Source organism: Megascapheus bottae, chromosome 4 (genome assembly GCF_031878675.1).
Source record: "Megascapheus bottae isolate mThoBot1 chromosome 4, mThoBot2.hap1, whole genome shotgun sequence".
Lineage (NCBI taxonomy): Eukaryota > Metazoa > Chordata > Mammalia > Rodentia > Geomyidae > Megascapheus > Megascapheus bottae.
In genome coordinates, this window is record NC_143512.1 from 34,102,039 (window position 1) to 34,246,217 (window position 144,179).

Sequence of the window (144,179 nt, forward strand, 5' to 3'; positions counted from 1 at the left end):
CTCAAGGGTAGAGTGGTAGCCTAAAGTTGAAGAGCTCAGGGACAATACCCAAGCGTAGGGGCAGAGAGGTAGCCTTGAGCTGAAGAGCTCAGGGACAGCACCCAGGTCCAGTTCAAGCCCCATGACCCACAAAAAAATAATAATAAAATAACAAAAACCAAAAAACCTCAAGACATAAAATACTACTTTAGTATATTACACTTCATTAGCATTTCAGAAATGAAATATCCAATAAACCTATTAAATGGTGAATCACGGAATAATAAAAGGGCAAAGATATTGTGAGGAGAAATGGACTGCTGGTGGAAATGTAAATTACTCCAAGTAGTACAAAAATTGGAATAGAGTTTCCTCAAAAATTATTAGTCTAGCGGCCGGGAGTTTGGCCTAGTGGTAGAGTGCTTGCCTAGCATGCACAAAGACCCGGGGTTCGATTCTTCAGTACCACATGTATAGAAAAAACCTGGAAGTGGTGCAAAATAAAATAATTAGTAATAAATAGTTGAGGAGGGTATGAGTTTAAACGTAGAGAGCAAACAGAACAGTAAACTGTTAAAATTGCAGTTCTACTAAAAACATTTTAAAGCTAAGTAGGTTAGGTAAAGCATATCAAATTATCTCTATTTACTTATCTTTTGAAATACATATACATTGCAATTATATATTTTTAATTAATAATTTGTCAGATGCCAGTATCTTACACCTACAGTCCTAGATAATTAGAAGACTAAAATCTGAGAATTACAGTTCAAAGTCAGTCCAGCCAAATAAATCCAAAAAATTTATCTCCAATTAACCAGCACAAAGCTGGAACTACAGGCAGAAATCAAATGGTAAAATGCAAGCCAAATGGGAGCCTTAGACCCTAAGCTGTAATGAGAACACACACACACACACACACACACAAACACACACTATTAATAACTTAAATGTTAATAATAATGAATAGAACAAAAGTATTATATAAATAATGTTTACATTTATGACATTTGTGTGAGAGGGTAATAATTGTGGTGATTTATTTATTTACTTATTTATTCATTTTTTGCCAGTCCTGGGCTTGAGCTCAAGGCCTGAGCACTGTCCTTGGACTTTCTCAAGGCTAGAGCTCTACCATTTGAGCACCACTTCCGGCTTTTTTCTATGTATGTGGTACCGAGGAATGGAACCCCAGTCTTCGTGAATGCTAGGCAAGCACTCTACCACTAGGCCAAACTCCTGGCCCCTGTGGTGATTTATTTAAATCAAATCTGATACATTTTTATGTGGGAAATGCAGAAATCTGTGTTTACAAATAAACAAAAATTGGCTTTTTTCAATTTTATCAACATATGTTGTTGTACAAAAGGGTTTCACTATGATGTTTCCATATCCATCCATGCAGTGTTTGCCATCGAACTCTTCCCCTCTGTCATTTTCCCTAATAAATAGGTTTAACTTTAAACAAAAAAGAAAGTAACAAGATTCTCAGTAAATAAGATAAATATACCCAATTCTTGATCTTTGACTGAATCCTGAATTTTAAAAACACTGCATGAAGGACACAATAAGAGTAGAGAATTCTAAATACATTTTGTATATTTGATAGGAGTTTAGTATTTTGTTAAATTTCCTAAATGTGATAAGTATATTATTTTCATATAAACAACTGTCTTTGAATTCAAAGAACATTTCAGAAATATTTGAGAATAAAATTTTATAATTTGAGAGCAAATTATTCCTCAAGCTTCAGAATAATTAAACATTTATATGTATATAATATATATACAGAACAAAAGCAAAAGCTGCAAGAGAGACATGAGCATTGATTTACTATGTTTGTAGATAATTGACAGGCTTGATATCTGTTCAAAATAAATTGTCAAATAAAACAAATTGATTCCTGAGTTTCAGACATAGCAGTTTGGAGGTAGAGTCCAGATAGATTCTATTTAAAATAGCATCCTAATGATATGTGAACGATTAAGATGAGAGAGTTAAAACTTGAAAACTCAAGAGTTAAAGCCCGAAAACTCAAAATTAAATGCAACCATGGTATCTATCTTAAAAAGACAATTATTCTTCACACAATTATTAATGTAAAATAAAGACAATAAACTATGTGCACAGCTATTCAAACACAAGGAGTAAACAGAACTATAACTTTTATGTGTGGGGGACAGGGCATGGGGCTTGAACTCAGCCAGGGCTCTGTCCCTGAGCTCTTCAAGACCTCAAGGCTACCACCCTACCCTTGAGTGAAGCGCCACCTCCCGTTTTCTAGACGTTAACTGGAGATAAGAGTCTCAGATCCATTTTTGTCCGGGCTGGCTTTGAACCCTGATCCTCAGATCTCAGCCTCCTGAGTAGCTAGGATTATAGGCGTGAGCCACCGAGCCCAGCTCAGAACTATAATTTTTTTTTTTTGGCCAGTCCAGGGCTTGAGCTCAGGGCCTGGGCACTGTCCTTGGACTTTCTCAAGGCTAGAGCTCTACACCTTGAGCCTCAGCACCACTTCGGCTTTTTTTTTTTCTATGTACATGGTACCGAGGAATCGAACCCGGGTCTTCGTGAATGCTAGGCAAGTACTCTACCACTAGGCCAAACTCCCGGCCCAGAACTATAACTTTTTAAATCAATAGCTTAGTAAAAAAAATTTTTTAAAGTCTTTCCATCTATAAAGGTAAGGCAAAATTTCAAATTTAGTTATTTTTAATGTTATATTTTAAAGGTTTAATGAATAATATATATCAAAGTTACTTATATATCTTTACCTAAGTATAAATTTTAGATTTCATTTGGCCCTGATCTTAGAGATTTGTATTATTTGCTATGGGAAAATTAGACATCATCTGAAGCTATAATTACATCTTATTTTTGCCCTGACATTTGTCAGCTAGTCAGTGTTCTTGCTCTTTCCATGTTTTGCATGTCAAAAATTAAATAAATTAAATGGTAATACATCTATAAAAAGGAAGGGTACAAGAATAATTGAAAACAGCACTGTTCAATTTACAGTTTTTCAGACAATCTTCAGAGTTTTTAGACTCACACAACATATTACTCCTTTATTATTATTTTAATGATTATACAGAAGTTTAGACTTTAATAAAATGAATATAATTGGCATACTCATTAGCTACCATAGTGTTTAGTGGGTTTTGGTTTCTTAGCAAAAAATTTATATAAAATTCTTAGCTGTGTATCTTATGCAGTTAAATATGCAGAGTCTTTGTTTTCTAATATTCCTGAATTTTTATTTGAATGTTATTTAAATTATTACCTTCATGTACATTAGCTAAAGAAAAAATTGCTTCAACAATTATTAGTTAGAAAAAAGAAATCTTTCCTCCACTCCTTGTTTCTTCAAGGAAGATAGAGGCAATATTTAAGAGCAACAATATGAACTGGTCACAGGTGCATCATACCTTGTACCCTTAGTTACTCAAAAGGATGAGATTTGATTATGGGATTTTGAAACCAGCCCAGTCAAGAAAATCTGTGAGACACTTCACCACCCAAAAGCTGGAAATGGAGCTGTACTTCACGTGAGAGTGCTAGCAGTGAGGAAAATAGCCCAGGGGATAGTTCCCAGGCCCTGAGTTCAAGACCTAGTACTGACAGGGACGGTGGTGGTAGTGTAGAAACAGTTTGGCTTGTTTCCATAAAGAAATACCCGAACTAGCTACTTGTTTGTGCCCATTAGCTTTAGTAAATACAATTTAGAAATGAGGGAAAATGAAAATAATATCACTGTCACATTTTGGATATGGATCGCCTTGAGAATTATAGGAAAGAAGATCAACTCTCTTTGTCATTATAGATTTAGTCTTCTCTTTTGATAAACAATAGTATTTGCCTGGGGAAGAGTGTGTGTGTGTGTGTGTGTGTGTGTGTGTGTGTGTGTGTGTGTGTGTGTTTGAGAGAAAGATATTTAAAACACACCAACATATTATTAATGGAATTTTAATAATCAGGATTATTCTATAATCATGACTATTCTAGTTTTCTACATAAGACGCAGTGTGTGGATGTCAGTCAAAACTGTCCTTCTTAAGACCCTAATTTGCAAAGGAAGGCAGGAAGGCAGGAAAGCAGGAAGGCAAGAATGTAGGAAGGTGAAGGCAGGCAGGAAGGAGAGAAGGAAGGAAGGATTTAAAAAGTTTCTAATAGTAAATCTACTGATCACAGTAGCAATAGAAATGATATTGGAAACTGGAACTGTTTCCAAATAAGTCTTCCAGGAAAGGTAAAAATTGTTGCGTGTTTTCCCCTTGGCCCATATCTAACATGTCCATGCCCAATTATTTATTTTTTATTAGGTGATTTAAAAATTAATATAACCTTATAATTGTTTGCAATGTTTGTGATGTAATCATAAATAAATAATATGGCCAGAAGGACAAAATGGACTTGCAATCTCTTTATGATACACACTTTTGGCAGAGAAATTGGAGGTGTAGCACCATTTCCTATAGGGAGAAATAAAATCCATAAATGTGATTAAAAAGTAGTAAGAACTTACATGTATATATTTCTAATATACACCATTTCCTGCTGTGTCTCTTCTTCCTTATTGTATAATAGATATTAGAAAATATTTTATTTTATTTTTTTTTGCATTTTTTTATTGTAATTAGTAAAAGGGTTACATGATATTTGCCAGATAGAAGGTGCATTAATTCACATACATTGATACCCTTTCACATGTCTTGGTACCCATTTCCCTCCCCCCTCCACACCCCCCAAGAAAATATTTTAAAATGAAAGCCAGGTGAGGTGACTCATACCTATAATCCTAGCTACTCAGGAGGCTGAGATCTGAGGATCAAGGTTCAAAGCCAGCTCAGACACAAAAGGACCTGAAAATCTTACCTCCAATTAACTTAGAGAAAATGAGAAGTGGGGCTTGGCTCAAGGGTAGGGTGGTAGCCTTGAGCTGAATAGCTGAAGGACAATGCCCAGGCCCATGGGTAGGGCAATAACCTTGAGCTGAAGAGCTCAGGGACAGAGCCCAGGCCTAGTTCAAGCCCCATCACACACACACACACACACACACACACACACACACACACACACACACACACATTTTTTTAAACTCTCTCTTCTCAGATATTTAATATTAATCAAATATTTTAATAGTATTTTAATCTATCTCTATCAGAAAGGGAATAAAAAAATCAATTCAAACAGTGTATTACACCCAAATTTCTATTTATTCCTAGAACACAATGAACATCTGTAGATGAACATGGGTTATAAAATTGTTGCAACCTTGGAAAATTAATAATAAAAATACAAAAGAAACAAAGATCAGAGAAAATAAGGTTTCAAGAATGGGACATTGTTTTATTTGGGAAATTCTATTCAAAACAAAAGTGGAGGGGTGACATTGTGCAAAAAGAAATGTACTCTTTACCTGATTAATGTAATTGTAACCTCTCTGTATAACAAGTTTATAACAAAATTAATTTTTAAATATAAAGAATTTTCTAAAGCTGCTGTGAGTACAAATGGACCTTAAACAAGTGATTGACCACGGGGCATAGTAAACAGAAAATTAAGAATGTGCTCAGTTTTGTCTAACTACAGAATTCCTGATTCCCTCATGCTATAGCATCCCCTAACTATGTGATGTCTGATTCTACACCTAAGGGATCATAATGAACCTATCAGTTCCCTGGGATCTTTCTGAATGTCAGGAAGCCCTGTTGGAACCCTGGAGGCAGGTTATGACAGCATCACTTCTTCTGAAAATGTAGAGCAGAGCTCTGCTTCACAGTTATCAACCATATAAAGTTCCTAATACTTTTTGCACTTCATTCAGGATTAAGAAAGGGACATGGGACATAAAGTCTGACATACAGCAAGATTCTCTCGCCTGCAGCCTAGAGAAGCTGTAAAAGTTGGGGAGTTGCAAGGTGACTGGCAGGAGGAACAAATGTGTTCTGTGCATTGACACATACATTAGAATGTTGAGTAACAGTGCAACTCTGAATGCAGGATATATATCTCTTGTCATATATCATGCTTAATAGATGTATTTAATATTCACTATTGAATATTAAAACTATATTCCCTTGAAGCAATGGAGGCATCAAGAAAGAAAGAAAAACGACATGTTATCTTTTTGACATGCAGAATAGGGAAACTCAGAATAAATACTATCTTTGCCATGACAAGCATGTCTGGAGGAAAGCACATGATAGTTTGCAAAAGCCCGAAATCATCAGAGGAGTCCAGTAAGCCTTGTTCTGTTTGTGGCTGGGACAATCTTAGTTTACCTTAGTTTTCTATCTGTCAATGGGAGTCCTATAATTCTCTGTTGTTCACTTAATATTTGGCTTATTGTGGGGAGCAAAGCAAGCTGTTAAAAAATACAAATTGATATTAAAGATAATTATTGTAAAAATCATACCTATAAATCAAAAAATTATTTTAACTACTGATATAATAGCTACATCATTCATTCCAAGGTAGAAAACAAGTATTAATTGCACATATTTAAACATTAGTGAAACATTACAATATTGTTTACTGAGGGTAGCCCTCACAGTGGAGATGCAATTCTTATCCAATAACATGAAGTGTCCTGGTATAATATAATATAATATTACACCGTGAGGCAAGTATTTTCTGAGTGCTAAATATTTTCTTTAAAAGAATAAATAAAATTAATTGATTTTCTTAAAATCTGGAAGCTTACAAATGTAAAAAAATTGGAAATGAAATGGTGGCTAAGGCAGAAGGATTGCAGGTTTGTGGCTAGTCTGGTCTACAAAGTGAAGCATTGTGTCCACAAACAGAAATGAATTTATTGAGGAATCTTGAGCTTGATGTAAATGTGTATTCTCTCATTCATCATACCACAGTACTGCATTTGATCTAGCACCAAAATGTGGGCTTTACTTCATATACTCTTGCCCACTGACCCCAAAGAAAATCACCTACCTCCTCAGCAGACTATGACGTGTCCAGAAGCTATTTGAAGATTGTCACATTCGTCTCCTCTAAAGGTTTAGATTGATCTGCAGTCTTGCATTGGTCAATGTGGATACAACTTGTTCAGGGGGATAGATTTCTTTATACATACCAGATGATTCTGTTATTATCCCATCCCTTTGCATTCTATGCATCTTACCTATTCTCTACTATCACAACAACTTGTGTGTAGAAGGAAAAGAGGTATATCCAGCATCTTTAGAGATCACATTCTAGGAGTATAGTGACAAATCATTCACGTTTTCCTTTGCTATCTAAGAAAAGCTTTCTTTTGTAGTCATCCTCAAGGAAATACAGTAGCAACGTTGGGTGCTATGGACACCCATAGGTGTCATGAACACCCATAGGGAGGTGATGAACAAGTACACACCAGTTACACAGAGCCTTAGGAGCCACAGAGGCAAGATCTATATTTTCAATAGAAGCGGGCTCCAACAAGCTATTATTTTATAAGTAATAACAATGCTAATGCTTTCTTCTCTCAGTGATAAATTGAAAATTAACCAGAAACAACGTATCTGACAAAAGAAATATCAAAGGGAGTTCCTGGACTTGAGAAAGAAGAGATGATACCAGGGTATTAGGGAACATTGTCTGTTAAGGTCCTGTGGCATGTTTTATAGTCTTGAAGTGTATACTAGGTTAAAAGTTCCTTCAGATCCTGATGCTGAACAGTTTCTGTAACTAGTCACTGGAACTTGGCTTCTGGGTCCATCCCTGCAAGCCATGTCAAGTATAAGTGTCTCTTGGGCCCTGGTATAGCACTGTGGGGGAAATCAATACACATGTGTTGATATTTACAGCTGTTTGATGTACTATGAGTAATTGAGCCCATTTATCTATGAACTTAGAGTCTCCTATCTTCCTCTAGAATTCTTGAAATTATTTCACAAAGAACTTTTTTTTTTTGGATTGCAAGTAAAGGCTCAAAATTTGACACTTCTTGGAGGATAATGTGAAGACATTTCAGGTTTATTCATCAGACAATAAGCAAATGCATGAACATCTCTACTCTTTATTATAGATCTTCTCAGTGTGTAAACATAATTCACACATGCCAAAAACACACATCCCAAAAAACACATTTTCCAGGAATTCCCCATGGATGGTCCCATAGCTCAAAGGCAACTTACACTGTCATGTAGAAAAACACATGCTAAAAGTATGGATAGAATTAAGCTTAAAAAAAAAGAGGGCACTATCAGAGAAGATAAGTGCAAATCCAGATATTTCCAGTGAACACTGGATTAGCTGATAGATTTGATAAACACAACCAAGTCTGGGAATGACAAAAATCAATATCTTCAGGGGCCTCAGAAATTGGAAACAGAGATTGAACACCCTTCTCAAGCTGTGCTTCTTCCCCTTTTTTCAATTCCCTATAACATTTTATTCTTCTACCAATCCAATGCTGGATTACAGCTATTGACAAATTCTAGATGAATACTTTCATGTCTTCACTAGCAGAGAGAAACGGCCCAGCTCTCTCAGACTGAAAACTAGGAGCTTGATTGTCAGACCTGTCAGATGCCTACATTTTGGACCACTGTGTCTGAATGTACTATGATTAATATCTATCACTAAAAACTATAGTGCTCATCCCAGAAACAGAGAAAGACACTAAGTAAAGAAATAGTGTTAGTAAATTAAACAATTATGGCTTTCTGCAAAGAAGCAAGGTGAATTCTTATCTACTGATGCAATTTCAGAATTATCTAATAAGCCAGGTACTTGTGGCTAAAAGCCTCTTCATTAAGATACTGGAATTTTTTTAAAGAAACAAAATGAAGCTCTATATACCCAAGAAATGTATTTTGAGCAGATTCTAGTTATCAAGGATCACCTACGCTAAAGTATTCCCAACTCCAATAAGGGGTTCTCTGATACAACTGATAATGGTAGTGGAGTTTATTATTTTTTGCTAATAAAGAATCATATTAAAGCCAGGCACTGTGGTTCATGCCTGTAATCCTAGCTACTCAGAAGGCTAAGATCTGAGGATTGCCATTCAAAGCCAGCCTAGGCATTCCAAAGCCCTAAGACTTTTTTTTTCTGGTACCGACTTTACTTACCATAATTTTTCCCAGATATTTCCATTTATTTACAAATGACACAATATCATTCTTCCCAATGGATGAGCAAAATTCACAATATATATTTATATATATATTCCACATTTTGTGATCCATTGGTCAATTTAAAGGCATCCTTACCTTAGCTTCAGAAAATACGTTGGTATGATGTTACGTTGGTAACATCATTGTATACTGGTTTGTAATCTTTTGGATAAACACTGAGGAGCAGAAATGCTGGATCACAAGATAGTTCTGTTTAACTTTTTGAGAAACTTTCACACTGTTTTCCACAGTGATTGGACAAGGTTATGCTCCCACTCTCAGTGTATTGGGGTTCCCTTTTGGCCACATCCTCAACAGCATCTACTACTGTTTATTATCTGGATTACTTGCCATAAAGGAAATGTCGATCAAAACAACACTGAGATTCTACTTTACCCCCATTAGATTGGCCTTTACATGAAGTTTTAAGAAAGGATCCTCATCTTCTGTAGCTAGGATAAAGCATGTAACTCAATGCCTAGCCACTGACCAAGTTGAATCTTTTTTTGTCTTAGTTGGGTCTGGAATTTGATCCCTGATGCTCTTATTTCCAATTAATCATTAGAAAATGGGAAGTGGGGCCGTGGCTCAAGGGTAGGGTGGTAGCCTTGAGCTAAAGACCTCTGGGACAGTACTCAGGCCCAGAGTTCAAGTCCCATAACCTACAAAAAAAAGGAAAAAAAAGAATCATATTAAACCTAATTACTATCACAGAAATACTAATTGATTTAGAAGCATGCTTGAATTTACATTAGAAGAGTAAAATCACTTGTTTAGTGTTGCACAAAAATATCATCTGCAGTTTAATCATAGATTTTAATGCCAAAATGTTTGTCTAAATATGTGCTCTTTGAAGTGATTAACACTTTCAAAAATATGCATTTTTGTAAATGGAGAAACTTGCCAAACTTTTACTGGAGGGCATTTTAGAAGCCTGATTTTGAAGACTGTGTATGTGTATACACATGATGAGACAGAATTATTCTTGTTACTGTACTCATTACTAATATGGGCAATTTTTTATTAGAGCATCATCAAGATGTCACTGCATTAAAGTATCTTTTTCATGACAGATGATTCACTTAAATGTAAGAAAGTTACATGTCAATGAAAAACCATTTGGAGGGATCATTGCAGTACATTTTACAGGGTTGTTTTAATGTTTTTTGTTTTCTTTTTTAGGTTTTTTTTTTCCCTTCAGTCCTGGGACTTGAACTATGGGTCTGGGCATTGTCCTTGAGCTCTTCAGCTCAAGGCCTACAGCCACAGCACTACTTCTGGTTTTCTGGTGGTTAACTGGAGATAAGAGTCTCACGGTTTTTAGTGAGACTGGGCTGCCTTTGAACAGTAAGCCTCAGATGTCAGCCTCCTGAGTAGCTAGGATTACAGGAGTGAGCCATCGCACCTGGCACTGGGTTTCATTTATGGGCATTCTTAATCTTCCTACTTCTTTGGAAACAGACTTTTTGTTTTGTTTTGTTTTTAAATAGGTTGTGGGGCTCGACCTCATACTCTACCACTTTGAGCCACAGCACCACTTCCGGTTTCTACTGTTTAATTGGAAATAAGAGCCTCACGGATTTTCCTACCCCAGCTGGTTTCAAACTGTGATCCTCAGATCTCAGCCTCCTGAGTAGTTAGTGTTACAGACATTGAGCCACTGATGCCTGCATGACAGGTAAGCTTTATTGGGAAAATACAGACCAAGACATTTCAGTTAATAACAGCACAATATCTTCTGGTTGCCACATATCAGGAGCTTTCAGGGTTGCAAGGATCTTCCCTAGTTTCTCTGAATTGACAGTCACATGAATTTCTTAGGATCTAGGTACTTCATGGGCCTATTATTACTGAATAAAAATCATTACTGAATTTTATCACTGTGTTGGCATAAATATGGATATTTCTGTTTTATATTAAAACATTTTCTTTAATCTAAAGATTTTTTAATAAAACATTTAACATGTTCATAAAGCAGAGTGATGTATTGTAGCTTAGGCGTAGAGCATCTGCCTATCTTGTGTTTAATACTCAACTTTCCTGCCCCACCCCCTAGAATATATATTCATGCTTGAAAATCAAGTCCAAAGCTGGAGTTATAGTTCAAGTCATAGAACACTTTTCTAGCATGTGCAAAGCCTTGAGTTCAATAGTCGATATCAGAAGAAAAAAACACAAAGCAAATTTTTAAAAATCTAGTTCAATTAGGTCAGGTTGAGACTTCCAGGATAAGAATGATTATTATATAAAAGCAAAGATTCAGAAGTGGCATTGTGGCTCAAGGGGTAGAGCACTAGCCCTGAGCTGAAGAACTGAGAGATACTGCCCAGGCCTAAAATTCAAGCCCCACAACTGGCAAAAAGAAAAATTTTAAAAAGCAAAGATTCTTCACAACTATCCAATAAACACAAGAACCATCACTGAATTTCAAACAGTCCATCCTGCTACCTAAAAGAAACAAATAGTAAGAGCTAAGGAATGTAGATTAGAAAGAAATCAAAGCAGGAGCAGGTGTTCCTAAGGAAATATCAAATGTTACCTTTGTGTTGAGAGTTGGCAGAATATTTGTTGTGATGCTACATGCTTTATACCAAGCTACTGAAAGTTATTCAAATGTGAGATGGTTCACAGAAATAAATATTCCTGTCTAAAAACAGGAGCCACTTTATTTATTTACCTGTTTGATAAATATTAATGTATACCTACTACTTTTCATTGATAAGGAAGGGAGCATAAGCCTGGAGACAGAAAAGTTTAGGAACTTTGAACACATACAAGCAGTAATGTAAGGTATTTGAACATACTGAGAGTGGATTTGGTGGTTATGATTCTAAAGAAGGCAATGTCAGGTTTTGTAGGACATTATTTAACGTATTAAGGAGTTTGATTTTTACTTTATCCTAAAGCTGATGAGGAGCCAATTAATGCTTTTCTGGCACCGTTGTGTAGTTATATTTATCGTGGTAGTATAACATATTAGCCAGTCAGCTTGCTTCCAGGCTAGGACTATGTGTGGAGACATTGACCAGTTCCCCATTAGAAAGGCTCCTATTCGATTAGGTTAAGGTAAGAGCCCTGGCAAAGGGTTTTAAAAGTTGACAACTGTCTCTGGTATACTACCAAGAATAGAAAACTACTACTGTAGAAATCAGACTAGAATGAAAAAGAACAATATTATTGTAAAGTGATTGATCATAGGGAGTTGCATGCAAAGTGCCAGAGAAAACTGAATACAGGAACAGGAGCTTGTGGCCCATTGGGTTTACCATAAATTATTTCACAATCATGAGCATAATAAAATCAGTGTCTCCAGGATCTAGCCACATGGCTCCCCCATGTGGATAAATTGTGATGCACCAGATTCTTTTTTTGTTGTTTTTATATTTGTTTTTGCTAGTCCTAGTTGCTGTTAGTAGGAGGATATTAGCAGAAACAAGTTAAAAAGCAATAGCAACAACAACAGCAATAATGTGATAAGAGGAAAAATGTGTTGATGCTTGAAAATAGTTAGAATTCACATATTTTATAAAAACTTAATGTAATGTTTTACATGTCAAATTGCCTTAAAATTTTTCTTTGGTCATGACATTTATGAAAGATATTTGCTAGCATTTATTAAGGCCAAAATGTATTAAATATTAAAATACATATAAATTGGGGGTGGTGAAACACTTTCTCTGAGACTTTTGAAATGTTCAAATCCTTTCAACTGCTTCCTGCATCCATAGATTCCTTGAAAGTAACTTTATAATCATTCTTCTTCTTCTTGGAATATACTGAAGTAATTCAGGTAGAAATATAAATTGATTAGAAGAGAGAAAAAATAATTTGACTAATTTTTATGACTGTTGAAGTTCTCATCTTATTTTACTACTCACATAATTCTCTCCAAAAGCTAAATATATGATTCTTAATGGCAAAATAAAGCATTTTCATAGTCTGTAAACTTTCATACATGATTGGCTATTGCAATTTATCAATATCTCTTCAAGCAAATTCTGAAAATGAGATTATTAAGCTAGGAAATTAACATAGCATCTCTAATTCTCCAGGCTCCAGACAATTTGCACAGCAAGCAGTTTTTCAGTTCATAATTAAGGTGTACTTTTAATCTAAAGTGCTTGTAGCAAGTTTAAATTCCCATTTCACAGCCTAGTGTAATACACCAACCTTTGGATTTTACCTTAACACTGTTATGCAAGAAACATGATCCTTATTATCAGTGAAATAAAAACATACGGAAGAGAAAATCTGCTTTTGAAAAAGTGTCATTGGATAATAATATTAGCTCATTTAATAAAATATCATAGCCATTAAAGCTCTGTCTTCTAGAGATGGTGCAAGTTGCATATATCTATAGACCCAGCTATTCAGGAGACTACAACCTGGAAAATCACAGTTTGAAGTCAGACTGCACAAAAAAAGTCCAGGACACTTCATCTCCAAGTAATCAGGAAAAGAAGGCATGGCTTGGATGATAAAGCACCAAGTATACACAAGCAAGCTGAGCAACTGAGAGGTCCCGAATTTAAGACTCTATAGAAGAAAAAAAAATAGTGGCTTGTCTAGATGTGAGTTAGCAGTTAACTTAATAAATACTTTGCCGTATAATAAGGTAGAAGGTGAGCATAAAAGATAACCAAAGCCCGATTTCCACTTTAAAGGAATTTAAATCTTAGGAAAGAGGTAAGTTATAAAACACAGCAACATAGACTATATTGACAGACCAAAAAAAGGTGATAAAATATGAAATAGTAGTAATCTGCAGTGATTTTGTGTATACCCCAAAATAACAGGATTAAGTTAGAGCTAAAATAAGTTAGTTTAGTAAGAATCTCAAACAATTGGCCTTAGGGTTGACAAGAAGAATAAGTGTTGAGAAATGTTGACTGGTTGACATTTTCTTTTCTTTCTTTGTTTGTTTTGTTTTTCCTTTATTTTGTTTTTGCATATATATTTTATTGCAATTAATAGAAGGGTTACATTATATACACCAGATAGAAGGTGCATTACTTTACATACATTGATACCCTTTCTCACATCTTGGTCCCAATTTCCCTCCCCCCACCCAGCCCTTCATCTTGTTTTCCCCCCTTCCCTATCCTATTTCAAATAACCAAATACACACATATACAATATATCGGATAACAAGGTGAAATATTGTAACAATATGAGATAACCAAGGGATAGCAAAAGAGATGAGAGATAACATTAAGTACATTAGTACATTAAGGACAACAATCACTCATTACATGGTTTTTGTTTCCATATTCTGGAGGTCGTTTCATTTACAGTCATATCATATGGCCTTATGTATCTAGGTTTTGTTCTATTGTGAATTGTTTCTATATCCTGGAGGTCATTTAATTTAGTGTCATACTAAATGGCCTTATGTAGCTAGGTTTTTTTCTATTGTAAATCTCTGCTAGGAGAGCTTAAGATGTCTACTGATTATGACAAATGAGAGAAACCATTGAGCCCATGTTCCTCTGAGTCTGGCTTACTTCACTTAATATGATTTTTCTAAGTTTTTCCATTTCCTTATAAATGGGGTGATGCCATTCTTTCTGACAGTAGCACAGAATTCCATTGTGTATAAATACCACATCTTCTTGATCCCATCATCAACTGAGGTGTATCTAAGTTGGTTCCATATCTTTCCTAAGGTAAATAGTGCTGCAATGAACATCATTGTGCTAGTGGATTTAGTATATCCTTGTTTCTGCACAATTGGGTAAATGCTAAGTAGTGGAATTGCTGGATCATAGGGGAGTTCTATGTTTAGTCTTTTGAGGAACTGCCATACTGCTTTCCATAGTGGTTGAATGAGTTTGCACTCCCACCAACAGTGTAGTAGTGATCCTTTCTGGCCAAATCCCCGCCAGCATCTGTTGTTAGTAGATTTCTTGATCATAGTCATTCTAACTGGAGTGAGGTGGAATCTTAGAGTTGTTTTGATTTGCATTTCTTTTATGGCCAGAGATGTCGAGCATTTCTTCATGTGTCTATAGGCCATTTTTGTTTCTTCTTCAGAGAAGACTCTCTAAGTCTTTGGCCCATCTTTCAATGGATGGTTATTTCTTTGGAGATTACTTTTGGAGTGATTCAATTTTTTTAGGGGTTGATATATTTTAGATATGAGGTTTTGTCTGTGGTATAGCTAGTGAAGATCTTCTCCCAATCTGAAGGCTTTTTAGTTAGTTTGCTAGCTGTGTCCTTTGCCATACAGAAGCTCTGCAGTTTAATGCAGTCCACTTATCCAGACTTTCTCTGATTTTTTGTGTTTCTTGGTCCTTATTAAGAAAGTTTTGAGCTGTGTCGAGGAGACCTAGTATATCTCCTATTACTTCTTGTAAAGTTTCCACTGTATCTACTTTTACCTCGAGGTCTTTGATCCATTGGGAGTTAATTCTGATGCAGGGTGACAAAGAAGGATCCATGTTTAGTTTTCTGCAGGTGCTTAACCAGTTCTGCCAGCAGTATTTGTTGAAGAGGCTTTCTTCCATTCTATTTTTTTTGACCTGCTTATTGAAGATTAGGTTGCCATAGGTCTATGGGTTAATATCTGGGTCCTCAGTTCTATTCCATTGATCTTCAGGTCTGTTCTTGTGCCAGTACCAAGCTGTTTTGATCATTATAGCTCTGTAATAGAGTCTAAAGTTTGGTATTGAAATTCCTCCTGTGCTGTTCTTTCTGCTAAGAAGTGTTTTTGCTATATGGGGTCTTTTATTATTCTGTATGAAATTATGGATTGCTACTTCTATTTCGTTAAAGAATGACATTGGGATATTGATGAGTATTGCGTTGAATTTGTAGATAGCTCTTGGCAAGATTGCCGTTTTCACGATGTTAATTTTTCCAATCCAGGAGCGTGGGAGGCTCTTCCATTTCCTTAGTTCTGCTTTAATTTCCTTTTTCAGGTTTTAAAGTTTTCATCAAAGTTTACATTCTTAGTTAAGTTAATTCCTAGGTACTTTATTTTCTTTGAGGTTATTGCAAAAGGAGTTGCTTTCCTGATTTTTGCCTCGTTCCTCTCACTGTTGGCATAGAGGAAGGCAGTTGATTTTTGAGGGTTAATTTTATACCCTGCTACTTGGCCAAAGTTTTGAATCAGCTCAAGCAGCTTGGGAGTGAAGTCTATACGGTTCTTTAAATACAAAATCATGTCATCTGCAAAGAGGGACAGTTTCACTTACTCTTTTCCTATTTGGATCCCCTTTATGTTTGCTTCTGGCCTCATTGCTCTGGCTTGGAATTCTAATACTCTGTTAAAGAGGAGTGGAAAGAATGGGCATCCTTGTCTTGTTCCCAGAGGGAATGGCTTTAGTTTTTCGCCATTATGTATAATGGTAGCTGTGGGTTTGTCATATACAGCCTTTATTATATTGAGGAAAGTTCCAGGGTTTCCTATTTCTCCAGAGCTTTTAGCAAAAAGGTGTGTTGGATCTTGTCACATGCCTTTACTGCATCTATTGAGATATCGTGTGATTCTTGTCCTTGCTCCTGTTCATGTGTTGAATTATATTAATTGACTTGCATATGTTAAACCAGCTTTGCATCCCGGTGATGAATCCTGTTTGTTCATAGTGTATAATTTTTTTGATGAGTTGCTGAAGATGGTTGGCCAATATTTTGTTGAGAAATATTGCAACAATATTCATTAAAGAAATGAGTCTATAGCTCTCTTTCTTTGATGAATATCTGTCTGGTTTTGAGATGAGGGTTATGGTGGCTTCGTAGAATGAGTTTGGCAAAGAGTCTTCATTTTCAATTTCATTGAAGAGCTTGGAGTATTGGTGTGAGCACTGCTTTGAAGACCTTAAAAAATTCAGCTGTGAATCCATCTGGCCCTGGGCTTTTCTTGGATGGGAGCTATCTTATTGCCATTTCTATTTCAGTGTTTGAAATAGGTCTGTTTAATTGATTTAGGTCTTCTTGGTTCCGTGTGGGTATGCTACTATTGGCTAGAAATTCATCCATATCGTCTAGATTTTCAAATTTGTTGGCATAAAGTTTTGAAAAGTATTCCCTTATGATGCTCAGGATCTTGGTAATTTCTGTCATGATATTACCATTCTCATCTGTGATTTTGTTTATTTTGGTTGCTCTCTTCCTTTTTGGGAAGATTTGCTAAGTGTCTGTCAATTTTGTTAATTTTTTTAGAGAACCAACTCCTTGTTTTGTTGATTCTTTCTATAGTTTTTTACTCCAATTTATTCAATTTTGCTTTGATTTTGATAATTTGCTTCCTTCTACTGGGATTGGGGTTGGTTTGTTAATCTTCTTCCAAGAGCTTAAGGTACAACATTAAATTGTTGGTTTCCAATTTTTCCAATTTGTTAATGTAAGCACTCAGAGCTATAATTTTTCCTCTGAGTACTGCCTTTTCTGTGTCCCAAAGGAGCTGGTATTTTGTGTGCTCCATTTTGTTAAATTTCATAAACTGTTGAATTTCTGTTCTAATCTCCGTAGTTATCCGTTGGTGATTCAACAACATGTTGTTCAGTCTCCATGATTACTGGGTTTTCATTGGTGGAGATTGGTGTTCAGTTCCAATTTGATGCGCTTGTGGTCTGAGAAAATACAGGGAATAATTTCAGTGTTTCTGAATCTGCCCAGGTTTGTTTTATGCCCTAAAATGTGGTCTATTTTGGAAAATGTTCCGTGTGCTGCTGAAAAAAACATACATTGTGATTTTTCTGGGTGGAATAATCTGCAGATGTCTGTTAGATCTAGTTGGTCTATATAGTTGTTCAATTCTAAGGTTTCTCTGTTGAGTTTTTGCCTTGTTGATCTGTCCATAGGTGAGAGTGGTGTGTTTCGATCTATGCATGGTTTCAGTGAAAGTTTGCTTGATGAAGTTCAGAGCTCCAGGATTAGGATGTAGACATTTAGAATGGTTATGTCCTCCTGGAAGAGAGATTCTTTTATTATTATGTAATGACGTCTTTGTCTTTTCTCACTAATTTTAGTTTGAAGTCTATTTTATCTGATGAGAGGATGCAACTCCAGCCTGTTTATGTTGGTAAACTTTTTTCCAACCTCTCACTTTCAAAAAATGTTTGTTTTTTGGGGTAAGATGTGTCTCTTGAAGACAGCAGAATGATGGATCTTGCATTTTGATTCAACTACACAGTCAGTGCCGTTCAATTGGAGAGTTAAGTCCATTGATGTTGAGGGTTAGGGTTGAAAAATATTCACTAGTTCCTGCCATTTTTAAAAGCTTTCATTAGGGCCTGTGGCTTGACAGTTCTTGTGGTAATTAGCTGGTATGATTTTAGGTGCCATTGTCAGTATCAGGTTTGTGTTGGTTTTCAATGTGTAGAACATCTTTGAGAACGTTCTGTAATGCTGGTTTGGATGGTACATAATGTTGCAACTTTTCCTTGGAATGGAAGGTTTTTATTGTTCCCTCAGTTATGAATGAGAGCTTAGCTGGGTACAGTATTCTTGGTCAGTACTTATTTGTCTTAAGGGCATGACATATATCCTTCCAATCTCTTCTTGCTTGCATGGTACCTGCTGAGAAATCTGTGGTTATTCTACTTGGTTTTCCTTTGTAGGTGATTGTTCTCTTCTTCCTGGCTGCTTTTAGTATCTTTTTTTTTTTTTTTTGGTATCTCTTGATCCTGTACAGATTATAATGTGGCAGTGTGATGTCCTTTTCTAGTTAGGTTTGTTTGGGGTCCTAAAAGCTTCTTGTATCTGGATGGCCTTCCCTTCTGGATATTTGGGAAATTCTCTGAGATGATTCCCTGAAGTATATTTTCAATACCATTGACCTCTTTCTCCAGAGCCTCCTCAATACCAATTAGCCTTAAATTAGGCTTCCTAATTGTATCTTAGACCTCCTGGAGCATTTTCTCATATTTCCTAGATTTGAATTGTCTCATTTTCTGTTCTTTCTCTATAATAACTAAATTATCTTCAGCCCCAGAAATTCTCTCTTCTGCGTTGTCTAACCTGCTATCAAAGCTTTCTACTTTATTCTTCATCTCCCTTACTTCTAATTGCTCATTTTTGATGCCTTGCATCTCTTGTTTTAGATCAGGTATGGATTTCTTTAGCTCCTTGATTTCCATTTGAGTGGTTAGCTCAGCAGCTTTATTCTCTTTGGACATTTGTTGGAGTTTGGTCACCTTTTTGTTTGTGGATTCTATGAATTCATCCATTTTTCTTTGAAAAACCTTTATTATGGCCTCCTTTATGGCTTCCCCTTTTTCACATATCACCTTGTTTATGGTTTCCTCTTGTATAGCTGTGGCTTCCTCTCTTATCTCTTTCTTTATGTTTTCACATTTTTCATTAATGATGTTTATCAATTGCATTTGTATAGCACTTGGAAGATTCTCCTCTAGATTTGCCACTGACTGCTCCATTGCCTGTTTATGTTGGGTGGGAGATGCTATTCCTTGTTTTGACATTTTTCTTGATTTTCTTGCTCTGCCCATTTGAAAATGGGGGCAAGATTAATACTAAACAAGATTAAAATTTTTCAGATATAACCAACCTAGACCCTTTTAGTTGGCTGACAATAGATGTTTGCTCTTTCTTTTTGTGCACTTACATACAAATCTAATACAACCACAGATTAACAATTTATGACCAAGACAATAAGCCCCTCAATCCAATCTCTATTGTATTTAAGTCCCTCTGGACTTAGAGTATAATTGCACACCTAGATACATAGCATTGCTCAACAACCATCAAATGTAGATCCATACATTATTAGAGTTGAAGGATGAACAGAGGACCAGAGATAGAAAAATAATATGAAAGACGACAAGGGAGGTAGGAAGAGAATAATGCAGGAGTGTAAGATTATTATAGTAGTGAAGAAAGGATATCGTGTAAGGCTAACTGACCTAAGGGGATAGACAGGTAGAATATTTGAGTATAAAGTTTAGGTGAAGTTAGATAAAACTCATGAAAATAAGAAGAGTAGTAAGAAGAATATATAGAGAAAAGAGGGAGGTAGATATAGGAGATTTCAATGATACAAATTTTAAAAAGAAAAAAGGAACAAAACAACAACAAAATAAAAGAAAACAGAACACACAAAAAAAACAAAAACAAAACTAACCAAAAAAAAAAAAACCCAAACCAAAACCCCCCCCCAAAAAAACAAAAAACAACAACAACAAAAAAAAACAAAAAAAAAACAAAGAAAAAAAGGGTATTCTTCAGGTTTTTTTTGGGGGGGGGACAGGAAACTGTGTCTCCACTGAATTCGGGATCTAAACACTTCACAATGTCTTTTTCTCTTGTGATTTGGCTTTGTAGTTTTTCGGATCAGATTGCTTGATTGGTAAAACAAAGCTGAAAGATCCGTGGGCAGCTTAGTTTACCAGGTCTGTGGTGGGCGCAGATGGACTTCAGCTGCGCTGGGGCTGGATTTCCGGCTAAGGGATCTCTGGGAAGTCCTTTGCCAGTTAGAAAGATGGCACTGTCAGCAACACCTCTCAGGCTGCAATTGCTTTGGCCTGTCTTTGCCAGTAGTCAAGATGGCGCTGCTCTCAGCTGGAGGGGGAGGGGCTCCCTTCCAATGCCATTCGGCGAGCAGAAGTGGAAACTTCTCCTCAGAGGTACTCACAAATTGCTGGATTGTTCAGTTTGGTGAAGCTGGCAGTTCCACGCACCCCGGGTGTCGGCTCTGGGCTCGCGCAGGCTCTGTGTAGCTCTGTCTGCAGCCGGCAGGTCTGCGCTGCTGTGGAGCGCTGTCTTTGCTCTGATTTAGAAGAGCTTTTGTCTCTCAGGCCGCTCTGAGGCTGGCGGGGCTCCACACTGTCTTCTCATGCCGGTATTCTGCCTTTTTCCTCTGTGGTGCTAAAGCTTACTTAGAATCAATTTTGGTAAAAAAAACAAAAACAAAAACAAAAACAACAAAAAAACTGTCCCCTATGCTGCCAGAATTCGAATCTTGGCAGGAGCTCAGTAGGTCTCACACTGAACTGCTGCCATCTTCCGCCGATCTCTCTGAAGTCATCTGTTTTTAAATATGCAAATATTTATAGTTTCAACTTCTAAGTCATTTACGTTACTAAGCGGAACTTCCACTAGCACTGGGCCGACATCCGGCTAAGCTGCCTCTGGGAAAACCTTTGCCCTTTTGAATGATGGCGCTGCCAGCATAACTTCTCAGGCTCCAGTTGGTTTGGCAGGGTCTTTGCCAGCAGTCAAGATGGCGCTGCTGTTGCCTGGTGGGGGCGGGAATTCCTTCCCAATGCTGTTCCCGGAGCAGAAGTGGAAATGTCTACGGAGTTTACTCACAAATTTCTGGATTCTCCAGTTCCGTGAAGCTGGCAGGTCCATGCACAGCTGGGTGACGGCTTTGGGCTCACGCAGGCTCTGTGTGGCTCTGTCTGGAGCTGGCAGGTCTACGCTGTGGAGAAGCTCTGTCTGTTCAGGTTTCAGAGGGAGGCTTTGTCTCCGCAGTGGCTCTGAAACAGCTGACGCTGCTCCATGTTGTCTTCTTGCTCTGGTTTCCTGCCTTTCTCCTCTCTGATTGAGATTTCTGTGGTTCTGAAGCTTACTCTGTATTGATCTTTGGGTATAAACTTTCCCCTATGATGCTAGAACTGGTATCTTGGCACATTTAACCACCATCATCTTCTGTGGATCTCCTCCTTTTTTTTTTTTTTCGGTTGGTCATGGGGTTTGGACTCGGCCTGGCACTGTTCCTGAGCTCTTCAGTTCAAGGCTAATGCCTTACCTCTGGGCTTGTGCTTTGTCCCTGAGTTCTTCAGCTCAAGGCTATCACCCTAACCCTTGAACCACAGTGCCGGTTTTCTAGTGCTTAATTGGTGATAAGAGTCTCTGGGTCTTTATTGCTCAGGCTGGCTTTGAACCACAATCCTCAGATCTCAGCCTCCTGAGTAGCAAGGATTACAGGCATGAACCACCTTGTCCAGCTGTTTCTGAGCTTTTTTGAACATAAAGAAAGTAACTGGGTCTGGCTTGCTTCACTTAATATGATTTTTTTCCAAGACTTTCCATTTCCTTGCAAATGGGGGGATGTCATTCTTCCTTATGACAGCATAGAATTCCATTGTGTATAAGTATCACATCTTCTTGATCTATTCATCTACTGAAGGGCATCTGGGTTGGTTCCATATCTTTGCTATGGTAAATAATGCTGCAATGGGCATTGTTGCGATAATGGCTTTAGTATGCCCTTGTTTCCTGACATTTGGGTAAATGCCAAAGAGTGGGGTTTTTGGGTCATAGGGGAGCTCTATGTTTAGACTTTTGAGGAATCATCATACTGCTTTCCAGAGTGGTTGAATGAGTTTATACTCCCACCAACAGTGTAGTAGCAATCCCTCCTGGCCACATTCCCTCCACCAGCTGTTGTTATTAGATTTCTTGATAATGGCCATTCTGACTAGAGTGAGGTAGAATCTCAAAGTTGTTTTAATTTACATTTCTTTTATGGCAAGAGATGTTGAACATTTCTTCATGTATCTATAGGTCATTGAAATTAACCGTAGGTATGGAAACAAGAGGTTTATCTTTATGATTGTTGTTCTTAATGTACTATGTGAAGTTCTTTTCTGTTTTTTCCCTCTTATAATTAATCTCATGTGGTTACTGTATCTGACTTTATTACCTGATATTTTGTATATAATGTTTCTTTATTTGAAATAGGGAAGGGAAGGGGGAAAACAAGATGATTGGGAGGAGTTGTGGGGAGAGAAAGGGGCATAAAACATGAGAAGGGGTATCAAGGTTTGAGAAATAATGTACCCATAACTTGACCAAGTAACCGTAATTCCTCTATACATTATCCCGGAAATACAATACAATCAAAGAAGTAAAAGAAAGAAAGTTGGCTGGCTGCTCTTGTTTCACTGAACAAAGTGATAGCTGAAAATGATGAATTCCAAGAGTCCAAATTTCAACTCAAGTACTATGTAAGTGGTTTGATCATTTATCTGTTTTCCCTGAAAATCTGAGATATATACAGGACCATGGTTGCCAAAAATCAAATGTGGGATCTCATCATGTTAATGATTTAATTATAATTCAAAGTAAAATGCCAGCCTCCTAGGATACCTACTGTTAAAATGTCAGGCAGGAATGAGGTCTAATAAGTGGGGATGAAGATGTGCGGGAAGCCCATGATGAACATGGAGACATTGTGCCTCTGAATGCTGATCCATCTTTGCCAGTGGAAAAGCCTACCCCATTCTCAGTGGTATGGCCACCCCTATCACATTATGGAAGATAAAGTCTACACTGCCTAAGAAACCTGCAGTGGAAACCTGTGAAGTAGCTAGTCTACAAGGCAATGTTGATTCCTTTCAAGATCCATGCCCTTTACCTCTCTCCAGTTGGCTTCTACACCTATAATTAGACCTGTAATTACAACTCAAGTTGTAGAAGAGTTATGAGGACAACTACCTGTTGATTCCTTTCAAGATCCATGCCCTTTACTTTTCTCCCCTTGGCTTCTACACCTATAACTAGACCTGTAATTACAACTCAAGTTGTAGCAGAGTTATGAGGACAACTACCTGTATTTTCTTCTTTACAGAGATACATTCCAGTGTTGGAATGTAAGAATGAAGGATCATGGTAGAACGATGATCCATTAGACTTAAAGAATGCCTGTGTGGCACCATATTCCATACAGCATTGCTTCAGGGTCAGCAGCTCATTTCACAACAAGGAACTATGACAATGGATTCCTAGTTCAATTTGTTTGTAAATCACACTGTGTTCCCCACTATCTAGGAGTTGCTGAGGAAAATGAAATGGCATTTGCAGGACTCAGTTAAAGAATTAGATAAAATTCAAGGATCTCTGGAAGAATTTTTCAGGAGGCTTCAAACACTCTGAATCAGCATGTAACACAGGGATCTCTTTTTGTTTTGTTCCATAGTAAATATTTACTAGCTTCAGATGAAAGGGTTAAAATGGGAATCATACCATGTACTATTGCTCTTTAGAATATTCTAGCAAAATCTGTGCTTCCTTTTCTGGTAATCTGCTTTATTGGCCTAGAGCCATTGTTCAAAAGATAAGAGCACGACCAATAAGAGACACAACAATGATTCCAATAGAAGTTGAAGTTAGGAGTGTTGCCTGGCTCCTTGACATTCTTCAGACCTCTGACTCAGCAGGTGATGTAGTTGCCAGGCCCTGTTGAATGATCTTGACTACTAATGGGAAGCTGGAGTGTTTGTTGCTCCACAATGAGGTAAGGAAGGATATGTCTGGAGTATAGGAGATTCTTTAGGGTGTTTCTTTAGTACTACATTCCCAGTACTTAAGGTTGATGAAAAAATACAAGCCAATTAAAGGCAATAAATGTTTAAGTCAATCTACTAGGAAAATAGTGAGTCAAGGTGCTTGCTAAACACAAAATAAATGTAAACTATATGGTGGAGAGAGCAACTATAACAACACTACCAATTTATAGTAACAGAAATTGTAATTATTCTGAGTATTCCCGCTACATTGTTATCAGTGTTTGTTTTAGATATTTATGCTTTGGGAGCATATATACACAGATACACTTATTATTAGAATCCCTAATTTTTATCAACATTTTTAAGGTATGGAATAACAGGAAGAATAAAATGGTTTCCTTCTGTTGACCTAGTAGAAAAAGTGAGGATGCTTTAACATAAAGAGCTATCATTTTCGCCATCATCCAATCAATGAAAATCAACTGAGGCAGTGATTCTGCAAGTGTGAACAATGCTCCCAGGCTGGCCTGAGAATTCTTAGGCTTATTCAAGAATTAGAAACTCAGCAATCTAATATTTTGTATTAAATTCTCAGAGCTGGTGAACATGACAAGTGGAGAATCCTTGTTAGAAATTCATATTCCCTATCCAGAAAATAATCAATATTCCTGAGTTACTGCTCTACAACTATTGAAGTGGAATATCTGACTTTGAGACACAGGCAAATTTGTCTGTGGTGACTGCAAAGTCAATAAGAACAACCAGGAGATAAGAGGGAAGAAAGGCTAATTACTTGCAGTAAGTAAGGTGCATACTATAGATAACACTCAAAGCAGAATTTCCTCCAAGAAGAAAAGTATGGAAGTTTTTTTTAGGGGGAAGGGGAATTTCTGCACATTGACACAGGGAAGGGTGATCACCTCAAGAAGAGGTGTGAATATTTCTGAGCAAGCTAAGTTCAACAGCATATATCAAAACTGCAAAGCAATGATAGCAAGAATGCCACTGAGTAGAGAATTTAGCCTTATAATGAGCAAGATTTTCTCTAAATCAACTGAACAGTAAGGGAGTGTGACATGAAATTTTGACATTTGCGTTGGCTCCACATGGTCTTCAGACCTTAGGTGAAGCAAAAATCTGCCTTAAAAGAGCCTTAACAATGATTTGCCAGAGTAGAGACCAGCCCCCACCTCCAGCAGTGAGTATTGTCTACACAAGGCACAGTGGCACAAGCCTGTAATTCTGGCACTGAGGCTAAGGGATGAGAATCTTGAGATTGAGGGTAGCCTAGGCTACACAGCTTAGAGACCCTGTTTCAAAAAAGGAAATGAAACACACACACACACACACACACACACACACACACACACACACACGGACCTACTTAGTGGCTATTCACGTATAGATCTTTGCCAATTTTACTTTAAGTTGCATAAACTTCTAAACCTAATGCACATTGTCAGAAAAATCTAAAAACAACAACACTTCCAGGCCCAGTTTTACACACAAAAAAATGGGCATGTATTTTTATCACATATTGCCGATGTTAGATGTTAAGATGATATGAATGGCACAATATAGTATCGTGTACCATTTCTAAGGGCCTGGCAATAAATTCACATTATAAACTTGAATCTAATAGAGGTGAAATACAGATGTTTGGGGTTCAATATAGAACCCATTTATCTCAATGAGTTTATTTTAATGAATGACAAACTTACATGTTATTTACTAAATTTACTATTTCTTAATTTATTGGTAGCAATAGGTGTTGTTAAAAATCACATTTGTTAAAAACAATAAGACAAACTTCATTCTACTCTCTAAAGAATCTCAAGAGCAGTGATCTATTAACATATGCGGACTTGGGGGTTGGGAGTTTAGCCTAGTGGTAGAGTGCTTGCCTAGCACTCATGAAGAACTGGGTTCAATTACGTGGTACCACAAACATTAAAAAAAAAAAAGCCAGAAATGGTGATGTGGCTCAAGTGGTAGAGCTTCAGCCTTGAGAAAGCACAAGGACAGAGCTCAGACCTTAAGGTCTAGCCCCAAGACTGGCAAATTTTTTTTTTAAATGCTGGCTTGGACATGGACTTATAGCAATGTAATATTTAAGATATTGTCAATCTTTTACGTGCTAATTTTAAAAAACGCTAAAACAAAATGAGTTCAGATTTGGAAGTGCACCTTTAAGGATGTTTTCTAAATGCACTTTTCCTTTATATCTCTTAATATATATTAATTTGTGGAGAAATGGACGTTTGATACAGATAATTCCTTGTTTATCAGGTTGTATCTGCACAGCTGAGAAGGATTTTTGAGTCAGTGGGAATTGTATATTAGCCAAATAAAAACGCAAAGATCTTTTTTTCCTCTTTTTTATTGTAATTAATAGAAGGGTTACAGTTATATTCACCAGATAGAAAGTGCATTACTTCACATACATTGATACCCCTTTTCATGTTTTTGTACCCATTTCCTTCCCTCCACCTCTCCCCTCATCTTGTTTTCTCCCTTCCCTTTCCTATTTCAAATAAACAAATAAACACATATGTAATATACCAGCTAACAAGATAAGATACTGTAACAATATGAGAATAACGAAGGGATAACAAAAAAAGAGAAATAACATAGTACATTAAGAACAACAATCACACATTATATAGCTCTTGTTTCCATATCCTGGAGGTCCTTTCATTTAGCGTCATCCTATATGGCCTTTTGGTATCTTGGTTTTCAACTATTGTAATCCTGTGCTAGGAGAGTCCAAGGTTTGTACTAATTATAACAAATGAGGGAAACCATTGAGCCTATGTTTCTTTGAGTCTGGATTACTTCACTTACTATGATTTTTTTTCCAAGTCTTTCCATTTACTTACAAATAGGACAATGTCATTCTTTCTGATGGCAGCATAGAATTCCATTGTGTGTAAGTACCACATCTTCTTGATCCAATCATCTACTAAGTGGCATCTGGGTTGGTTCCATATCTTTGCTATGGTAAATATCGTTGTGCTAGTGGATTTAGTATGTTCTTGTTTCTGGACGATTGGGTAAAAAAAAGTGCAAAGGTCTTAATGGTAATCAGTACTAATTGCAAAGATGTATATGAGATGTCATAAACCTATGTCAGTAGCTAATGTAGACGTATTTTATGTCAGATTTTTAAGTAAGAATATATTGTATTTTTGTGTACATCAATGCAATTTATTTTCTCAAAAATCTTTTTTCCTCTTTTTACCATGAAAATAGAAACAATTGAATATGAATTACTAATATATTTTGAGAAATAGGCACTATAAATTAATTAGATCATCTGATGTTTTATTTGACAGCAAAGTGATAGTAAGATGCATATATATATATATATATATATGTCATTCCATTACCATTTTCTTACATTCCCCAATTGGAACTGCAGCTGAGTTTGTTACTTATAGGGTAGAGCTATAAAATCAGAGTTTTCCTGAAGTCAGATGAAGGGATTTCTAACAGTGTGCTCTCACTGCAAATTGGAATCTCATGTAGGCAATTGTAGAACATTTAAAGGAGTCCAGCAGAGCACCCTGCTCAGCAAACTCTGATGTCTCCCTCAACCCTTGGATTGCAAGTAAGACTTGCAACACTAACAAAGTTTCAGAATTCCACCAGGAAGATATTGTGTTTATTGTAAAACGTCACTATGAATTTTCTTTTCTATTGTATTTTATTGTTTGGATAATGTATAGAAAGGTTACAGTTGCGTTCATCAGGTAATCTATAACTACTTTTCTTCTTAACTATTACTTCTGAATATTGTCTAGTGAAATAATATGATCTGCACTGTCAAGTCATGAATTTTCCTATTCCTGTTGTAGTCTCTGTTTTTGAATCATCTCTGTGTGATAGCAATGGATGCTATTTAAAAGTAATGGTGAGGGCTGGATGTTTGGCTTAGTGGTAGAGTGCTTGCTTAGCATGCACAAAGACCCAGATTTGATTCCTCGATACCACATACAAAGTCAAATGTGGTGCTGTGGCTCAAGTGGTAGAGCTCAAGACTTGAGGAAAAAGACTATGGACAGTGCTCAGGTCCTGAGTTCAAGCCCCAGGACTGTCAAAAAAAAAAGCAACGGTGAGTTAGGAATGATAGTACATACCTGAATCTCAGGACTTATAAGGCTGAGACAAGGAGAGTCATGAGGTCTAAGTTTACTAGGGCTGCATAATGAGACTGTTTCAAAACCATCCCCCCACACACCACACACACACACACACACACACACACACACACACAGAAAGAGGAAGAAGAAGGAGAGAGTGAAAGTAATGGTTGGGGAGGGTACTTGATGATAAAACACATTTCTGTGCTTTATAATTCAAATTTTCCTTAGCAGAAGAAAAAAAATTGTGAAGAGAATCACTTGCTATTTTGTACTTGGAATTAGATATCGAAATAAAGACATTATGTTCTAAGTCCTCAGTCTATCTTTGGATGCAAACATAGCAAAGAAACAAACTGTTGCTCATTTAGCTAAGCTGAAATATAACATTTAGCTCAAATAATCAGTGTGTCTTCTACTAAGAATCATATATGAACATTACTTTTTTTCTGTTCATCCTGGGGCTTGAACGCGGGCCCTGGGCTCTGTCTCTGAGCCACTCTGTGCTCAAGGCTAGCAATTTACCATTTGAGCCACAGCACCACTTCTGGCTTTTTCTATTTATGTGGTAAAAGGAATTGAACCTAGCGCTTCATGTAGTGCTACAACTAAGCTACATTCCTAGCCTGTGAACATTAAATTTGAATCTACAGTAACAATTTTATTTATGGTTTAGATAAATCCAATTCCTAATTGTGTGTGTGTGTGTGTGTGTGTGTGTGTAATATCAATATTACACTAGAGAAAAGTTGTACCAGTTTATTTTTCATATTTGTCATCTAAAATAAATGACATTAAGTAACAGGGAATGCATAACGTGTACAAATCTGAGATTGTAGGTAGATATATGTATATATTCATTTATCTATTCCTTTTCTTTTCCCTGTTTAGTGCTTTTCACCTTTTCTTTTCCATTATTTCTGCCCATCAAATTGCCTTTTTAAACATTCTATTTAAGTAGTTATACAAAGGAGTTATAATTTGTCAAATCAGTTTCTGACTGAAAATGCATTTTCATCAATGTCATTCCTTTCTCCAAACTCTTTTATATTGTTCACAATCCATTAGTCTCATAACCATTGTGCTCTTCTTTAGCATCATTGAATTTTTCTGTCTTTTTCTTTTTTCTAGCCAGTTTACTAGTCTATATTACCAACATGGATTCAACATGCCTCTACACTCAAATGGGGCAAGTTTGAAGAATAAATAACCTGCACACTCTATCCTTTCTGGTTATATCTTACAAAATAAAAAGGTTCTCCCACTGTTAAGCCTCTAATTACATTTTTACAGAAAGAAGGGTTGAGTCATTCTTGTATTTTTTTTTAATGTGTATGTCCTTTCAAGATAACTCTGATCTACTTACCTTTTCATCACTTTTAATTTATCCCTGTGTGTGTGTGGTGGGGGGGGAGGCAGATATTGGGGTTTTCATTCAGGGCCACTAGCTTGAGCCATACGTGGCCCTTTTTGCAATATTTTTTTTTCTATGCATGTGGTACCGAGGAATCGAACCTGGGTCTTCGTGAATGCAAGGCAAGCACTCTACCACTCGGCCAAACTCCCCCTTTTTTGCAATATTTTTAAGAAAGTGTCTCCAGTTGTGGAGAGGCTGCCATGGCCAGCCTCAGAATGTTATCCTCCTCATCTCCTTTTTATGAATAGCTGGGATTACACAGATGAACCACTGCACCAGCTGCCATCATCTTAATCTTGTCTTTATCCATTATGGAGAAAGGATTTTCTCTTCCTTTTTTTTTTGTTTTTGCCAGTCCTGGGCTTGAGCTCAGGGCCTGAGCACTGTCCTCGGACTTCCTCAAGGCTAGAGCTCTACCACTTGAGCTTCAGCACCACTTCTGGCTTTTTTTTTTTTCCTAGGTATGTGGTGCTGAGGAATCGAACCCGGGTCTTCATGCGTGCTAGGCAAGCACTCTACCATGGCAAGCACTCTACCACTAGGCCAAACTCCCGGCCCCCTGAGAAACGATTTCTTAACAGGATGTTTGGGACACAGAACAACAAGTAACGCCTAGATGCAACAAATATCAAAAACAGTAAAGGCTTTTGGAATCAATATAATTTGTGCAATTATGACAGTCCAAGTTATAAAAGAAAGAAAAAAAGAAAAAGAATGTAAATCTCTTATGCATCAGTGATAGTTCATCCAAACACTCGATGGAAGCAGTCATTAAGATGGTAATCTCAATTAATGGTCGTGATTAAAAATAGCATCCACTAAATGGCTAATGAAATCTGACTTCTTCAAATTTCCAATTAAATTCCCTATTCAATATATACTTAAAATCTCTATTAAAAAAAACAAACAAACAAACCCGCTGTAACACTTCTGATTGAGAGATAGAAATAGGGAGAGCAGACCGGCTAAGTGATCCACAGAAAGGCAAGGAGCACAGCATGGCGATAAGTCATATTAGTGGCACAACATTCGGGACCCATGAACATCAACTGCGTCTGGTTCTCTTGGCCTCTAGACTTTTCCTTTGCCTACAGTAACTCGTTTTTGACATATTCGTTCAAGTACCAGCTCCTCAGTAACGTCCCTACACACAGATGTTCTCCCAAGCTCATTCTCCAGTTCTGATTACCCCGCATGAATTTATACAGGCTCACTGGAAGCTGGGAAACCTCGCTTTGGCCAGGGCGGAGCCTGGCATTAGGCCATTGCGGGTCGGTAAACTCCGCCCACCCGAGACCACGCCCATGAAAGACTCCGCCCCTTGCTTCACCAGCCTTCCCCGTTGACTCCGGAAATGCCTCTGCGGGCGGACTCCCACGTGACCGTGACGTCAGTGCGCCCGCGCCCGCCGTCCCGCGGTCGGGGGCCGTCGCTGGATTCTGGTTCTGGTCCTGTCTTACTCAATTTTACCTGGGCTTTCTGCGCCTGGCCTTACAGTCCACGATGTACCACAACAGCAGCCAGAAGCGGCACTGGACCTTCGCCAGTGAGGAGCAGCTGGCACGACTGCGGGCGGACGCCAACCGCAAATTCAAATGCAAAGCCGTAGCAAATGGAAAGGTGAGGTCCGCGGTGGTCAGACCACGGCCCCGCCGCCCCCGGGCCCCCGCCGCCCCCGGGCCCTGCCGTTCCGGGCCCCGCCGCCCCCAAATCCGAGCGTGTTCGGGATGCTAGGCCCCCCCAGGGCGTCCTTGCCTCCACCTCTCAGTATCCTAGTCCTCCTCGTCATCCTCCTCTTCATCCTTCTCCCTCTCGTCCTCTCCCCTCCTCCTCCTTGCCCTCCTCCTCCTCCTTCCCCTCCTCCTCCTCTTCCTCCCGTGGTTCCTTTTCCTCCTCTGTGGGTGCCCAGGCGAGCAGCACCATCTTCCAAGTAGGATGGCGTGGCACACCGTGAAAACGTTTTTGTAAAATAGTGAAGAAGAATCTAAATAGGATGCAGGAGTTGGTCAGGGCAGGCGCTCTTGACTTGGCCAGCAAGTATGTCTCGGGGCCAGCTTCACACTAGCTGACAGAGGCCCACGGGAGCCTGGGCGCCCATGGTCATTTGTGGCCAGAGCAGCACCTGTGCCGCAGTGGCTGGCGAAAGTAAGCCTGGTTCTTGTCAAGGGTGAGGGATTGAAATGTATAATAATCCATAGGGAATTTTGGAACGAGCACTCTGGCCTGTAATCCAAAGAGAAAGTGCTGTGTAGTGTATTTCTCTCTGTTGCAGATATAGACCAAATTTAAACCAGACAGATTTATGATATATTTATTGAATTTAATGTTGACATTTTCGCTCGAAAGGTTCTTCCAAATGATCCGGTGTTTCTTGAGCCTCATGAAGAAATGACACTTTGCAAATACTATGAAAAAAGGTTATTGGAATTTTGTTCCATTTTTAAGCCAGCAATGCCAAGGTCTGTTGTGGTAAGTTATGATTGTGATTAAATATAAAATCCATTAGGTGGCTTGTGAAATCTGATCTCTTCTAAATTTCTAATTACATTTCCTTTACCAATGAAAGCATTTTGTTTAGTTCTTAAATGTTTTGAAAGTATGAATTACAATATCATATCTGACAGAGTATTTCAGTTGTCATTTTATAGACAGGAGCATGAAGGTTTCTTGTTCAGGTTTTAGTATAATGTTACAGAAAAAGAAAAATAGTTTTTACCTCCATGTTATCACTAGTGAACAGTGAAAACGAGTGCTTTTCAACTTTGTCATACTCAATACTGTTTGAAATAATGTGTTGATTCATGCCCTGGAAGAAACTCGTGCCATGAGATTTTTTTCTTTAAACCTTGATTAGTGGATGTTGAACACTTACCTTTTTTTTTTTAAAAAAAACCAGTTCTGGGGCTTGAACTCAGAGTCTGAGCACTGTCCCTGGGCTTTTCCTCAAGGGCAGTACTCTTATCACTTGAGCCACAGTACCAATGCCAGCTTTTTCTATTTGTCCGGCAGGGAGGAATTGAACCCAGGTCTTTGTGCATGCTAGGCAAGCACTCTACCACCAGTCCAAACTCATGGCAACATTTACCTTTTCAAAAAAGCTAAGTTAAAAAAAAATTGTCTTAGGAGCTGGGTGCTGGTGACTCCCTCCTATAATCCTAGTTACTTCAAGGGCTAACATCTGGGGATCATGGTTCAAGACAGAGCAGGCAGGATAATCAGTGAGACTGTTTAAACTTCAGTTAACCGCCAGAAAACCAAAACTGGTGCTGTGGCTCAAAGTGATAGAGCTCAGCCTTGAGGGAAAAAAGCTCAGGGACAAGGCCCCAGACCCTGATATCAAGCCCCATGGGGAAAAGAAAAATGTGTTGTGGTTGTTTCACATATGTGGTGCTGAGGACGTGTCTGGCTTTGGTTATGATGAGCAGTGATGAGAAGAAATAGGTTGATGAGATTAAAAACTAAAAGTAAAGAGAACAATAGGGATGGAAAGTATAATATTTTTACCTTACTATTATCCTACAGTGATTTATTGTGGAGAGCAAATACGAAAGTCTAAGCGTAGTTTCTGTTTAAATCTGGATTTTGTACCTTACTATGAAATGAAATGTAGGTCTGGAGATGTGGCTTAGTGGAAGAGTGCACACATGAGACCTTGGGTTCAATAACTGGTACCACATAAGCAAAACAACAACAACAAAAAAATCAAAATTTATAAAATTAAAAAATAAAATGGTAAAAAAATGTGGAATGAAATCAGTCATAGGTTTATGTGATTTTTGGATGTTTTTTCATCAGTCGTGGGGCTTGAACTCTGGGCCTGGGTATTATCCCTGAGCTTTTCAGCTCAAGGCTACCACCCTACCCCTTGAGCCACAGTGCCATTTAGGGTTTTCTAGTGGTTAATTGGAGATAAGAGTCTCACAGACTTTAATGCCTAGGCTGGCTCTGAATCACAATCCTCAGCACTTAGCCTCCTAGGAAGGTAGAATTACAGCCTCCTAGGAAGGTAGAATTACAGGCGTGAGGCACTGCACCCGGCTTATGTGATCTTTGAATGAAGAAACTATCAGTGAAGTTTGTGGAATTTATCTGTTTATCTTTTATGCAATATATGTGTGGTTGAAAAAAAAAAACCTTTTACCTAAAAAGACAAAACGAATTTTTTGTATTCAAGATAAAATGATGTGCGATTTCCCTCTCCCCCCCCCACCCCCTTTTTCTTTCTGAAGAATATATTAGCTCCAAGCCTGGCAGGGTGGCTCATGCTTGTCATCCTAGCTACTCAGGAGGCTGAGAGCTGAGGATCAAGGTTCAAAGCCAGCCTCAGCAAAAAAGGACCCGAAGAGTCTTATCTCCAGTTAACCTCTAGAAAATGGGAAGTGGTGCTTGGCTCAAGGGTAGGGTAGTATCCTTGAGCTGAAGAACTCAGGGACAACTTCCAGGCCCAGGGGTAGGGTGATAGCCTTGAGCTGAAGAGCTCAGGGATAGCTCCCATGACCCACAAAATTAAAAAAAAAAAAAAAGAATATATTAGCTCCTTGTAGGCAGGCACTTCATTATGAGATTTCCATGCAGCAGTATACTTTTTCTGTCAGGAAATAGATAATATAATTATTTTCATTAATGGCATATTTTTTATACTATGATGTGATATCTGAAAACACAGGCAGATAGCTTGGTCAGGAAATAGTACACACAATCCAGCCAGGTGTTAGTTGACTCTGGCTATAACTTTTAATAGATGTCTTATTTTGAATGAATCAGTCTCCTTGACGCTCAGTTTCCTGAACTGTAAAATACAGATTATAATAGTGATACTTTACAGAGCTGTTGTAAGGATTAAAAATACAATGGTAGTTCTGTACTTGACACAGTTTGGGATGCATTTACTAAATGGATGCATTCAGTAAATGACAGGTGTTACTTCCAAAGTTCCTTTTTCCAGCACTGATCTGGAATGTATTGAGAAGGCATAATGTCCCAGCCATTACTCAGTGTTTTTCTAAGATTGGTGTGGTAATCTGTGATCATTTGTATTTTTTCTGAGTTTATATTGCCCAACATTTTTGTTACTTGGAACTGTAAATAAATGAACACATACATTTATAAATTCAATAATCACAGAAAGAATTAGCTACAGTAGGCCTGGAATAGACAGGAGTCTTTTTATTTTGTTGTTTTTGCAGTACTTCATGACAGTTATTTGATTAAGGAAAAATTAACAAGTGTTTGTTATTTTACAGATAGCTATTCAAGGACTTGGCATAAATAAATTCTTTTTCATTATTTGACATGTAATCTGCTCGAACAGATTTTTGTAATATATATATTTTTTAACCTTAGGGGACAGCTTGTATGTATTTCAAGAGATTTTATCTTAATAACTCAGTAATGGAATATCACCCTCGAATAATAATGTGAGTATAAGTTTGTCTAGTTTATTGTTTTCCTTAAAATTTTTCTTAGCATTTGTCTGGGATATATGAGTATGAAACGGCAGATTGGCTTTCTAACTAAAGGCAAGCCAAACTTACATTCTGTTTTCATGTGCAGAATTTAAGATATCTATTAGCCTTATATCCAGTTTTACTAATGACATCTGAATTTCAGCTTTTCTAATTTAAAACCTTTTTCTCTAACCTGGTTATTTCCATAAAACTCATTTTGGTAGTGACTCAAACTAAGAATTATTCGTGATGACTCCTCCCTCTCTACTTAAATGCAGTTTATAAGTCCTATAGTTTCACATTGGTTTCACTAAAACAAAAGTTTGTTTTGCCCTCTGGTAAGCACCATGCTTAACATTAAAAATGTTAAATTAGTATGAGGCTTTTCAGAGATCTTGCTGTTGATCACATTGTGTCTGTTATTTTCATTCCCATTCCTACCAGAACTGGGCTCAGGCTCTTACCTCAGTTTGCAAAACCTGTCTACTGTATCTTTTCCACTAATTTCTCTCTGAACTTCATGTCATGACCTGGTGTCTTTTGTGGCTATGTCTATAAATGCATAATTTCTACTCACACAACTTCAGAGACTTCCACTAATGGCCTTCTGTAGTATTTCCTTACCCTTCCCTAGTTGTATGGTTCATATGCATGTACTCTTCCTTTCTTAATTCTTCCAACTATATTCCATGTTATTTTTCTTACTGCTCAGTTTTTCAGACTTTAGGTTTAAATGTATGAAACTGACTTTGAGTCTGATGGTTGAATGCTGTGGCAATATTAGATGCTTGAAATTAATATTATATTTTGTCTTGTATCTGCCAGTGGGTAGAAGTTTGCAGATAAACTATTTTTATTTTTTATTTAATTTCTTGCACTGTCTAGCATGGTCAGTTGTAAATATTAGATTATTTTAGAATGTACTTGAAACAAAGTTTAGATATTTCTCAGAATACATATATAGCCTCCCTCCTTCCCTTTTTTTTTCCCCCCTGCCCTAGGCTTACTTGTGCGTTTTTGGCCTGCAAAGTAGATGAATTCAATGTGTCTAGTCCTCAGTTTGTTGGAAACCTGCGGGAGAGTCCTCTGGGACAAGAGAAGGCACTGGAACAGATTTTGGAATATGAACTACTCCTTATACAGCAACTTAATTTTCACCTTATTGTCCATAATCCTTACAGACCATTTGAAGGCTTTCTCATTGATATAAAGGTAAACATAATGGTATGAAATGAGCTGCTGACTAGTATACTCCTTTAGGATTGTTCTTCGGAGAATTATTTTCAGGGGCCGGAAGTTTGGCTTAGTGGTAGAGTGCTTCCCTAGCATGAATGAAGACCCGGGTTTGATTCCTCGGTACCACATACATAAAAGCCAGAAGTGGTTCTATGGATCAAGTGGTAGGGCTCAAGCCCAAGAACAGTGCTCAGGCCCTGAGTAAAAGCCCCGGAACTGGCAAAAAAAAAAAAAAAAATTCAGCTCTAGTTTATACTAAGTGATTATCTTCATATGTGCAGTCCATCAGTGATAGAAATATGATGGCACATAAACATAGGTATTTCTAATAAGCTCCTTTCTCTTTGGAGTAGAGAGGGTTAGCATGGGTTTGATGTATAATATGAGAGTATAAAGAGTTAGCCTTGGGGCCTGGAGTTTAGCCTAGTGGTAGAGTGCTTGCCTAGCATGCACGAGGACCTGGGTTCGATTCCTTGGTACCACATATATAGAAAAAAACCAGAAATGGTGCTGTGGCTCAAGTGGTAGAGCTCTAGCCTTGAGAAATCCCAAGGACAGTGCTCAGGCTCTGAGCTCAATCCCAGGACTGGCCAAAAAAAAAAAAAAGAGTTAGCCTTAATGACAAGAGCTCTTTTAAAAGTTCTCCCCCCTTCCAAGACGGAAAAAAAGAATGGATGAAGAAGACACTGTTACACCTAGGCATTTGGTGGCGTCACGAAATAGTGCTTCTTTAGGTTAGGAGCAGAGATCACATTCTGAGTTCTGAGAATGACAGTTTCTGAGAATTTTGGAAGACATTGAGTCGGGTAGAAATTTTTTACATTAAGTCACTGAAAAATTAGACAAAAATTTTTGTGGGAGCATACTTATTAGGTCTGTGAACATGAATGTATGGTAACATTTTCTGACATGTAAGTACATGCCAGTACTCTGCCAGTTCCCAGAGTTCTGAGTACAGTTGTAAAGCAAAGGTAGGATAGATTGAAATAGTTTTGAAGTTTAGATTAGGCAGAAATGCATTGGCACGGTATTGGACCAGGGAATCCAGGTAATAAATGGAGGCAGAAGACAGTGGTGAATGAGAGTAGATTTGTTACCAAAGTAAATGAGGAGGGAGAACAGCTGGCATTAGCAAGTGTACTTTGTAAAAGGGACATTAGTAGTCAGTTTGTCCAATTTACCTCAGAGGTCAGACATTTGAGTATATATGCAAGGTCTGTCATTTGTGACTGCATTCTGGATATTTTGTTTCAGATAGGATTTTTACTGTTTCAAGGCAGGTATTGGTGGCTCAAATCTATAATGCAAACTACGCAGGAGGCTGACATCTGAGGATCTGAGTCTGAAGCCTCGATAGAAAAATACATATACTCATACCTCCAACTAACCATCACAGAGCTGGGTGGAAGTGTGATCAACATTGGCCTTGAATGAAAAAGCCAAGTGAGAGGACAAGGTCCTGAGTTCAAGTACCAGTATTGGCAAACACACACACACACACACACACACACAAATCACTGCTTTAGACAAGACTCTGAAGGATTAAGATTTAGGATTTATCTTAAAGGATATGAAGAAGTAAGATCTTCTTTATTTCTTAGGCATATTCTAAAAATAATTCTGTAAGTATTCTGGGAATTCTGATAGGTCCAAGATTCATTTCCATTCAGTTCTGTCCAAGACTACACTTAAAAACGAATTTCATATTTAAATGAGATGGTGCTGTGATCTATGAATGTGACCTTGAATTTGAAGCTCCTGTATTACCTGAAGTCATTTCCTAGGAGTATCTATTTATTGAGCTTCTTGAGCCTGCTAAAAACCTAGTGAAATCTCTAGTAATGTCTCCTTTTTTTTTTGGTCAGTCATGGACTTGAACTCTGGGCCTGGGCACTGTCCCTGAGCCCTTAAGGTCAAGACTTGAGCCACAGAGCCACTTTTGGTTTTCCGGTGGTTAATTGGAGATAAGAGCCACACTGACTTCAGTCCCTGGTCTGGCTTTGAGTCAGGATCCCCAGATTCAGCCTCCCGAGTAGCTAAGATTACGGGCATGAGCAACCGCACCTGGCTTTCTCCTTCCCTTCTTGCTCTTCCTCTTCAGATAGAAAAATAAAAAGACAGGGATAAACAGAAATTGAGAATGTCTGGTATTATCATGCTGGCACATTTAGATACATTAACTTTAAAAAGCATTACTTTGGCTGTTTGTGTTCAAAAAGTTTGAAAGCTATTGAGTTAAATGATAGTATCAGAGAAGACAGATTGTTGCATTCAGAATTTAAGGACCTATTTTTGGTACACTCTAATATTCCAAACAATTTACGATAGAATAATTTCAGTGATCAAGGAAAGGATTGCTTTTACAAAAGTATTCAATTTTGAAGGTACTTTTTAACAGAATATTTTATTAAAATCTCAAAAATGGTTAATATGTGCACATTTTCTTTTTAGACTCGTTATCCTATGTTGGAGAATCCAGAGATTTTGAGGAAGACAGCTGATGACTTTCTTAACAGAATTTCATTGACAGATGCTTACCTTTTATACACACCTTCCCAAATAGCCCTCACTGCCATTTTATCTAGTGCTTCCAGAGCAGGAATTACAATGGAAAGGTATTAATTTGAATTTTACTTTGAGTAAATTACAATAGTCTTTTAGTGACTGGAACAATTGGTAAGAGAAGAAAATGAAATCATCTTCTAAGAAATCTTCAAAAATTCAGCAGAGTATTCATAAGCTAAGAGAATAAATTTATGACTAAAGTAGAAGTGAAACTTGCTATAAATGGAAAGTATTCTGGAAAGACTGACATAGCTGTCAGTATGTGGCAAGTCTGAAAGTTTATGAATTAAAAAGAAACATAACTATAGAAGATATCTATCTGCTTTGTATTATTGTTATTTCATGTGCCATACAGTATGGGATTCAGTAAAGATTTGTGGGAAAATTAATGCCTTAGGGATGTCCAAGTGAATTGTAATTGTAATGTGTAAATGCACATTGAGAAACAGACTGTAATAGCTCTACATTATTTTAGTTCAGTTATTCTTACATTGCATTATGAACAGATTAAATGTTACATTAGTAACACTGCAATATTATTTAATTGGGGAGGTAGCATAATGGTAACAGGCATGTTTGCTTTACTTACTTGGCTTGTTAAACTTTTTTACTATGCATATATAAATTCTGTGTGGAATTTTTCTGTTTTTGAGTCTAAGAAATAGGTAAGGAAAAGATACTTTCTAAATGACCTGTTTTAAATTTTTATAATGTCTTACCTAAAATTTTAATTTTGAATTAATAAGGTGGCATTAAACATGAAGATATCTCATTTTTATGCAAGTTAATAGTATTAGTATGTTTCCTCATATTGTACATTAATATTTCTGATTACAGGATGCTCCATCAGACATTAGTGGACTGTTTCACATATCATATGTACTAGACTAGTTTGCTAAGACAGAAGCAATTATAAATTTCAGAGCATGTCTACCTCTAAGATAATGGATTATAGACTTAAATTTTGTTTTATTTGTGTTATACTTCTGTTCTGCAGATATAACTCACTAGCTATATAAATCCCTGGTTATTTATATTTCATTTATTTCCCAAGGAAACATTTATTGGGTACCTTTTGTATATTGCTATCTACTGTTGATTACATTTTTATGAATATAAGAACAAGCAAAATCTAAATCTCTGCCCTGTTAGGAAGGATTAGTCTCATAAATAATTAATGTGGAATTTACATGTAGAGCTTCTATTCTTTCCCACAGTTTAGATAACTAAAAGTTCATTAGTGTTTATAAGCATCTTATACTATGTATGCATTTCAGTTATACAACGATGAGATTTTAGTTAGGGTGGACTGAAGCACCCTAAGATCCACACAGTAGGTTATTTTACTGAAGAAACTTAATTGTAATTCCAAATATACAAAATAGAAACTGTAGTACCTAGCCTCATAGTAACATAAGGTTTTTACTATGTCTACAGACTATAGACATTTTGGATTCCCCTCACCCTCACTTGGAAGTGCTTTCCAATTATTTATGTAGAACTGATTTACACTCAACTTTTTGGGATACATGAAATTGTATTTTCATTATTGATGATCATGAAGGAGTAACCTTCAGCTCCAGTTGTTATGTTCTAGACCATGCCTCAGATTATTATGCATAGGATGTTTTGTTACTTCTAGGTTCTCTTCTCTTTCCAGTATTTTATTTTTATTTATTTATTTATTTTGTTGGTCATGGGGCTTGAAGTCAGGTTCTAGCACTTCCTTCAGCTTTTCCATTCATAGTCTCCTCTCTCTCTCTCTCTCTCTCTCTCTCTCTCTCTCTCTCTCTCTCTCTCTCTTTCTCTCCCTCCCTCTTTCTCTCCCTCCCTCCCTCTCTCCCCTTCACTCCCTCCCTCCCTCTCTCCCCTTCACTCCGTCTCTCCTCTCTCTTTCCTTCTCTCCCTCTTTCTCTCTCTCCCTCGCTTTCTCTTTCTCCCTCTTTCCTTCCCCTCCTCTTCCTTCTCTCATTTTGTATTGACCCTGCATCCTGAACTCAGGGACTGAGCCTTTTTGCCCCAAGCCAGAGCTCTACCACTTGAACCACAGTTCCATTTCCAGTTTTTTGTGGTTAATTGGAGATGAAAATCTTATAGATTTTCCTTCCTGGGCTGGCTTTGAACCTCCATCCTCAGATTTCAGCCTCTTAAGTGCCAGGATTTCAGGTGTGAGCCACTAGCACCCAACTGTTGTATTTGTTTATGGAAGACGTTTTCTTTGAGAATCTGTTTACTTGGGCCTATAGATTAAATTTGGGTATATAAAACTTCAAATCGTAGAAATTGTATTTTCATAGCAATGCTTCTAAGAGAACAGTAATTGGGCTTTATAGAACATGGAAAAATATGAACACATTTAATTTAGATATGGTATAAATAAAATATAATAATTTATAAAGTATAGATGATATTCTTATTGGTTTTAGTAGTTGTCACTCCCACAAAATACAAGTAAACATGAATGTAAATAATTCATGATGTATTGTTTTCTCAGTGTAAGATGTATATAGACTAAGATGCTTTCCTTTCTTTAACCAGTTATTTATCAGAGAGCCTAATGCTGAGAGAAAATAGAACTTGCTTGTCACAGTTACTTGACACAATGAAAAGTAAGTAAATAAAAAAATGTCATAAAATACTCCATTACAAAAACTGCTTTCTGTATAGTTATTTTGATATGTAGCTTGAGGTAACAGGTTTTGCTTAGATTTACTTTTATTCAGTTACTGTATTATAGAAGCATTAAAGATATACTGATAAAACAAATAAAAGGTAAATGGAAGTATTCTTCGCATCAGGAGAATGAAAGTAACATTCAGAAAGGTATAGTGCATCAAAATTAGATTTTTTTAAAGTATACACACGTTTTTGATAATCACTAAAATATATTTAGAGAACTCATTTACCATTAATGTTTGGAACTTGTAATTTTTAAGTAGATCAGCTTAAATGATTAATGCGAATCATTTGCTGGTATGTTTGTTTGCTACTTTTCAACCAGGAATGATTTTTGGATGTCACAACATGGACCATCGGCTAGTATGCTGAGGTACAATGCTGCAGAACATACTGTGGCTTAGAGCATATAGTTCAGCTTAGAACACTTGTCTGCTGTACAAGACCTTTAATCCAATGCCTACCAATATTAGTTGTATAAATTTGTATATGATTTCAGCATGGTCAAGGAGACTTCACTAGTCTAGGCCAAAGTTAAAAAAAAAAAAATGCTCTGGGCCAGGAGAATGAATGGCCTAGTGGTAGAGTGCTTGACTAGTATACATGAAGCCCTGCATTCAATTCCTCAGTACCATATAAACAGAAAAAGCCGGAAGTGGTGCTGTGGCTCAAGTGGAAGAGCACTAGCCTTGAGAAAATCCATGAGGCCATGAGTTCAAGCCCCAGGACTGGAAAAAAAATGTTGCTAAACAAGCAGGCTACAGTATACAAGATAGTCCTTATACTATACAGTCATTCTGTATGGTCACAAGGGTCCTTGTGAGAAAAAGGGAAAGGGAAACTTGATATATTCAGAAAAAGCAGTATTAATACGACAACGGACAAAGACTTGAATTGGAATGATGTTGTCCATAAGCCAAAGGATGCAGATGGCCACCAGAATTGGAGTGGGCAAAGAGTGCATTCTTCATCCATACCTTCCAAAAGAATGTGGCTCTTACACTACCTTGATTTTGGCCCAGTAAACGTATTTTCTATTCCTGGGTTCCAGAACTGATGGAGTACATTTTGATTGTCTTAAAGACTGAATACAATTTCTGTATTTGGCAGGATTCATCTTCATTTTTCTTATCCATACTACACTGAATGGTATGGTTACTGGCTCCTATTTAGACCCCCTTTCCCCTTTCTTCTTCTCCATTCCCTATTCCTTTTTCCCTCCCCTTTCCTTCCATTTCCTTCCTCTTTACCCCTCCCCCACCCCCTCCCTCCCTCCCTCTTCCTCCTTCCTTCCCTCCCTCCCTCCCTTCCTCTCTCCTTCCTTCCTCCTTTCCTTCCTTCCTCCTTCCTTCCTTCTTTCCTCCATCTCTCCCTCCTTCCCTCCCTCCCTTCTTCACTCACTCCCTTCCTTCCTTTCTTCTTTGCAGTATTAGAGTTTGAATTCAAATGCTCAATCTCTGAGCCATTCCTCCAGCCCTTTTTAATTTTTAATTTAATTTTATTTAGCCAGTCCTGCTTGAACTCAGGGCCTGGGCACTGTCCTTGAGCTGTTTGTGCTGAAAGCTAGTGCTCCACCACTTGAGCCTCAGCTCCACGTTGGGCTTTTTCTGTGTATGTGATACTGAGGAACTGAACCCAAGACTTTGTGCATGCTAGGCAAGCATTCTACCACTAGGCCACACTTGCATCCCCTCCAGCCCTTTCTTTCACTCGTTATTTTAAGACAGTTTTACTTTTTGCATGGGCGTCTATCTGGTCCTTGATGGTCCTATTTTATATTTCTCGCCATATCTGAGATTTACAGGCATGAGCCACTGCACCTTGCTTCCTCCATCGAGACACTATCTTGTGAACCCCCGATCTCCTAATCCCATATAGCTAGCATGATAGGTGCATGACTGCCTTCCAGGTGTTGGTTGAAAATGGGTCTTAGGAACTTCTTTGTGTAGGTACTTCAGCTGTGGTACTCTGTGTGATCACACTGGGCTTTGATTACTCTTTTAAAGTCACTTATATTGTAAATTTTCTGTTTTGTGTTTTAAATTAAACTTTAAGAAGTAAAAAACCCAACAATATAGAGGATTTCAAATCTTCATGTGAGATAGTAAATGGCTATTTTCAGTTTGCCTTGGAACATATACCTTTCTTTTTTTTTGCCAGTCCTGGGGCTTGAGCTCAGGGCCTGAGCACTGTCCTTGGACTTTCTTTGCCCTCAGCACCACTACCAGCTTTTTTTTCTATGTATGTAGGACTGAGGAATCGAACCCGGGTCTTCATTCATGTTAGGCAAGCACTCTACCACTAGGCCAAACTCCCAGCCACTTTTTGATTTTTATATTAGTAGTTGTATAGAGGAGTTGCCATTTAACAAAGCATTTTATGAATCAGTGCATCTTAATCAGTGTTACTCCTTCCAATATTCTCACCCTCCCTCCCAACTTACTCGTTCCCTCATTTAATTTTGTAGGATATCCACTGAATTCTTGACCGCATTCTCTCCTCTTCATTCTAGTTTTTATTTCTTGATTTTGCTTAAAGTGGTCTTTCCTGAGGATGATTGGCTTGACGTTTGAATAACTTGATTTACTTACAGATTTATAGGCACTTTATAGTTGCATCAAATAAGGGAAACCATACAACAAACTGTGTTTCTTTGGGTCTGGCTTACTTCGCTTAATACAGTCTTTTATGTCTTAATATTTTCTTATGAATGGTGCAGTATTATTCTTTCTGATGGATGAGTAGAAATTTCATCATGTGTATTTATCACATTTTCTAGATCATTCATTTGCTAAAGGGCCCCTGGGTTGATTCCATATCTTGGCTATGATAAACAGTGCTGCAGTGAAAGTGGTTATCTGTAGCTTTAGTGTGGCCTTGCTTGTGATCTGTGGGATACATGCCCTGGAGTGGGATTACTGGGTCATAGGGATACACTTGGACATACAGGACTCTAGACATTCACAAGTAAGACCAGAGGAGTATATTCTTAGGAGAGCATCACAAAGGTTCAATACCTGTGGGCATGTTTATAGAAATGAACTCCGAGAAAAGGTTCTATGTTATTTGGCTTCTTTTATTTTATTTTTCCTCCTTTGATGTTTCTGTACATTTTGCATGTTAAGTTTATCTGTTTTGGGAGGGTAAGGGAGAGCACAGACCAGAGGTGGATCAAAGGGTGAACAAATGCAGCAGTGATACTCATTAGACACTATGTTGGAAATGAACTTATAACTTTTCAGAGGGAGGCATCTGGAGGGGGAAAAAAAAACTTGGAAGAAAAAGGGGAAAGGTGACACTGTTCAAAAAGAAATGTAGTCATTTTCTGACTTATGAACTGTAACCTCTGTCTGTATCACCATTACAATAACAATTTTAAAAGTTTAAAACACATGATTGAAACCCCTTTGTATAACTATTTAAAGACAACTAAATGAATTTAATTAAAAATAACAAATCCCATGTATTTGTTTTCTAAATAAATAACTGTAGATATTTATTTTTACCACTAGAGGGTTCACTTTCAAACTAATTGTGACTTAGTCATAGATATATGAAACCTTGTAGGTAGAAAGAACCTTAAAGATAATGTATTGTGGGGCCGGGAGTTTGGCCTAGTGGTTAAAGTGCTTGCCTAGCATGCATGAAGACCCGGGTTCGATTCCTCGGTACCACATACATAGAAAAAAGCCGGAAGTGGTGCTGAGGCTCAAGTGGTAGAGCTCTAGCCTTGAGAAAGTCCAAGGACATTGCTCAGGCCCTGAGCTCAAGCCCAGGACTGGCAAAAAAAAAAAAAAGATAATGTATTGCATTTACTTAAAGCTATAAGCTTTGAAACTGTACTGTATAATTTCTATTATTAATCAGTATCTTTCTTTTGTTCCACTTATTTTAATGTGAAATTATAAAATCATAAAATATACAGAACCTTAGTGAAGCCAAGTTACTCATAATTTTTATACAAGACAGATTTTTCCCTAAGGATGAGTGATAAGTAGTAATTAGTCATAACACTGTAGAATTACTGGGAACTTATATGAAGTATATGTCTGCCTAATAATTCCCAAGATTTCTCTCATCATTCAAATCTTGACATTAATATTTGTTACCATTGAGTAACAAGATCAGCTAGATGTTTCTGCAATTTTATATTGCTAATAGGTTGTTTCTAAACATTCTAAAATGCAATATTTTTGTATGGGACATACATTTTGTTGAGGCAGAGGATTAGGATTGCTCAACACTTTACTAAGCAACCTCATTTGTCACATGTTACATAAAGTATCTTGTAAACAAGAAGTGTATTCTTTGCTTACCATCTGTAGGATAGAATATTTCAAATGTAGTTAATGGTAAGAAAAAGTATTCACTAAATCATGTAAGGGATTTTTGAAAAGCAAAAGGTGTTTTAAAATTTAGAAGAAAGTGAACACGATATTGTTTGTGAAAAAATGCTGACATTACACAGAATGTCTTTATACATGGGTGCATTATAGAATATATAGCACAAACAGAATTACTTTTAAAAGCATGGTGCTTGGATTTTGATGCAAAATGTTGCCCATTCTGGTAATAACAAGATAATCTTGAGTGTCTTTGTTGTTTCCAATAATGAATTGGGAAGTAATTTGACTCTCATATAAAAAAGGCTTGTGGTGCTCAAAGTAAATCGTTTTTTCTCTATATAGACATGAGAAATTTAGTGAAAAAGTATGAACCACCCAGATCTGAAGAAGTTGCTGTTCTGAAGCAGAAATTAGAACGATGTCATTCTGCTGAGCTTGGGCTTAATGTAATAACGTAAGTAAATGTGAACATTATTTAACATGTTATGTCTCCCAGTCAAGTAGTTCTTAAATTATTTCCCTGGTAAAATTTTATTCATCTGGAAAAAATCCGCTTACAATGAAAAGTCTAAAAATTGATTTTTTAGAAATAAAATGTTTAGAAATTTCATTAAAAACAAGGAGAAGTTTTGGTTTTCATCCTGCAGTTCTAAATCTGCTGTCACTAGTGTGTTCTTCAATTTGTAAGTTTCAAGTTGTGTCTTGTTCTTTTCCTCCTTGTTAAATAACGGTTCAGTCTTCCTAAGATCTGTGAGCCTTTTCAGGTCTGTTTAATCTTTGATCTCTTCAATCTGATACTAGGTTTGAGGAACAAGTATATTCTTCCAGACTTTCTGGGATAGAGAAATTTAGTGTGTGCATCCTTACATCCTTTCTATGCTAATGAGGAATTCATTGTAAAATTTAACTAAAATTATCTAAAATTTAACTAAAATGAACTTGTGTTTTTGAAATTAAAGCAGAAATTAAACTATTAGATAGGCAAGATTGATGCAAAAAGAATATCCTCTATTTTCTTTGGATCATTTTATTTTAAAGTTCTTTCTTTTACTTGATTTGTTACATTTTAGTACTGGCATCTCATATTTAAGATGCATTTGAAGTACTTAGTTCTCTGTAGTTTGGTGGGGAGGGGGATGCAAATAGATCTATATGAGGACCAAGAACAGCATTCCATGGCCTTTAGAACAGGTCATGACTATATCGTTATAGTAGGGGAATATCCAGGGGTGTCTGAGGTATGCTAAATATATTGTCATTCTATTATAATTATAGTTACTTCAAAATATGGCTTTGCATTAGATTTGAAATGTTCCTACTTCAAATGGGTTTCAGAAGTGACTAGTGATACCATGAGGTTATGGAGAGGCAATGTTAACACTAAATAAGTATTGCAGTTTTTATTGTATGCTTACACTGATTTTAAAATGAGCCTAAACCAGGGACAGCTTAATCTGGCTCCTACCTTTTGTTGTTTTCTAGAAATACACTCATTGAAAATTAATGTAATAAATTTGAATTGAAATGTACTTATCATATTGCTTTTATGCTAACATAGAAATGTTGACCAATTGGGACATAAACTGATTGGTCCTTGAAAGGAAAAATTTATCAATATCTTGGCCTTTAATATTTTTGTTGTTGTTGAGATAGTGTCTAGTGAACTTTTCTGTCTAGGCTGACCTTGACCCTTGACCTGGATCACCTGAGCACTTAAAAGGTTTGAGCCACCAGTGCCTGGCTGTCCTGTCCTGTTTTTTTCTTGTTTACATTTTTATATATGTAAATTGTTTTACTTCATACTGTTGCCTTAATCCATTTAGTTTTTCCTTCTTTTTTTTTTGGCCAGTTCTGGGGCTTGAGTTCAGGGCGTGAGCACTGTCCTTGGGTGTTCTCAAGGCTAGAGCTCTACCACTTGAGCCACTGTACCACTTTTGGCTTTTTATGTGTAGATGGTATTAAGGAATGGAACCCACGTCTTTGTGCATGCTAGGCAAGTTACTCTACCACTAGGCCAAACTCGTGCTTACTCCCCCCGCTCCCCCCCCCCAATTTTTTTCTGTTTATTGGTTGTAGCACTTGAAATTAGGGCCTGGGAAGAAATCAGGGCCTAGGCATTGTCCTTGGGCTTTTTTTTTTTTTTTTTTTTTAACTCAAGGCTAGCATTCTTATTACTTTGAGCCATAGCACTACTGTTTTCTTGTGGTTAACTGGAGATAAAAGTCTCACAGACTTTCCTGCCTGGGCTGGCTTTGAACCACAATCCTCAGATCCCAGTCTCTTGAGTAGCTAGTATAGGCTTGAACCACTAGTGCCCAGCTTATTTTATTCTTTGAGTTGCAAAAATAATTTATTTGTGCATGCCAAGATAACTTTTCTTGAATACTTTTTCTTCCAAGTTGCTGTTCAATTTCACATTTTTCAGTTAACATATTCCTTGCCACATATATTGAATCCATATGTATACATAATTTTAAATATCCATTTTGATAATTAGTATATAATTATTACTATGTTTACATGTGGATTCTTCTTGAGATAGTGACTAAGCCAGCCTCAAACTGCATTTCCTGCTTCAGCATCTCCTGAACATTGTCTCACTGTGCCAACCTGTAGTTTGCCTTTTTGTGTGCTAGGTATTCTTGCCAGACATGTGTGCTACTTCTAAGCCACACTTCCAGCCCTTTTTGTACTGTTCTTCATCGCAAGCCTTGTTGTGTGCCTGAATTACAAAGTGCTTAGACAGAGCCGACAAGTCATGGCCTTGTGCAGGATCTATTCACTGAAATAGTGTCCCGTGGGCTTTGCTCTTTTTACTAGCTTGTATAGACAAAGCTCCCAATCTCAACCTTCCACATAGTTGCACAGGTACGCTCCAGTGTGTCAAGCTATCAGTTGAAAAGGGTTGTTGCAAATGTTTCTGCCTGGGATATCCTTGAATGGTATTTCTCTTTATTATCAGCCTCCCCAAAAGCTAGGATTACGTGTGTGAGACCCTGGTCCCCTCGCTTAAATGAAATTCATAATTGTCCCCCTACAGCATTTTCAAGGCTGAGATTACAGTGATGCCTCATTTATTGTGGAATTAGTGTTCCAGAAACCCCTGTGATAACTGAAAATCTGTGATGTAGCAGCTTTATAACGTTATCCCTCGCTATATTGTGGCTCACTTATTGCTACTTCGTGAATTTGCACCTGTTGTGGGGTTCTCTGAACATAATTTCCTTGACAGGTGAGGGATCACTATTTACATATTAAAAAAAAAAACGCCATATAGTGAAGCCACATTATGTAAACCACGATAACCGTGGGACGACTATATATAGTCATGAAATGATATGACTAGCCACCTATCTTTTTGTATAATTCTTAAAAATAATCTTCATTGGTTCATTAGTTTTTTTTTTTGTTGTTGTTGTTTTTTCTATGTATGTGGTACCGAGGAATCGAACCCGGGTCTTCATGCATGCTAGGCAAGCACTTTAACCACTAGGCCAAACTCCCGGCCCCGGTTCATTAGTTTTGACAGATTCCAAGCAGAATATCTTGGTATTTGAATTACTATTACATTAAATTTAAACATGGATTTGGAAAGCATTGTTTTTATATCTAATTCTTCAAATGTTTTCACTTATCTAAAGGCACTGTTCTTCAGTAGTGTATCTATTTAGTTTTCCTAGTTTGTCCCTAGATATTGTATACTGTTTTGCTATTTCTAGTGTCAAATTGCTTATTGATAGTTTCTTAATTATAGGAAGAAGAGGAAAGGTTATGAAGAGGATGGTTATATATCAAAGAAATCCAAACATGAGGAGGTATGTTTACTCCAATGGTAAACTTTAACTTTACTACACAATCTGGCATAACAGCGAAAATGTGTTATTCTAATCTTTAAGCATTTTCGAAAAGGTTGAGAGGACAGTTAGGATTTTCTTGGGCTTTTGAAACAGGACCTCACTATGAAGTCCAGGCTAGCCCGTCTTTTGAATGCTGGAAGTATAGGAATCCATCACCACACCCAGCCAAAATTTTTTTTAGTCTTCACTTGTTACTTCATTGTTGTGTACATTCTATTAATGAGGGAATTTTGCTTCTATCTTAGCCTACATATGGAAGCATTATAATAGTAACTCAATGAAGACTTTTTCCTCTGTTCATAGGAAACAGTAGGACTCCAACATACATGCTGAGTTTTGCTTTGCCATTTCCCTTTTCCTTTAAAATTGTACCTTGCATGTCAGAGACAAATTAGAGGCAGGTCACAACTGTAATCTTTAGTCTTTATTGGAGTTGGTTGGTAAAGACCATGCTAGTATTGCAGTAAAATTGGTCTACTATACACTTTATGGGGTTATTCTGCTATCACCTCCATTTTCCTAGAAGGAGGGAGGTAAGGAGATAAAATAGCAATGATTATGCTTCTCCTTATTATGTTTTATCTTTCCTCCTTAGGAAGAATGGACTGATGACGATCTGGTAGACTCTCTCTAATGATCTGAGGTTGATATGTCAGTGCAAACTGATCACCAGAAGTAGGAAGCAAATCTGGAAGTGAACTTTATTAATGTGAAGATATCAAATATACTACACTTTTCTACTTGCTACTGGATGTGTTTCCTTTCATAGTGGCCTTATGTAAAATAAAACACCTTCAAAATAGCACCTAGCTTTCATAATTACAACCAATCATAACTAATTCCAAATTAGTCTTATAAATGCACACTACAGCTGTTACTTAGAACTAAAAGCAAGTCATTTGGCTATATACTTCATTTTGTCCTAAGTTACTAGAAAACTTTTGGATTTAAAATATTTAATTTTGAATAGTTGAGTAATAAAAACTGCTATAGGTAAGTAATAATAAATTATATATTCACCTTCAAAATTAACCTATTAGATCACCTGTAAATATATAAATAGGTGTTAGTAGGAATACTGTATATTAAATGTGTTCAAGGTACTTATTTCAAATTGAAAAACATTGATATAAAAATATAAAAACATGGGCCGGAAGTTTGGCCTAGTGGCAGAGTGCTTGCCTAGCATGCACTTGAGTTCGATTCCTTGGTATCACATACATGGAAAAAAAGCCGGAAGTGGTGCTGAGCTCTAGCTGAGAAAGTCCAAGGACAGTGCTCAGGCCCTGAGCTCAAGCCCAGGACTGGCAAAAAAAAATTAAAAAAAAAAAAATATATATATATATATATAATTAGGGCAGGTTCTAATTTGGTATGCACTTTTTAAAGTACTTTTTACCAATTCACCATATAGTAATAGTAGAAAATAATGCTATATACCAATGCTTACATGTGCTCTTATGTTAGTAATACATGGTTGCTATTGTAAATAACATTTAAATTCTTCATAATAAACCATTTATTTATTGTAAAAAATAAATGGTTTTGAATGTGTGTCTATCAGATGAATTGTTTTTCTGAAAACTCGGCTTAAGGAAAGTCCAGAAAATGCATTTGCCTCGGATCTCATTAAATCTTATGAATACCCAGGACTTAAAACTGGCTGTATCCCAGGGTGTACTCTCCATGATGGCAGGTAGTCTTTTATCTTACTGTGTGATAATATTTTCTTTACCAGTATTTATCTCTAATACTTTTTACTTTTTAAAGTTTGAGTTTGTGTGCTCCCCTATATTTTTGGTTTCTTACTGGGATTTTTTTTAAAAAAATCAAAATGGGGCTCTGCAAAATCAAAAGAAATCAGAGCTTATAATAACCCACGTTATTGCCCAGAATAACCCATGTTAAGTAGCATTATGTTAAGCTAAGGACAGAACTGCAAAAAACTCAAAGGTTATTGTTTCCCTTTCAGATCACTAGGCTTGTCATCAGAGCAAGGTTAAATGTTTGAGAGATTTTATTTCAATATAGTTACTGCAGGGCTTACAAAGGTAAGTAACAAGATTCCCATTCCAATTGGAGACAAAGATCATTCAAATGTAAAAAATGGGGTAAGTTTGTCAGCTTTGTGCTTTTAAGTAGATAGTAGAAAAAGAAGTGTTTTAGTAAGTATGGCCAAAAACTGAAATTTTAAGTAGTGGGAACAATCTAAAAGTGCTTCACACTAGTTTGGACCTTTATGCTACGAGCTATTTCATTAAATATTTTGAGTTCTATATCCACATCAACTAGTCATGTCACTTCTAATAAATCTTCTCTCCTGTAAACCAACCAACAGTATTAAGTAGGATGCTACTTCTATACACTAGAAAATAAGAGGAATGGCAGAGAGCGGAGAAAAGTAATATGACATCAATATAAAAAGGAGGGGGATGAACTGAATTGACTGGTGTCACTGTTGGAACTGCACTTGTAGCTTTATATGTCTAGCTGGCTCCATAGAAATGTTTTGCAGTTGAAAATTATACTAAGCATTTTAAGCCCTTAAGGGTTATGATTATTGCTTAGTTATAGAACATTTCCTTCATGTGCAGGAGATTTGATCCCAAATAAATCCTAAATTACTTAATTTCTTTCACATTTTGTATATCATATAGAATCAGATGTCTTGGAATCTTGGCCTTTGAAATGGTTTTTCATGAAACTGATTTGTCCTCGGCTTCTTGGTTTGTATCTTACCCACTTTGGCTACCAGTGATATTTTGCCCTAAATTTTTCAGGGGCCCGTCCTTTGCCCAATTAAGGAAATATTACAGAATGAATGTGTACATATATACTTTTTGAAAGAGATCATTAGCCAAAATACTGATCTGAAGTTTCTTATTTTCCCTGGGTTTGCTCTGGTGCTAAAGTGAAGTGCCCCTAAAGGAAGAAGAACATAATGAAATTAAAATTGTTTGTGTATTTAGATGGAATTAATCAATCGTGCAAGATACCCCTTGGTTTTATTTTAACTTAACCCTGTGAATACTTCACAAAAATACACATACATACACAGAAGCAAAATAAAACTATACAATCAAACTAAATACTGAATATCAGGCAGATAATAACAAATAGTCCGAAGTTCAAAAATGGTTAAGTTGTTAAGTAGCTGATGATGTTGTTTAATGAAAGGGGTAGTATACACACATACACAGGCAAACACACACACACACACACACACACACACACACACACACAACTGATGTAGAATCAACAAAGCATTCTAGTTTGTTTTTTACACAAAAGAAATTGGCAGTGTAAAAATGGTTGAAAAGGTAACATGCAGTGATCAATACAAAGACCAATAATATTTATTTGAGTTCAAACTTATTTACTGTTGTAAACATTTAACAAAAAGCATTATGAGATCTAAATACAGTCTTTGACAATTCAACAAAATAAGTGGTATGTTTAAAAATAAAGCTGATGAACAATAGATCCATTCTGTATATTTTAACAGTTCCAGAAAAAGTAGCACAGTATTTTTAAAAAAGTGTACAGCAAAGATTGTTCCTATTAGAATGGCAAACTCTGGAAACTGTAAATACAAATAAAGTCATTGAACAGTCAAATGGTCATAATCTTAATCAGGAAGAAGTTGTAGTAATAACAGTCCGCAATCCAGTTATAGTCAAGCTGTGAATAGAATACTTTTCCTTGTCAGTTGATTTCATAGTTCTTTTCTCCAAGAGACAGAAAAACTTTGGCAATTGGATGTACTGAAAATATATTTTCATAGTTCAAGACATAGTTGTAGCATTTTTCTTTTTTGTTTTTCTTTTTTTTTGTGAAAGGTGATCTGTACACCAAGGCTCAGAGTTTGGTAAAGATTCCATGTGGAAAAAGTGCAAATATCCTGCACAGATAGCTTACAAAGTTGCTGGTACAGTATTTACCAGCAGAATCTTGGGTTTTATTTGCATAGCTCACACATCACTGGAATGTGGAAAGGTGTGCTATTTTTTTGGCAAGAGCAAAGGAAATATACTGATGTGAATTACCATGTGGGGCATGCTGAATCCATGCAGGACACCAGGTGAAGGCTGCTACCTGACATCATTTGTTTTTGTATACTGGTTTTGTTTTTGTTGAAGCAGTTCTGTTATTGCCAGGAGCTTTTTCAGTACATGCTAAACAGAATAATAAATAACAACTTAGTCTAAACTGTCAGGATGGAAACCTGGATTTGAAAAAAAGCTATGACAAAGAGAAGGTATCTATAAAATATCAGCATCTTACTCAACAGCATAAACTTGTTTAAACGACTACAGATGTTTACCTATAGCTTAGATAGAAAAATTTTACACAGCAAAGAGAATTCCTAGATACTCACCATTCTCTGTTGCCAGGTTAAGGTATTCTAAAGATAAACAATGACCATTAAAACTAGAATTTAAGCCCTGCACTGGTGTCTCACACCTATCATCGTACCTATGCAGTTCAAAGCCAGTCTGGGCAAGAAAAGTCCACAAGACTCTTATCTCCAGTGAACTACTCAGAAAAGCTGAAAATGGCATGGCATTGTGACTAAGTGGTAGAGCACTAGCCTGAGCACAAAGCAGCTCAGAGACAGTGCCCAGGCCCTGAGACCCAGGACCAGCAAAAAGTTAAAATTTAAAATGGAACTCTATTGAACAAGACTGATGTCCATACTTGGCAGAGGGTGAAGGGAGACTTGAAGATTTTAGAATTTTAGCTTAGGGAGAATTCAGAATTGGTAAACTCAGTGCTTTAACATCTTTTGTAATGTAATTAGCCAGTGCAGTGATAATATTCACTGTATCCACAGAAACCTAGGATTAAGCTAGCCAGAAATATGTCTTAATAGTATCAGTTGTCTTTATCCCAGCAAAGAAAGATAATTTAAAATGCTAGTAGGTTATTATTCCCAGCGTCTTAATAGAAGGTTAATTTGGCTCTTTTAATTTCTGGTCCCTCTTTAGTTAGAAACAAACTGGGATATAAAGTCTTAATATTGACTAGGGTTTTTTGAACATCATGTTTTCTTATATAAATTGCTATTTGATTCCAGTATTCTAGGGTCTAGCCTTGAAAACTAGTATGGCAATTTTATCATACTTTCATTAGCTTATCTGCTTTTTTACCTACACTGTGAAGAATGTGTGAATACCACCATTTTGCAGAAACGTACCTGCTGGGCACCACGTTCATTACTAAGTGTTCGAAGTTCATCTGAATGAGCCACACAAATTTCATGCAGTGCGGCTAAATCACGTGACAAGTCAGTTCGAGAATGTTCTGTAGTGTCTGGAAGTTCGGGTACATTCTTTAAAGGAATTATAAAACTGCATTTAGGAATCAATATATACTGGTATCTTTTTCTGAAATGATGCTAACTAGATATGGTATGGTAAGTTACAATTTCTAATGTAATCTTTACAGAAACTCTTGTAAAGGCTGTTGCTTAAATGGGTTGTGCTTCACTACATATGGGTCATAAAGTAGTTGAAAATTACATACATACCCCAAGTTCATCTAAAAACATGATCATACGATGTTTGTTACTTTTGATGAATGGATTGACACCTTCCATATAAGGTTCCTAAAAAAATTAAAAAAAAAAAAAGCTTGCTGTTTGTAGAAATAATTGGCTAATCTACCAACGAAAACTACATTTAGTTTTTAGAAGTCTAGTACCTATCAGTCATAGCACATATTTTTAACTTAATTATATGGCAATTATATTCCTTCTATAGAAATAGGTGTTTTCAATAACTGAGAAATTCTCTGCCAAAATACAAATCATATGATATAGTATGAAGACAAATTGTTTATTTGTGCTTTGAGAAGGATTAATGAAACACAGAATTTATAAACCCAGCACTTGTTAAGCAGGAAGAATTACAATGAGAAAAATGCATAATTAGCTTCAGGATTCAAGTAAATTCAAATGTTAAGTAGAATATGTAAACTGCTTAAAATCCAAAGCCATTAGAAACTATGCTATGAAACACGAAAGGGTTTATTGTTAACACAATTCTTAATATCAGTTTTATAAAAATAACCTGAAGACCTCTATAGGTAACTCAAAAGATGCAGACATGAAAGTCTAGTAACAAAAATTTTAAGATCTAATTTCTCTCGAGGCAGTCAGGAGAAAACAGTATCTTATAACAGTATTAATTCAATTATTAATCCTACTCTGATGCTGTAATGGACAAAAATGAAAGGGAATGTACAAAATGGATACTTGTTATGGCAATAAGTGATAAATTGAAAGTCCCTAAGTATCTAATAATTAGCATAATTAGCATAAAGTTAAATGTCTGTAAGAAACTCATCCGAATTTAATCCACAAAAGTAAGTGACACAATGATTCCAACCAGAATATTAACATTTGTTTTCCTTGCTTGACATTTCCTTAAATATGACTACTTTAGAAACTCACATGATACGGATTTTTAGGTTTACAGTGAATTTTTATTGTAAAATTAAAATGACTACAATTTATACCTGCTCAGTGACAATTATTTTTAAAATACAAAAATTTGAACAAGTTGCTCTTGAGGAATTACTTTATATAATTAATAAAATGATGGGTTTTGGTTACGTTGTTGAAAATCTAAGTTTATGACATACCTTTGCTGAAAAAAATCAACCTAACTTGATGGTTTTATAATGTGAATGCTTCATTCACAAATTACACTTTCATTAAATGGTTTTTACCTTAGCTCCAAATTCGACAAGGTTTGCTAAATTCTGCACAGATTTAGCCACTAGTATCAGTGTTCTTGCAGCAATAGGAGATGGGGAATCTGTAAGAAAATTTAGGCACAACTAATGATAACTCCAAACGTACTTACAGATAAAGAATTAGTTCCTTAACTGTTAAAATATTAGTGTTTTCCTATTTAGACCTATTTGGATTGTAATGTTGCATGACCTGTCTCATTCAAAGGAACTTCAGTTTTTGTGTTTTCTTGCGAAATACTGAGGTATTTAACTCGGGAGCCCTCTCCTGCCTCCCATGCTTGCTAGGCACTCTACTCTAGGGCAGCCATGTCCCAGCCTTATTTTGCTTTATCCTTCTGATAGTGCCTCCTTTAAGTATGTACCACTGCACACAATCCAAAAGAATCTAAGAAAAAAAACTAGGGTTATGAAAGGAGGGGTACTGTAAAACCCAGAAATTCCCAACTGGATGATGATGATGATGTTTCAAAATGCCTCAAAAAGTCTGATCTATATATTGCTACAAACACTCCAAAACATTTTCAGGGCAATTCACAAAGCTAGTTTCAATCAATTTGGGTTAACAATTTGCTAGTCTAAGCAATCTTTTACCCACATCCTTATTTGCAGACCACTGAAATAGTTCACTTTAAAAATGTAGAAAACAAAATATGCCTGGGTGTTCTATATTTTAAGAAGACATAAAACTGAATAAACTTTTGAGAGTATTTTAAAGGTCAGGAGAGAGTTTCCTATAAAACATAGTGGAATGTATAAATAAAGTACTTGTGGCTAAAGAAATGAACCCTAACATGTATTTAACAGTAAATGCTATAGAGTTGACTTCAAACTTGGATCCTCCAAATCTCAGCCTCCAAAAGATTATAGATAAGCCAGCTTAACTTTCAATTTTTATTATGATGGCTTATAAATGCAATCATCAAAATATTGGAAAAAATTTTGAGCTGAAAGGATCTTTCCATTCAGTTTCCTGAGTGCTTCAACTATAAGGTGTGTATCTACATGATCTACGAGCTATTTTTGATTTTTATGTTTATTTTACACATTCTAAATATGTAGCCTAGACTAATGGCCTCGTACTCCCAGATCTTATTTGAATTTACCAAATGCTATGATTAGAGGCCAATACTATTTCCAATTCAAGGTATTTTTACTTTAATGTTTATTGGGTTAAAACAAAATTATTTCTCTATTAGTAATATACCAGCTATCTTTTTTTCATGTATTTTTTATTGTAATTAATAGAAGGGTTACAATATATTCACCAGATAGAAGGTGCATTACTTCACAAACATTGATACCCTTTCCCATGTCTTGGTTCCCATTTCCCTCCCCCCTGTCTTTTTTTCCTTAATCTAATAAATTTTCAGAATTTATGGCCTGCTGAGTTTGCTTGCTGAGTTTGAAATGGCCAGTTAACATAATATAAATTGATTAAAATGTCTTTAACAAGGTTTCCTTTTTGTTTTTTTCTTAAGCCAACTTATTTCTTGCATTTGAAGTACTTACTGATGACATCCTTGGCTTGAGAGACTGCCATCATTCTTAAACCCTACATGGATGCAACAAACTACATCTCAGGGTTTTCTAATGCCTCCATCATCCTGACATACACTGGCTCCTTACAGTTGGATCCAAGTGTTTCGAACGTGTCTAAGGTTTTGACAGTTTGGGGAATTTCCATGTGCTAGGCCATTGTGAATGAGGGCAGCTTCAGCCAGCACCTCTTGTACAGGAGTATTCAAATGTACTACGCCTTTGGCACTGATACCTTCCTTGTGGTGGGGGCTTTTAGGTCAAGCTGGATTTCAGATGGACCACTTCTGCACCTCAGTGTTGGCAAGAAGTTTTTTTTTTAAACAAGTATTCACACAGCACTATTGAAGAATATGATTTTTAATACTTCCAGCTTATATAGTAGCACACTTAAGTTCTTCTCAACTTGAACAAGCCCAAGTTATACACTATGTAGTCTTCAGAAAAGGCTGAAACACATGTAAAAAAAAGATGGCAGAAATTTCTTCTGCCATCTTAAAGTAGAAAATGGAATCTTCTTGGAACTGGATACATTTTTAGAAATCAAATTTTGAAAAGAAACTATTCTTACCAAATAGTATGAAATTATTCTAATTTCTTTCAAAATATATGAAAAGGTAATTACCTGAGATGATATTAAACATCCGTGGATTCAGAATGGCAGGGCAAATAAGCCGAAGAAAAACAAAACCACTGAATGGGAAGGAAAATCTTTTGAGAAAATTATTTTATATTTTACATTAAAATAAATTTTAAGCCTCACAGAACCACAGCCTTTACTCTCAATTATAAGAATAAAATCTTTAAGAAAACATTACACTTACACTTTACTGTGGTACTGTTTTAAGTAACAAGACATTAAGCCAGACTTATGTTTTAACAAATGTATATTCTTGGATGTATATTTCCAGATCTGGAATTTTAGGTTCGCAATGAGATGATGTTAAGTTTGCCAGTGGCATTTACTCACTTCTAGTTACTCTAGGGGAAGCATCATCCTTAAGAACCCAAAGAATTTGTGAAACACTAAAGGAGTTAACCCTTTAATAGACAATTCTATAAGGCTCTAACTTTTCTTTCTTCTAAAATTTAAACAGAACATTCAGTAAATGTTAAATGACCTGTTGGCTCTATCAATTTTGTTGCTAAAAAATAGGAACCCATGGTCACTATTTCCAAATCCTTGATAAAAGAAAATGTGTAATATGATAATGGAGAAAGCTTTCTGAGTAAGAAAATATCAGGAATCTAAATTGTACCAACACTTGTTAAGTACAAAAAAATTACAGCAAAAATTAATATAAAAGGAAAGACTATACAAAAAAAAAATCTATTCCTGTTTTTTTTTGGTGTGTGTGGGGGGGGTAAGGGGAGTCCACAGGGCTTGAACTCTGGGCAGAGGCATTGTCCCTGAGTTCTTTAGCTCAGAGCTACTGCCCTTCCCCTGAGCCACAGCCCCACTTCCTGTTTTCTAATTAATTGGAGATGAGTCTCTCATTCTATAGTGCCCAGGTTAGCTTTGAACCTCGAATCTCAGACCTCAGCCTCCTGAGTAGCTAGGATTACAGATGTGAGTCACCACACCTGGCATTCCTCTGTTCTTTTCTAAGAGTGGCAATACAGCTTCTCAGCATGTGCCTTCAAACACATCAGCTTACTAACATTAGACCCAAGTCTTCACAGTTGTATCTTTTTTCTAAACCATGAAAATTTTACTTGAAAACATTCTGATATTCAAGTTAGGTTTATGAAACTGAAATTGGACTTGGTTACACTGAACAAAGAATTCCAAGGTAAAAATCTACTTCGAATTTTTAGAGGTCATTTAAAATTTGAGAAAGACACATAGCTATTTAGGACATATTTAAAAGCTTATGAAGAACAAATCACCATGTTAGAGATGATTTCCATCTCAAAACATCCTGTTAGATTAAAAAGCCCAACAGGATTTCCTGCATTTTCTTAGCAATTTTACTTATTTAAAACTGAGTTTATTAAACAATTTAATTTCTACAACACACAGAAATGTACTGACATGTGCTTTTAATTCCTTTTTCTTCATAATTACCTCTAAAGCAAAAAATAAGAGAGAAAAGCCTTTGTTTTTAAATTTTTCCTATGGCTAACAGATATTTTGTCAGTGCTGAGAATAAAACCAATGCTATGCTTGTAGGCTTTCAAGAGGTTTTTGTCTGCAAAAAGCAGCCACTAAACAAAATTGAGATTGTTGGTAAGATTAATAAAAATATTTAAAAGTAAATTTTATGTTGTATCTCTAGTGATTGCCTTTTTTTCTTTTTGAGATTCCATGTAAATTATGTATTAGGTAACCTACTATATTTTCTGGTTTGTTTGTGTTGGTTGTGATATAATAAGAAAAATCTTCCAGCCATGTTTTCAAAGATACTAGGTTAGATTTTAGTTTTGTTTCAGTTCTCCCTTGGATATATTTACTGTTAATTTAGACAACTTAGCATCCTCAAATTTGCTTCCACATTTGAAAAATAAGCTAGAACCACAGTAATGAATTTTCCATGTATCAGGTATCAAATTCCATAGTCTGTGCCAAAGCAGTTTTTTGCTTTGTTTTAATATTTTAGATAGTATCTTATAGTGTAGCCAAGCTGTCCTTTCACTGGTGACACTTGTTCAGCCTCCTAACTACTGAGGTTACTGGTATGCATTACCACACCCAGCTACACTTCTGATTGTTCTACAATGAGCAGAATGAAACAGGAACTGGTTGAAGATTAGCCTGAGATACAGATTTTGTTACAGACCTATTAAAATCTAAATGGTTCCATTATTTCTGTTTGTTTTTATCATACCTTTCTTCTCATAACTTTATATAATACACATACCTAGTATGTGTAGCTACATATAATTAAGTAATAATTGAAGTAATGAACATTACCTAACAACTCTTGTTCTCATGGTGGTATTTGTAGGCCACTTGTGCTGAACAGATTTCTGTAAACACCCATAAATATATCTCAGTGTCCTGTCAAAAATAATACAACCATTTCAATACAGAAAGCAACTAAATACTTATCTCAAGGCAATTAAAACCCAATTTATACTTATTACATTTTAATGTGATTAGTCTTCCATTCCCTGCCAATGAAACAGTTGTCTAACACAGTCGTTTGTAATCATGAATTTTCAATTATGTGTTACTTAACTAAAAGTACAAAGCAAGATTTTTTTTTTTTTTTTTTTTTTTGCCAGTCCTGGGCTTGAGCTCAGGGCCTGAGCACTGTCCTTGGACTTTCTCAAGGCTAGAGCTCTACCACTTGAGCCTCAGCACCACTTCAGGCTTTTTTCTATGTATGTGGTACCAAGGAATCGAACCCGGGTCTTCATGCATGCTAGGCAAGCACTTTAACCACTAGGCCAAACTCCCAGCCCCCAAAGCAAGATTTTTTTTTTTTGTGAAGTTGGATACTGAACCTAGAGCCCAATATCCAGTAGTCAGATCCTGAATCACTGAGCTACACTTAGAACTCTAGCATACATTTAAAAAAATAGACTAAAAATAGAAAAAATTTCCACATCTCACAGCTTTGTTCCCTAAGCTTCCATGTATTGATCTATCAACTTATATATAATTACTTTATATTTGCAAATTGCTTTATAGAGCTACATGACTCCTCTATATCATATGTAACTATATATTAGACACCAGCATTAAAAACATGGTTTATTTTAATGAATGTGGTTATCTCAGTTCGATTTTTTAAAATAAGAATTATATTCAAATTCATAAAACACAATCAATCCCACATCTGCTGGGACTGTAAGTATATACCACAACATGTGGCACTGCTCCACTTTTTCTAGTATTAACCTTTACTTTTCATTCTTTCACTGAACATTCATATCAAAGGTTAAAAATAACTTTTACAGGATAAAAGAAAGTTATCATATTACTTAGAAAAGTTTTTTTTTTTTTTTAAAACAAAGGTAGACAGTTTTCTTGCCAAATGAAGTTCACTTCACCACTTACGGAGGAAGTATTTCTGAAGCCATGAATATTTTTTCCACAAGCTCTGAAAGTATGTTCAGTAAGTGTGCTAAATTAGTGTTCACATCTTCATTTTTTTCCAACTTTGATGGACTTAGCTGAGAAGAAATGAATCGAATTGTCATGTTAACAATTTCAAATCATCATAAACTTTTACCCATTTCAAAGTTGTTATTCTTATGTATTTGTCCCGTTTCACAATTGGATATTAACTATGTCTTTCCCTATATTCCCAAACTACATCACTCATTTCTTTCCTTGAAGTTGCTAGAGTAATACTTCACAACTTAGTGCAAAATATGTCAACTTCAGCATTTTAAGAATAATCCCCTGACTTACTGTGTATGTGTCTCAAAGTTTAAATTCAGTACCTTCCTTTGTAACTGTTCATTAAAATGAAACTTGCCACCTGAGATTTTGAATACTAAGTCTGAGACTAATGATTTTAAGTTTATTATGATATATACTGAAGCCTTATTATTCACCTTAAGAAATGATTTTGACTTTCATTCAACCCCTTCTTTATTCAAAACCTTCTACCTACACAGAATTAAGTATTTCTGATATAACAATCCAATCTGAGTGTTGACGTGTTGCCACACGAGAAATCTGTACACCTGACTTCATATAAGGAGGCACACTCATAAAAAATACTTTACAAAATGGAACCTAAGCCTTATGTGTATTAAAATATTCATGAAAGAAATGACTGTCCTGTTTAAAGCTGTGGCCTATGCCCCAACACATAATTACAGATATGGAAGTACCTGCAAATCTGAAGCACTTCCCCAGCACTGAGGACAAAAAGTATACAACAACAATCCCCAGAAAGTTTTGGAACTATTTATTTTGCATGATTTCTGAAAGTAGGCTGTACTTGGTAGTCCAGCTGGAAAAAAATCGCAAAGTACCACAAAAGTTAGTGGTTTCTAAAACCAAAGTAAAATAATTTGTATAGGAGTTCACCTCAGGACCTCGTGCATACTAGGTAACAGTCACTGAGCTGTACCCCAGCCCTCAAGCATTTCCTTTTTAGAAAGTCTATTGTGTAAAACGTTTTAATAATTATATTGCAGAGAGAATAACTACTTTGCGAAGTGACTTTAGAAAGGTAAATTAAATATACTCATTAAATATACGATTTATTCCAACACTAAAAAATACCCTATTATTACCTCACAAGACTGTTTACTTTCCATTATCTTCAAGATGGAGTCTTTCAAAGCATGATTAACAAATTGTGTGGCAGTGGCTTTCATGTACTGCTCCATCAGGGTGCTTGCAAGTGTTGTGGCTCGAAATAGAGTTGTTGCTTCATCTGCATCAAGATTTATATTAGAAGATTATTTGTAGAGAACTGTATTTACATGATCAATATGGAAATTTAACATGTTTATTTTTCAATAATGAGTTTTTCCTGTAGCAGTGAAGTAATGACTTCATACAACATATTGTGTGTACATCAGCTTATGCTGCATTCATATGTATTAGATCATAAATAGGAAGGACAAGCACTAATGTTTATGAAACAAAATGTGAAGTCCCACAGTGGTTATGTCATATTTCTAACATCAGTTAGCTAGTTAGTAACCAAACTAGGAAAGACAGTCTGCTTTGCTGCACACTGATTTCATGCTTTAAAAAAATTTGAGACTGGGCACCAATGGCTCATACTGTAGTCCTATCTCTTCAGGAAGCTCAAATCTGAGGATCGTGATTCAAATCCGGCTGGGCACGAAAGTCCATGAGACTCTTATCTCCAATTATACACCAGAAAACTGGAAATGGCGCTGTGGTAGCCTTGAGCTGAATGGCTCAGAGACAATGCCCAGGCCCAGGCTCAGAGTTCAAGCACCAAAAAAAAAAAATCATTTCCAAATAAAAAATATATTAAGTCTCATATGAATTATTTAGTAGACAAAACATGGCTATTGAGTTTTAGTAAAATTTTAATGAAATAAATAAGACTTTCAGTACCACCATTTTATCTATCCTTTAACCAACTTTGGTTTTTATTATTATTATTATTATTATTATTAATTTATTATTTATTTTTGCCAGTCCTGGGCTTGGACTCAAGGCATGAGCACTGTCCTGGGGTTTTCTCAAGGCTAGAGCTCTACCACTTGAGCCACAGCACTACTTCTGGCTTTTTTCTATGTATGTGGTACTGAGGAATCGATCCCGGGTCTTAGTGAACATTAGGCAAGCATTCTACCACTAGGCCAAGCTCCTAGCCTGCTTTGGTGTTTTTATAACTTGTATAATTTTAGACTTTATCAGGTATTTAGAGAACTCAGAAGCAAGGACTGTTACTGAATTAAAGTGTTGGGGTAAGCTGGATTATTTGACATAGTAAGTTGTTAAAAGCCTTGTATGTCTAATGGTCTCACAACTACGACAAGTGGTAGAAATGAAACACATCTGACCTTCAGTTTCTATGAATTGAATTAGCCAAAATAAAGAATATGGAAAATATTCTTATGGAAAATATGGAACCATTTCTGTTCATCAAGCTATGGACAACTGAACAGACACAGAAATCATTTTCTTGTATCTTCTAATACTTCTGCTACAGAACATGAACTAGAAATATTAGTCCCTTAATCAAGTTATCTGTCAGAGTTAACATCCCAGTTACAACTTTTATGGTTTTCACAGGCTAAGGTTTTAAACTTAGAACTTTGTACTTGTTAGACAGGAATGCTACCAGTTGAGCCTGTTTCTACTCTTTGCTCTTAGAATTTTATCAAATGGGATTTCTATTTTTGGGTGGGCCAGCCTTAGAATGCAGTCTCTTCCTACCTATGTTTGTTAAACCACTGGTTTAACACCAACTGCAGCTGTTAATGAAGGAAAAAAAATCAAACATACTTGCAATATGACTTAACTCTGTAATTTAAAAACCCATATTTTTGATTTATAAAATCTTGTTACATCAGTTTTTAATATTACACATCCAAGCCTTTACCTTCCATGCTTATTTCTCTGTCATTTAGTGTACATAACAACAATGATTCAAGCTTTTCATGAAGAAAAATCCTCAATAGGATGCTAGCCAGTAGTGTTCGGTCTTGTCCACATACATGTGATAAGGCATATACTACATGAAGCTCCTTTTGCAGTATAAGCTAAAAATGACAACAGAAAAGATTACTGGAAGAACATACAATAACAGGAAACGTCTTCTTTCCACTGCATAAATTTCTTAAAAACAGAATGAGTTTGTAGTTTATATGTATCTGGTCTCTTAAGATCTTAAAATAATAAAACAGAGTTTTTAATCGTTGACCAGCGTGTCACTAAAACGATAAAATTAGTATATGTAACTTAATGGATCTTTTGTTGAATGTTTCTGCTAATCATGTCATTAAGATCAACTGGTAAGTAACTTAATACCTCCTTAAATTCACTGTACTCTTCTTCTGGCATAATTTTTTCCATAGAATACCGTGCTCGAACACGCAGGGATCCTGGTTCAATACCTTTTAATGGTATATGAGAGCTGAGCAGAAACCATTCATCTGTGGCATGCCCTTTCTGTAACCGGCTCAACTGGCACCGCATAAATACTTTGAAAGAAAAGCAGATGATTATAAAAGATAGCACAATAACCAGACATGCAAGTAACTTTTATGGACATTCCATTTTCTCTAATGTTAATTTTTTTATTAAAACAGGTTTTTCACTAACATCACCAATTTAACATTAAATTGTCATCTTCATTTTCCAAAGGCCAGTATGTTTATGTGCTAAATAAACCATGTTAGGCAGGGATGCCTTATGGTGTGAAGATGATCAAAACATGTCCCTGAATTTTATGGAATAAGTCTAGCAAAGAAATCAATCATGGTATAGGAAGATGAGTGTGCTGTGACATTGAATAATGCTTTTGTGATACATAGGAAGATCTAATGCGGCCTAAGAATGATAAAAACTCCCTCCCAAAGACATAAGCCTGGAGGATATTTATAACAGGATAAGTAAAAAGGTAGAGGGAAAAAAGACATAATGAAAGGCATGGCTTTCCTTATATGTCATTATTAATATTTTACCACAAAAGTACGAAGAAACTCAAAAAATGTTCAATAATTACAAACATTTTATACAGACAAATTCAGACTTTTATCTCTCTACTAATTCATGTCAATTCCTTCCCTAAGACTGTTTTAAGAAGGTGTTAACCTATTTCATCCTGATGTGAATTGCTAAATCTTATTGCCATCTGTTCCTTGAAGAAATGTGCTGCTCAGAACAGTAACTAGGAGCACTGACTATTAGAATAACATAAAGGGTTTTTTTAGTAGGATTAGGGACTGAACTCAAGATTTCACGCATGCTAGTGCATGAATTGCACCACAGCATTCAAGTACTATTCCAGCATCTCTGGCCCTAAAGTAATTTTTAAATAGAATAACTATTTACAGATAATCTAAGTACTATAAAAATAGAGTACCTATTTACAGATAATCTAAGTAAAATAAAGTAGACAAAAGCTAAAGTAAAGTAGGGAAAAGAAGTTTCACAGAAAACAATCATTTTCCTAGTTCTTAGTTCATTAGAGAAGAATGTAGAGGTATGTACTTTAATCTTGAGAACTCAGCCTTACAGTATGTACAATTTAGTCATTTTGCTAATTTCCTTTAATAAATATCTTTTTAACAATCAATATTTCTTATAAGCACAATAAGAAGCTACCTCAAATTGTACTGTGCTTGAATTGGTTTTCATTTTGTGGTTGTTGCTATTTTAGTGCAGTACAAGGAATTGAACCCAGGGCCTTGCACTTGGTATTCAAGTCTAGCCAAAACCTAGCCATAAAATATGCTTTTTTAACCTTAAAATTTATGTACCAACTTACAGATATCAGGGTCTTTGCTTTTCTTTGTTTTATTGCTAAGAGTGATTTCAAACCTATTGATGTCAGGAGGAAGGTCACTAAAGAAACAAAGAGAAAAGAATTAAATGTTTTGGCATCAAATTACATTGTGTTCTACAATCAATAAGCTCCTTATTTCTACTAAAAAATGTAAGCTTGGTATATTCAAACTAGATTCACAAAATATTTTGTTATTTGGCAGGCAAGAATGCCAATAAAGAAGTTAAATGCTTGTCATCAAAATTAACATAAAGACATGCATACTTTCTTAATAAAGATAAATCAAATACAACAGAAAATGATACTGTTAATAGCAACAGACTGAGTTCCTTCTTCTGACAAATTTAGACACACAAAAGAGTAAAATGCATTATGACTATAAAAATGATTGAAATGATCACAAAACTTACTCAAATACAAACTCTTCTGACCATACTGGGTTTTGCCCTTCCCTTGCGTGAGTTTTTGCTACTTGAACACTATTCAGGTAGATGTTACAATATGGATTAGTAAAATGTTTTACTGGTAGTTTGTGGGCTTCTTCAATATGTAAAACAAGGCTGCTGACCTAAAGAAAACACAAAAATTATTGTCCCAGATTTTTAGAATATCTGTCACCACCTGAATCAACATTATACATATGTACTTATCTTAAACGTTTTATTCCAGTAAAAGAATTCCACTGCCCAAAGACATTATTAAACCACTGATTTTGCATTCTGACTTTAATCAAAAGAACACAAAATCCAAAGATGCTATGCTACTTGACAATTTTGGTGCCCAAATTTGTATCTTATGAATGCGCATATATATGCACATATATGTACATATATATGGAAGATGTATATTTCTATGTATAAATATTTGCATATATTTTACAAATACATATATTGCCATTTAAATAAAGGTATGTATAACAACTGTATATATAAACAATCCTTGGGAGAAGTAACAAGAAGTATTCAGTCAAATATTAATTGCTTATCTAGCAGAACAATATATTACATTCAACAAACATTGGAAATTCCTACAAATCATATGACAGCTACTTTGGTCAATAAACACATACTGTATTAAACTTGCCTCAAAAGTTACAAGAATGTCACAATCTGCCTGATTTCTTCTAAGGATAGTCTTGAGATTAATGGAAGGATAAAAAAGTACAAAATATAAAATTGCCCTAATGAAGAAAAATGGAGAGTAATGAAGAGAAAGCCTAGCTTTAGATTTTAAATAAAGCTGAAAATTATGCAGTGGATTTTAAAACATGTATTTAAAAATACTTACTAGAGAATTAAAAAAGGTTTACTGGGATTATCAGTATAAATATTTTTAGTTACCTTTCAAGGTAACTTTTTAAGGAGAAAATGTTTCCTTATTTTTATGTTAAGTGAAATAATACCTTATTCAATATTTATTCAAAAGTTAACAGACAGTGCTCAGGCCCTGAGTTCAAGCCCCACGACTAGCAAAAAAAGAAAAAAGAAAAAAAAAGTTATGTACATAAGGTCATATGAAATTAAATGAAATGAACTCTGGGATATGGAAACAAGAGTTTCATCTTTGTGCTGCTTGTTCTCAGTTCAGTTCAGTCATTTCTTTTCTCTTTTTTCCCCTTACAGTTAATCTCATGTGGTTATGTACCCGACTTTGTTACCTGGTATGTTGTATATATGCTTATTTGTTTATTTGAAATAGGGAAGAAAAGGGGAAAAAACAAGATGATTGGAAGGGGTCAGGGGAGTGGAAGGGGACAAAAACATGAAAAGGGGTATCAATGTTTGAGAAGTAATGCACCTACTACCTGACGAATGTAACTGTAACCTCTCTATACATTACCCCCCGAATAAAAGAAAAGGAAAGCCAAAAAAAGAATTATTTTTCCTGTGGCTGAAATGAAAAGAACCAAGTGAAAAGTAAAGGTAACAACTGCCCAGTAAAAATTTACTTTTACCTGACGTAGGCGTTTATTAGATGTCCCTGGACTGCTTTTACGTAAATTGCAAAACGCCTGCAGACCTTTCATCCAATCCTACAAACAAAATAAACCAGTATTTTTTATCACTTTTTTTTATCATTAATTTATTTTCTTCAAATTCAACAGTTCATTCTCCAGACTGGCAATCCTAAAATATATTGTACTACAATTTTTTTGGTCTAAAATAAAGTACAATAACCCAAACTATAATAGCTCTGTACAAAAAAAGGCATGAATTTATATCACAACTCTAATAAATTGGTATTAAAATTTATATAGAAACTCTAAATTAGTGTTAATTATATCTCCAAACAGTTAGAGAAATTGCTTCTCCCAAACATTAAGATTAATATCTAACACAAATATTTTGTCTAACACCTAAGCATTCTTAATACCTAAGGCAAGCTACAAAATTTAAACTGATACATGTTGTAAGGAGGAGGGCCAAATGAAAAGCCACCTAATAATGATTTATGTGAAAACATTTAAATCTCAAATCATGATATTCGTAGAAATATACAAGAGTTAATATTTTGTGAGTTATTTCTAAAAATCCCTTTGGCCTAATCACATGATACTAACAATAACCTTTTTTCCCCCCCTTTCCCATCCTGAGGCTTGAATACCACGCAACTAGGCACTGTCCTGGAGCTTTTCCAAGGCCAGCACTCTACCACTTGAGCCACTTTCAGCTTTTTCTGTGAATGTGGTACCAAGGAAATAAAATCCAGGGTTTCATGCATGCTAGGCATCACATTTTTTTTTTTTCATTTAAACTTACTGCTCCAGAAAATGAATTCACATGGAAATATTCATTTTAGCTTATACATACAGCTGGAAGGCTTGTACTCTACTTTGTTGACTATTTCAATGAATCTGAACTTTCCTGTTCATTCATTCAGTGGTTTGTATATATTGTAATTGTTATTGTAAAGGTGATGTACAGAGAGGGTAAAATTGTAAGCTAGGTACTGCGTACATTTCTTTTTGAACAGTGTCACCCCTTCCTTCCTACTCTTCCAGTTTTTCCTCCCCATTTCCTTCCACAAACTAAGTTCATTTCCTTCCTTCCTCCCTCTTTTTCTTTTTGGCCCATCCTGGAGCTTGAACTCAGGGCCTGGGCACTGCCCTTGAGCTTCTACCACTTGAGCCACAGTGCCACTTCTGCTTATTTCTGTTTATGTGATACTGAGGAAATGAACCCAAGGCTTCATGCAGTCTAGGCAAGCACTGTATCATAATACCACCTTCCCAGCCATACCATTCATTCTCAGAAGTGTCTAGTATTACTGCTGCATTTGTTCACCCTTTTCCCCACCTTTTCTGTCCCTGCCTTACTCTCTCCAAAACAAATAAACTTACAAACAAGACAAAAGGTACATGTTTGTGGTTTTATTGTTTATCCACCCAAACCTTGAAGATGCTACACAAATGCTCTACACTTGGGCCATACTCTGAGCCCTTTATTTTTCATTTTCTTTTTCAGACAAGAGTCGAGATAACTTTGCAAGTCCTAGTCTAAACTCCTGATCCTGCCCCCTGTACCTTCATAAACTGGAATTAAGCCTGTAACATATACCCTAGACTGAACTCTAATCAATCTTTACAGAAGTTCTCTAAACCAAAATCACTTACAACATTTAGTAATACAGAAGAGTAACCAGAGACCCCACAGCCCATCAAACCAACAAAAATTGAAAAGCCAAGAAGTTTTAAGTAACACATGCAAATATAGAAAATCTATCTATAGTTTAAGAAAACATCTTAAGTGAGGCTTTCCAAACTGAAGTATCATCAAAGCATGTAGCACACCTTTCATTCAATAGTGAAACATAATTAGAAAATAAGACAGTAAAGCTTAAATTTCTATTCCTAACTCAGTTTCTTAACAGCTTAAAAAATAGTCAATGAAGACAGAAGGGAAAATAATACAGTCCTAAGGACTGTATATCCTATGAAACTAGAAAAACTGAGGGGAGGGGTTGGGTTATGAGGGATGGGAAAGAATAAAAGGGGTGACATCAATTGAGATCCATTGTGATTTGTTGAATAAAGTAATAAAAATCTAAGAATTAAGAATAAGAAAATAACTACTGAAAAATAGAACAAAAAATAAAATTAGCAAATGATTTTCTTCCTTACTTTTCGGATCTAAAGCTTAGGAAAATATAACTACGAGACTGTTATTATAAGTAAGGGAAATAAGTATGTAGCTGAACTACTTTACGAAGACAAGTAAATTATAAGCCATAAAACAATTTTTCATTTGTCACATTTATCCTCCAAGTAAAATATTATCATAATTTCTGAGTCAAGGACTCACCCTAAGATCCCAATTTTAAGAAAATCTGCTTATATCCAGGGTTAGGAAACTTTTATTTCCAAAAGAACTATTTTTCTTTAGCCTCTTAAATCTCTCTTAAGTTCTTTCTATAACCTACAGCAGAAATGGAGCTATATTCATGCACAAACCTAAACCAGAAATATTAAAGCTTCGAGAAAAATTATAACCTAATACCCAAGAATACTAAGTTTAAAGACAAACTACATTTTCAAGGAATATTTTTTTAAAACATGTCTTCCCAGAATTAAAAGGCTTTGCATATGGATCTATGGCAAGTTTTCAATTATACATATCATTACTTAGCGCATATATATATTTTTAAAAAGTCCTAGAAGTATTTTCCTCTTTATAAATCAGTATTTTACATTCAGATATGGGTTGAACAAGAGAAAAATAAACACTTTTTACCCAAACGAATTTGTTTACCTTTGTATTGAAATACCTATACCCTTTATGTAGAAATGATTTTATAAGAACATTTTCAATTGAATTCAACATAGCATATTTAATGGTCAGTTTTAAATGGAGTATAATATCCTGATATACTTTCACTTGTATATTTCTTTCAAAAGCATTTTTTAAACATGAAAATTTTCACATCTTAAAAAGAGGATTCGGTTTCAATCATTACTTTATTCTTTAAGAAAACATGGGGCAGTGGCTTCAGAAACAATCATCTTACCTCTGCTTGTTCTGGAGTTTCTCCTGCAAAGTAAAAGATGTAATGTTCTTCACTAAAGTGCTGAACTACTATCTGAAAACAGTTTGGCCTTTAAAACACAAACCAAAAAACATTATTCAGAAACTTAATAAAAAAACATTACTTTTTTTTGTAAAACCACACAACATAACTCTATAATTTGTGAAATTATCCTAATAATTTGCAGAAATATTTCAGTTACCAGGTTATTACTAAAAAGAAAAATATCACCTGAATGTATTTTAAAACCTAGTACGATTAAATTTGGTAAGTCTTTCAAAGTGTAAACTAAAGGACTGTGTAAATAAATTTTAGAAAGTATTTGAAATAGCAAAGTCACTAAAAAGTCAAAACAGAATTGCTTGAAATATCCATAGCAAATCTAAACTTTCTCATAAACATTTAGAAGAGACTAGAAACATTCTTATACAAAAAATATTTGTAGTAATTATCTGTAGGCAGATGGAGTTATTTCAGTTTTATAATTTTCTATATTAATTTTTTTTACAAACTAATCATCATTCATCACCTATTGAAACCATCTTAGTGATAATGAAAATAATGAAAGACAGAAAATTATCTGCCAATCTAAAATTCAATTCCCAACAAAACATCATAAATGAAAATAAAATACACCTTAATGAAAGATCCAGTATTTGGAAAGAAAAAAAGTATCAAGTTTCAACATGAAATGTTCACTAGAATATCACTGAAATGTCTTTCAGGTTATGCTTCTGAAATAATTATGGCTTAACACATACCAGTATCACAAATCAAAAGTTTAAAGAAATAGTTCTCAGAGAAATCTAATATTTTGAAAACTAGGCAGCTGTGCAACTAGAGCACTGCAGAAGTTAGGCATAAAGCTCAAAGGGAGGATACAAGGTCCTAGGTTCAAACCAAAAATGTAAATAATTATCAGATAAATCACTAAATTGTTACTCTGTATTTTCTTAAAGTTCATTGAGAGTTTCCTTGAAAGAGCCATTTTGAATTCTGTACTATAGTTGACACACATTACTTACCACGTGGTCAGTTTTTGACACCCTGGTTTGGGTTTTTGTTTTGTTTTGTTCCCCCCTCCTCACCAGCCAAGGATGACTACCTGAAAGTATTCTACTATTCTGTCCTTTTGAGCCAGGATCTTGATATGTTGTCAAAGGTTGCCTAAAACTCATATGTAGCCCAGACTGGTTTTAGCTCTAGATCCTCCTCCTTTAGCCCTCCTACATACTGGGATAACAAGCATGGGCAACTATGCCTAGCTCCCTCCATCAAGTTCTTGATGCTGGCTAACTTGTATACAGTATCTGTGTTGACTTGTTTCCATAATCTGACTTTGTACCTCTCCCAGAAATTTTGGACACCATTTATTACTTTTTCTGATCCTGTGCAGATTTCAGCACTAGATAGTGTCCCATGTCCATGTTTATTCCTTATTTACAGATATATGCTGTTCAAGATAACCCTGGCAAATACTGGAAAGCAAAATTTATCTTATGTAGATTAGCCCAGATAACTTGTCCATCATCGCTATTCAGGCCCCATAAATTCCTGCAGAACACTGGGTCTCACTGTTTATCCATGACCTTCAAAGTAACACCTTGGACCTGTCTCACATTACCCCTCTCCCTCCCTTCATGTAAGTATTCTCTTCATGCTTACTACCTGAGGCTGAGGTAGTACGCTCCTATGGCTACAATGACTGCCAAAAGGCTGAGTAAAATCTAGTGCTCACAGCCCATCAAGAGAAGTACATTAAAAAGGCAGCACAAAATCCACACTATTAGAATTAACATGCATTTGTGATCTATATATAATGCCATCTGGAAATGATATAGATCAGAGCCCAAGTTTATCCCACAAAGGCAAGAAATTTCTGCCTAATATATGGGCAGACCCTAGCTGGTGCGCCATGGTTTTTGGTCTGGGAATACGATCACTTATTCTGCCTGGTATTAGGTTTTGCTATGACAGTCCCATCCAAGGAAAAATCTTGTGGTTAACTTTTCTGTTCAAGCTTTCTCTGTTTTGTTTTTTGTTTTTCAGGGATGATGAAGGCAATAATATGCCTGTCAAGCCCTATACTAAGCTGGGTGGTACCTACCATTATAGCCTCGAGAATCACTTATAGACCCATATAAACAGTGCTGAATCACGGAGGTTGCTAGTAGTACGGATTGAAACACAAAGCTATCCAGCGGGTCTGTTTGGAGTCAATGCACAGAAGCAGTGGAAAACAGAGATCTGCCTAATAATGTGTTTCCAGGCCTCATACTGGGTTCTAAGGTTAAGGCTTATGCTTAATTTATCTCCAAGATATACTGCTTGCAGATGGCATAGTGGTGATACTGATACCTCTTCTAATGTCATTCAGTGCATCTTTTCTTATGCTGTAACCAAGTACAGTGATCTCACCAGGTTTCTTAAGCTCTCATAAAAGGACCTTTGATTAGACATATTTCAAATCAATGTTTATGAGAGAAGATGAATGATCACTACAGAGTTTTATTTACCATTTTGCTCTACTCAGTAAATTACCATATTATTAAGGAAGGAAAGTTGACCTTAACCAAATTTGTTTGCGGTTTTGGATTTTGTGTTTCCTACCCAAACAATTCTTTTCATGAAATACTACAGAAGGTTCGGGAGAAAAAAAAAGGATATCAAGGTCAGATGAATTTATGAAATACTACTATAGTTGGTACTAAAAGTAGTGAGAGCCAGATGCACCTGTAATCCTAACTACTGAGGAGGCTGAGATCTGAGGATCAATGTTCAAAGCTGCCCAGACACTAAAGACCTTGAGACTCTTACCTCCATTTAATCACTAAAAAAGCAGAAGTAGGGTTCTGGCTCAAGGGGTAGGACGGTACCAGCTCAGGGACAGCACCCAGGTTGAGTTCAAACCCCATGACCCTCTCCCCTGCCACACACACACACACACACAGTAGAAGAACTTAAAGACTTCTGATAAATTAACAGGGGAAGGTACAGACCAAGGTAAGACTATATTTGTAATGCTCTTAAGTTTGTGTATTTATTTATATTTACATGTTTAAAAAAAAAAAGAGCTGGGTAGTAGTGATGCACGCCTATAATTCTAGCTGCCCAGGAGGCTGAGATCTGAGAACAGCGGTTCAAAGCCAGTGTTGGCATAAAAGTCCATTAGGGCCAGAAGCATGGTCCAGTGGTAATGTGCTCACCTAGCATGCACAAAGCCCTGGGTTCAATTCCCTGGAACCACATACACAGAAAAAGCCAGAAGTGATACTGTGGCTCAAGTGGTCGAGTGCTAGCCTTGAGCAAAAAGTGTGCAAGGACAGTGGACAGTGCCCAGGTGCTGAGTTTAAGCCTTAGGACTGGCAAAAAAAAAGGGGGGGGCATTAAACTCATCTCCAATTAGCCACCAGGAAACTGGAAGTGGTGCTGTGCCTCAGTGTGGTAGAGTGCTAGCTAGCCTTGAGCTAAAGAGCTCAGGGACAGTTCCCAAGCCCAAGCCCACAACTGATCCCCCCACCCCCCCGCAAAAAACACGCTGAAATCAAATCAAGAAAAAAATACTACTTCCAATCTTAAGTATCTTTTCCTCTAACAAAATTTTTTACTACATTTTTTCTAATGTTGATTACTGACTTAGGAACATGTTTACAAAGTTAATAGCAGCATCTAGTGTACTAGCACTTCAAACATACTTAATACGTTAAAGAGGAATAAAAGCAGGGAAAAGATTAAAGAATCAAATTAAGTCACTTAAAGTGGCAGGAAAAATAAAACACAATATACACAAATCAAATTCAAATGCTACCACAGGAAGTACCACTCCAAAGATTCTCTAGAGAAGATTTTTACATATAGGTTAGAAATAAGGAAAAGAAAAATTATTTTGAGGGATAAATCGGACAAATTTAGTTTAACACTATTAAAACAGATTTATGCTTCAACATTATGTGAACATGTCATTTTTAGAACAATTAAGACAAGAAAAACAATTTCTTACCTGCCAAAGAGACTATCATGAACAACATAAACAGAACATACACTGAGATCTATTAATCCTTTTGGTTTTGTAGCTCGCTTTTCACTTTCAAAATAAATAAGCTGGGCATCGCTACCCTCTAAAATAAAATATAAATTTTTCCAACGTTTTCCTTTGCCTGTTAAAAAAAATTGCTTCTTTTAGCAAATTACTGTTTTTTTAAAATACTAGAAAACAATCATTTTAAAATAAACACAATGTTGCTAAAAATTAACTATTATTTTAACTTGCCTTCTAAAACTCCAAAAACATACCATCCCTTACACAAAGAAAATACCAATAAGTTCTGTTAAGAAGTCTTACGTTTTTATTGGTTGTTTTAATAAATCACAAGAGTAGGGGCCAAGAGCATGGCCTAGTGGTAAGAGTGCTTGCCTAGCATGCACAAAGCCCTGGGTTGGATACCTCGGTACCACATACACAGAAAAAGCCACAAAGTTGTGCTGTGGCTCATGTGGTAGAGCATTAGCCTTGAGGAATGTCCAAAGACAGTACTCAGGGCTTAAGTCCATGCCCCAGGACTGGCAATAAATAAATAAATAAATAAGTAAATAAATAAATTACAAGTGTAAATAATACTGGCTTACATAGATCTTTATAGAGATTTCATTATGATAAAATCTTCAATATTGTTATTTCGGAATAATAGTTTCCTACTTTAAGGAAAAATTCTCACTAAATGCAAGAATGTATTCTATCAACTAGTTTTTATATAAAGTTGAATCTACAAAATAAGAAGATCAAGCCAAGCACCAATGGTTCATGCCTATAATCTTAGCCACTAAGGAGGCAAAGGATCATGGGTCAAAGCCAGTCCAAGCTAGAAATTCTATGTCACTCTTATCTCCATTTAAAAACAAAACAAAACCAATGGGAAGTACAGTGTGATTCAAATGGTAGAGCAAGCCTTGAGCAAAAAAGCTACAGGACAGTGCCCAGGCTCTGAGTTCAAGCCCTTGTACCGACACAAAAAACAATTAAAAAATAAGAACATCAATCCCATAAATGTAAAGGATCACAAAGAGTTTCTCTAAGAAAGCATGGGAAATGGGGGAAAGAATTAAACACCTTTACTGGCACTATCTCAAGATTTATGAACATACCTGGAAACATAATCTTGCTTTCTAAAACTTCTGGTTGGAAAGTTGAACTTAATAATATAGCTCAACAAGTATCAATTACTAATAATTCACATCCACGCAATTTATTAAATACGAAACATTTTATAAATGATATTTACAATGCCTCTATTAAAGAGGCTAACAGTAAAATATTAAACTGAATCCAATCCTTAGCTTTAAAATTTCACTTACCCTTCTTCAAAAGATAACCTTTCTTCACAATATTTTTATAAAAAGCATCCTTTGTTTTACGACGAATTGTATTATAGATTTCCTTGCCATCTACAGTATCGTTGAGCACTTGTTCCTGATCCTGAATTTTTAACATAAATTAAAATTACTATTAAATTTTACCAATAGCTATTAATTAGCCATACAAAAGGCCTTTAATTCTAAATTGTAGACATATTAAAAAGATTCTTTGTCCTCCAAAAAAGTTCTCAGAAAATTTCCTGTTATTTTCCAAGTACATATCTCATGGGCACCCAACAGGCTGTTTTCAAAACCATAACTTAGTTTTTAATATTTTCCAAAAAACAGATAAATTTGATCACAAAGCAAATTCATGTTCATCTGATCACAAAGCAAATTCATGTTCGCTTAAGATGTATGTGAAATATACACAGAAAACTGCACCCCAAAAGACACATAGGAACAAACATAATTCTCAAATACCTCATAATTTCCTCAATTTCCCAAAGCTGTGATATTCATTTCAACTGTTATAGTTCAGTCTAATTCCAGATAATTTTCTTTCTACAACTTGACAACTTTCTCTTCAACACTTTCTGATATCCACACTAAGCTTTATTCAAGTTAAAATGTTTCACTTAATACAGTTCTATAATTTATGTGACATTTTATTACATCCCTGACTGTATCACAATCAAATATCTAATTCCACCATACCTTCCCAATCCTGTAATTTTATTGCTAATTTTGCCTAACATTATGATTTCTAGGAATGTACACATGTGTATGTGTCTCTATGTGTGTATACACCACAACAGACATTATTGAGTGCTGCAGATAAGGGAAATAATGCCACAAATCTTCAATTCTAGTATTAGCATCCACTGAACATGATTTTATTTTTCTGGGATCCCTTATCTTTTATATTCCTTTTTTAAAGAATTTTATGGTATTTATTTGTGCTTGTCAATTTATAGGTCCATTCATTCCTCTTACAAATCTAAGTGTTACATTTTCATAATCATCTTTCTTTTGTGTTTTGAGACATTCTTCTCTTTCATCACCATAAGATCTATTTCATTATTACTTGACAACTGTTCCCAAGAATGGAAAAACTTGTATGATATGAAGAAAATAGAAGCATGAATTACCTAGAGTAGATGATACAAACCAGCCTGTATGCTACATCCACCTTATCATTAGTTTTTAAACATAAGCTTATATTGTCCATAGTTGTTCAAAGTATATCAGAAGTTCTGTGGTTGATTTTGTAGTGAAAAACCACAAAATTTATAATATTTAGCAGTTAGCCTTGTGTAGAAAAGCTTTATACACTCTAAAGAATGTGTAATAGTGAAATAAATCATTTCTATTGTATCATCCTTTGGGTTTTTTAAAAAATGCATTTCCAAGTAATAAAGTATCTTTCAAAAAAGTCTGAGGTCATTTTTGTTATCCTTTCATTGAACACAGTTAAATTTCACAATTTAATTGTATGCTTATAATTGTAAAGAAAAAAATGATAGTATAAGTAGAAACAAATTTAAAGAAAAAAACCACTCAGAGCTCTAATGTGATAAAAAAAATTGATAGCCAAATCTAGGAGCATAATTTTTCAGATGATAAAATACACAATGAATTCTTCAATCTCAAAAAGCAGTAAGTGAACTATAATAATTTTTCTAAAGCAGAAAAAAAGGCTGGTTTTTGCTTTAGTTCTTTTTCATCACAGTGGTACATGCTTACAATCTAAGCAAAGGCAGGACAACTATGAGCTTAAGGACACTATAGGCTTCTTACCAAGTTCCAGGAACCCTATGTATAAGACCATGTCTCAGAAAAAGAAGAGAAGGAAAATAATGGAAGTAAAATATGATATTGTCATTAGGAAAGCACCAAATGGAAAGGATATCACCATTTATAATATTTTGTTACAAAAATACATTGTGTCCAATTTTTCTAAATGAAAATATTCTTAAAATTTTATGAACCACATGATGAATAAACAAATGTTAAAAAGTACACTGCATAGAAAATCACTAAAGGAAATCAGTGTAAGTACAGATATGTTAAAGAGTATTCTAACTAGAACTTTTTAATTCTAAACTGAAGATTATTTACTTTTAGGTGTTTTCAAGCTGTGTGTGGGTTTGAACAAAGAGCCTCACACTTGCTATGGAAGTGTTCCATCATTCAGCTACACACTCAGGTCATTTTCATTCTCTCCTGTCTACTCTAGGAACTTATACACTAGGTACTGTTCTTCTCCACCCCCATTCTCACTATCATTTTTATTACAAATTTTACATAATATGGGGGCATGCTCTCTTGTCTTAAAACCACAGAAAAAGAAATAAAAATTTAAATTGTTCTTTGTCCTAAACCCACCTGTCTTACAATTTTGTTTGTAATTATATTTAAGTAGCTGTACAAAGTGATTTTATTTCAACTGATCATCAGTTCATGAGTACAATGCATCTTAATCAATGTCAAACCTTTTCATCACTCTTCCCCATCTCTCCTAACTCCACTCATCTCCTTAAGTCACCTGTTTTTCACATACGTATGTTGAATATTATGAACTATGTTTGCCCAACCTTTCAGTGTTCAAAAAGTATTGTGCTAGTCAGTACTTCTCCCTAATTTAGTTTTCTCTGAGATCTGTTTATACTTCTCTGAGATCTATTTATACTTCAAAATAATTAAACATTTGGACTTTGGACCCATGGTCTGTGAGTCTGAATCACGGTCTCCATGCGGCTTCAGTCGAATTACTTGTTGTTCTGCTGCCTTTAATTACATAGCAAGGTTACCTAAATAAGCTTGACTATGCTTTATCCATACTCAGGTACTGGTGCCCTAGTTTTAACTTTGCACCTACCCCTACCACTACTTGCTTCAAAAGGCCAGGAATTTCCAACTATGTAGGATGAAGCATTCTCTTTAAAATTCATTTTCTGAAAGAACACAAATAACTGAGTTTCTAGGTTTGACATATTTTAACTTCATAAATGCTTTGCAACAGTTTTCTGTATAGTTTTACAATACCAAACACATTATCACCAAAAGCCATTTTAAAATAAAATATAATTACCAAAACAGAAAACCAATACTGACCTGCATTGGTACAGGTTCCTTAAGATAATACCCTTCCACAATCTGTTCTTTTCGATAATGATCTATAATGTCTCCAATGCTATTAAAATAAAAATAACACTGTAACATAATGTGCCTCATCCAAAAAACAGTTCATGGAGTATGTGGTGAAGTATAATTCTGAATGTCGTAAGAACAGACTATAAAAGCTTATAGCAACTTAAAAAAAAAACTACTCTAGTTTAATCTCAGATACACCTAAAGAAAGAAACCAAGATTTCTTAAATACTTCAGAGAAGTTCTAGCCATGAAATCAGACAAGATTATATCTAAAACTACAACACATGTTAACTTAGATACATTTGAAAAAATGTGAATTTCTAAAGATAACTATGTCCTGTAACTTCAGTTGAGTACATGAAACTGTATTACCCCCCTCCTCTTTGGGAGCCTTAGATAAGTGTTAATGTCCTCAAAGTCTCACCAAAATCTTCCTTCTTCTGACATCAATGCTTACTTATTTGTCCCTTCAGTTTATTAGTCTGGATACCATCCTGAATGCTAATCGTTCACAAATCATATCTTTTCCTTTGAGGGGGTCTATGAAGTACATTTCACAAATGAGTTAAATTTACTACCAAATTATTACTGTCTCTCCTATTAGATAGCAAATTATGGCAATGTTAAATTTACTCAATAATGTTATTGTACATATTCATTCAAAATAGTCTGAGACAACTAAAAAGAGGTATATTCTTAAAATATTTTCCTAGGAGCAATTGCTGATATTAGTGCTGAAACGGAGTACATTTTTCCTTACATATATGAAAACTGCCATTTGCCATGTATCAGAAACACATAATTTTGGCCTTTCTTTAAAAAATATATTAAAACTAGAAAAAACAATAAAAGATGAAATTCTTTCCCCTAGTCCTGGGGCTTGAATTCAGGGCCTGGACACTATTCTTGGCTTTTTCGAAACTAACGCTCTAGCACTTGCGCCACAGCAGTACTTCCAGCTTTTTTTATGTATGTGTACCAAGGAATTAAATCTAGGACTTCATGGCAAACAGTCTACCACAAGGCTACACTCCCGGCCTTTAAAATAATTTTAAACCTAATACCTTATCAAAATTTCAACTATCTTTACCCCAAGATTAAAAGATAAATATTTCTTGTGATTTACCTGTTATAATACCGGCCTCCCATCATAAATTGGTTATTTGGTGTTGGGCATATTTTAAATCGCTGAATATTTTCATTGGTCCGAAAATAAAGTGAATAATCACCAGGAGTATTATCTGAGGGTCTCACAAGAAAACTGCAGACTTGACCAACTGTAAAAATTAAGCTGTTAGTTTTATTCTGTAATTATCAAATAAAAGTTATTATGTAATTTAATGACAAGCTACATTCAAAGTTATGAACACGTTACTTTTCATCAGAAATATTTTTAATGTTTATATATATTTTTTAAGATAATATTTTTCAATTTTCTGGTTTGTGATTCATAACCACACGTTTCTTATCTACTATATCTTGTCAGCTTTATTTCATCAGTACAAAACAAAAATTTTACAGCAAGAACATTTATCAAAACTGGCAAAGAATAACCCACCACATGGTAGGAGTAGGGGACAATGGCTAAGGTATGACATTACTTGTAACTCTCCTTAATAAGAGTTTGGCAAAGCTTTACTGAGTAAGCAGTAAAGCAGAAAAGCAGAGACACACTCTGGCAGAGTGTGGGTCCTCAAAGGGAGACACTTAGTAATTTTTTTTTTTAAGTTAAAAAGTTCTACCTAGGAAGGAACTATACTTTTTCTAATAAATGACTAAAAAGTAAAAGCCAGACTCAAACTCAACACTTAAAAAGTTAAGTGTATAGTGTATTTCATGCAATGGGCATGTTCCTAAAAGATACACAGAAACCAATTATTATATATTAAATTCTTCATATTAATTGTAAAATCTATTGAATTTTCTTAATTAGCAATGACTCTCAATATGCATATATTTTGCCTTCTTTAATGCTTAATGACACAGAGAAGATCTGAACTTGATGTTGATAGGAAAGCAGAATGCAGTAACAGATAACTGTGTAAATTATTAACCTCTAGCCCAGATACTTGCTATCAAGTAACCTCATGTTTGATACAATGAAGTAAAACATAACAACTTAAAACTGAATTTTGCAGACTTAATATGTAAGTAAACAGAAAAAGTGTTTAACTTAATACCGGGCAAAGTTTTTCTAAGTTTAACAAATCTTGCATCAAGGATGTTCTTTTTCTGTGCTGGTCTTGGGACTTCAACTCAGAGCCCAGGTTCTATCTGAGCTTTAGTACTCAAGGCTAGTGCTCTACCACTTGAGACACAGCTCTATTTCCATGTTTTTGCTGGTTAATTGGAAACAGTCTCACCACTTTCCTGCCTGGACTGACTTTGAGCCAAGATCCTCAGATCTTGGCCTCCTGCACAGTTAGGATTATAGGAGTGAGACACTGATACCTGGTTCTTCTATGTTTCTTCAGAAATGGAAGAATGTACTCTCTGCCTAACTTTTGTAACTGTAATCCCTCTGTTTTAAGCATTTTCAATTAAAATAATTTTTCAAAGGGGAAGAAAGCAATTACATGCAAAACTGAACAGGCAAATGCTACAGGAATTAAAATTCCACCAAATCTTCTCAACAAGCATATCCCAAAGAAAATACGAAGGAATAAAAATAAGCAGAGCAACTTTTGAATTTTACATGCCAAAGAGTAGATGCCTCAAGTATTTGATGTTAAGTTCCAGTTACTAATTTATATTAGAAGTTCATTAAGACAAATGTTTAGTCTAACCTTGAAAGCTAATGGCATGTCATTCTAGAATAACTCTATTACTATCATATAACCTTATCATGCTCTTCATGTTTTGAATCCACTTATTTTAAGTTTATACATTGAACACTTGAACAACTGCCCAAAGACTGGGCATATGGCGCAAGGCTCTATGTTTAAGTTGTTTAGGAGGTGGGAGTTGGAAAAATTTTGCCTAAGCAAAAATTTCTCAAGACATCACTTTAACCAGTAGCTGGGCTCAGTGGTACACAAATGCCATTCCAAATATGTAGGAAACATAAATAAGTGGATGACAGCCTGGGCCAAAATGAAAGACTCCATTGCAAAATAGCTAAAAGGACTGGGAAAAAGTTGGAGGGAATGGCTCAAGTAAGCATAAGAACCTTGGCTCAAATAAAAAAATAAGTGCCCAAAATCCTTCAAAAGAGGAAAGTATGAATTTAAAATGCAATGCCTATGGCTATAAAAGTGATTCAGATAACATGCATAATAACAATTTGCTTGCTATAACAATCATTTTAGCCAAATATAAACTACCAATTTTTAAAGAACCAGACCTTCTCAATTATCTATAATTGATTAAACTGAATAAATATGTGGCAGTTCAATTATTTTTAGTCTTAAAGTATTTCAATAACAAAAAAGCTTACATTTTTAAATAACAAGCCCACAGTAACAAATTTCCTCATTACTGAAAGAGTTTGGGGAAAGTTAAAGTATACATGTTAAATAGTCTCAATTATAATTCCACAAGTATATATAAATAAATACCAGACTATGTATTAAGATAGGATTGAGAAAGGAATGATAACAACACCCTATCTTTTTATGGGATCCTCGAAAATCATAGTATGTATAGAAATAGAAACAATATAATCACTAAACGAACAATAAAAATGTTTGTCTATAAATAGAAGATAATTTCCCAATTTATATCCTTATATTAAAAATATGTAGCATGTTCCTATATGTGTACGTATATCATAAGTTTTTCATGTAAGAAAGGAGAAAGGGTCAGAAACTAGCAGTAGAAGTGAAATGTACTTCAAAAGATTTTAAAAACCAACAAAATATAATCCTCTCAGCACTGAGCAAGAAAATATTGTTTTTAAATAAAATGTTTAAAAAGGCAAGTACCTGTCATTAATAAATTATAAGCTTCTTGTTTGGAAATCTTCCCATGAAACCATCTTAAAAAGAAAAAAGTTACATGCATGAATCAACTGTACTTTTGCTATCATATGACCAAAATTAGACCAATCTAATGGTAATTCAAACTAACATATACAATAAATGCAACTAATCATATTATTTCATTCCTCTTACATCTGCAACATTTTATAAATATACTTTATTTCAACATATAGAAATATAGAAAACATCAAGTACGAACTGTAATTTCCATGTGAATTACTAAATAAAAAACAATTTTAACCGTGACAACACCTATATATTACATGGTTACCACACAAAAAGGTTGAGCTACATGGCAATAGTGGGTAGAACTCACTTTAGACATGCTACCCAAAATTAAATTAAATCAAAACAAATTAAACTTGATTAATTTTTCTCATATTTCTAAGATGTTTTAATGTCGTAAGCTGGCTTATCCAATGTATCAAGATGCTGATGCATACTTTATTGAAAACCAAAAAATAAGATTAATAAGGACAAGTATCGGTATTAACAATAACACAAATAATTTAGTATTCTAATTCTATTTTAACTAACAGCCTGTCAAAACTAATGAGTAAAGTTGTTTTGTATTCTGTTCTGAAAGGAAACTTCCAGAATTATGAATGGCATCACCATCATGAGCATAGCATTATAAAAACAAGTATTTAACTTTTACTATCAAATAAAACATCATCTACTTAAAATGTCTAGCCATCAATGTACTTAAAATCACTTTGATAACATTATAGCCTACTATCTGTTTTGATTAACACATTTTAGTATCAAGCTGGTAAATCCGTATCACTTCTCTAACATTAACTGTATCTTCTTAGTCTCTGTAATTATTCATAATAATTAACAAGGAAGTTGGAAACTAAATATAACTACAACATGTAAATGCTCTAAAATCTCAGGCTACAAGTTTAAGTCTGTTTACACTGCTTAAGTTAGTTATGCTATTACTGGAAAATGTGTGAAATACAGTTAAGTATACATATATGCCTCTCTCTCTCTCTCTCTCTCTCTCTCTGTCTGTCTGTCTGTCTGTCTATCTATATAATTTGCTGTTTCAACAATAGTTCCACCATTAGCTCATTAATTCAGATTTTCTGGTGTTCTTCCTGCAATCTGTGAATAATAAAAGGCATGTATACAACAACTAAAAGAGGCTACACTGACTCAAAAAGTTGTGAAGTTCCCAAAGCAATGATTGCGACTTCAAGAATTTATTTTATGATTGTATTCTTAGTTCCTTGAACTAATGGGTTGTTCAAATGCATATTAAACAATATATGTTTATATGAAAAAAAACCTTGTACAACAGGGGAAAAAAAAGTTGTGAAGTTCCATATTATATGCAAGTATAGTCGAGCTCACCAGTAAGCATAATGCTCCAACAGGATTTCTATATTCGGTGGACAGTGAACTAAATAACTTACAATGCCAATCTTATATTATTCTAGATATAATATCTTTAGATATTTCATTTTAGCTACCAGAACACAGGTTTTAAGGAGACAAGATTTGTGGAGAGCTATTTGAAGGTCACTATTTTATGAAATGCTGGTATAAAAAAGACCTATAACAGTCGGGTGTGGTGGCTCATGCTGGTAATCCCAGCTACTCAGGAGTTTGAGATCTGAGTATCAAGAAGGTTGAAAGCCAGCCAGGGGCACAACAGGACCAGAGACTCTTATCTCCAAGGAGCCTCCAGAAAAAGGGAAGTGGGGCTTGGCTCAAGGGTAAGGTGTTAGCCTTGAGACCAAGAGCACAGGAACAATGCCCAGGCCCAGGGGTAGAGTGGTAGCCTGGAGCTGAAAAGCTCAAATACAAGAGCCCAGGCAGAGTTCAAGCCCTATGGCCCACCCAAAAAAAGAAAAAGAAAGAAAGAAAAAAAAACGACTTATAACAGAATACACTTATGAGGGCCAGGAGTTTGGCCTAGTGGTAGAGTGCTTGCCCAGCATGCACAAAGACCGAGGTTTCAATTCCTCAGTACCACAAACATAGAAAAATGCTGGAACTCATGCTGTGGCTCAACTGGCAGACCACTAACCTTGAGGGGAAAAAAAAAAGCTCAAGGACAGTGCTCCAGCAGGACTAGGAGTAAAAAAAAAAAAGATACACTTATGATTGAGATGAGAGCACACATTCAAGAAAGATTTTACAAGATAAAATCTTTACTTTGGCTTTGCCATCAGGTAAATGGGAGTTTGAGGAAAGGGAACTAGTTACAGTATATTTAATCTCAAAGGGGACTTTCTGATGTTCCCAATGATAAAGAATTTAGGGTATTTCAACTGCCATAATCTTTGCCTTAAGAAACTAAGGAAAGAACACATACAAAAATCTTACCAACAACATAAATTTAGCAAGTATGAATTCAAGAGTTGATGTATTAAGAAAAACTTCCTAGTGGAGGCAAAGTTTATATATGATAGTGAGAAAATTGGATATGGCTCTAAATACAGGAATCTTTGTGTTCTTTTTACTAAAGGTATACAAATACTTAAACTAGAAATAACTAAAAAGTGCTTGTGTAGTTTTTCTAGAAAAGGGAGATTTCTTAATAGTAGAGTCAAATGTGCACGCCTACTTAGTTACCCCACAACAGCAAAAACCTTCCTAGTTTTCTCCTTCTGACCATCATCCCCAATACCAAAAGTAAATATGTTACCAACAACATAGCAGCACTCTTAAAACTTGCTTTATGACAGAAGGGAAATAATTCCTATATACCTTGGTCTTCATCAAAAATAGAAAATAACAGAGAACAAGCTTATTTACTATGGCCAGGAACAGTGTGGCTCACAACCTGTCATGAGAACTATGAGGGATGCATAAGTAGAAGGAACGGAGGCTGAGGTGAGCAAGCTCAACGTAACAGCGCACTTGATCCTACCTGGAAAATAACTAAAGCAAAATGGACTAGATGAAAATATGATTCAAATGGTAGAGTCTTGTAAGCCTGAGGCCCAAGTTAATGCCCCAAACCACACACCTCCCCAAAAAGGCATTATTATATTTGGAAAAACTGAGACTATATAAACCTAATTTATTCCATTTGCTTGCATTCTCTAACTCCTCCATATTAACTAGGATTTGAAGCTGCAGCTTAGCTGGGAAAAACCTCAAAATAACACAAATAACTACTTATAGTCTTATTAAAGAAGTTTTTTAGAAGTCATGTAGAACAACAAAAATAATAAACTAGAAAGTATCACACACATTCTACTTTAGGTAGTATAAGGAACTAGGAGTTAATTAAAATTAGAACATTCTTCTTACTGTTTTAATGTATGAGGCAAGCCTTAAATCCTTTTCTTAAATACAGACAGAAGGATTAAGAAAAAAAGTGTACTGAAAGAATGCCAGAAGATAAACAGTCTATTAAAATAGCCTGAACAAAAGAGAATTGGAATGATTAAGATATTTTTTAAAAATTCACATGCATAAATCCAATCTAAAAAGATCATGAAAAGTTAGCCTCTGCAGGGGTGCATTCTGGTAATCCCAGCTCCTTGGAAATGGAAATAGGAGGACCAATAGTTTCAGGCTAACTTGGACTATACAGTGAAATTTTGTTTAAAAAAAAAAAAAGATTATGAAAAGAAAATCCTTGCTAACTATATTAGAACTGTGAAATGCTATTCTTGATCCTCAAATAAAGTTCTCAAAGAGAAATAAAAATAAAGCCTGAGTTAAAAAAGACAGAAAGGAAGGAAGGGAGCGAGGGAGGGAGGAAACGAAGGAGGGAGGGAAGGAAGAAATTTATCAGCCAGGTGCCAATGGCTCATACCTACAGCCTACAAACCTATAAAAGTAATCAAGAGGCTGAGATTTAAGGATCTTAGTTGGAAGGTAGCCCTGAGCAGGAAAGGTTCATGAGACTTGTATCTCCAATAAACTATCAAAAAAAGCCAAAAATAGAGATGTGGCTCATGTATACAGCTCTAGCCTTAGTAAAGGTGCTTAGACACAGTGCCTAGACCCTGAGTTCAAACCCCCAGGAACAGCCTGGAAAAAAAGATAAATAATTCAACATGTGGCCACAAAAAACAGGATTATTACAAATAATCAATGAAAGACTCAAAGAATATAAAGACTAATGAAATTTATTAATGTTATTAATGTAGAATTTATCAGAAAATATTTAATTTGGTAATATGAGAGGTGCATACTGGCACAGGCCACCATTCACTAATGACTTCATTACTAGGTCCTTAAAAATTCTACACATCAATTCTGTAAGCCAATGTACTTTTGATTTTTGGTTTTGTTAATTAATTGTAAAATCCTTTCGGCCAAATTTTAAAGTAGTATTTTTACAATATTTTATTTTCCTCTTAATAATTAATACAAAACTCACATTTTGCCTTCATGTGGATCTTCTTCCCGGCCCTAAAGGGAGGACATTAAGACAATGTTTTATGTAATTAACTATTAATCTGCTTTTTAAAATTAAAATGCACAAAAAACTGTATCTTCAAACATATCTCTACAATGTTCTCCATAACGATGTGTACAGTAATTTTTAAAACTACTAACCTCATTGTCTCTTTAATATTTCCATCTGAATTCATTAGTTTGAACTATAGCTTTGCTTTGCACTGAGAAAAATGAAGCCAAATGAAATTTTTGAAATCAAGCCTTTACTACTTATCTGTTGCTTGTAGAAACTCATTAGCCAAAATCCTTTATCATATTTATTAAAAATACATCTTAGTATCAATATCATAACTATAATGTTGCCTAATCTACATCATCTTCCCACTGTAGCTTGATTTTTTATCTTTGTTCTTATTAGATTAAGAATACTCACTACTATTACCATCTAAACAGAATCTATCTCAAATGACATCAACCTTTGCATTAAGTATCAACTTTCGCCTTAAATGTTAAACACTCTTTTTTATCAACTTTTGAACTTAACCTTAATATATTTTATATCCCATTTTTTAAAGAACTAATGTTGTTTCCTTGACAATAATGATGTTCTTAGGGTCTAAGCCATTCTTTATTAAATGCCTACCACGAAATACCACCATAAACACCAGAACAAGGCTAAGGACGTAATTTTTAGTAAATATCTGTTCAACTTTATTCCTAGTACCTAGCACTGACATTTACATAAATAAATAATAAAAGAGTAGAATAAAAGAATAGAAAAAACCCACCTATATGTGGATTTACTTCTTGAAATTTAGTCCTCAGTCATTAAGTACCCAGTCAGACTAAGATCAAAATTCTGCAAAAGACTACTGCTAACAAAAATAACTACAGATCTCTGGGAGAAGAGATTTATATGATAAATTAATTTTCTAAAGTATAATAAAATGTAGAAAAAAACAAAGTAGAAATGCAAGAAGAAGCAAGTTAGCTTATGAGAATATGTAAGGGCATAAAATCTCTGTGAAAGAAGGGGTGATATCTGAAATGAGATGACAAATCTACAAGGCAATCTAGCAGGGAAATCTAAAGTGTCAAGGAAGAAGAAACAGTGTAAGTATTAAGGCATTCATCTACACAATGCTCCTTATAATGTATGTATTTGAAAAAAAGGTTCTGATTAAGAATAACCTCTCCATGACTGGTTTACTCTTCTTTCATTATTGCCACTTGTCTAATCTTGCCCCTTTCTTCAACTATTTAAATATTCCAACTAAAGTTGCAAAATGGCATTTCCTAAAATGATTACTAATGCAAAGCACTAGTCTAGGCAATTAGGATACATCACAAAACAAAAAAACCCTCCCATCTTCCTTAAATCTAGCTACTATATAAATGTCCAAACTATCTTCACTCCCATGTCCAATTGTCTTTTCAACTCGTACAGAAATCATTAGCTTCCAATGAAGGCCATTTTGAAAAATTATTCACAATGAATTAAAAATAATCTATAATTTTAAATTGAAATGATTCCACTACTAATTCGCAAATTTACTCATATTAGGCAATGTCCCCTTATCCTACCGTAGGCAATTATTAATCAGTATCTTTAACTTACCCTTATTTAAATCACTTAACTTACTCAGAATTCTAAGAATTTAAGAAAATTGAATTTCTTTCAATAAGCTGGACAGGAAAGTGGGTAGGCAGTATATGCAATATGAGAGGGAAACCCAATATAAATATCCTAAGGTATTTTATTAGAAAAACTGACCTAGATAGTAAGATGCTTCAGTTTGGGCATATTTTTTGTCTCTACGGAATAAATCTCTCCAACTGCATAATATAGAATGCTATTATAAGAATTTAGTTTTCTAAAAAAAAAAGAGAATTCAATGTTCTGCAGGCATGATTGGCTCATACCTATAATCCTAGCTACTCATATGGTTGAGATTTTAGGACTGAAATTCCAAGCCAGTCTAGTCAGGAGTCTGTGACACTCTTACATCTCATCTCCATTTAAGCAGCAGAAAAGCTAGGTGTGAAGCTAGAGCTTAAGTGGTAGAGTACTAGCCTTAAGCAAAAAAGCTAAGGGGCGGAGTGGGAGCATGGACCCGGGTTCAATCCCTGGGTACCACATAAAAAGAAAAAGCCAGAACTGATACTGTGGCTCAAGTGGTAGAGAACTAGCCTTGAGAAAGCCCAATGACATTGCCTTGGCCCTGAGTTCAAGGGCCAGGACTGGCCCCCACCCCAAAAAAAAAAAAAAACAAAAAAAAAACTAAGGGTCAGCACTCCAGAACAGGCACAGAACACACACACACACACACACACACACACACACACACACACACACACGCCAATCCAAGCTCTTTAATTAGGTAACTATGTGGAATGTATCAAACCTTTATCTCAACTCCTTCTACTTTCCATTCACCTTTATGAATCAAGACCTGGCTGTCAGAATAGGAAGTATTCTCGACTGAAATATTTCTAGAATAGGTCCAAACACAGGCTTCATCATATTATCAAGCTTGTGGCATAATTTTTTAAAAAGGAACTTTGAAGATCACAAAAGAGCACAGCTGGTCTATCCTACAATAAAAACAAAATATTCTACAACAGAAACAATAGTTTATCCTACAAGTCTATCCTACCAATAGAAACCAGAAGAATTAATTCTAAATTTATATTTAGATTTATATCATTTTAGTGATAATGAGTATTGGAACTGAGATAAAAATATTTCTTGAATATTAACATTTTATCCAACAATGAACCTGTGTAGTTATTTACACTACATACTAAAGTAAATAATAATGTAACATGTAATGACAAAGAAAACTAGAATATTAAAAATACAGAACCATATGATATGTTGTACAGGTATAGATTGTTAGAAACTAATGCACGTAATTGGAAAATAAAGAATCTGAAGACAAATATATTTAATCACTTGAAATTACAGGAATAGAATGTCTTCTGTTTTGTTTTGTTTTTTTGCCAGTACTGGGCTTGGGCTCAGGGCCTGAGCACTGTCCTTGGAATTTTCTCAAGGCTAGAGCTCTACCACTTGAGCCTCAGCACCACTTCCGGCTTTTTTCTATGTATGTGGTACCGAGGAATCGAACCCGGGTCTTCATACATGCTAGGTAAGCACTTTAACCACTAGGCCAAACTCCCGGCCCAAGGAATAGAATGTCTTCTATAAAGAAGACTAAGAGGGAAAAAATAGGACTAAAACACAAATATTTAGGACATTCCTAATTCACTCTAAAGTCATAAAACCTTTTTGAAAAACTCAAAACTACATATTCATCCTTGATTAACTTATTTATTTACTTTACAAATAAGTATTCATATTTTAATGAAAAATTCCTTATACTTATAAATTGGTCTTTCATAAAATAAACATGGTCAATGCTAATAACTCAAAGTCTGGACGAGTTCCAAACTTTTGTAAAATTGCTTGGATTCTGGAATTCATTAAAAAAAAAAAAAAGGAATGAAACTTACCACCTCCTCCACTAGGTCTTCAACAATAAGGCCTTGTTCATCAGTTCTGAGATTTGTAACCCACATCCATCCATCTTCCAATTCATTGTGAACAATGAACATATCTCCCTTTAAAAAACTAAAATAGCAAATATGGTACTATTAAAATTTTCAATGTGGTCATAGGATATTATGATACTGAGAAAATCAACGTATTAGAATTATGAAAAACTTCCCTGTTTCTGGCACTACCTATGACAAACAACCTAGAAGATTATCTTCTAAAATATATCTCAAATTTCTTCACATCTAAAATGGATTTGTTAAGTGTAGCTATCTACACTGCTAGAATCTCTGAGCAGTAATTATGTATTACAAGTTTTAGGTACAAAGATGAGAAAACTAATTGAAAACTTTTGTTTCAGTATTACTGCATTTTTATATGTAGTTAGATATACAATAAAAAAATTCAATGAACAGACCATAGATATACTAAAGGTTAATTCAGAGGAATGTCAAATAAGCATAATTAGTTTTATTATGTAGGTGCTTATATCAATTATCATTTCCCTTATAAACAAATGTGAAAGCTTGTTTTACTTAGACATCATCAACCTAATGCCTATAGCATTTTTTGCTTCTCTGAAGTATATTATTAGAAAGGCATCATGCTTTTATCTTTATCAATTTCAAAGTCAGCAGTACAATATATAACCTAGGTTCTTTTTACATGATTATTTTTGTTTAAAATACATAAAAAATATCTCATTTCACACAAATATATAACAAATATATAGGTGTGATAATTTTTCTTTTTTTGTGGGTCATAGTGCTTGAACTCCGCCTGGGTGCTGTCCCTGAGCTCTTCAGCTCAAGGCTACTGCCCTACCCCTGGAACCACAGTCCCCTTTCCCCTTTTCTAGTGATTAATTACAGATAAGAGTCTCACAGTCTTTAGTGCCCAGGCTGGCTTTGAACCAGGATCCTCAGATCTCAGCCTCCTGAGTATAGCTAGGATTACAGGCATGAGCCACTGTGCCCGGCAATTAGTTCTATTATACCAAAATTTCCAAAAGTAACCCCTTCTTGAAGGTTATAATATAGTGTCAAGAAACTTTCTCTATATAAGTATGTTCCAGTAATCTACTTTGTGCTTTTCCTTAATCTTTTTTCCAAGGATAATTTTGTGACATCATGCTTTGATCATTCAAAATACAGTGAAACACAAATTATTTCCTATCAAAGCATCTCATATCACGATAGAGTCTATTAGAAAAGTCACTATTTGTGAAGATGTTTAATTCTGATTGCCAATACTAGCTTCTTGAGGTGATTTTCTTTGAAGTAGTACTTTGACTTTTTAATTTTTCAAATAAAGGTGCAAAATTCAAGTCCAAGTTAACTATAGCAGATATCATTCAGGCAAATATGGATACACATAAGCAACAGCTAGTTCAGCTTTTTTTTTTTTTTTTTTTTTTTTTTGCCAGTCCTGGGCTTGAGCTCAGGGCCTGAGCACTGTCCTTGGACTTTCTCAAGGCTAGAGCTCTACCACTTGAGGCTCAGCACCACTTCCGGGTTTTTCTATATATGTGGTACCAAGGAATCAAACCCGGGTCTTCGTGTATGCTAGGCAAGTACTTTAACCACTAGGCCAAATTCCCGGCCCAGCTTTTTTTTTTTTTTTTAATTTTAGCTTTTAACTTTTTTCTGAAGACAGAATTTTGGTACACAGCAGAAATTAAATTTGTGTTGTTACTTTTGCTGTTGTTGAGATTTATCTTACTATGTAGCCTAAAGCTGGCCTTGAACCTAAAACCATTCTGCCTCAGCCTTGTGGGTGCTAAAATTATAGATATGTACAACCATATACAAAATGTTTTATCTTCCCATTTATTACAGAAAATGTTGGAAAGATGTACAGTAAAAGGCTGAAATTTAATAAAAATACTTTGGGTGCCTCATAAAAAAACATTAAATGAAGTTATTTATTATTTTTTTTTTTTGCCAGTCCTGGACTTAAAACTCAGGACCTGAGCACTCTTCTTGGGCTTTCTTGAGTCACAGATCCATTTCCAGCTTTTTCTATGCATTTCACACCAAGGAATGGAACCCAGGTCTTCATGCATGCTAGGCAAGCACTGTACCACCAGGCCCCTAAATGAAGATATTTATGATAAATAAATGTCACTGAAAACTACTATATATGTCAGTGTCAATGCCTTGTTTTACTATGACTTTTACTAGGTTGTCAAAATGAAAAAAGGAAGGAGGGGGTAGATGATATCTAACCTATGAAAATTATGACCTTATAGATTGTGAAAACTCATTTTATGTATCATAAATTCATTGGGCTATATGATGCCATGTTAAATATTTTTTGTAAAGATATTACTGAATTTGAATCAATAAACTACCATAAAGTATGCTGTGGTCCTCAAGGTGGGTGGTATTATCCAATCCACTGAGAGTCTGAACAGAACAAAAAGGAAGAGGAATGAAAGCTTCTCTGCCTTTCCTTCCCCTCCATTAATGGTAAATATGGAGCATTTCCTCTCATCTTGTGCCCTGAGACTATGAGTTCCAGTGATTCCCATAGTTCTAAGGCCTTTGAACTTAAGACTAAATTATACAAGCTTTCCTCGGTTTGTAGCTTGTAAATAACAGAGCACAGAATGTCTCACTTTCCATAATTTTGTGAAGCAATGTCTCATAATTAATTCTCTTCTCTAAAGGGCCATGGGGAATACATAGGAGATGTGAATGGATCACAAGGATCAAATTATACTGAACACATTTTCAGAACTGCCATCCTAAATGATACCCAAGAATTACAAATTACCTAAAACCCCTAAACTTGTTAACACTAGTTTCATTTATAAAACATTGGGGGCAGGGCGCTTGGCCTAGTGGTAGAGTGCTTGCCTATTATGCATGAAGACATGGGTTCAATTCCTCAGTACCACATACATAGAAAAAACCTGGAAGCGGTGCTGGGGCTCAAGTGGCAGACCACTAGCCTTGAGAAAAAAGCCCAAGGACAGTGCTCAAGCCCTGAGTTCAAGTCCTTGGAATGGCAAAAAGAAAATAAAAAAAAATTAAAAAACCAACATATCTCTTCCTTTCTCATTTTTCTACTCCCCTTTCTAAGTTAAATCTAAGTTAAATATTTGTCAAAGAGACTAAGATAAGCAGTAGGGCTTTTTAGCACACATCTATAAACCCAGCTCCTTAGAAGACAGGATCAGGAAGATCACAGTTGGAAACCAGGCCAGATAAAAAGTTAGCAAGACCTTATTTCAATCAACAGGTGGAGCACGGTGACATAAAAAGAATTATCCCCCTGTGTGACATAGTTAGGGCTCCCATCTGAGTCTGTCCCAGATAAAAATTATAAGACCCTATTTAAATGTAACTAAAGCAAAGAAGGCTAGAGATATGTGACTAAAGTACTAAAGCACCTGCTAGCAATTATGGGGCCATGTGAGTTCAAAAGCAATGCCACCAAAAATTTTTAAAATAAAAAGAACAGTTAGTATTTCTTAGATACATAGAAATAAAATTCTAAAATTCAGATTACTGAATTTTCATTAACAGTATTATTTGATGTTTTCACCACATTTTAAAATAATACTATTGATTTCAAAGAGAAATTAATAATCACAAATACTCCTGAAGTACACTAATATTTAAAAAATTTTACTGGAAATCAGATAGATTGAGGGTGGTAAAGTTGTAGACAAAGATAATCAATTTGTATAATGAAGTATATAGAAATAAAGTAACAAATCACCACAGGATATATTCTGTAATTTTTGAAAAATTTAAACATATCCATCGATTATATAAAAGAAACTTAACTATTATTTAAATACCTTTTATAGCTGGGGAATGAATGTCATGGGTAATGAATTTTTTTAATACATAAATTATAGGAGGATTGCCTTTCCATTGCCAAAGCTACTACAATAAAAGGCATTATTTCTCCTGTCATTTTCAATGCAGTCATCCTGAATCAAATCATTAATATAAATAGATAAGCCATCCAGGGAATATAAAACTACAGATCAAACATTGACAGCACTGTTAAAAAGATTGTTATAAGATATTTCTGCAAACCTCCAACCTCTACTGCTACAAGAGCAACCATCTCATCTAGCTTTATCAAATGCCTATGTAGAAGAAAATACTATCAAATACCTTATTTCATCAGTGTCCGGTACTTTTGTGTAAGGCAGAATGGCTCGAACACGCCTTCTATCTTCTACTGGCTAGAAACCATTAAAAAATATTTAAAAAACATAGTCTAAAACAAAAACAAAAAACAAAAAAAGCATAGTCTTTGTTGCAAAGTCAAAATGAAGTATTTCTATACAGTTAAATCCAACAAAAAAACAAATCTACATTATAAATAAATGCTACAGGATCCTTTCAATTAACTTCTTTTAAGCCTCTATCCAAAGCTTTGAAATGTTTGTTGATCTTCTCATGTTTTTACAATAAAAAAGTATAATTAGCTTTTTTTAAAAAAACATTTTTGGCCTACTGGGGACTGAACTCAGGGCCTTGAGCTTGCTAGGCAGGTGCTCTACCACTTGAGCCATACCTCCAGGCCTGGTTTGCTACTTATTTTCAGGATAGATTTGGAGGAACTTTTCTGCCTTGACTGGCTTCAAACTGAGGTCCTCCCATTCTCAGCATTCTAAGTAGCTAGAATTAGAGGTGAAAGACACCATAACAGACTATCTTTTTTATTCATATAGTATGAATGATTATTCAATTATACATGAGCTGTATAGAACACATTAATAAACATTCTCTTGATGACGTAGAAGCACAGAAAGGTATATTTTATAAGTCAGTTCTATTGACATAAGCAATAAAAATTTAAGAAATTCCTTGTTGAATTATAAGAAACTAGGAAAAAAACAATTACCAAAGTGAAATAATAGAATCTAGAAGATATTTCATTAAAATTTTACTTGCCTCTGGAGGTGCAACTGGATAAAGTAATTTTTCTCCTTTAAGCAAACAAGAAACATGACTGTAATAACCTATTAGGTCTGACAGTGAAGAAAACCGTCTTCCACCAATGTAGTAATCTCCACACATGGCAATAATCCTATGAGAACAAGAAAAAAAAACTAACAGTATAACAAATATCTTCATAATCATTTTTATCTTCGGGAATGCATGTACTAGAATTTGAACTCAAGACCTCATGCTCTTGCTTTAGCTTTTTTGTTAAAGACTGGCATATCACTTCAGACCTCTACTTCACATTTTTGGAATTAACTACATGTAAGAGTCTCAGATTTGTTGCCTAGGCTGGCTTTAAATAGTGGTCCTCAGGTCTCAGCTTTCTGTTTGGCAAGAATTACAGGCATGAGTTACCAATGGCCAACATACAACTGTTTTTGAAGCACCCCCATTAAACTAGTAAGCAGTTTATCAATGAGCTCGATCTTCAGGCCCTACAGTAAATGTCTAAAACAAAGTTTCATAAAGAAACTCTAAATTTGCAAATTTCATACAATTTTTATTTAAAATTTATCCTTGTTTCTTTCCATTTCAAACTCATTTAGTATTTTCTTGATAGGCAAAGGACTTGCTGTGATTGTATTTTAAGTTATGTGAATTTGATATAACATACTTTAGATTTATAAACTTCAAACATTTTAAAGATACTTTTAGAAACCTCTTCATTTATTAATTTACTAATTTATTAATGTTTCTAGCTTATGCAATTATTCTAATTTACTAATTAAAGGTAGCTTATAGATCTCTCTTTTATTTTGCCAGTCCTGAGCTTGGACAGCACTATCCTTGGTTTTTCTCAAGGCTAGAGCTCTACCACTTGAGCCTCAGCACCACTTCTGGCTTTTTTTTCTATGTATGTGGTACCAAGGAATCGATCCCAGGTCTTCGTGTATACTAGGAAAGTACTCTACCTCTAGGCCAAACTCCTGGCCCACTGATAGATCTCTTGAAATCTGCACAAATACAACCATTTCACATAATACTGTTAAAATTATCTTACCAAATATTAAATTATATCATTAAATTGTATTATAAAAGTATATTTTACATAAATGTTATGTGTACAAAGAATTATAGCACTTTTAAAGCTTATTATTACTATCTAAAATTGAAAGTTTAACATTTTATCAATTAACAACAAAGGTGTTTTTTTTTTTCCAATTTCTCCCATTAAATCGAATTCAACAGGGGGAGGCCTGTTGGAAGTCTTAATATGGCATTCTGGCAGCTAATAGGGAAGACAGCTTTCAGAGCATTTTTTTTTTATTTTTTTAAATTTTATTTATTTGTTTGTTTATTTTTTGCCAGTCCTGGGCTTGGGCTCAGGGCTTGAGCACTGTCCTTGGACTTTTTCAAGGCTAGCACTCTACCAATTGCGCCTCAGCACCACTTTCGGCTTTTTTCTATGTATGTGGTACCGAGGAATCGAACCCGGGTCTTCATGCATGCTAGGCAAGCACTCTACCACTAGGCCAAACTCCCGTTTTTTTTTTTTTTTTTAAAGGGGTCTACTATTCTGTTTTGACAGAACTAAAAAGAGTCCACTTGTAAAACTTCCTTTTAAGATGGTTATTAAAAATGTATTTTCAGGCAAGCTGAAACTGTTTCATTGAACTGTGGATTCATAGAGATATCATCCACTTTGACACACAGGACTTTTGACTTTGAGCAGCTTCAATGAGCTTCACTTTGGGCTCACTGCTAGCAGTGCACCATTTGTTTTTAGAAAATTATTCCATTTTTATAAAACGCAATGTGATTTTATAAGTTGCACATAAATATTGATGACAAGTTTTGTACAATTTTGATCACTCTATGCTGCAAATCTTTTCAAATAGTGGTCAGACAGTGGGTTTTCCTTGGTTAAGCAAAAGTTAAGCACAAAATGTCCTCTTCTTGATTGTATTATTGAACACCACTAATTCCAGCAAAAAATAATCACAGTACTTTTTTTCTACGAACTAAAATACAATGCTATGCAAAGCTACCAATTGGGTTGTGAACTATTTCTATGGTACAAAACTCCAAACAGAAAATGTAATACAGGTGTTAAGTTTATAACAGTCCCCCAAATTTAGTATGTGAAGGAAAGCCTAAACTACTGTATTGTTTAGTAACATTTTATTTGAAGCTTTACTGGGCTTATAATATTTGATAGATTTTTAAAACTAAGGCATACTGTGATGATTGTTTCTCTCATTTTACATGTAATGATTGGAGGGCATTGGAGAACGGTAACTGGGAGAAAAACATAAGAGGCAATCAATGTGTGAGAAGTAATGCTCCTACTACCTGACAAATGTAAATGTAATTGAAACCCCTCTATACATTAGCCTGACAATAAATTTTTTTAAAGAAAAAAACAGAATTCAATTATCTGTATATACAAATTTGGACATTAGCACTTCAAAATCTATTCATGTGTTTCACTGAAAGGCATATGTATATGTAGTTTCAGAATAATTATTACAAAAGAGGGATACCACGGAGCCTATGTTACTCTGGATCTGGCTTACTTCACTTAATATGATTTTTTTTCCAAGTCTTTCCATTTCCTTACGAATGCGCTATCATTCCTTCTGATGGCAGCATACAATTCCATTGTGTACATATACCCATCTTCTTTCTTTTTTTTTTTTTGTCAGCTATGGGGCTTGAACTCGGCCTGGGCACTGTCCCTAAGCTCTTTAGTTCAAGGCTACTGCCCCACCCCTGGAGCCACAGCAACACTTCTGGTTTTCTAGTTGTTAAATGGAAATAAGAGTCTCTCAGTCTTTAGTGCCTGGCATGGCTTTGAACTGCCATCCGCAGATCTCAGCTTCCTCCGGAGTAAGTAGGATTACAGGCCTGCACAATTGCACACATCTATATACCACACCTTCTGAATCCATTCATCTACTTAAGGGCATCTGGGTTGGTTCCATATACTAACTATAATAAATAATGACACAATTAGCATGGCTGTCCTGGTAACTTCAGAATGGCCTTGTTTCTGGACATTTGAGTAGATGCTAAGAAGTGGGATTGCTGGGTCATAGGGGAACTCTATGTTTAGTCTTTTGAGGAATTGCCAAATTGCTTTCCATAGTGGTTGAACGAGTTTATACTCCCACCAATAGTGTAATAGTGATCCCTCCTGGCCACATCCCTGCCAACATCTGCTGTTACTAGACTTCTTGATAATGGCCATTCTACCTGGGGTGAGGTGAAATCTAAAGTTGTTTTGATTTGCATTTCTTTTATGGCTAGAGACGTTGAGAATTTCTTCATGTCTTTATTGGCAATTTTTATTTCCTCTTCAGGTAAGTCCCTCTTTAAGTCTTTAGCCCACCTTTTAGATTTAATTTTCTGATTGGGGGTTTGAACTTTGGGCTTGAACTCTACCACCTGGGCCACTGAGCCACATTGAGATTTAATTTTTTGAGTTCTAATAAGTATCTTTTAGAGATGAGGTCCTTGTATGTTGTGAAGATCTCCCACTCTGTGGGCTTTCTATTTATCTTGCTAGTTGTGTCCTTTGCCATTTAGAAGCTCTATAGTTATATTTGTTCAACCTTGTTTCTGCCATGATGTTTCTATCTGATTTTGAGTTGGTTCTTTTCTTTTTTGGTTAAGATCTGCTAAGAGTCTGTCAATGTTGTTAATTTTTTCAAAGAACCATCTTTGTTTTTTTGATTCTTTCTATGGCCTCTTTGGATGCTAATTTATTTAATTATGACCTAATTTTAATTATTTGTTCCCATGGACTAGATTGGGGTTTGGTTTGTTGCTCTTTTTCCAGGAGCTTCAGGTGTATCATTACTTAGTTGGTTTGAGATTTCTCCAATTCATTGATGTAGGCTCTTAGAACTACAAATTTTCTTCTTTGCCTTTGCTGTGTCCCAAAAGAGCTGGTATTTTGTGTGCTTCTTTTTGTTAAATACTGTTAGGTCTGCCTGGGAGAAATGATTCCTTCCCTTGGCGTTCTGTGCACCCTGGAAAACCCCGGGCAGACTGTAACCCTGGCAATGTCATATCTCCCAGTGGGAGGTCCCCCAGTCTAAAGTATTTCCTCATCCTCTGAGGTCACATCCACTTCCGCTGTCCCCCCTATATAATGTCTCACTTCCGGCCATAAGTCTCTCTTTCTTCCCTGACTCCATCTTGTGCGGCTGTAGGTCTGTTTTCTCTCTTTCTCTCTCTCAATAAACCTCCTCTTAAACTACGTGGAGTTTCCTTTTGACAAGCCTTACATTTGGTGCTGAAATCCGACTGGAGAGAGGGTTAGGAGTGGCTGTGGCCCCTCGGTTTCTTGGAGGGTCAATCCGCCTTCTGCCTCCCCTCCTTCGAACCAGAGAAGGGAAACGCCACTGCTGCACCTCCGCCTTTCTGTAGGTCTGTTTTCTCTCTCTCTCTCTCTCTCTCTCTCTCTCTCTCTCTCTCTCTCTCTCTCTCTCTCTCTCTCTCTCTCTCTCAATACACCTTCGCCTCTTAAACTGCGTGGAGTTTCCTTTTGACAAGCCTTACAAATACCATAAATGCTTGACTTTCCATTCTGATCTCACTGACCCACCGATGATTCAACAATATGGTGTTCAACCTCCATGAGTTACAGGATTTTTCTATCGTGGCTTTTGGTGTTTTCTAATTTTATTCCATTGTGGTCTGAGAGAATGCAGAAATTCTGAATTTTCAGACTTGATTTGAAAGGAATCAATTTTGAGTTAAAGTTAAACAATTTTCTGTATTTTCTGTTACTTAGCAGTTGAAGTCTTACATTTCCTCCATTTTAGCTTTAAACTTTCTTAAAGTTTCTTTCCAATTCTTTATATTTTAAATGTGACAAATGTGTTTAGGAATTAGCATAGTGAAGACCAACAGTAAAGTTCTTAAACAAGAACTGAAACATTCAATAAGTAACACTAACTCATTTAAATAAATAATTTAAGTGAAATCAAGTTTCTTTCTCTAGTATTTAAATGTCACCTGTCATTAACGTTTGTGAAAGCAGAGATAGTTATATATACTGAATCCAAACAGCTATACTAAATAATCTCAGAACAAGAATACTTACCTAAAATGGCTGACAACATTTGTCTGACTAAGAAATGAAAGTACAAAGGACCCCGGCCTCCGATCACTCTCTCTTATAAGGTAGCTACCAGACTTCCCTGCCTGTCTGAGGCGTTCTTCTGCTATAGTTCTATCAAGCTTTCCATGATACCACCTAGGGATAAAGAGATAAAAGATTATAAATTAAAACAGCACCCATAAAATTACTAGGTTGATTGAAACATACAAGAAGTTTTTAAAACTCACACATAATTTACACATTTATACAATATTCTTAGTCTCTCTTAAAATGTTCCTCTATGTTTTTAATTATTAAGGAAGATATGGATATATAGAAATAATTTATTTACAACTCTAGCCAAATGTGACTTAAAAAAAGCACACAAAACCCATATGAAAATAAAACCTTTGAACTTATTTTAATGTTTGTACCCTGGAACATGAAAATATAATAAAGCTAATAAAGCTGACTAAAAGGCTGGTATTCTTAGTTTCTTTCAACAAAAGAGAACAAAAGTTCTTCAGGAATCATCCTCAATTTGTTCCTATGAGCTCAAGAAATGACTCAAGTGTAGAACACTACTAGTCTAGCAAACATAAGGTCCTCAGTTCACACCACAGTCCCACTTAAAAAAAAAAAAAAAAGTATCTAGGAGCTAGAGAATCACTCCTGTAATCAACTGGCAGAGAGCTGAGGCTGAGGATCAGGATTCCAAGTCAGCTTGAACAGAAAAGTCCTGTGAGCATATTACCTCCAATTAACTACCAAAAACCTGGCAGTATAGCTGTAGCTCAAAATCGTAAACAAACAAACCTCAGGAACAGGTCCTGAGTTCAAGCTCCACAACCAACAACAACCAAGAAAAAAAAATGAAAACTAATTTTTTTTTAATCCTAGAAAACCAAGGCATAAGATTTCAAGGAGTGGTGCTGTGGCTCAACATGGTAGAGCACTAGCCTTGAGCTGACGAGCTCAGGAACAGCTCCCAGGCCCAGAATTCAAGCCCTACCACAGGCAAAAAAAAAAGAAAAAAAAGAGTATATGGAGGTTCAGTAAAAAATTGAGCAAAGAGATGGAAATCATAAAAATAAACCAATCAAAAAAATTGGGCGCTAAAACCTTTAATTAATGGGATAAAAAATAGATTACATCAAGCACAAGAAAAAATTGCAGTACATGAAGTCCAGTGCAAATAATCAATACAAACAAAAAAAATTCTTCTAAAGATGAAAAAAGCACATAAATCCATAAGAATACAGTCCAGCAATCATACATTCATATTGTAGGAGTTCCAAAAAAATGAAGAGAAAGACAATAAAAAAACCTATTTTCGGAAATAATAGATGAAAGCTTCCCTGAAAGGAAACATACTTGTTCATGAAGTATGACCTTTTTAGTGTGCTGTTGATTCCGTATGCAAGTATTTGTGAGAATTTTCTGTGTTCATCAGAAAATTGGCCTACGATTGCTTTTTCTTCTTTCTTTTTTTTAAGTTGGTAGTGGGACTTGAACTCTGGCTTGGACATTATCCCTGAGCTCTTCAGCTCAAGGCTACTGCCCTACCCTCGAGCCAAGCCCCACTTCTGCTTTTTCTTTTTTTGATGCATCTTTATTTAGTTCAGATATTAAAGTAATACTGTCTTGTTAGAATATAAGTTTAAAATAATAACAAGCAGTGAACATACCAAAGACATGACCAAGATTTACAAATATAACTGTTCTTTTAAAGAAAACTGTACCCAATAGCAGAATAATGATATCACTCTGAAATTATCATGGAACTTTCATCCCAAACTAGCCATATAATAAATCCACCAACCCTCATTTCAAAGGACCAAAGTAATTTTCTTGTCTCAATGGATTCTACGGAGTGTGTATTTTCCTATCCCCACTGATCTCCCCCCAAAAAACTTTAAATGTTCCAACTAATATAGAAAATAAACCAATATACTCCTTAATAACTCCTACAGCAAAAATATATGAACCAAATGGGAAAAAAAATAGGCCAGATAGCAATTTGGGACCTACAGCTTAATTATGTAGAAGGAAATCTGTAGGATTAAATGCTTATTCAAGATAAATAAATAATCAGTTACTTATCTACTTCCTTAAAATTATTACTATGTTGTTGTTGTTCTTGGGGCTTAAACTCAGGGTCTGGGAATTGTCTGAGTGTCTTTTGCTCAATGCTGGCACTCTACTACTTAGAGCTGCAAATCACTTTTGAAATTATTATTTTTATCTATCTTAGAAGTTATTAAAAGCATGAAAAGCTAAACCTGAAAAGTCAGAGACAAAACAGTAATTAAAGTACTGGAATTAGTGCAATGAAAATCAAAAGTATAAAATTTCAGGAAAAAAAAAAAGACGTTTCTTAGAAAGATTAATAAAAATGACAAATTATAGCATGAACAAATGAAGAAAACATCACAAATGCTCAATTTCAATAATGAAAAATACTCTACAGGTCTCTATAGAAGAACAATTATGCTATTTTAATATATAAGTTATATATCCCATTTTAAGAAAGCCAACAGCAAATATATGTAATAGATACACATGCAAGGCAACAGAAAATATCTATGTATCACACCAGTGTATGTGTACACATGCACACACATTCACATGCACACACAAGTACATGTGCGCGCACACCCACCCACCACACACAGCTATCTTTTATAACCACTATAAACTGAAAATGATGTGCTTTTTAGTTTATGGAAGTAGATAACCTGGATATACCTATCTTTTGTTCAGACTTTTTCTCATACTGATTTCTGCTTTTTCTCTACATAGTTGGTTTTTTCGTTTGTTTTGTTTTGCTTTTGCCAGTTTGGTGGCTTGAACTCAGGGCCTGACCACTGTCCTTGGGCTTTATCAAGATGAGTGGTACAACAGTACCACTTCTGGCTTTTTCTATGTATGTGGTAGCAGGAAATGGAATACAACGCTTCATGCATGCTAGGCAAGCACTCTACCACTAGGCCACAGTCCCAGCCTCGCAGTCCCAGCCTCGAGTGCTTTTTTTTTTTTTTTTTTTGCCAGTCCTGAGCTTGAGCTCAGGGCCTGAGCACTGTCCTTGGACTTTCTCAAGGTTAGAGCTCTATCATTTGAGACTCAGTAACACTTCGTTTTTTTTTCCTATGTATGTGGTACAAACCCAGATCTTCGTAGATTCCAGGCAAGCACTCTACCACTAGGCCAAACTCCTGGCCCTTGAGGGAGTTTTTTAAAATAGATATATATAGATATATATTGTAGATACTTCCAATTCTGTACCTTTTCCTTTATACGTCCTTATTGTGGTTATAATTTTTTTTCCTGGTAAGCTGAAGATAAGAGTTTCTCAGATTTATTTGTCTTTGTTTCAAAATACAATCCTCAGATCCAGGACTGAGTAGCTAAGATTACAGGTGTGAGCCACTGGTAGCAGGCTCATCTGTTACGCTGTTATAAAACTAATGCCTCATGCCTAGTGAAGTCGAAAGTGTAGCAGGAATCCATGCTTCTATTTCTCTGCTTCTCTGTACATCTCAGAATTAGCCATTTTTCACTTTTTATGTTTATGAAATAACAAATTTTAATCACATGCATCACTTTCTTTTTTCAAAAAGATCTGAATAGTAGACTGTCTTCACATTTTTTGGTTGTTTCTAGACTAAGGATGTATACAAATTATTCAAGAATGAATTTTAGCATTAGCATGTTTAAATGCAATAGTTACAACTTACTGCTATTACTTCAAAAATAACTACTTGATTCATGATTTTATCCAAAATTTTTCTGTCATTAAAATATATGTTTCTATGCTAAAAAGATTTTTTTTTATTTTCTAAGTCAAAAATATCTCTTCTGTTCTACTGCCCTTGCTGACCTGGATACATACATTATTTCCAAAGAAAAAATTGCTATATAACAGCAAAACTTGACCTTGCTGCTCCTATATAATGTTAACATGTCATTAGCTGATTCTCATATGTAATTTACATAACTCATATACTTCTGATTCCTATGACAATTCACATCAAAAGAACCTCTCATCAGACCACAGATGTCAAATGTTCCTCTTCTGTAGGAACCATGTACAGTATTCAATGTATATACTGAGAACTGTAATAATACAAACAGGATTAGCATGGTGTTTGCTTAAGGACAGCATGCAAATTGACAGTGCCTAGTTTCTCAACATCATTATCTCATTCCATCACACACATAGAGCTAACTGTGAAATGGAAGTAAGTTAATTTACAATTACTATAGTAAAGGGGTATATTAAAATATATTTTATTTAAGATATACAAATATGAGAAAATAAAAATAACTCTTATTTTTAAAATTTTAAAGTATCAAAGCAAAGTAAAAAAGGGAAAATGTTACCATGTTTCAAAAAAAGAAACATAGAATCATGAAGAACTTGAACAATTCTTTCAATATAATAAGTGACTAAAAGTATTCAAACTAAAAACAGATTTTCCAAAGCTTAAGGTATAGGTCTTTCCTCTATAATAATTCCTTTGTAAGTAAGCACTAGGACAACAGAAACTTAGCTACTTGTTATTATTGTACTTACCATGCTAACAACCAAGCTTAGGAAAAGTAGAGATAACTTAGGGTATTTAGAACTCTAGAACTCTTGTGTATTGTCTATTTCCAAAACCACAGAATTTCCAAAATAAAGATGTTCCCAAATTATTTGTTCAAAAGGTTAAAGAACTGCCAATTGCTTTAACATACAATTTATAAAATGTAATAAATGCTTATGAAATCATTGCCACTTTTAAACTTACTAGAAATTCCCTTTATTTGTGTATAACTGTTTTCCTCTTATAAATCATCTACTGTTTCTAGATTGCGATTAAGTATATCAACAAAGAGTGAAAAGGAAGCATCAGTTACATTGTTACATCAGTAACAAAAACAAGTACCTAAGTAAATGGCTATTCTATAAGACAGTTAAATATCCATTATTTGGAATAAAAATGATTAATATTGATCTTATTTGTGGTTTTGAAATCTTTTCCAGTTACAGGTTCTCTTTAAGGACTTCTAAATTTTCATAAATCAATCTCTTTTCAACTACTTTAAAAATAGATTGCAACTTCCTCAGGCCACTTCTCATTTCTTGTCTGGTATGAGGAAGGTTGAAACACACCACTGCATCCTTGCTGGCACTCTACTACTTGAGCCAGGCTTCCAGCCAGTTCACTTTTGCATTTACAAAAGGTAAAAGGCTGAATGAAAATGACCAAATTTTTCTTAAATCCTTTTAATGAAGTTTAGTTCCAAAGGGAAACTATTGCCCCCCAAATTCAGAAATAAATACCTGAAGGGAACGCAACTTACTAGAGCAGAAATGCACAAACAAAACCTCTCTAGGAAACCACTGCCAAAGTAGAGAATTTTTATCTGTAACTGAGGAACTTCTGGAGACTTAGTATATTTACAGACTGAATTTAAAACTCTATAAAGGAATCCAGAATAAATTTTTTTAGCTTAATTTTATTTTTACTGTAAGGGATCTTAGAGGGGTTATAGTTACTGAGGTTAGGTAATAAGTACATTTCTTTTGTGAACAGTGTCACCCCTCTCCTCTTCTCCCAGTTTTTTTTCCTTTTGCCCTCCTATCCCCACAACTGTACAGTGCATTTTCATCATAGTGTCTAGTGAGTATCACTGCTAAATCAGTTCATCATTTGTTCCAAAAGGGTTTTATCTCCAGGAGCTCTACTATGTTCCTACAGCAAATACTAGCTACAATCCTCATGCTTGTGGTAAGAAGGTGAAAAAAAACAAAAACAGAATTCTGAAACATGCCAGAGCCTATGTTCTCTTAACAAGGCCTGCCTTTCTAATTTCAAAGCCTAACTTACAGCAGTTAGGAAAACAATGAATGTCTCATATAAGGTGGATAGGTACATGAGCAGAAGGCAGGACAAAACTGGGGAAATTCACAAGCTCAGGGAAAGACTAGACTCACAGAATACTTACCCTGCTACTGCCATTACCACTAGCCTACTTACAACAATGGGTTTCCCCAGGACACTCCAAGCATCTGTCAACAAACATGACAAGGCATACTAAAAGGCAAAAAGTATAGTTGAAATGACAGAACGAAACAGAAATACTAGACATAAAGGCATTGTAACAAAACAAACAATGCCTTGAGAAATTAGATTTATTACTACACTGAACACAGCTGTTGAAAGCTGAGCTTAAAGCTCTGACAGTATCAACTACAATCAAGTACAATTACTTCAAGTAAGTACAAGTACGTTACTTCTAAAAAGTAACGAAATAGACTGAATTTAACAAAACAACTGAACAGTAGGTATAACATGCTAAAAGGAAAAGAGAAATAAGCAATATGTGAAATAAAAATTTCTCCAGTGAATTCCAGACACCAAACTTCAGAGCCACAAAACACTGCAAGTATATGTTGTCTATCCCTCCAATTAATACATCTAAGCATATCATGTTCAAGTTTTATAAAAATCAAAAGATACAAATTTTAAAAGAAGTCAGACACAGAGAAAACCTACATAGAAAACCAACTATAAGAATTCCATCCAGGTGGGAATGTGGCTTAGTGGTAAAGTGCTTCCTAGTATTCATGAAGCTCTGGGTTCGATTCCTTAGTACCACATAAACAGAAAAAGCCAAACTTGGTACTGTGGTCCTATGGCTCAAGGGGTAGAGTACTAGAGTCTTGAGCAAAAGGTCAGGGACAGTGTCCAGGGCCTGTCTTCAAGCCCCAGGACAGGCAAAAACAAACAAACAAACAAAAAAACAGGATGAGACTAAAGGAAATGAACTCTAGGATATGGAAACAAGAGGTTTATCTTTGTGATTGTTGTTAATGTACTACGTAAAGTTATTTCTTTTCTTTTTCCACTCATGGTTAATCTCATATAGTTACTGTATCTGACTTTATTGTATATATGGTTATTTATTTACTTGAAATAAAGGAGGAAGGGGGAAGGAAACGGGGAAAACAAGATGATTGGGGGGGTAGGAGGAAAAGGGGAACAAAAACATGAGAAGGGTTATCACGGTTCAACAAGCGAAGTACCCATTACCTGACAAATTTAACTGTACATTATCCTGACAATAAAATACAATTAAAAAGAAAAGAATTCCACCCAATATCTCAAAAACTATGCAAGTAAAAGGAAAGTAAAATAAAATATTCAAAAGGTAAAGGGGAAAAAATATCAACCTGCTTGAAACTTGCCCTTCAAACATGCAGTCCAAAATAAAGACATAGTCTCATGCAAACAGAAATTGAAGAGATCCTGTTATCAATAGTTCTGTGTTTCAACATGTTTATAATCAGAGAAAAGGAAAATTATATAGGTAAAAATTCTGATCTAAATGAAGAACAGAAGTAAACAAGGAAAATTAAAACTTTTACTTTTCTTATCAGAAAAAAGTAATAATTTGTTCAATATAATAAGAGTGATTTATCCATTTATATGTGCATTCATAAGCAGAATTATAGAAACTAGGACTCAAATATTTTTTAAATTGAAAAAAAGCTATATGAAACAGAATTGGATTTTTGAAATACAATCAGAAAGGTAATAAATGTGTATTGCCAAGTCTAGGGCAAAAGCTAAGGAAAAAATTATGCTCAGAAAAAGTGGAAGAAAATAACAACATAATGAAATGCTCATTAAAATCACAAAAAACTGAGGGCAAAATTTTTTTTTAACAAAATAGGGTATCAAACAGAAAACCCTAATGAACACAGTAAATATTAATGTAATTAGACCAGGTATCAACAGACTAAACCCATCAACTGAAATAGTGGTCCAATTATATGAGAAAAAAATCTGAATTAAATATAAAATATGTAAAATTAAAAGCAAAGGGTAGACAAAATTGCACCATAGTAATATTAATCAAAAGAAACCAAAGTAGCTATATATAAACAGAAGTATTTCATAGAGAAAAGATTTCTGAGCAAAGAAAGTTAACAGCACAAATCACATTCAGAGTCATGAAACATACTTTAAGAAATATGTAACTGGGCTAAGAGTTTGGCCTAGTGGTAGAGTGCTTGCCTAGCATGCACGAAGACCCGGATTCGATTCCTCAGTACCACGCCAGAAGTGGTGCTGAGGCTCAAGTGGTAGAGCTCTAGCCTTGAGAAAGTCCAAGGACAGTGCTCAGGCCCTGAGCCCAAGCCCATGATTGGCCAAAAACAAAACAAAACAAAATATATATATATATATATATATATATGTAACTGTAACCCCTCTGAACATCACATTTACAATAAAATAAAATAAAAAATAAAGAAATGCGTAGTGTCTCCTACCAGATCAGAATTACAGTAGATATCCATAACAACAACAACAACAACAAAATAAGCTGCTATTAAGGAGATTCATAATTCAAAGTCAGCTAACTCAGTCAAAATGTTCATGCAACTCCATGTCAACAGAAAAAGTGACCAATTCATAAGTAATAAAACACGAATTTTTTTCTTTTCTATAATGATAGGCAAGCATTACAAGAATAAAAACTTTCTCTAGTGGTCGATATGCATTAAACACAGACAAAAAAAACATCACCCTCATTTATTTTTAAGTATGCAGAATTATACATGAATTGTTCAATTCAGGCTGCCATAGCAAAATAACCCAGTCTGAGTAGAAGATGAAATCCATTATCAAGATGCCAGCAGATGGTTCTGCTGAGGTCCCTCTTCTTGGCTTGATGCTTTCTCAACAGACTTGAACCCATTTCAGATTTGGAATGCTCCACTTACAAGTCTATGCAAATATTCAAGTATCTGCAAATTGAAATGTGAAACACTCCTCCCACACATATTGGATAAGAGTTAGTCTATGTTTGCACTAGAATTCCAGCTGCATCACTCAGTTTTCTCAACATCAATTATTACAATAATAGCTACTCTCACTGTATAGTTGGAAAAATTGAATAAGAACATCTATAGAAGTCAAGTTAACTGGTATATACTAGTAATTACACTCTTGAGGCTAAGCAAGAAGATCTAGAGTTCAGGCCAGCCTACACTTTTTTTTTGGGGGGAGGGTGGGTGTGCATGTATACACCCATGTGTATATGCACACTCAAACCTACAAACACACAGCCACACACACTCCAGAAAGGATGAGAAAAGAGAGAAAGGAAGGTGAGGGAGGGAGGGAAAGATTCTTGTAAAATGTCTTGTATCTAACAAATCATATCAGTAAGTATAAGGTTCTGGGGGTTTTCCTTCTTTCCCTTCAAAAGCAAAACAAAAATAATTTTAAATATTATCCTAATCTATGAGAATAGGGATACTCTAACACTAACTCCCTATGTTATATTCATCAAGCCTCTACACCTGAGTCTGCTTTAGTACTTGTGTCATAAGAAGATTCCCTCTGTCACTAGAATGCCTAATATCTCGAGTGTAATAATAAGCATCTATAAAACTAAGCATCTAATAAAACTCTATTAACAAGAGCTTTACCTTGCATGATTGTCATTCTTAACGTACTATGTTATTTCTCTTCTCTTTTGTTGCCCTTTGGTTAATCTCATATTGTTACTGTATCTGACTTTGTTACCTGGTATACTGTATATAAGTTTGTTTATTTTAAATAGGAAAGGGAAGGGGGAAAACAAGATGATTGAGAGGGGAGGGAAATGAGGACAAAAACATGAGAAGGGGTATCAATGTGTAAGAAGAAATGCACCTACTATCTATATAGTACCCTGACAATAAAAAAAAATTAAAAAAAACTCTATTAAGATTATGGTATGAAATCCTACTCTTTCACTTACTTTTTTTAATAACTACAGTCTGATCTTCAAAAAAATACTGTACTTGTTTGTAGATTTAATTCTTATCACCTTACGTCTGAATAATCACCCAACCTTCAATTATATCTGTTTGTCCCCTGTAGTGTCCATTGTTTTAGCCATTCAAACATATAATCACTAAAATGCCTAAAATAAACCCCAAATCCTGTTGAGACGTGGTAAGACATGGAGACCTTGTCATTAAACTGTATGTACTAACAACTATTTGTAACTTAACCCAAAACTTAAATGTACCATAGGTGACTTAAGGTAACACAATTATCATATAAACACTCATATGTTCAAGCAATGAACTACAGCCAATACACATATGCATAAAAGTAAGATGATAGTAGCTGAAAGTAACATACTTGTTAAGGATACTTGAGACTCACTTAAGGAAAAACAGTTTACCATTTTTAGCCTAAAGAAGGAACTTACAAGTAATTTCCCTTTTTCTCCCAACCCCTTCTCTCCTCCAATATTCTAATAGTATCTGATACTCTGTATGAATGAGAAATACATGTGATATGTTGGTGACATGAAGAATCTCCCAGCATTCAATCTCTTATGTTCTCCTCCCATTCTAAGTTTCAGGTCATATAACTAACATTGGTTATTAAAACATAGGAACAGAGGCTTGGTCAGTAGGAACAGAGGCTTGGTAAGTAATGACCCGCTGAGCATTGCTCTTTTAGAGTCTTCCTCTATCCTCTCAGAATACTTCTTGCAAGCAGATTCTACAAGGGAAGGAAATGAGGAAATTTTCAGCTATCCACCAGCTCTTCCAATCATCAACTGAGGCATCAGCTTTAATGAACTAAGAAGCCTTCTTAAACATTATGGACAAAGATAACATATGGAACAGTATCCATCAAGTTTGACTCTAAAAGTAAATGATTAGTTCATGCCTGTAACCTTATCCACTCAGGAGACTGAGATCTGAGGATTGCAGTTCAAAGCCAGCCCAGGCAGGAAAGTCAGACTCTTATTCCCAGTTAACCATCCCAAAAATGGAAGTGGCTCAAAGTGGCAGAGTACTAGCCTTGAGCAAAGAAACTCAGGGACAACACCCAAGCCCAAAGCTTAAGTTCTATAACCCATTAAAAAAATAATAAAAGATGAAAGATGAAAAGTAAATTTAAAAACGTAAATGACTGTTTTATTGTATAACAAAACAATACAGCTACACAATGAGAAGAATTTATTAGGTAGTAAATAACAAAAGATTTGTCAATAGCAATATTCTTACTGTTAACTATTACAAAATTTCCCACCACAAGGTACTGTTTTGGTTATCTGACTGTTCATAAGGGCACTCTGCTCACTTCCCTAATGGCCAGAAATGAGACAGATTAAAGCAACCAGAAAAGCCCATTCTTTCTCTTTTCTTTCTTCTTTCTAATCTATAGTTGTACTTTACCTTTTCATCTGTCCATCATGTCTGCACAGCTTCCTCCAAAGTAGCTCATCAGTGATTCAAACCAATTTTACCTTTTAGTTGTTCTCCATACCTTAGAAAACAACTAGCACCACCTTCATCCTTCCTCCACTAGATAAAGCCTAAGAGAACAGAGGCTTCACTTAGGACCAAAAAGGTGTGGCATGAAAGTTTCACTTCTTTTTTGACTTTTCATAAATATTAGGTAAGGCAATCAGACTAATAACCTCTTAGCAAAAAAAATAAAAAAACAGAAAAACATATCTTCTACTTTTCTTCTGTGAATGTACTTAACTATACAAATTGAATGACCCAATAATACCCTGCTCACACTTTACTCAATATTCTCAATATGTACCTAAATCAAAGTTCACTAACTTCCCTCTACTAAACCTAAAACTTCCCTAGAAGAGACACTTTTTGAAAGAAAAGGCACTTCATTTATTGCTGTTACCCCTGAAGCACTTCTTATACAAATCACTTATATAAATTACTTATGTATATGTGGCATTAAAAAAATACCTTAGTCCTGGTAAAGAGCCCCTCTACATAACTTATCTTTGAAATTCCCATTCCTATTTTTATTTTCAAGATGGTTTGGTTGCTTGTGTCAAAGTGACACAGTCAGTGACACAGTTAATGAATGCTACAGCTACATGTCTTAAAAGTAACCTTCAAGGATACTTGCTAAGTTTTTGTTTTAATTTTAGGAAAGGAATGAAACAATTAACAGTCATCAAAATATTAGGGCTACAGGCTAGATCCCAAGTAAATAATACTGATAAATACACCTGGTGTATATTACGTCAACTGGAGAGCTTAGTACCTTATCGGAAAGTGGCAGCCATTGCTCAGCTCTAACAATCTACTCTCAAGCAGAAAGAGCCACATACATAAACCAAGTTCCATGACTTTCTAAGAGGTAACAGAATTCAAGACTTCTTAAATATAACATTTTCCTATTTCTAAAACATAGCAACTGATTACCAGATGCTCCAAATTCGCCGAAAGAGCTCTTGCTACTGCAGAGTAACAGTTCAAAATCTCTCTATATAAATAAAGACACATTTAAGGAATAATTCTCCTCTACTGCCACTTTTAAGCTATACCAAAAAAAAAAAAAAAATAGTGAAGAGTGCCATAAAGAGTATACACTACCACTAGCAAACTACTTTATCCTTTACTCTCTCAGGAAAAAAAATTTAGGTTAAAAATCCCTTCATAGCAGAAAAACACATAGGGAGAAATTTTCTCTTTTTAAAATTTTGTTCTAATTTTTTTTTTTTTTTTTGCCAGTCCTGGGCTTGAGCCCAGGGCCTGAGCTCTGTCCTTGGACTTTCTCAAGGCTAGAACTCTACCACTTGAGCCTCAGCACCACTTCTGGTTTTTTTGTATGTATGTGGCACCAAGGAATCGAACCCGGGTCTTCGTGCATGCTAGGCAAGCACTTTAACCACTAGGCCAAACTCCCGGCCCAATTTTTTTTTTTTTTAAAAGGGCTGGGAGCACAGCTTAGTGGTAGAGTACTTGCCCAGCATGCACGAAGCCTTGGGTTCAATTCCTAGTAACACATGCACAGAAAAAAACTGGAAGTGGGGCTGTGGCTCAAGTGGCAGAGGTTAGCCTTGAGTAAAAAGTGTCCAAGGACAGTGCCCAGGCCCTAAGTTACAAAACAAATGAAAGTTTCAAAAAGGAAAATAAAGTTATATAAATTATTCTAGCTTTAAGCAAACTATACTGAAAATTATTAGCAATAAACACAAGACTAATGACTGTAAAAAATAAGACACATAATTCTAATGGTGTCAATATATTGCATTGACATTTCTACATACTGTCACTTGACGCTATTCTGGCCAATAAAACCATATGAACTCCCTGACTAAGGAACCCTAATCTAACAACATACTTATGAACTAAATCTCATGACATAACACCTTCTCAATATCATGCTACTCATTGTCCTATCAGTTATTAGTAATCAATACTAATTGAGTCAAAGAATATTTTTGCAATTTTTTTTTTTTAACAAAAGACTGCCATTACTTAACCAAGTTGGTAAGGCTTTTCCTACTTAAAAATAAAAATCAGGCCAGGAGTTTGGACTCGAGGTAGAGTGCTTGCATCCATGAAGGCCCAGGTTCGATTCTTTGGTACCGCATACATAGAAAAGACTGGAAGTGGAGCTATGGCTCAAGTGTTAGAGCTCTAGATTTGAGAAAGCCCAAGGACAGTGCTCAGGCCCTGGGCTCAAAACCAGGACTGGTCAAAAAAAAATTTAATCATTTAGCTTATAGCTACAAACACAAATTTGAAATAAAAATGTAAACATAGCACTTATAGTAAGCTTGACATTCAAAAAGCACTCTCTAAAATAGCAATTAAAAACCATGCCTTAGTGCTACACTTATATTCACAGCTACTCAGGATAGAGACTGAGGCAGAGGAATCACTTGAGTCCAGGGATTTGGGTCCAGCCTGGATAATATAGTGATACCTAATCTCAAAAACATAAAATACAATAACACAGCTGTGACTAAGGGAATCTATACCAACATCAACTACTAAAACATTTAATGGCTATCATTATTATGAGGAATATCCATTTACTGCGTCAGGTGCAGCATTAAAAAATTCAAAACATTCATTAAATATTAAAAAATAACTATACAAAATTTGAGATAAGTACTATTGTTGCACCCATTTTAAAAGATAGGAAAAACTGACTTTTCTAAGATCACTTAGCAAGAGTCAAGAATTTAACTCAAATCTTGTCCTATGTAACACTTTGCATACTTAGACACTGTATTTTATTGTTTCCAGTGGCTTAGTGGATCTAAGACTACTTTTTTAAGAAGGGGTAGGAGTCATGGTATTCACAGCTCCTCCCACTTCTTTTAGTGATAATTTTACTAGAAATTGGGCTGGAGATGTGCCTCAGTGTTACAGCACTTACCTAGCATGAATAAGACCCTGAATTCAATCCACAGCAATATTTAAAAAAAAAGTATGCATGTATACATGTGTATTTACATAGATAAAAACACATTATGAAATCAAGGGCTTTTTGTAGAATATGACTTTTTTAATTCCTAATAATAATGATGAAAATTCACCTAATGAAATTCTCATGAACACAATTTGTCCAAAGTAATCATACTCACTAAAAATTTACTGGGAATATCCTACTTTCCATTCCACTTGGCTGTGCACCTAAAGTGCTCTTTAAGAAAGTTCTTTAGAAACAATTTACAAACTGAAACATGATAAAAATGCCTACTCTCAGTTACAAAATGGTACAAGACTATTCTCCTTTAATATTAAAAGTTGTAATTTTATTACAACCACAATATTGACCATATACTGGGATTTGATAAATATGTAATTGATTTTCTCAAAATACTTACAAGGTGAACAAGTAAGAACTTTACCAGGAAGTTTGCAATATATAGACATGACATAAATTGGAATCAAATCAAACAAAAAGTTAAAAGCTGTGTTGAATAACACAAAAGGAATATAGGAATACATCTGCAGTCACTGGCTGACATAAGACTACTTTTTTCCACCTTAAACCTCAAAACTTGTGGCTTTAAGTCAAAAATGGATTAGTATTAGTATGCTCCTAATTAGCTCTGTAAGTCCTTCCTAAGTTCTCTAGAGATATTTATCCCACCAAAAAAACTTTTAAACTGTCACCAGTGACTGTCAATATATGAACCAAATCTTTCTATCCTAATACTCACCATCTTTGTTGGAATGAAGACTGACATGAAGGACTGTTTATAAAACAGTTTGGCACACTATGAACCATTTCCCAACACTTACCTGTCATCCGGATATACATGTGAAATTACCTACCTAGGTTCACTTAGGAAAACAAGGAGGACAGGAGGAGGTTCTAACATTTGGAGAGGTGGGGGAAGTTCATTTGTCCTGTATGTTACTGCAGTTGTCAAAATTAATTTTCAAATAGAGTGCCCTACTGGCCATCATATGGTGAAGGGGCCATAGTTTTAATTTTTTTGTTTGGCCTCGGTGCTGCATTTACAGAGTCCAATGTGAAAGCCTTACAATGAATGTCATGACAGGGGATTCTATGGACAAGTGACAAGCACTACTGTTCACTGTGCAGTTGACACCTGTAACTCTCAACTTTCCTTTCTCTCTCTCACTGCGCAAAAAAAAAGGGAAAAAAAGGTGATCCATGCTTTTTGTTTTCTTTGTCTTTTGAGTCACTGTGCTTATCAGTAGACCGAAGTTGGGATTTATAGGGCCACAGAAGCAAAAAGAGGTGAGCTTTTCCACATCATCGGTGACACAAACCTCCCTGAAATCCATCTCTTCCATGCGTCTCGCTGGACCTCTCCGCTCCGGCAGCGTGCACCCACGGGTCACCATAGTGACCAGGCCTGGACAGCAGGCGAATGAGGCTGAATCCTAGGACCAACCCCCCTCACCCGTCCCCCCGCCCCCCGCCAACCACCACCACCATGGAAGGGGCAGAACCATAACCAGTTCTCAGGTTCTCACTCGGACACACATTTCCCCGAGCTTCCTCTCCTAACAAAACCATCATCACCATCATCATCATCATCATCATCATCAAAATAAATAAAACTTGACATCCTCCCAGAGGAGCCATAAACGCAGGAAGACGCCGGGGAGTCCGCCTGCAGGGAAGATGACGGATCCAATTAACTCCCCACGCAGGAAAACCTGAAGCTTCCAAACTTCTTTTTGGGGGGAAGGGAGGGGGAGAGAAACAAAAATCATACTCCTGCGTCCCCAATACTTCTCCCCAACTTCCCCGGCCCCACGCGGGTGGGGGGAACACTTACTGATTGGTCGGAGGCGCGGTCAGCGGGATGGCCACCTCTTCCTCCTCGTATTCCGGTCCATCCAGAGAGTCACCTTCGTCCACGGTCCCCAGGCCCGCACCCAGCGGGGGCAGCTGGGGAGGCGGCGGCAGAGGGGGGAAGCCGATGCCCGGCCCCAGCGGCTCGGCGGGCAGCGCTGGGGTGCCCCTGGCGAGCGCCATCTCTCCACCAGGTCCCGCGGCAGAGGAGGCGGCGGGAGCCCCGGCCGGGCCCGCGGCCGCGCCGCCCCCTGTCAGCCCGGCGCCCCCCAGGGTCCCCGCCGCACACCCGGACCCGGGCTCCGCACCGCTTCCCAGGATCCCGCCGGCTCCGGCCTCGCCCAGCCCGGGGTAGGCGGCGACCGACACCGGCAGGGCCGTGGGTACCTTGGCCCGACACGCGGCCGGACAAGCTCCGGAGCCCGCGGCCGCGCCGGTCCCGGTCGTCACCGGACCGCCTTCCTCACCGCCGGCCTCGGCCGCCATCATGTTGAAGCCCGCCGGGCTGTGCCGCCCCAGCCCGCCCGGGAGCCCCGGGGGCCACCAGGCCCGGGCTCCGAGCCGCCCCACCCAGGCGCGTCCTCCCCGCGGCTCCCCGGGCGGGGGACACAACAACAAAAGACAAGGACCCGCCGCCGCCGCCGCCGCCGCGCCCCCTGGCCGGGCCGCGGCCCAGCCTCCGGACGCGGCGCCCGGGCTTACGGGAAGCCGAGTGGGCAAAAAAAAAAAAGAAAAGAAAAGAAAAAGCGAGCCCCGCGCCGGCACGCGCGCCGCCCGGCCTCACCTGGCACTCGCGCGCGCACCCCCGCACCCGCACATGCACGGGCGCGGAAAACTTCCCGGCGGCACCGGAGAGCTGGGGAACGGCCGGCCGCCGCCGCTCCCGCCGCGGCCACCGCTCCCTCACCACCCCAGTTCCGGCCACCCCCACCGCAGCCGCCGCCGCCGCCGGTGCCGCTGCCCGGGCTGGGGCCGCGGCCGCCGCTGCTGCATCCTCCGCCCGCCCGGCCCGAGACGGGAGGGGTGGGGAGCGGAGCCTGGCAGGGGGGCGGGGTGGCGGGGAGACCGACTGAATGGCTCGCTACCTGGAGCTCGCCGCCAGTGAGTGAGACTCGACGGAGAAAGGAGGGCGGGGCGCTCCCGGGGAGAGGGCGGAGGAAAGGAAGGGCGGAGGAGGAGGGAGGGGCAGCCTCTGCGCGTGCGCGTTCCCGTCCCGGGGCGGGGCCGGGAAGGGAGCCACAGTAGGAAGGAAGCGACGGGGGCGCGCGGTGCGCGTTCCCGTGCACAGCCCAGTTTCCTGGAGAGTGCTGTGGGGCGCGCGGGCCTCCTGGGGGCTTTGTTTGATGGACAGGAGGGAAGGGAATGGCAGAGGGTTGGGAGCTGGGGGACAGGGAAGGAGGAAGAAAGAGGGGAAAGAGAAAGAAGGAAGAAGGAAAGAGGAGGGAAAAGCTACTTGCTTGCTAGTTCTTGACTTGTAGGAAAGGGGGCCTTAACCTGAAACTAGAGAGTGGGGAGCCTGAAGCATAGGTCCCCTGGTACCATCGCTTTTTACTTATGTGTCACCATACCGACTACTATATACTATCAAAAAAGAAATATTAAAAACCAGATCCTGGGCCCAGGAGTTTGGCCTAGTGGTAGAGTGTTTGCCTACCATGCACGAAGGCCCGAGTTTGATTCCTCAGTACCACATCCATAGAAAAAAGCCAGAAGTGGTGCTGAGGCTCAAAGTAGTAGAGCTCTAGCTTTGAGAAAGTCCAAGGACAGTGCTCAGGCCCTGAGTTCAAGCCCAGGACTGGTTAAAAAAAAAAAAACAGATCCTGAGACTTCATGAAATGTATAGAAGGCCCCAATGGAAGGATGGAGAAGTATGGTAGAACAAGTGTTTTACTATTCCGTGAAGTCAGATTTCTACCATTATAATGTGTATAATTTCTTCACCAGCCTTCTCTCTCAACACGTATTTAACTGGCACCCCAAATCTGTTAGTCCTTAGTGTGAGGAGAGGTGTCACAGAAAGCATAATATATTTTTATCCTGGTTTGTTTACGAAAGACTCAGGGAGAAAGAGAGAGAGAGAGAGAGAGAGAGAGAGAGAGAGAGAGAGAGAGAGAGAGGGGGGGGGAAGAGAAGGAAGGAGAAAGAGAAAGAAAAACCAAAGAGGGAGAGAGACACACACTCAGGACAAGATCCATGGATGTTGAATATCAATGAACAGAGCACCTACAAACCTTCAAAACCTCAAGAATGTCTCAATTGGTTTATATTATGGTCCTGTATATGTATAAATAACATAAATGATCATATATATACATGTACATGAGTGTGTATAGGTGTGTAATATGTTTTATGTCCATATATATGTTACACATGTATTTGTGTGTATCTATATTATAGTACCTAATATAATGCAAATGTATAGCTATATTATTGTGCTATTATTTAAGAAAAGACAAACATGCACATGGTTCAATAAAAATGTAATTTTTCTAAATATTTTGCATGAGAGATTGGTTTAATGCACAAATGTAGAATTCACTGATACAAAGACTCAATATTTGTATATGTAACCATAAAAATAGACAAACAATTACACTTTGAAATTACAGTATTGCCCTTTGAGACTCTTACATTTTTCTTGTAAATTCTTCCAGGAAAAATTTCTCCACTGAATATTAATTTTAATGTTTTCTCTCTTAGGATAAACAAACCAACATAGAAACACACTAAAAATGACAGGAAACCAAATAACTTCTGAAAAGGGGAGCAAAAAGAGACACCAAAGTGTAAGCAAGGCATTTCCTTTGTAAGTTCACATGTTTCTATTTACCTTGTCAGTGACAAGAAACTTGACTAAACAATACCAAACTGAGAGACTTGAAGAATTGGAGAAACTTGGAGAATCCTTAACAATAGGCCAAACCAGCAATATATTTTGCACTTGTAAGAAAGATTTTCAGCACCTACCCCAAGCTTTCTTAACTAGAAACTGTGTAACTATGTTTTCTTTAATATGGTCTCAGAGTAACATTTAAGTTTAGGAACTTAATACTAAAGTAGTAGACATGAAATATCTTAAAAAGGTTCTGAAAGAATAAATGTCATTCATTTGGTGGATTCGGTAAAAAGATGTGGATACTGGGCTTCTAAACTCAGTGCTATTCTAAAAAGGTGAGTAAGTGAGAAAGGAAAAAAAGGAAGTCATTCTACAATCTTTACTCCTTCATAATTGTGGTGGCCTCCCTAAGAAGTTTTCTTTTCAAATGTAATCCCTCAAAGTATAAGACCATCCAAGTGCCAAATGCCTCTACCGCCCAATGTATAAACATCAAGACAATAACCCCAACAATATTTCACATAACTGATGTCGACAAACATGCAGTGTGTTGGAACCCTGATCCTCAAACTCCCCCACACAAACATTACCATCAATCCTAGAATACAGGCCATTAGGCTGGCAGTCTGTTACCAGCTCTTGGTTTCTAAGTATTCAAATACTATCTGCCTCATGGCATTTAAGCAGGCTGATTAATCACAGGATTGCCATCATGTCAATATTTAATAGACTCTAACAGTGTTATACAGTAAGTTTTATTGTTTTCTAGTTACTTTCAGATATATGTATTCTATAAAGCTGTATTTCAAATACAACCTATCATGATATCTTTCTGCCCAAACCACTTACAAGGACCCTTGACACACTGCATTGAACAGATACCTATCCTAAAAATAAATAAATAAATAAAATAATAAAAAAATTTAAATACTGAAATAGGTCAAGGTACATCTTTGGAAATCAGTTTCAACCTACTCAAAGGAATTACTATGTCTATTTATAAATGAACATTACCAGTATCTTATCTAGATTATGCTTAGCCTTAGAAAGGTATTGTTCTTTTCATACTCAAAGATTACTATGTATTTTATAAAGTATTTCCAATATTTTCTATATTTCTATATGGAATATTGGGTGGATTTGAAACTTTTACAATAGCTTGTGTACTTCCTTAATCTCAAATGTCTTCTTTGGTTACTGACCCATTATTTTTTCCATAAAGTTTAGTGTCTACTTTTCTTTTTTTTTTTTTTTTACATTTTTTTTTTCCAGTCCTGGGCTTGAGCTCAAGGCCTGAGTACTATCCTTGGACTTTCTCAAGGCTAGAGCTCTAACACTTGAGCCTCAGCACCACTTCCGGCTTTTTTTTCTATATATGTGGTACCAAGGAATCGAACCCGGGCCTTCATGCATGCTAGGCAAGCACTTTAACCACTAGGCCAAACTCCTGGCCCTAGTGTCTACTTTTCTTAATTTTGTTTTTACCTTTATTCTGTTACACTATCCTTGACTTCCTGCTCTCTCATTTAAAAGTCTCATTTACTCCTTTTTTTTTTTTCTTGCTAATTTCTCCAGGTTTTACTTCAGTGTCTACCAGTCCTCCCCTGACCTGAATTTCCTAGCATAAACATACTTCTTGAAGTTTCATAAGTCAAAAATTGAAGAGCAAGCTTTAAAATAAATATGAAATATCTATTTAGGGAAAGGCATTACAGTGATTCCACAGAAACTGGTGTTAGGTATTATCTGATGTAACAGCAGTTAACAAAGGGAAGTAAAGGAAAGTCTTAAAATTCACAGATATTGTTAAACATGGAAGTACTGAAAAGCAGAAACATATAGATAAAAGAAAGAAGAAAATTCAAAATAGTTTTAACTTTTATAAAATAATCCATTATATCTGCCCTTTTAGAAAAGTTACTTGAAATATTGAAACATAATACTTAACAAAGAGATAATAAGAATTTGAGACAAAGACTTCTATATGAAAAGAAGCTTTAAAAAAAAAAACTTAAGAAAATAGTCCATGAGACTCATCTCCAGTTAATCACTAGAAAAGGGAAAATGGAGCTGTGGCTTAAGGGGTAGGCAGTAGCCTTGAGCTGAAGAGCTCAGGGACAACACCCAGGCCCAGAGTTCAAGCCTCATGACCCACAAAAAAAATAAAGTATGATTGTATTTTATTAGCAGCCCAAATATGAATGTAACTTATGATTATTCCAAAACATTTTTCCATTTTGATGCCTCCAATATGTGGGAAAGTAATTCTGCCCCAATGGTAGTGCTATAATTTTAGACAACCTCTAAGGATTTAGAGCAAGTACAAATCATTTGGGTTTTTTTTTTCCAGTACTGGGCCTTGAACTCAGGGCCTAGGCACTGTCCCTGGGCTTTCTCAAGGCTAGAGCTCTACCATTTGATCCACAGCACCATATCTGGCTTTTTGCTATGTATGTGGTACGGAGAAATTGAACTTGGGTCTTCGTGCATGCTAGGGAAGCACTCTACCACTAGGCTAAACTTCCAGCCACAAATTGTTTACTTTGGTAGGACTAAGAAGACATGATAAAAAGCTCTGGAGGTGCTCAAAAATCCAAACCATGTTCTTCTGGCTTTATACAAGATGGCTTTGTGTTGACCCATGTAGTGTCACAAGAGTGTTGACCAAACCATTTTGAAAAGAAGCCTTTATTTTTGATCCTCATAGCCCATTGTATTTGCTGACCCCACAACAACATCCTCCAGATGAGGGAATTTTGTTATGCTCTTCCAGATGAGGAAGATCTTTTCAGAAAATAACATTGAGGGGATGGAGGCAAAGAATTATGATTAAATCGTAAGTAACTCTACAGAGATTACCACGTGCAGCAGAATGATTAAAGTCTGCCTTATAAAAATTATAAGAACCTTGGAAAATTAAAAGAATAATCTGATATCAAAGCTTATAAAAACCTTTTTCAAAGGCCTTCTTGAACATTTCATCTTAAATAGTTAAGTTTATACTAGTAAGCTCAAGATACTTCCTCTTTTAAGAAATAGAGTAGAAAAGTATGTCTTCATAAAAGTTTCTTTATAACTTTCTTATTTGTATTTTGCAGATTTTTTCCTTTTGCATTGTTAAAAAATCCCCCTTCATTATTTCTATACTGTTATTTTCCTCTAACCAATGCTATTTATATATGTTCCTTTCTGTGCCTTGTCTTCTTTATATATAGTATTTCAAAACAAAAGAAAAGAAGAAGGAAGTAGAACGATCCCAAGACAAGAGAAAGGGTAGAGTCAGGACAGGCAGGCCTCTGATCTGTATTTCCTTTCTTCTTTCATTCCCATTATATGTCAGCAACATTTTAAATATCACCTTCCAAAAACTGCCTATTCCACTGGACATTTCACCTCAGGAATCCAGCAGAGTACCCATTCAGGTTATGCTGCTTGGCGTACTCAAGAAGCCCTTGAATTCCAAATCTATCAGATGTGTAGTATTCTTTTATAGTTGACAGCAACTATACAGGAAACAAATTGAGTGAGTCTTGAGAAAAAAAATAGAGGATAGCCTCTAAGTATTTCAAGACGTTTTAACTCAACTAAAAATAACCCAAATGTGTTTCTAACTACATTTCTCACTTTACACATTTTTACAAAGACTTTTCATCCACTCATGTTAGCTTTAACACAGCTTCTTCAATTTCCGGGGTTCTACTTATTCTTTATCTAAATCTTTTAAATTGAAATACAACATGTTGTATAATAACAGTTATGATTTTTAAACTCAACCTTACAAATACTGAATAGAAATGGAGAGACAAATTGTTTAGAATTTGGTGATAAAGTGAAATGGGGTAATAGATGTTGATAATTAGCGCCGTGTTTTGGCACTCTTTTTAACAAATGGAAGAAGAAAATTCCAGGCAAGCAGGAAAGGAAGAAAAGAAAAGTGATATGAAACTATTTCATAAAATCAGTGCTTTAAATATTTTTATTTAGCTTTTTGAAATATTTACTTTTTCCCCGCCCCCCCCATCTCCAACCATCATAGACTTACTATTAGTTTGCAGGAATGAACATTGAGACTAATATGGAGACTAACACATTTATTTAGGAGTGAAATCTCAGTAGCCAATATAGAATATTCTAATGAATAGGTTACCATATAATGAACGAGTTCCAACCTTCTTGAGAGACAGAACTCACTTTGAGAGTTGAACTTAAGGGGGGAAAGTCAGTGTTAGTTACCAGCTCTCATTAGTCACTGGATGAAGACTGATCCGGGAATCCTACCTTCTGTAACTCCTATAGCTCCCTTATATACAGTGTAAGCAGATTCTGACTGGAGAAATCTTCAGGTAAAGAGCCACTGGTGCCTGCATTGAAGCAACTGCATGCACCTAACAGTTAACTGCCAAATGGTAGGGACTAGAGGGTGACACTAATTACTGCACCCAAACTGGAAAATCTCTGGTATGAAAATCTTCCCGTTAAATATTTGTATTACACTTCAAGTGCAATAACACTTGAATTGTTTATATCTAATTATTCCTATATTGTAACCCAACAAAGCTATTTAGCAAACACTTTAGCAGTGTTAATCGTGGTGTGGCCTCCTCCTTTCTTTATAACGTGTTTTGTCTCAAAGCAATGCTGACCGAAAGGTGTGGAAGACTATTGTTTAATTCCAACACATTCTTTCTCTCTCTTTTTCTGTTTTATCCTGGGCTTGAATTCAGAACCTGTGAATTGGCCAAGAACTTTATTGTTCATGACTAGTGTTCTACCACTTGAGCCACAGCATCATTTCCAGCTTTTTGGCGATTAATTGGAGATGAGTCTCATAGACGTCTTCTGCCCAAATTGGCTTTTTTTTTAAATTGTATTTTATTATTGGGGTAACATATAAAGGGGTTACAGTTATATTCATCGAGTAATGGGTACATTAGTTCTTGAATGTTGATACTTCTCATGTTTTTATCCCTCTTTCTCTCCCCCCAACCCCTCTCACCAAGTTGGCTTTGAACCCCAGTCCTCAGATTTGAGTCTCCTGAGCAGCTAGGGTTATACGAATGAGCTACCAGTGCCCAGCTTCTGTTCTTTTTGTAATATGTACTTTCAGCTAGCAAACATAATTGAAACAAAAGTAATTATCTGCTGGATATGAAATAGTTCATTGAAATAAAAAAGTGAACAATCTAAAAACTATCAAAATTTTTTTGAGAAGTAATTTGAATTTTTTAAAGAATATTCACTAATGTCCTCCCAAAGTAATTCTGTGTTTTTATCAACAATTTTTTCAGGTTTTCAAAGTGTGTTCTTACTCATTGGCTCATTCACAACTTTGAGAAACTCTAGCAATACTATTGTTATTTTCAGTTGATGGATCTCTTATTCTTTCCAGGTCTAAAGGTTTGATTAATTTGCTTCAAATGATCAAGGCCTATTCAAAGTCTTCTGGAGATTTAAGCAAGACAAGAAAACTGGCTCACTATAACATTATGACACTCTTGTGTCATAGGGGACTGTAATAAGTCTTATTTAAGATTCCTAAGCAACTCTTGGGAAATAGAAGGCAAGTCTTTTGTCACATCTGAAGAATGGGGACCATGTTATTATCTCCTCCAGTCAGTATTTCATTCTCATGACTCAAGTGCTCTGTCACTGCTTTATTCTATTTCTCCCAACATAGCTACTTCCTTTTATGAGTCACACTCCATCCCATTACCCCATCCCACTTTCCAGTTCTCTCTATTTAATGATTCCTACTTATTCATGACTTCCACTATTTCTCTGCTTACATATTTATGTAGTTCAATGGTGAGCCAAAATAGATTATGTATATATGCATATATATCTTGTTGTTATGGAGTGTATAATTTAGAGAATGAAAGGCAGACGTTTAATCAAATAATCAAATATAGGCACTATTTCTGGGTAGAAGGATGAAAGGTATTGCTTTATTTGCATGCACAATGTCCTGAGTTCAATAGTCGGCATCTCCTTAAATTGAATTGAATTGAATTGAATTAAGTTAAAATATTTAACACTAATATACCAATATAAATTATACTAATTAACTAGAATCTTTACATTTCTCATCCACTTGATAAGAGTCTTTGGCGAGTGTTCATACTATTTCATTGTAATAACATAGACACTGTAAATCTGCTCCAACCCTGGGATGGTACAACAAACTTGTCTTTCAGCTCACCTTCCCCACTACTAGGTCTATGACTCTAGCCAATTTTCTTTTTTTGATTTAATTTTATTTTTATTGTAATTAATAGCAGTGTTATATTCGCCAGATAGAAGGTACATTTCTTTTTTTCATATATTTTTATTGTAATTAATAGAAGGGTTATATTATATTCACCAGATAGAAGGTGCATTACTTCACAAACATTGGTACCCTTTCTCATGTCTTGGTCCCCATTTCCCTCCCCAGACCCCCACCCCTCATCTTGCTTTCCCTCCTTCCCTATCCGATTTCAAATAACCAAATAAGCATATATACAATATATCAGATAACAAGGTAAAATACTGTAACAATATGAGATAACCAAGGGACAGCAAAAGAGATGAGAGATAGCATAGTATGTTAAGGACAACAATCACTCATTATATGGCTTTTGTGTCTATGTCCTGGAGGTCCTTTCATTTAGCACCATACTATATGGCCTTATATATCTAGATTTTGTTTTCTTGTAAATCTGTGCTAGAAGAGCCCAAAGTTTCTACTGATTATGACAAATGAGGGGAAACCATTGAACCTATGTTCCTTTGAGGCTGGCTTACTTCACGTAACATGATTTTTTTCTAAGTCTTTCCATTTCCTTACAAATTGGGCGGTGCTGTTCTTTCTGACAGCAGCATAGAATTCCATTGTTGTGAGGGGCATCTGGTTGGTACCATATCTTTGCTATGGTAAATAGTGCTGCAATGAACATCGTTGTGCTAGTGGATTTAGTATGTCCTTGTCTCTAGATGATTGGGTAACTGCCAAGTAGTGGAATTTCTACCCAATTTTCTTAACTTCTCTGAGTCTCCATTTTTCATATCTGTTATGTGGGTAGACAGCAATACATGATGTGCAGGTGGAGTTCCCTAAAAGAAGACTGAGACTAGATTTACATTGTAAGTTCTACCTACAAGCTCTACTGCAGAAATGGGAAATGACACAGGGGGTGGAAGGAAGCCAACTAAGAGTTTGTTATCTAACAGTTAAACCCCTATGTACAATAACTGTGTCATTCCTACAGGAAATCTATGCAAGAATGTACATACTTGTATCACGTAAAACAATGTAAAACATACCTTAGCGTTATCACACGTGCGTGAGGTAATTAGGTGGGATTATTAGGATCTTCACTAGCTTCATTGAAGGCTGCTTTTGGAATCATTAATCCTCTGTACTTTCAATATATATATGTTGTATTAACAGAATGTTTCTGGATAGTTAACAAAAGATAGATTTTATGGCCCCAATATTATAATGATGAGCAACAAGAGAATATGGATGATGGTGCTACAACTCTCTTTAGGTTTTGAGGTTTTGATTGTTTGAAACAGAACAAAAAAGGATCTCAAATTGTATCTATTTCTTTTTTTTCAATTAATGGAAGGGTTACATTGTATTTACCAGATAAAAGGTGCATTACTTCACATACATTGATATCCTTTCTCATGTCTTGGTCCCCGTTTCCTTCCCCCAACCCCGGCCCCTCATCTTGTTTTCCTATTGATGTCTTTTTCAAGGATGAGCTGTAAACTCATGAAACAGTAAAATAATAATAGAAATGTAAAATTGGCTATATAATTGTAAAAATGAATAGTATAACTGATTTCAATGTTAGTTCAGAAAAGTCAGCTGGAAAAAATAAAAGTCAGCCAGTCTGTTCATTGGAGTAAAGTGGGAAAGTATTTCTTTGTCCTTCTTTTATTTCACTATTAACTCTATAACTGTTAAAGAAGAAAGACTGAATCTTCCAAGAAGGGAGACAATAAAAGTTAAGGAGTCAAGATGCAAGTTATCTTAGGCTGTTGAGAATAGTGTCCATCTTTACGAGATCAGAGAATTTTTCATCAGAAAAGAATATATGTACAATATCATGAAAATGTTTTAAAGCTCGCTAGAGGCAAATAGGCAGCTGCTAAAGAGCGATGAATAAAGATGACAATCATCTAAACAAAAAGGGGAACACAGTGGTGGAGTACTTACCTACTCTGGAAAGAGGCTTTAGATAGTATCTCCAATTCTGAAGAAGAAAAAACCTGAAAAAAGTATATGGATAAACATTGAATTTTTTTATCTTATAAAAGTCATTGGAGGTCACTTAGTATGACTCCTATTTTTCCAGAAAGTCTTTGACTTGAAAGAAATCTAATATTTTAGATGAGTTATATGAATAATATTCAGTACTAGCTGTAAATGTTAGAAAGTGGTTTTCTTGGTTAATTAGAAATATATTTCTGAAAGCCACTAGCACAAAGATGTTCATTGCAGCACTATTTACAATAGCAAAGTTATGGAACCAACCCAGATGCCCTTCAGTAGATGATAGAATCAACAAGATGTTTAATTTATAGACAATGGAATTCTATGCTGCTATCAGAATGACATTGCCCCATTTGAAAGGAAATGGAAAAACTTGGAAAAATCATATTAAATGAAGTAAGCCAGACCCAAAGGAACATAGGCTCAATGGTTTCCCTCAATTGTAATAATTAGTACACACCTAGGACTCTCCTAGAAGAGGACTACAGTAGCTCAGACCCTAGATACGTAAGGCCATATAGAATGAGACTAAATGAAAGGATCTTCAGGATGTGGAAACAAGAGCTTTGTATAATGTGATTGTTGTTCTTAGTGTACTATGTTATTTCTCTTTTCTTCTGTCGCCATTTGGTTAATCTCATATTGTTACAGCATCTAACTTTGTTATCTGGTATATTATATATTCATTTGTTTATTTAAAATAGGAAAGGAAAGGGGGAAAACAAGATGATTGGGAGGGGTGGGGGAAGGGAAATGGGGACAAAAACATGAGAGGGGTGTCAATGCGTGAGAAGTAATGTACCCTCTGTCTAGTGAATGTAACTGTGACCTCTCTTATATTGCAATAAAAAACAAGAAATATGTTTCTGACCATTTCTTCACATTGGTCCTAGCTCATGTTGCTAAATCTATGGTAAATATAGAACATTAAAAATACTTGAAGCTCAGGGCTGGGGGTTTAGCCTAGTGGTAGAGTGCTTGCCTAGCATGCAGGAAGACCTGGTTTTGATTCCTGGGTACCACATACATAGAAAAAAAAAAGCCAGAAGTGGTGCTGTGGCTCAAGTGGAAAAGCTGTAGCCTGGAGAAAGCTCCAGGACAGCACCCAGGCCCTGAGCTCAAGACCCAGGATTGGCAAAAAAAAAAATACTTGAAGCTAACAAGTGGAAAAGAATTTTTCATGGGAAAATTTCTGATTTCCTTTTTATTTCAAATATCTGGTTATATATCTTTGGGCATCTTGTTCCCAATTCTCTCAATATGATCTCATTGTCACTGTTATTTGGTCTTGACATACTAAATAGCAGTAGAGATATATTGGGACCAATATACTATTGAATATAAATTTATGACAATTATTGTGTGCTTCTATTTGAAAAAATCTAAGACTGCCAATATCTTCAATATTACCTTCTTAAAAAGAATTTATTTCCTGGCAATAAATTACAATTTTAAAAAAAGTAAAAGAATTTATTGCAAAGGTGATGTACAGAAGGGTTACAGTTACGTGATTCAAGTAATGAGTACATTAATTTTTGAACAGTCACCCCCTCACCATTTTCTCCCAGTTTTTCCCCCTCTTGACTTCTCTTTCCCCCCAAATTATATAGTTTATTTCCAACATAGTATCTAGTGGGTTTCACTGCTGGATTGGTTCATCCTTTCTTCCACTGTTTCTTTGGTTCCCCTCACACTCCCCAAATTAGATAAACTTATATGCTCCTCAGTGGATGAATGTAACAAGAAAATGTGGTATAGATACACAAATTGAGTTCTTTGCTTCCATCAGAAAGAATAAGACTGTCCCATTCTTCAGGAAATGAAAAGATTTGTGAAAAATATTTTATTTCTGTACCCTTCATCTTGTTCAGAAATTTATCTGATTTTCACACATTAGCTGGAATAAGTGACCATCTTTTAAAAATTACATAAAATCAATTCACCTCTCCTTTTAAAAAGTTCCCACCACACCCAATACCAGAGGCTGATGCCTACAATTCTAGTTACTCAGGAGGCTGAGATTCAGATAATAAAGTTTCAAAGCCAGCCCAGGAAGTAAAATTCATAAGACTCCATCTCCAATATAACCAACAAAAAACTTGGTTTAGAGGAGTGGCTCAAATGACAGAGTGCCAGCAAGCAAACAAGACAAGCACAAAAGCTGAACAAATGAGATCCTGAGTTCAAACCTTAGGCACCCCTCCCCTTCAATCCCATTTTATCTCTAAAATTCTACATTTTTAAGAGGTCTTCATGTGGTATAAAAGGCCCTAATGACATATCATTTCCTCTGTTATGCACCATGTAACTCCCCTCAACCACATTCCTGTCACATTGCATGTCCTTTTGTGTTTTAAATATGCCAGAAGTACTAGTACCCCAAAGCTTTTTTAGTTATTATATCGTCTACATGAAAAACATCCACCAGAACTTTGACTAGCTTACTTCTTTTCATTTATGTGTACTCAAATGTCATATCCTCATGATGTTATTCTCTGACCACCTAACCACAAATATTCTCCATCTAAGAAGAAAAATGAAGTGATATGTAAACAAAAGTGACATGACATGGTATATTTCTGCTGACAATATTTTACTTTCCCTTTGGCATATGAATAAAATGTTGCAGACAAAGACTATTGCTTCATTTGTGGGTGCTGGACTGAGAAGATGCATAGAATATTTAGAAACAGATACTAAGAAGATACATAGAATATTTAAATGTGGAAGCCAACATATAAGATTGGGCATAAGGTAGAATTATTTTAGGGAACAGAATTATTGTCACTGATTATTTTAAATAATAGAATTCAAGATCATTTGTTAGTAAAGCATAGTTTATTTAAGGAAAGTCTATCACACATAGGATCAAACATACTACCCAAACTACTTTTCGGTAATTTATGATTAAGGTAGTGGATTGAAGAATGCTGTAAATTTGTATTATCTCAAAGTATGAATTACACAAAAAGTTTTCCTGACATTTGAAAATATGGGAAAATATCTTGCACAATATTATGATGAACTCTTGGGAAAAAACCAAAATGCTTGTTGTATAGATTGGAGGTTTGGGTCCCTTCTGAAATGAATATTGTATCTACTACCACCCCAGAGGCAGGACCTTAGGCACTAATTTGGACTAGATGAGGACAGGAGAATGAACCTCAATTCTCATGACAGCATGAATGAAGTAAGTTTCTTGAAGAATCAGAAGAGAACTTGATTCACTTTTCTGTCATCAGCAATAGGAAGACACAAGAGTTTGGTGGTGGGCTACTTGGAAGAGATACCTTCATATAAACTGGACAAGTCTGCAACCCCCATCATGGATTTCCAGATATGTGAGAAATACATCTTCTAAACCATCCAGCCTAAGATGGTTTATAATAGCACAACTAGTCTAAGACAGCTTTAGAACCTGAGTTATGTAGGTAACTACACAGGCAAATCTAAATTTTAAAATTTTTTTGTGTTTTTTTTATTGGCAGTTGCAGAGGTCACTAGGCTTTGGGATTCTTTGTTCTTTATTTTTTGTTCTTTTTCTTCATTTCCCTATTTTTGGTTCTTCCCTGTCTATTTCTCTTTGGTTACTAAAAATTTAAAAGTTGATGAGGGTTTATTTGATATAAACAAATTTGTTATCTGATATAAACAATTTTATGTCTTGAGTTGAGGGTATTTATCAAGTTTCTACACTTTTAGACTCAACTAGAGAAGCATTTTGACTTTTTAATTTGAAAACTAAAAGCAACCACAGCAGGTGGAAAAATATGGTTATATTATTTTCCTGGTCAGCTACAAATCAAGACTTATGGACATACCTTGGTTTGTTTAAAATGTGTTTTCTTGAAATAAAATAATAATGTTTTTTTAAGATGTAGCCTTAACTATAACATGAGTTATCACAAGTGTTAACATTTTTGCAAGGAAAGGAAACCACCATTAAAGCAGATACATAAGCTTCTTATCCACAGTACACCTTCTACCTTCTTTCTGGCTAACAATGTTTCCCACATACATATGGCCATGTCTATGGACCTAGATAGGCTTCAGGGCTCCACATTTTGTTCCATGGTTCCAAATACATTCTCCAGTATGTAACTATGCTTGGAAATCTTCTAAGCTGTTATATGATGTTCTTTTGTTCTTTATGGGTTCAGTTTTTAATTTCTTTAAATGTTTAGTTCCCCTCAAATTTAGTTTGGTTTAAGAGGTGACATAGTGGTTCACCCTTTTATTTTTCTTCTAAATATGGAGTAGTGCAATTAGTATTTACTACACAGTTGTCCAACTTAAACACACACACACACACACACACACACACACACACACACACACTTGACTCTTTGCTGTGAGGTTGTGAGGTACTATTGAACAGAAAAAAACACACTGAAAGTTTCATATTTTAATCATTTTAGCATTCAGAGAATATTTCTATTCTATTTTAAAGTTTGGATATTAGGAGATCCAGAGCAATGCGTTTGAAATTTCTCTCCCTCTACCTCTCACAAACATCTATTTTAGAGGGGGAAATTCCAAGGAGGAAAGGAAGAAACTTTAGGAACCATATGCAAAATGCAATGATCTATCCAAATTTTAATCTTTCATTTTCATATCAGAGATTTTTGGCACAACACATTCTCACATGTGAAATGGAAACTTTCTGAATTTAAACATATTGTCAAAGGAAGGAATCACTTCCTGCTCTGCCAAGATGTGTTTCATGTTTCTCCTTTTATCCTGGATGAATTATGATTCTCTTCTTTAAACACAGAAATAAAAAAAACCACCTTGGCATGTATGAGCCAATTTTATGTAGGTTATAGGTCTAACTGTGAAGTTATAGGAAGAGCCCCTTCAAAGAATTTATCTTTGTCATCTTTATTGTGCTTCAAAAATTCATGAAAAGTGTTCCTTGCTTCTGCATTTATATACAAGGTTTTTGCTCATATTGTGAACAATATAGCTGAACAACTTCAGGGCATGGGATTTAAACATTTTCTGTGAGGATAGTGTGTTGGAATTTCAGTGGTCCTGAGGATTCCTTATACTATTTCTTCTACATTTTTGTAGGTTTGAGAGCTTCCAGGAAAAGAAGAGCAATATTTTGAACCTCTGTAAATATTTGCACCTTGCTTTGTGTAAAGATCCTTAGATGACAATCTTTGTGCCAAGAGGGTTGAGGAGGACTCACTTCAGTAATTTTAGACAGCAATAGGAATAAGAAGGCTATTTGTCAAACTTGAAATAGCCTTTGTTCAGCTGAAAGAAAAACAGTAGAAAGTGGATCTGAAAACATCTATGAAATATTTCTGAACACACAATGCCTTTCCACTAGAAGGAAGTTATATTTCATCTTTCTATCTGTGGAGCTGACTAGTTGTTATGAGTCAATATCATGCCCCAAATTCTAGGACATTATGTCATAGTTTTGTAGCTATTTATTATTTCTTCTGCCAGCAACAAGTCTTTCTCTGAACTATAGTTTTAAATGATTAAGGTAAATTTAGATTTTTAAAAATAAAAACAGTATGACAGGACCAAAGTAAATAAGCAAATCTCTCACTGTTACTTCAATTCTAAGGTTTAAATAGGCTTTAATATGCTGTGAGATAACACTAGAAAAGCTTCAGTTTCATAGAAGCTACATTGCTTTGCATTGTCAATCAAAATTTTCTAAGCACAAGCCAATATGGGGACATACACTTGGAATGTAAGCATTTGGGAGGCTGAGGCAGAAAGTTCATCATTTTTAGGGCAACCTAAGCTACATAGCAAGACAGCATTTCAGAACAAAACTGACAATAAACTGAAGAAAAGAAGGAAGAGAAGAAAGGAGGAATTAGGGGAAGGAAGGAAAAAGCAAGGTAAAAAGAAAGATGAGATTTTTTCCTAATCCTATAGTTTTTATCAAGATTAACTTTTGCAAGTATGTTAATTAAAGTAATAAGAGAAAATATTCTGATGAGTACCTTGTGCTTTGTTCCCAGTTAGATCCCTCTTGTTGGTGACTCATTCCCGAAGTTCATCATGTTTCTTCTTGTTCCTATCAAACCATAACCTTAAGAGACCAAAGAAAAATTAAAAAAAACCAACAATTTTTTTCAAGTACTTTAGAAGGTGAAACAAGATGGCTTGCTTTATTTAATAAAGAATTGACAAAGAAAGAAGAAACACATAAGAGAAAAAACAGAAGTAGGATAGGAGAGTTGTTTTCTTACCATTTGTTTTATTATGGTAGATAAAGAAAAAAGCCATAGTGAAAGAAAAATTGCTTTTTATTTTGCTGTTTGCTTTTTTTTTTGGTGGGTCATGGAGCTTGAACTGGGCCAGGGCTCTGCATAGCAAGTGTAAGGCTCTGAGTTCAAATCTTAGAACTATGAAAAACAATAACAAGAAATAAAAATACTGTTGGTGATACTGAGATACTGTGATCTGGTGAAACTATTAGACACATACAACTTGCATAGCAGTATATATATATACTTTCATTAAAATAGAAATGAGAAAGACTGTGGAAGGTCAGAAGAGAAAGATTTCCTTGGGTTGAAACAAGAATAACCTCATATTCCATATGAGATGGTAGTTGAATAGTTGAGTAGACTTAGATAAGGAAGATAGTGGCCAGAGAAAGAACAAAACAGACATAGCTGTGGATATGGTAACAAGAGGTATTAGAAGGGCTAGACTAAATAAAGGGGATCATTTATAAAGGAAGCATTAGAAAAGACGGAAAAGCAAGTGAGGATATCCCTGGATACCAAGGACTTGAATTTCAAGAACTGAAAAGCAATTGGGAGATACTTTGTAGAACAGTATGCACTGAATTGTCTCTTCTTCCAAGCATCTGTCTTCTTCTTGCACTAGGACAGATCTTCCCTGAGATCAGGGAGTTTGGTTGTCTTGTTTACTGCTGTACTTTCCCATTTATACCAGTTCCTGAAAGAGGTACCACTTAATGAATAAATGAATGATTCATTTGATCACTTTGCAGAATGAATTAGATGTAAAGAGAATCTGTAGGGAAGACAGCTTATTAGAAGGCATTTGACACCAAGCAGGTCTATCAAGAATGGAAATAAATGGGAACACTAAATCAACTGTGCTTAGCCATGAGGACTCTGAAAGAAGAATCACTACTTACAGGCTGTGTCAGCTCCATGACATGTCTTTAAGACAACAAACCATTATTGGTGTTTTATTGAGTGAATTCAAAGAGAGGTATAACTTAATGAATCCATTTGTTATGGGGTTGAGAAAGGGAAGGGCATGGATAATGACTTTTACTTTTCTATAGTTAGGAAACTAGGAAGACAGTGTTGCTATGAGTAGAATATACAAACTGAGGAGTAGTTACTGGAATGACAATATTCCATTTTATTTTAGAAATGTTGCATGAATTATAATATATAATATATAATATATTTAAATACGTATATTTACTAACCAGCTTCAATGGTCATTTATTTGGTAGTTTGTAGGTATTAGATCTGAAATATTTTTTTCTGCTCTTCTTGTAAATGAATTCTAAAATTAGTGTTTTGAAAAATTTTAGGAAAAAACTGCTAATATTCTTATATGGTTTGTTTTTCTCATACTGAATATTTTAGTATAAGAGTTACAAGATTAGTAGTGTAAATAGTGTTCTTTCTATTTTGTACCATAGACTTATTTAGGTAAAATGGATGAGCTGTACCACATTACACAAGGTCGTACACATCGTACTATCATATTATGTACCTAAAAATGTGTTAAGAGAGTTTATCTTATATTAAATGTTCTAATCACAGTAAAAAAAAACACTGGGATCACAGTCGGAGGCTCAACTGGACTTTCACGAACAAGCCTGTAATCTCAGCGATGGGGAAAGCATAGGTAAGATGGCTAAAGATGATAAAGATAACTAAAACAAAAAGGACCAAAGCTTTGTCTCAAGTGGCAGATCACATGCCTACCAAGTGTAAGCCTGAGTCCCAACACCATAGCCAACAAGAAAACAAAAGCAAGGAAGGAAGGAAGGGAGAGAGGGAGGAAGGGAAGGGGCGGGGGTAGGGGAGGGGAGGAGAAGGGAGGAGAGGGAAGCAAAGCTGTGGGAAGGGAAGGGAAGCTGTGGAAAGAGGCTATGCAAGCCTAATTCTGGAAGCAGTTCCTTTGCTGGTCTTCCATTAACTCTGGGTAACTTCTGGAAGCTGTAAAACTAGTCTCCAGTTAATGACCAACAAGGAAATAATCTTGACCAGCAGCCAGTGAGCTTGGCAAAGAACTCTAGAGACTCACATGTGATGCCAAGTCTAGCAGACATTTTTAATTTTGCCCAACACCTACAGAAAATACTCAGCTATGTTGAATCTGGACTTCTCTGCCCTATGGACAGAGGCAAGTAAATTCATTCTATTTCCAAATAGCTCAATTTTTATGCAGTGACAGAAAATTAATGCAGCACCTATAATGTTATTATAAATGTTATTATAATCCACACTCCATCTTCTTTTGAGGATTGTGAACTAGGAATCAAAATTTTAAAAGTCTAAATCTTAAGCCTAATGGCTCATTTCATCTATTAGTAGCTAAATTGCTTTGAACTTATTATTGCTTTAATTTTTTAGAATACCTTATTAGAAAATTATCGCTAATAAAAATCCATAATCTTTACATCAAACTTTGCAAATCATACATTACAAACTATGTTACACTTAGCTACATTTTAAAGCACAAATTGGCATCCAGTTAATTAACTATGAAGTAATAGAGGAACGAAACATTTGCTTCTATTTGCCTGTGACAGGGAGGGATAGACAAGTGAAGGTACTATTATTATGCTTTAAAATAATGTAAAATAAGTATTTGCTGCTTACATATTTTTCTTGAAGTTTTAGAAATAGATTTATATTTTTTTAATGCTGAAGTTTTTTGGGGGTGGGGTCAGTCATGGATCTTGAACTCATGACCTGGGCACTGTCCCTGACTTGTTCACTCAAGGCTAGCACTCTACCTTTGAGCCACAGCTCCACATCTGGTTCGCTGGTGGTTAATTGGAAGTAAGAGTCTCATGGACTTTTCTCTACGTGGGCTTGCTTTGAACTGTGATCCTCAGATCTCAGACTCCTGAGTAGCTAGGATTAAGTAGCTAGGCATGAGTCACCAGCACCCAGCTATTAATGGTAATTCTACCAACATGTCAGATACAAAAGGACAACCTTAAAAGTGTTCTTGGTTTTCCCCCCTTCCCTATCAAATTTCAAATAACCAAATACAAATAAATTCAATATATCAGATAACAAAGTGAGGTACTGTAACAATATGAGATACCCAAGGGACAGCAAAGGAGATGAGAGATAACATAGTACATTAAGGACAACAACCATTCGTTACATGGCTTTTGTTTCAATATCCTGGAGGTCCTTTCAATTAGCTTCATACTATATGGCCTTATGTATCAAGGTTTTGCTCTATTGCAGCAAGACATGTGAAAGGGTATCAATGTATGTGAATTAATGCACCTTCTATATGGCGAATATCATGTAACCCTTATATTAATTACAATAAAAATATTTAAAAAAGTGTTCTTTAGGCTTTTCAGGTCTGAGGTGGATGGTACTTTAGTTCAGATTTTAATAAAACTCGTTTAATATGGGCACAGAGTATACAAATATTTCCCAATTTATTTTCCAAATTTAATAGTCCAACAGTAATAGAATCTCAGAAACTGTGTTAGCTCCTACCTTCCTTATGCTAATAAAAATCAGTTTCCAACATTAGATTCATTTTTCCAGTTGTTTAAGCTTCAGATAAATGTACTCATGCTCAATAGTCATGCATTTTCCTTAGCATCATTTGCAAGATTGACACAAGTCATTGCAGTTCACTTATTTTATTTATTTATTTATTTATATATTTTGCCAGTCCTGGGCTTGAACTCAGGGCCTGAGCCATGTCATTGGACTTTCTCAAGCCTAGAGCTACCACTTGAGCCTCAGCACCACTTCCAGCTTTTTTTTCTATGTATGTGTTGCCGAAGAATCGAACCCCAATCTTCATGCATGCTAGGCAAGCACTCTATCACTAGGCCAAATTCCCAGCCCTGCAGTTCATTTATTTTGCATGCCATCTAGTATTCTATTGTCTATTCATTAATAAAGTTGTCTTTTATAGCTGAACTTTTGGCTTGCATTCAGGTTCTGGCTATTGTAAGTAGTGCTTCTATAAATATTTTTATGCATGTCATTTGTTAAATATATTTATATGTTACTGTTGGGTATATACGTAGGAGCAAAGTTCCACCAACTTATGGTATATACATATATATCTATATATACACATATAGGTATATATGTGTGTATACGTGTGTGTAGATACATGTACATTCTGTTGTAGAAAAGGCTGACAATATTTTTCCACAATGATAGTTCCAATTATTCTCAACAGCAAAGATGAGTTCAAGTTCCTCCATAGCAACTTCTGCCTCCTTGGAGTTTAATGCTGCAGATAATATAATGTGGTATCTTTTTTGTGGTATAAATTTCCAATAGCCTGAAAAAGCAGATGTCAGTACCTTCACTTATCAAAGGTTTATTGGCTATTTGACTCCTATCCCTGCCATTTAGAGTATTTTATGTCTTCTTTTCGAAAACTTATCCTGTTTTCCTCTGGACGCTTTATCATTTACTTTTCAGGTTCAGTTCTATTATTTATCTGAAGCCTTTGAATATTCTACACAAAGAATCATGTCATTTACAGATAGTTCTATGATGTTTGAATTTACCTCTAATCCTTGTGGATTTTATTTACCAGTTGTGAAAGTAATTGATAGAATTTGCAGTGAATGTTGGGTGAAATATTTTGTGTTAGGTTGTTCAAGTTTGTCATGTTACTTAAAATGTCTATTCTAACAATATTTTGTCCATGTTTAAGTGCCTCTTCAGAAGAATACTAGAGAGCCTATGATTTTGTGTTTTATATTTGTACTTTGAAATATATCACTTTTTTCTAATGGTACTGGTATTTGAAGTGGATAAGCACTTTGTTTATCCACACTCTCATTCCTTTTTGCTTTAGGTACTTTTTAGACAGAGTCTTGTGTTTCTTGCCTTGGGCTAACAGGGGACTGTTGTCCTCATGCTGACACCTCCTGCACTAATGGGATGGCAAATGTGATCCAGCAAACCGAGTTTGTCTGATGGGATCTCACTAACTCTTTGCCTCAGTGGGCCCCCAAACTATCAGCCTCCCATTCTCTGCCTCCCAAGTATCTGCGAGCACAGGTGTGAGCCCCAGCACCCAGTGCTGTGTCACTCTTTACTAATGGCATTGGCAGAGGAAATTGGGTTTTTCAAGACTCAGATGAAGAGATCAAGCCTACAGGATGATCTCTCATATCATCAGTGATTTGAAACACCAAATCCATCTATAAAGTCCTCCTAGGGCAACATTTGGTGGGAAGAGATATGTACACATGCTGGGCTGGACATCTTGAAGGAACATCATCAAATTCTACCTTGAGTAGTTAGAATTTACAATGTGTCCTTTTATATAGAATATAGTTTTTTTTAATACAACAGATACAAATTCCAGCCTATGCAAAGCATTAACTTGAGAAAGTTCAAGGAGAAAGTGTTTATGATATTTTTTCAGTATTTCAAAAGACAGAACAGTCTATGATACCATTTTACATTTGTTTTTTTTTCCCTACTAGTATTCAATTAACTATTTTCAACAGATGGTGTTTTTTTTTCTGGGTGTGCTTTAAAATGTGAAAATCATGAAAATGAGCTGTGGTGTGCATTTTTTTCTTAATTGAGTTTTGTCCGTATTTTATGGAATTTCAAAATTGGTGGTGGAGGGGTAACCTAAAGATTATATTATCCTTTGAAAGAATGTTAGGTAAGGTAGTTGAAGTAAGCATTTTATTGGTTTGATTATAGTTAATTAAACATCAACGTGCGCTTTTATGTCATCTGAATCTTATTCTTCTTTTTTAAATCCTAACAGATGTGGCCATCCCTAATTGAGCACATTTCTTGAAATAGAGCAAAAACTGAAATAGCTAGATTGGGCAAGATACCAAAAAAGCAGACTATCAGGCAGCTGGTAACTATTTCTTAGGGCAAGACTGAGTAAACCAGCAACTCAGCAGCGGTGAGCTGAAAATAAAAGACTAGTGGTAGGTACAGAAAACTTAATGTCTTTTTATGTATTTTCATTGTTAGAATAAATTTACAAGATTTCCACATACATTTTCTCTATTTCTGTAAATTTTATGGTAAAGTTTAGCTGTCCCTTTCATTATAATATTTATTTTTCATGTTAGTAAAATTTTGACCAAAAATAACTATAGTTAAGATGATGCTATGGCTGTCTTTCCTCCATTATCTTTTTGGGTAATTTCTGAATCCTATTTGTTTTTTTTAAATTATTAGATAATTTTGATATGAATTGATTGAATGTAATAAAATGGGTTTATCAATGATAGGGCTCTGGCTAGAGAACAATTAAAAAATCACAAGAGAAATATAGTTGCTAAAGAATGGAATTTTTTCATAAAAACAGAAAAAAATTAACAGGAAACCCAAAACAGAATAAAAATCCAAAAAGTTATCTCTGGCTCAGTGCCTTGAAAGTCAACAGATAGGGTCAATAACATGAGGTTATGTCAGAAATAAGAAAGATTGAAGCCTTGTCACTCAGATCCTAAGATCACTAGTGTTTGTGTAAAAATTGAGTCTGAAAATTAACCAAGTTGTAGGCTAAACATTTGCATCTCATTTCTACCTCATACTCTGGTAGGACAAAGTTATTCTTGTAATCTCCATGTTGTAAATAAATATATACATACACAGAGAAATCAGCTTGCACAATTCATAAAGTCACTAAATAACAGAGTAGGAAATAAAGGTAAGTTTTAAACTTCTGAAAAAAATATATTTGGACTGAAGGATGAAATTCAGAAGACAGTACTATTACTCAAAGAAATGAAGTTTCCATTCAGTATCCTTCATATGCATTGCAAAATATGACATTCTTTTTTCTTTTTTCATGCATTATTTTATTGTTACAAAAAGGTACAGAGGGGTTACAGTTACGTAAGTCAGGTAGAGTATATTTCTTTTGGAACAGTGTAACCCCTTCTCTTACTCTCTATCAGTTTGTCCCTCCCATCCTCACTCACAAGTTGTATAGTTTATTTTCTTTTTCTTTTTTAAATCATTTTTTATTTTATTTAATTGATGATGTATAAAGGGGTAACAGTTACATTCATGAGGTCATTATTACATTAGTTCTTAAACATTGTTGCCCCTTTCAATGTTTTTCTCCCCCTTCTCCCCCCCACAAGATGTAAAACTCATTTCCAACATAGTGTCCTGTCAATATTGTGTTGTAATACTGGTTCTCCCTTTGTCCTTTGTCACAATAACTTATTTTCCTCTTTACCTTCCCTGATTTAAATAAATGAATAGATATACAGGCAGTACACTAGGTACCTCCTCCCCTGTGTATCACAAAAACATGGGTTATATTTTAGGAAATGTATGAATAGATAGTATACTCTCAATATCATAAAATCTATAATCCAGACTACACATGCATGCTTCTAGTGAGCATAAGGAATTTGATGCATATCTTACATTTTTCCTTGAGTCTAGAAAAATGGAAATTTTAATGGTTAATAAAGTATGTGTATATGGAAATCTTTGACACAAGCTAACTGCTGTTTGTTAGATTCTTTTATTTTTAAATATCTGGACAAACTTCTAATTGTTACCCAACATTCCCTGCGGTTATTTCCATAAGCTTAAATCTAAGCAAATGAATATAAGAGAAAGTTCTAAAGACCATTTTATTTTGTGTGGATCCTGGGGCTTGAAATATGGGCCTGAGCTTTGCCCTTGAGCTTCTTAGCTCAAGCTAGCACTATACCAGTTGAGCCACAGCTCCTCTTCTAGCTTTTTTTTTTTTTGGTAGTTAGAGATAAGTGTCTCATAGAGCCAGGTGCAGTGACATGCCTGGAATCCTAGCTACTCAGGAGGCCGAGATCTGAGGATCACAGTTCAAAGCAAGCCCAGGTAGAGAAAAGTCCATGAGACTCTTATTTCCAATTAACCACCAGCAAACCAGATGTGGAGCTGTGGCTCAAAGGTCGAGTGCTAACCTTGAGTGAACAAGTCAGGGACAGAGCCCCACAGTTCAAGGCCCACAACTGATCTCCCCCCCACAACAAAAGTGTCCCATGGAGTTTACTCCTGCCTGGGTTAGTTTTGAACTGCAATCTCATCTTTCTGCCTTCTTTGTACATAAGATTACAAACATGAGCCACAGGCCC

At 35.8% G+C, this 144,179-nt stretch overlaps 2 protein-coding genes across 2 annotated transcripts; one reads left to right on the forward strand and one right to left on the reverse strand.

Annotated features, from left to right (window-relative positions):
- The first annotated feature begins 31,261 nt into the window (after positions 1-31,261).
- Ccnh (cyclin H) lies at positions 31,262-51,649 on the forward strand. The gene is made up of 9 exons (XM_090331667.1): positions 31,262-31,471; positions 32,198-32,320; positions 35,195-35,268; positions 36,300-36,510; positions 38,986-39,149; positions 41,638-41,708; positions 46,464-46,575; positions 49,876-49,936; positions 50,574-51,649. The coding sequence occupies exons 1-9, from the start codon at positions 31,355-31,357 to the stop codon at positions 50,610-50,612; spliced, it is 972 nt and encodes a 323-aa protein (XP_090187793.1). The 5' UTR covers positions 31,262-31,354; the 3' UTR covers positions 50,613-51,649.
- Positions 51,650-53,333: 1,684 nt separating this feature from the next.
- Rasa1 (RAS p21 protein activator 1) lies at positions 53,334-119,381 on the reverse strand. Its single transcript, XM_090331668.1, has 25 exons — positions 118,747-119,381; positions 102,646-102,798; positions 97,539-97,674; positions 96,753-96,823; positions 92,574-92,691; positions 89,038-89,069; positions 84,630-84,682; positions 81,833-81,983; positions 80,668-80,746; positions 77,551-77,671; positions 76,199-76,355; positions 72,181-72,268; positions 69,131-69,208; positions 67,587-67,744; positions 67,159-67,235; positions 65,697-65,869; positions 65,269-65,428; positions 63,473-63,615; positions 62,280-62,395; positions 61,188-61,274; positions 58,899-58,966; positions 56,711-56,799; positions 55,509-55,586; positions 55,176-55,310; positions 53,334-54,153 (listed from the first exon to the last, which is right to left on the reverse strand). The coding sequence occupies exons 1-25, from the start codon at positions 119,250-119,252 to the stop codon at positions 54,070-54,072; spliced, it is 3,111 nt and encodes a 1,036-aa protein (XP_090187794.1). The 5' UTR covers positions 119,253-119,381; the 3' UTR covers positions 53,334-54,069.
- Between the last annotated feature and the right edge of the window lie 24,798 nt (positions 119,382-144,179).

Coding starts and splice junctions, on each gene's coding strand:
- Ccnh (XM_090331667.1), top strand. CDS start 31,355: ATGTACCACAACAGCAGCCAGAAGCGGCACTGGACCTTCGCCAGTGAG. Junction 39,150..41,637: donor GCAGGAATTACAATGGAAAG/GTATTAATTTGA, acceptor TTCTTTAACCAG/TTATTTATCAGAGAGCCTAA. Junction 41,709..46,463: donor GTTACTTGACACAATGAAAA/GTAAGTAAATAA, acceptor TTCTCTATATAG/ACATGAGAAATTTAGTGAAA.
- Rasa1 (XM_090331668.1), bottom strand. CDS start 119,252: ATGATGGCGGCCGAGGCCGGCGGTGAGGAAGGCGGTCCGGTGACGACC. Junction 102,799..118,746: donor ACCGCGCCTCCGACCAATCA/GTAAGTGTTCCC, acceptor CTTTATCCCTAG/GTGGTATCATGGAAAGCTTG. Junction 67,745..69,130: donor CTAATAAACGCCTACGTCAG/GTAAAAGTAAAT, acceptor TGTTTTCTTTAG/GTCAGCAGCCTTGTTTTACA.